We start from the raw sequence: 110,197 nt of genomic DNA on the forward strand, positions 1-110,197 counted from the left end.
AAAACACCAAAACTTTGGGTAGACAATCTCCATATTGCATTCTATTTTTGCACAAACACAGGCACAGTAAATGAGACAAGAATTGCTTCTTCTTTCTCTGAGGTTCCTCGCTGCGATTCCCAGAAAATATCTTTGGGAAACTGTGCCTTGCTTTTCTCTGTGAAGAGAAATGTGGCCACACATCCTGACTGGTCTCAGCAGCCACACAGAGCAGGTTTGTCAGCGCTGTGATGTCCATCTGTGTCTTGAGTGCTGTGAGCAGCCTGGGACACCACAATACAAGAAAGACATTAAGCTATTAGAAAGTGTCCAAAGCAAGGCAACCAAGATGGGGAAGGAGCGGCTGAGACCATTTGGTCTGTTCAGCCTGGAGCAGAGGAGACTGACGGGAGACCTCATTGCAGTCAGCAGCTTCTTCATGGAGGGAGAAAGGGGAGCAGGCACTGATCTCTGCTCTGTGGTGCCAGTGACAGGACCAGAGGGAACAGCCTGAGGCTGTGTCAGGGAGGTTTAGGTTGGATATTAGAAATAGGTTCTTCACCCAGAGGGTGGTTGGGCACTGGCACAGGCTCCCCAGGGAAGCAGTCACAGCACCAGCCTGACAGAGCTCAGGAAGTGCTTGGACAGCTCTCCCAGGTCCATGGTGTGGCTCTTGGGGATGGTCCTGTGCAGGGCCAGGAGCTGGACTCGATGAACCTAATGGATCCCTTCCAACTCAAAAAATTCTGTGATTCTCTGATTTTGTCCATGTTCATAGTTACGGAATTGTCTTAATTATAGCGATGCTAAGTGATGCTCAGAGGAGCAGGGACCTCTGCCCTCGCCAGCCTGGATCGAGCCGGGGACCGGGATATTCACGGTAGCCGAGGCCCCGGGAATGGACCGAGCGCGGGTCGCGGTGGCTGCTGATGGTGGGCCCCGTGCCCCTCGTGCCCTGCCCACCAACTACAGCTCCCGGCATGCAGCGCGGCCCGGCCTCCCTCCCTCCGCCTGTACTACACCTCCCGGCGTGCGGCTGCAAGGCACGCCGGGACGGCCCCTTCCACGTGGTGCGCTGCCCGCGGCCGGGGAGGTGCCCGCGGTTTGCGACGTCCGTTTGCGGCAGCGCGCGCGGGCGCGGCCCCGAGAGCCCGCCCGGGTACCGGCGGCGGTGCTGCTCCTAGCGCGGGGAAGGGAGGGACGGAGGGAGGGAGCGCCGGGGGCTGGGGCTCGGAGCGAAGGGAGCAGCCCCGCCGCTGGATGTTCCGCGGGGCGGCGCGGGGGCCTCCTCCTCCTTCTCTTCCTCCTGCTGCTGCTGCTGCTGCCGCCGCCGCCCGGTGTGTGCGGCGGGGCGGGGCGCGGCTGCCGGGGGCGGCGGCGGATCGCGGCGGGCGCCCAAGATGGACTATGACTTCAAGGTGAAGCTGACCGGGGAGCGCGAGCGGGTGGAGGACCTCTTCGAGTACGAGGGCTGCAAGGTGGGCAGGGGCACCTACGGGCACGTCTACAAAGCCAAGCGCAAGGACGGGTGAGTGAGCGAGCGAGCGAGCGGCTCCCCCCGGGACCCCCGGCCCGCCCGCGCCCTCCTTCCCCCGGGGACTCCTGCCCCGCAGGCTCGTGTGCCTCCCCCCGCTCCCCCCGTTAGCGCCGTCCTTTCTCCGGCCCTGCCGGATCCCCGGCCGGCCGGCGCCCGGCTCCCCCCGGGTCACTGCGAGCCCCTCAGCGCTGTGTCGGAGTCGCGTTTCGGTAGCGGGTGGGCTTGGAGAAACAAATTTTGCTCCCGAGGAAAACCGTTCCCTTAATAGAGTCTCGTTATGAGTAAATTAGTAGCCGCTTATACCGTTCAGCCTGATCATCGGCTCATAGAACTGGGTTTTTTTGTTGTTGTTTTTAACAATGCCTTTTTTTTTTTAATATGATTTATTACTTGTAGTCACCATTTTGGGTCGTCTTGCTGGCTGCTTCAGAAGCCAAAGTCTGCTCGTGCATTTGGGGCTTCGGAATGCTTTAAACCACCTTTTGTGTATGAGCAGTTCTTGTTCTAGACCTGAGTAAATTAATTTCTTGGCATAAACGTTTTGAAGAAAGACCGAATGAAACTGTCATTTAGGTTTCCCTCTTCCGTGACATGGCATCACTTGCTGAAGAGCGGAACAATAGGAAGTAGGGAGCAGGAGAAACGGGAGAGGCACGGGTTGTTCCTGTAGCAGGTTCTAAATTTTGAATTGCGTCTAATCTTTCTCTTAAAGTCTCACCGCAGTGGTGCTCTGTATGCTGTCATTCTAATAAGGTGCATTTCAAAAGTCTGGCTATTATTTTTACATTGAATAAATAAACTTTGAAAGCAGACAGTGGTCAGTCATGGCCAAAATATGATCTGGTTGTGTTTACATAAGCTTTTGATTCTAGAAGGAAATGCTCTAGCTGTTACCTGTAGAACAGCTCTAATGAAAATGGTTGCACCTTGTCTCATCTCTGTATTAAACATGCTGATATTAATTGCAGCACAGTTACTTCAGCCTGAATTTCGTTTGATGGTAGGAGTCAGGTAACTACTTTTTTTGCAGAACTTTTATATTTGAATCCTTCCAACTGTCCGTAGGAAAAAATCTTATCTTGCCCAAATTCTTTCTATTCTGGGAGGGCAAGAGGAAAAAAAAAACCAGTTGTGTGATAAGCTGTTGCCTCAAGTCTCCTTATATGCAGGCACAAATGCTGCTGATATACCCAGCCCTGGTTTCTCTGACCATACTGAGATCTGTAATATGAAAAATAAGTCGAGGTACTGAAAGATAGGGCTACATTTCTGATGTTTGTGTCAGGCAGCTTTGCAGCTGTTCAGCATGTTGGACTGCAGCAGCGTGTAGGGAATTCAGCATGTCGTACTGCTGAAGCAGTTTTGGTGAAATTACCGGTCTGCTTGATGTTGTTTGGGAGAGAATGTTTGAAAATGCTGCTGTTTTGAGAAATTACGGCAAAAAATGGAATTGTTTGCTTTAAAAATGGATAGTTGCTTGAACGTGGTTTTACAGTAATATGCATATATTTTTAAATTTTCACTTTTGATGAGGGGGGAAATCAAGGTATAGTATTTGCTTAAAGTTTGGGGGGAAAAAAAAGGAAAAGATAAGTGATGTATATTATCTCCTTTTTTTCTGTGCTTTGTTGTTCATTTAGTGCCTTGTTTCCCATCCCTTTCCGTAATACTTCCCATTTGCCTTTCTGATTTCTGAAAACTTTTTCTTTTAAATATCCTGTGTAACTGTCCTTGGACGGTCACTGAAATATGTAAACTAGAAGCATCCATAGATGGTTTTGCAGCTTGTAATGCATTTGTACATGTGTGATATTAAATTACAAGAGTGGAATTAGGCTTGAAGTTGAGGGTTTTGTTTTCATCCTTTTATCCAGAGGGAATTAGTTAAATCAGAGAAGCAAATAATAACATTTAGTAATAACATTTAATGTTCCTGAAGCTGTAGTAATGGATGGATGTTACATCCAGTGGTGGGGAGTTCCTGCAACAGAGTTCAGTATTTGTTTATTTGTACATAAATATATTCAAAACATACTCTTGCATTGTTTTAGTAATGGTAAGTAATGATGGATCAATAATTTTTCAGTTGTTTCCAGAGTCTATACAGCTCAAACTTTATTTTTTATCATTCCCTTGAATTTACAAGCGTTCTTTAAACTTTGCTACATGATTCTAATTCTCAAATTAAAGTAGCACAAATCTTCTAAGATATGCATGGTAATTTTTGTAGTGCTTTGAAGAGTGGTATGCAGGACTGCAAATACTTTGTTAACAGTACTGGGTCAGCTTTTTCTTAAATGACATCTTCTACTACGATGACTAAGAGATAGAAGGCTCACAAAAAATAACTAAATTTTTGTAATTAAGTTTGTTAAAATGTTTCTTCTAAGGCTCCTGGTGATAAAACCCAGTTCTAGAATACTAGCAGCAGTCTCTGCAGTACAGCTGCACCTCCCTTTTTTTTAGTTTTTATTTTACTGCTTTACAGGTTTTACAGCTGCCTCTGAGGTGCAGTAAGGCAGTTGAAAACTAGATAGCAGCTGTGTATCCTAGTCCTAGGAAATTAATTGCATCACTGGAACTACACAGGAGTATTTCCTGACAGTCTTTCAGGAATCTTGATGGAGTGAGAATCCTTCTAATGAAGGAGAGGTGTCCTGTGGTATGTGTGCTGGTGTCCAAATAGGAGTGTAACCAGGGTTTCTTTCATGCCTTGCTCCAAGAAAAAAGCCGGTGCAGCCCTGCAGTGCCCTTTGCCACAAGATGAGGCTTGGGGTCTTTATTGGTCCATCTCAGAGGATCACCAGGTACAGCTCCATGGACATTTCTCACATATTACTTGCCAAACTTGACCCAACTGAACCCAAATCAGCTGACAATGTCAGGCATCATAATTGGGCTCTATCTGATGCACCGCCTGCAGCAAAATGGTATTCTGGAGTTTTTATTTTAATCTCTTCTATTTTAAGTTTGTGGTCTGTCTAGGTGGTTTAATCTTCCTGGCTTTTTATTGGATGGTGGTGTCTTTTTCATCAGTGCAGTACCTGCAGTGGGCTCTAAAACCTGCTTAGAGCAAAATCTGTGAATTGATGGGGTTTATTTTTATAGCAGAAAGAAGCATTTGGCTCTAATGGGGTTTATTTTTGTAGCATGAAGGTGTACAAGAAGACATATGACTCTAATGGTGTGCACTGGGAAGGGAATGCAGGCATTGCAGGCATGGCATGTCGTCAGATAAAGGAACTGTTGCTCATCTCTAGTGTTTGTAGGATAGTTTACCTTTTTTTTTTTTTTTTTTTTTTGTCCAGCAAATGTCAGTTACTTCCTGCATAAAATTTGCCTTATGTGCCATTTGGGTGCTCCCTCAGGAACACTGCTCAACCCAGCTGTTAAATCTACCTATTTGACTTATGCAGGACTTGTAAAATAAGCCAGCAGTTTTTGTTGTGTGAACTGGCATGCAGATCTACTGTTTTTACTCTTTTTTCCCTGCAGCTCCTTGGGAGCTGAGTGCCAGTCATGGGCAGACTGAGGTGGCAGGACACTGGGGTGTCTGGTGCAAGCCTGGCTGCCCAGCTTGAGCAGCACAGGAGGTACAGCCTGTCCTGGGGCTGGCACCTTGTGCTGCGAGCGAGTTCCCAGGCTTACTGGGATCCGTCTTCCACTGCTTTCTTGGCTCTCCTCTCCCTTTTTATGGTACAGCTATAGTCAGAAATATGAGAGAGAAGTCTCTTCTCTGGAGGAGGGCTGACTATTTCAGTGGCAGTTTGGAGGGTTTCCAAATAATCATTTTTCCTGTTTATTGGATGTGGTTTGGATGAGAATAAGAAACTACTGAATGTCCCTGTTAGGCAGTATCTAACTTTTTAATTACAACAGCAAAAAAATTATGTAATTGAGGGTCTTGAACTGTAGAAATGTTCCCTGGTGCTTTATTGAAAGCTTTCCTAATCTCTTGGGAAGAGACTTGAGTGGTGAGACTGAAGGTGGGAAACCAACACTAAGCAAACTGGTGCTGTCCTAGTTGTTGTCAGGAACTGTGAGAAGTGGTGTTGGTCCCAAACACAAGTGGAATTGGACCTTTTTTTTTTTTTTTTTTTGTAATTTCAGCACTTAGAGTTCTGTGTTGCAAGTATTGCTGTACGTGGGGGAGTAGATTGCTTAATTTGAACCTACTGACACATTGTAATTGGCATTATGAGAATCCATCTTGTGTGCTTCAAGCAGTCAAATCTAATCTACTTTTTTTCTCCCCTTGAGGGTTTGTCTAAGTTGTAAAAGAAACAGAATGGTGGAAATCTAGTCAATGTCCAGTATGTTATTGGGTTGCATAATCTCTAATGTGACATTAGTTTCTACCTACCAATTAAAGGATATTGCAAGAATTTTGATTGTCTCTCAGAACCTCTTGTATAAAGAGAAACTGAAGGGATGAGGAATATTTATCTTGGAAGATAGAGAAGGCAGAACTGTTTAAGTTAGATAAAATAATGAATGGTTTGGGTAATGTGCAAGATTCTTGTGCTATTCTTGTTTCACAGCATTTGAAGATGGATGACCTGGAATGTTTTTGGAAAACATAAAATATTTTAATGCAATGTAGATAACTGCATAACCTGTTGTTGAAGGGAAATGATAAGAGCATAGTGTCTGTTCTGTAATGTCAAAACCAGTCACTTCTGACTGTTGTAACTGTAGAAGTTCAGATGCTCGCTTAGAGATCAGGCCAAGCTCTGTAATGGATGCAGAAGAACTGCTTTTGCTTGCTTCAGGAATTCTGAGTTTTGGTGATTTTTTTTTTTTTTTTTTTTTAACACTAAACTACTTTCTGGCCCTTCATAGGGTAGTTAGCAGATGAGTTCCAGTTTGTCTGTGTTTGTGAGTGTGTGTTGATTGAGTTGTATTGGATAAGTAATCACTTACTTTGTCAAGTTCTAAATCAACATGTCAGATTAAGTCTTTTTCTGACTTAGAGATGGGGCAGGTGAGAAGCATTTTTAAAACTTTTATTCTATTTTTAGTGTCATGTGAAGGATGAGACAATACAGATGCTACAATTTTCACTATTACAATTAGAAGCTGTTTTCTAATTATATATGTTATAAACATTTCTTGGCTTTGGGAATTTTCTACACATTAATTTACCACATTACCTAGAATTTGGGAGTGCCACAAGTAATGAGTTAAAATTTTACTTGGTGAGAAGTGAAACAGTGGGGCTGGACTTGAAGCATCTTGATTAGTTCTGTATGGAGCCTTTATAGGAATTATGTCATGAACTTCATGCTATTAGTTTTCACTATAAATTTCCAGACAACTCTTGTCTTCTCTCAGTGGTGATTTTGTCGTTGTTGTTTTTGGCTGAATGTTTGTGTGTTGATTTCAACTGTTTTGACCCGAAGCAGTTGGTGGAGATTGCACGCAGGTGGTGAGAACCGCAGAGCTGGCATGCAAGCCTTTGGCTTCTGACTCCTGTCAACAGTGGTGTGGAATTTCTAAATGCCACAAACTTTATTTATGTATGTAATATGTGGTATTATCTTCTTAAAATATATGCCCCGAGTCTCTTTTGGATCCTTCACCATAGTAGTTACAAAGTTCCTAATTAAACTGTATCTACATAATGAGGTAGGCATGCCATATTGCATAAAGTCTTGTGCTCTTACATTTTTCTGGTCAACCACTCTTTTAACTGTCTTCCATCTTCTTCCTTCCCTTCTCACCCGGTTACATGGCTGGAGGCTTCATAGATTTTTAAGATGTGTGGTTGAGAGAGTCCTGTGGCCTTTGGACCTTATTTGGTGTGATCTTTTGTTATCTTGTCACAGATGTGTTGATTTATTTTCATGCCCTGCAGCAAAGGTGAGTTGGTGTTTCATTCCTACCCGAAGCTTATGACAGGTACAGAGAAGAGGCTATGAAAGTAGTGTTGCAAAACAAGAAAGAAAAACAGCAGAGGTCTGTCTCCATGTAGTTTGATTCTGGATTTATAAATTACAGTAATATGTGTGAATAGTGGGGGCGTGGAGTGGCTATCGCGTGTACGCGATGTCCCATTAGAGAGTAGGGGTTCGTTTTTGAGGGTGCTGATTGTACAGGAGGCTGTGTTGTCACAGAACAGTGCTGCTGATAAAAGGCTTGCTTTTCTTTCTGGTAGCCTTCAACTGTAAAGCAGCCTTGAGTTTAGAGTAGAGAAGTCTGTGTTTTGTGAGTGGATGGTAATAAAGTTTCAGTGTCAGGCTTTATCCCCCCGGTGCTGAACTCTCATGCTTCTCTCCCCCCACTGTCCCACATCTTTTCTTTGTGAGCTTGGCAAGTAATGCTGCATGTTACTGCTACGTGCGGGCTGATAACCATTCAGGAGGGTTTTGTGTTCTGGCTGGCTAGCCTGCTGTTCTCTCTTGTCTCCTCCAAGGCTCAGCAAATGGTTTCTGAGACCTTGTCAAGCCCCATAATAGCACATTTGGGATTACAGCCCTAGCTTTATTCATAGTTACAATTTTTTGTTAGGCTACTTGTGAATGAATTGCTAACTTCTGTGTGTTGAGGCTTCCCATTTGAGAGATAGCTGCTTGAGTTTTGAAATCACTACATGATCTTTAAGGTTCCTTCCAACCCAGACCATTCTGTGATTTTATGAATAAATATATTGAATTTTATACAGAAGCATACAAAGTCCTTAGTAGATTATATAGGAAGGGTGCTGGATAGACCATTTAATATTCTGTTGTTTTTTGGTTTTTTTTTAGTGGAGGATTCTACTAATGTTGCCCTGTTGCACGGGTTTTTTTGCACATCCTATTGAAAGTCTGACTTAATCATAGGAGCATTTGGATGGCAGAGTGCTTGTAAGATTGTGTGACACTCAAGCAAAAAGATACTGCTGTTCAGAAAACAGTTTCTATTCAACAGCTTCTTAACAACCTTGAGTGTTAAATGGTAGTATGGCAAAGCATATTGTGCAATCAGTTTAGAATTTGCAGGAAAAGAACTGTATAAGCCATGATTAAAGCTGCAGATACTTTTTAAAGGACAAAATGTTCGAGAGAGCATAATGATTTTTCTCAACTACAGATGCTAGCCTAAACATCAAAAATTAAAATTATCCTTGAAAAAATGCACGTTTTATGAGCAGGCAAGAACACAACTAAAGGTCACTGAAACAATCTGCCTGTTTTTCTGGGAAAGCTCTGCTGTGTGCTTGTAACACCTTGCATACAAGATGTTGACATTTGAATAAAGGACACTTGAGAGTTGCTCTAAAAATGAAGACTCAATTCATTACTGTCTGTGTTAAAAAATAAGTGCAGCTGAGAACTTGAAATACAAAAGGATCTGAATTGCAGAAAACTCTTGATTCGACTTTGTAATTCTGGCCAAGATACGCTTTCTGTGAGAAGCATAGCCTTACCCTGTGAGTGGGGAGCCCTAACTTCAGATGTACTTCCAATTACGATTTGCATTCAGATAACTGGATAATCCCACGATGAAGCCTTGGAAAATCAGGTTTCATCAAGTGTGTTTTCTCACAGAACCTCTGAGCAAGGTATGAAGCTTAATCAGAGCAACTAGAGCAAGCTTTACCTGGGGGGAACTTGAAGACACCAAGGCAGCAAACTTGTCCCTGACTGTAATTTGAATCTTAACTAACTTTTTGTTCTTGAACAGCTTGGCTTTCAAAATCTCTCGTTTCTTTTTGGGTGAACATCAATCCTATTTAAGCAGAGTTGAACAAAACAACCCCTTGCAATTAAATGTGCTAAGAGTGCCATTCGCTGTTATGTTAGTTCCATTGTGTAAAAGCCCAACTGGAAGCTTATGTGACTCTGCCAGATGAGTGTCAGATACCAAAAGACGTTTAAAAAAGACCAGCTATTGCAACACGGAAAGGTCTGTGGGTGGAGTGTAAGGGTGGGGGAACAATATCATTAGGACTGCATTTACATCTGCCTGACTTGTTTGCCTGTGCTGTGTTGGATCAGTGAGGCTGCAAAGCAGAGAATGCAGAAATGAACGGCTTGTTAGCTTCATTGCATGTAGGTGGCTGCTTTTGGGCAGTGAGGAATGCCAAGACAAAACTTCACGGTAATGAGTAGTTGCTTAGTGAAACAGGTAGGGCACGTAAAGAGGAAGGATCAACTTGGGAGCTGGCCTACAGTAGGGTGAGAGATGGAAACCAATACTACCGAGGACCGTCTCTGATAAACATGGGTTGTTCTTTGCTCCTGGCATATGCCGAATCTGTACAGGGTTAAAAAAAAAACCTGCTTGAAGTACCACTTCAGTTAAAAAAGAAAATATGAGGGGTGGTGGGAGGAGATGGTCTCTCAAAGCTAAAAGAGAGCCAAGATGGTGAAGTGTTGCAAGCTGCCTGGGAACAGTTTTTGAAGCTTTGCTGGGCTCTCAGTGACTGAGAGTGAGTAGGTACTCTAAACCCATCAATTAAAAAAATGTGACATGCTCAAATAGAATAAAGAAGCCCTTGGGAGTGACGATATGTTCTTTGAAAAATTAAGTCTTCTCTGAAGGATGAATAAAGAAATAGGAGCAAAGTGAATGTAGACATTATGAAAGAACTTAAAGGATTAGCAGTGAAGACAGTGATTGAGGGATCTGTCTCAGGTGCAGACAGTTGTCAAGGAGCAAATTTCTAACCAGAAAGTATAACCCTGTGCTTTAAAATGTCCCAGTTATGAAAGGCTGGAAAGGGGCAGTGGTGAGATCAGATTTTAAAAGGACTTTCTGGAAAGTGGAAACTACTAATTGATAAGGTGAACCAAAAGCAGAGATAGTGGACCCATGGTAGGTGCTGAGATGGAGAGAACAGTCTTGCAAAACACATTCAGCACTTCATAAGTCAATTAGAATGCATCAATGGAGTTAAAATATAGGCTAAAGACAATGCAGTTTATGTAATCTTAACTATATTTTCAAAAGGCATCCTGTTAAGCTTCCTACCAGAGACTAAAGCTGAATTTAGAGATGGTCCTTCTCTGTATGGAGAAGTTAGAGATGTTAAATAATGGTGAGAGGTCATTAGTGGTGTCTCCCAGGAGTCAGTGCTCCTCAAAAGTTTTGTATGGAAATTGCTTGCCATAAATAATGGGGGAGAAGCTTTGCTGATGAGTGTTACTTGGGATACTGAAGGCAAGGGCTGATCATGAGGGCTTTACCCTGACCATCACCATCTCCCAATAACACATTGTACTTGATGTGGAGCTATTTGTTTGGGAAAATGGTCCTTTCTTTAGACACACACAAGTTAATTTTTGTTTAAGAAAACAGTTGTGGAGTTTATAATTACACTTTCATGAAAGTGCCAGTTCAATGCAAGCAATTGCTAAAAAGCAGAGAGAATCACAGAACTTAATAGCAATGGAGTGGAGCACAAAGCAAACTGCCAGTGTTGGTGTAAGTCTTATTTTCAGTATTGTAGGTGCTTCTAATTCCTTCATCACAGAACCAGCAACAAAACTCGGGAATGTGGAGTAGTGTCTGTGTGAAAACTTCATTCATTCTCATGGACAAGGATTTTTTTGTCTGTGAGAGTACGGGATGGGTAAAGTATCTGAAATCTTGAGTGCCATTGAGAAGAAACAGTTGTTCAGTGACTGGATACATTTCTGAAAGAGAATTCTCTTAAGGCCAATAAATAAGCTAATATAATCTGTAGACTTGTAGCTCCTGCGATAGTGAGTTTGTGACTGTTAGGCTTTTTTTAAAAGCAGCAAATATGTTGCTTCTTCTGTGTAAACAAAGTAATGTCATAGATTTGACTACTGATGAAAAATGGGTCAAAAATAGAAATTACGCAATGAAATGATGGCTTTCTGGAGTATAGACCTGTGTTTTAACCCAGTTTGTAGTTGATGCTTTGAAATGCTGTGCTGTCTTTATGCCGCTTCTAGTTTCTGCAATGATGAAAATACTGAGGTGAGTTAAGAGCAATCTGAAGAAGAGAAGGAAAGTGCAGATGAATTGCAGCAATCTTTTCCTTTAGAGATCATTTGTGTAGGCACTTGTTTTGTTTCCTATAAAAGGACTGGTAAGACTGCCATGACCTTTGGTAAAGCACCATGGAGCTTTGAGTCTGGAGCAGGGGTCTGCTGCCCATCAGCTAATCTCATAGGAGTGATCTTCATAATTGTGTGGATTTAAACCTAGGTTTTAGGCTGGCTGTCAAATTACAGTTTTGTGTATTAAGAGACGAAAAGAGAACCAAATCCCACGGATTCTCTCCCCTGCAGAAATTTTGTGCTGGAGCTAGTTGCAGGGCTATTGGCAAGATGGTCTTTTTTGTTGGGGTTTTTTTTGCCCTTTTTTTCTATTTTTTTGAGTTATGGACAGCTATAATTCCTGTGGTATTACCACTGGAAAGCAGGGTGTGAATCGAGTGGTATCTTGCTTTTTCTCCTCCATCTCTGTGTCTCTCCTTTACTCATTCGTTTGCTGTCTTTTGCTCTTACTTTGTTAATGCTGGTTTTGATCCTCCTTGTACCCTGCTGTAAATGGACAGAATTAGTTAACCTATGTTAGTGAACTTACTTAACATTAGTTAACTTCTTTTTTCAGAAGTAGATAACTCTTAGGAGAATGCAGGAAGTGAGTTCTGTCATGGAGTGTGGCACAGATCAGAGCTGGCATAAAGGAAGGGAATGTTTTGGCTGGGAGAGCAGCAAGGCAGAGATGTTGAAAGAAGACTTTCCTTTTGACCGCAGCAAATTCTTAGATCAGAAGAACCACATTTACAGTGGTTTACTTGGTTGCTTTGAACTTGCTGCCAAACTACATGTTGTGGCAAAAGTTGTTAATTAAAAAAAAAAAATCTAAGAACAAAAGGAATAAAGGGAATCAGTAATTGCTGTTTACCACATCAGCCATCTCAGAAGCCCTTGTATTTATTGGCTTGCTGTTGATGGTTTTTCCTCCAGCTTTGGAGAATACTTTTTCCTTACCCATTAAAAGCTCTGATTATTGAAGGATTTATTTTGAAGTAGAAAGTATTCTCAGCATGAGCCTTGCTATCTGATAAAAATAATGATGCTGTTCTGGCCCAGCGATCTCGCCATGTCCTCCTAAGTATTTTGGGAATGGAAAAATATTGATGCCTTAGCTAGACCTTTAATAAATTCAGTTCTGTTAATGCATTTTCCCCTGGACTAATTTATTTGTGTTAGCATTGAGGTGAGTAATATGGGCTTTTATTTTCATATGACATCTTGTAAAATCAGATCCGAGTCCATGAAACCAGCTTCAGTGAAAAACTGTGCACCTTATATGCTTCTATCCTTTGGTAAAGGTTTTTCTTTTTGCTTTTTTAAAAGTACACAGTCTAAAAATTGCTTTTTTTGCACTTTAAAAATATTAAAAATATTGAAGTGTTGACTCATTCTGAAGCATTACTTTGAGGATAAGCTATATGGGGGCGGGGGCAGCAGGGGGCTAATAGCAACAATGAAGAGCACAAACTGTCTTTTTTCCCTGCTTTTGCATATGCTGTCTTTTGCCTCTGCTTTTTCTGTGTATCATGTACATGTCTTCAAAAGGGGAAAAAACCCAACCCTTACCATGCAAATTTATTGAAATTTTGTCTTAGAGGGAAGTCTTAATTTTTTTTTCTTCTGCTGGATTGTTTAATGTTTACATTTTAAATAAGATCTTTCTGCTACACCTTAAGTTAAATTTTTAATTCAGCTAGAACTTATTGACAAACTTGCAAGATATTCGCTACCTAGCATTAAGGCATGTATTTTTGTTACATCTCCAGAAAAAAAGAAGAGAAAGGAGAGAACAGCAGGGTAATTAAAATGAAATACGAAATTTCTATCAATTTTTCTGAGTTTTGCAATGTGCAAGTTTTGCAGGGATGGTGTATTGTTTGGAGACTTCATTCAGCTCTAGCGAATTCTAGACAGTTGAATACCACTTTTTGATTTTTGTTGGTTTGGGTTTTGTTGTTTATTTTTAACATGTTTCCATGCATTTTTATTTTTTATTTTTTGTCTATCTCACATTTGAAGTTGAAGAGGTAAATAACATTTATTTCTGTATAAATGGGGAAGCTGTCTGAAATCTTCCCTTTGGGAGTGAGCACCCTTGAGTGTGTGATAATTTGAAGAGGTCCTAATGCTGGCATCTGTATTAGAATGGGTGGAAGATACTGCTTTTAGTGGCAAGGACAAATATGAAAGAAGTCACACTTTATGAACTGAATTTAATCTTATCTGCTGATTAACTAGTACCAGCTGCACTTGATTCCCTTCTCTTCCTGGAATGAGATGTTATTTATTTTCATATTCTCTTTGTAGAGGAGAGAAGAGTTGTAAACTGCTCTTTTTAGCTGAAATGCTTAAAACAATATTCAGATTCATGGATTTTCTGACTAGATTGTATTATTCATAATCCTTTCTCATATATTAATATATAAGAGGCTTTCATGACAAAATCTGGGATTTTATCTCAGTTTTGGCAGATTTCTTTCTTGAAAAGAACAAGCTAGAATTTATGATGGGATAAACTTTAAGCTGGTTGTAAATACATTTAAATACTCCAGGCTTGAATAAATCTGAACTTTTAAAAATAGTCATGCTTTGGTTGTGTGGAACACAGTTTATAATAGAGAAGATAATGTTAACCTATTTCGTGTAGGTTTAATGCATGTTATAGAACTACTGCATTTTTCAAAATGTTTTTAAGTTCAGTCAAATGAAGAAGCAATAATTTGAGCTAATATTTATCTTCTGATTTGATTTCGTCCAACTTACTTTAGCCAGTTTAACTGAAATGTGCTCATAAGACAAAACCCATGAGTGACTCTTGTAAAATTAAGATTTTTAGAATAATAAATTTTGGGAATTTATATTCATAATATGCATAGAGCATCAGTAAAAGTAAAATAACTTCTAAGTCCTTCTTAAACCTCTATAAGAGAAGAACATAATTTTAGTTTATATTGTTTCCGTATTTTGAAAAATGTGTCTTTAGCTATGGTGAATTTTTCCAGTGATCATAATTACTTCTGCAGGGGGTGCTGCACTTAGCTGGCAATTGTGAATGTACTGCATCCAGCTGATGTGGAAAAAGAAGTACTGGTTAGAAGCTAATCTAACGTCATCCTAAATGTGGACAGGAACTGCTGTACTTCTGCTATGTCTGCTTTTCATTTTTATCCAAGTCTGGTGTTCATCTGAGCGCTCAGCAGGCCACTTCAGTGTACTAATGGGGCAGAAAGTGTACCAAAGAAAAATCTGGAAATATCTTTCTGAATAAGGTCAGAAGAAGCTCATCTCCATCAGAAAATGAGTGCCTGGGCTCTGGTGCAAAGGACAGGAGTGTGTGTGTGTGTATGAAAAAGGGGTTGTTTCAGCAGCAACTCATTGACTCAAAGCAAGCCATTGTGCAAAACTTCTTAGTATTTTTCAGTTCTTTTTGTCAACATTTTTGTCAACATAATTGGAAAACATTTTGATATGTGAAAACCAGCAGGTTTTGTAAAAAGGAAATTACAAGAAGATGAAGTGGTTGTCATTGCATCATTGTTAGCTCAGATATTTTTGAGAGAATGATTTATAGGATTTTTTTCTTTATTTTAGGATTACCTGAAGATACAGGGTCAGTGATGAGATTTACTGTGTGTGCTAATTAGCTTGACAAAACTTTTGACCTGAATGTGTTTCTGGGAAGTCAGGTGCTTATAGTGTGACTTCTCAGCTGTTGTATCTAGTAGCCAATATCCATTTTTTCCTGTACAATTTATTTTCTGCTGATGCCCATAATTTTTGCTATTTGACTGTTACCCTCTGTCCTCACAGAACTGTTATATCTCATTCTGCAGAGTTATACCTGGTCAGCATTGTACATTGAAACGTGTGCAGTGATAACTGCTGGGTTCCATACATTTAAATGTCTTTACAATTTGCAACATTTCTCATTCTCCGCTGTTGTGACAATGTAAATTTAAATTTTACTGCATTCTTCAGTTTTAAAGGCAGTTTATGTGCTTGTTGAGAATTAACCTCGGCAGCTCAGCCCCATGCAGCTGCGTGCTGTCCAGGCTCTCTCATTTGGCCCTGAATGTATGATGAGATCATGTCGCAAGCTCTGCTAAGGTCAAGGTAACATCCAGTGCTTTTTCACTGTCCTCTCATTGTATGGCACACTCAGGTTGATGAGACACAACTTATCCTTGGAAAATCCTTGCAAGTTGTTCCCAGTCATCTGCTTTCCTTAAAGCTTCCAAGGAGGGTTTGCTGCGTAACCTTTTCGTAGACTGAGATTCGGCTGGTTGGCTTATAGTATCACTGAATCTTTTTGCCCTTCTCAGAGAGAGTCCCAGTATTTGCCCTTTTCCAATGATCAGGAACCTGCCAGTGTGCACTGTGACCTTTTGCCAGTGACAGAGTGGCTTTGCAATGACATTTGCCAGCACCGTTAGGCACCCTTAAATGCAGCCCACCTGGTCACATGGACTTGAGTGTCTCCAGTTTGTTAGCATTGTCCCTAACTTGGTTTCCCTCTACTTCCTTTCACCAGGACTGTGCCACTAGTGTTAAGAATGTGTAGTTGTGAAAGTGTGCTGTGATGTGAAAACCAATGCCAAGAAGGCACTGAGAACCTGAACCTCTTGTGTTCTTTGCCCCTTGGTTCTCCAACACGCTGGAATGGTAGTTAATAGGTACAAAATGCAAAACAATTAGAACTACTAGTATAAATAACTTATTCTGGCAAAATTATTTAATGCACATATGTGGTGTTGATAATATCTGTGGGAAATAGATAAATCTATTTTTGCAAGTCATCATTTGATTGGGTACCAAGTCTGTTCTCATCTTGCTGTGCTTTCTAAAAAATTATGTCTTCTTATGGTTTGTATTTAAATGTTTGCTGTGGTTGTATTATGGGCATTTAGTATAAAAGGATTAAATCTTACAAAAACTGCATTTGTGCATTTACGCACTTCCCAGGAACTGAATTACTGCTTCCTGTAGACTTCATCGGATCTCTTGTATGACTAGGGTGATTCTAATTTATTTAAAAATAAAACCAAAAATTTCCACTGGTGTGACGTGGGAGAAGAGACAGCGAATGATGCCACAAAATGAAAGTGCCAAGTCTCCTAAATGTTGTACTTTGCTGTTGTGTTTGATTTTCATAATTTAACATGTAGAAATTAAAAAAAAACCCTACACATGTTTTATTAGTAGGCTTATCTTTCATTATCAGGTTTTTTTTATTTTTAGGGAATAAGAGGCATAAACAGTTAATTTTCTGTAGAAGAGATACTGCATTTATAGTTCCCTTTGGTAGTTGAAAACTTAACTGGCTGTTTTCTTCACATGTTTAACTGCAGTCAGATTTTACATCTCCTTCTTTATAGACACAACTAATCCCACATGGTGACCAGTTAATTTTGAATTTGAGATTTTTAACTGTAACATGAATTTACCATGATCATCCCTGATTTAAAAGCTTTGGTATTTATTCTGCTATATTTATTACTAAGATGAATTTTGAACTGCTCTGATGATCTGAGTAAAGGGAATATTGTAGTGTTATGGCAATACATTTCTACAACATTTTTGGTATGTGAGATGAAATAACAATTAATTTTTTTTAGAATCTGCCTTTTATGTAATAGGTGTCCTTTGTTATATACAGATTTTTTTTAGGTGCAACATATTTTAGACTTTTAAATGGTACTTTAGGTTTTTTTTGGTTTTTTTTTTTTGTTTGTTTGTTTGTTTTTTTTTTTTTTGCTATTGTCATTAAAATCTGTTGGACTTAGTGTTGAGTGTAACCTTTTTTTCAAGTTTACACCTCTGATGTTAGTGTTGTCCCTCTGAGGACTTTCCACAAGGTTATGCAGTTTGCTCATTCCTACAATAAGTACTGCTGTTGTCAGCAGCAGTGTACAAAGTGAGTTTTCTTATTCTTGCTGCTCTCATGCTGCATGTTACTGCTGGGGAGCACCACAGAGTTGAAGATACCAACCTATTTAAGTGCAGGAAAGTACGAATAAGTTGGTAGGAAAATAAGTTTGCAGATTGACCAGCTTCTCTAAGCCTACTGGTAGGTGAAGGAGCTTCTGAGGTTACTTAATGTTTAAATTCTAGGCAACAGGGAATGAAAGCAGATTTTTCCCAACATGAACTCTCTGTTAGAAGGAAGAAATTCAGTTTAATTGAGTCTTACTGTGCCCTTAAAATACAGCCTGCTAAGTGGCCCATATTGTTACTCACTGTGGAAGATGTTTATAAACAGGACTTCTTTAATTTTTTTTTCTTTTTACTTACTGCTTTTTTTTTTTCTGTTTTGTCTTTGAATGTCTCTTTATCTTCAAACATCTCTTTATTTTCAGAGAAGGAAATTGCCCATGTCCAAAATCATGGAGAAGCCTTGGGCTGCATTATGATTCTAAACAGATTATTGGCAAAATATTTTTTTAAGTTTTGTTAAATAAGGTTGGTCATGGTGTTTGGCACTCCTGCAGACACTTACCACTCCCTTTAAAAAGTATTCCCCCAATTTCCTTGGCTCTGAAAGAATTACATTAGGTTTTTCAATGAAAATACCACTTGGCTTAAAGGTAAAAATAGGATGTTCCTACTCCTATAAATAGAAAAGCTGACATTGGGTTTAGTTGGGTAATCATGGTATTTTAGCAGCCTCAGAGTAGAACATGTTAGGAGTGGGTTAGGAATTGGTTTATTGCTTTGTATCTCAACTCTGCCAGCACAATTCAGAGAATTTAAGTCTTAGAAGTCTTTGGTTATTTTTTTTCCTCATTCTGGAGTAGAGTGTAGCATGGTGCTAAAAAATGTGCTTTATCCCTAAACTTAATTTATTTTCCTTCTTTTTGCCATGCCTATATTTCTTCTAGACTGCATGGGTAGGCTGAGGACCCAGCAGAGGCCACTTGGTCTGAGTTCCCACCTGCAGCAGCTGGGCAGAGCAAAGCAAGGGAACAGTTCATTCCCCACAGCCCTGGGTCACTGTAAGGGCAGAGCAAGATTGGGCTTTGAAGCTCTTGATTTCAGCCCTTAAAAACGGCCTTTAATGTGAGAAGATTAATTTTTTCAAGGACTTCATTCATTGCTTAGAGGAGACCAAATGGTGTGTTCTTCGAGGCACCCTGTTGAATTTCAGCATTAAAGCCCTGACTGTGAAAGAGTTAACATCCTCAGCTGAAAGAGCGTTCTTCCAGTTTTGTTCTAGGAAACAGCTGAGGGTTTTTTCCCCTAAAAATTTCCGAAGAAGGTCTGCCATCTGGTCTGGAGAATTTTAGTCCAGATTTAATTTGGCAGAAATTTGACCAATTAAAAGTAGTTGTACCATCTTAAGTGTATGGCAGGCTTCATTGTAATATGGCTAGATTTATGGTAGTACCTCATGGTAACACTGACTTGTCCTTCAAAGACCTTGAAATCTAAGCAGATGAGCAGCAGGGCAATGAGAAGAATCTTTAGTCTGGCCCACTTTGCTCGCTGTCCTGACAGTGGTGGTAATGCATGTAACAGCTGCTGCGTGGAAGTGCTTCTCTTGAAATAGAGATCTCTCCAGACACCTCAAAATGAAGAAGATAAATGTGTAGGACAGTGAGAATAACCTATAGTCCAATTCATTCTGCTTCATATTTCTGTTGACAGCTGGATAGCCATTGCTTGCTAAGGCAGGTAGGGGATAAAACAATTTTTAGCTGTGAAAATTTCCCCCTCTTTCTATCAGCAACATTCAAAATCTCTGTGCTGTAAAGCAGCTTGGGGTTATGTTCAGAAGCTGCTCGTGGAGTGGTCCATAACTTCCTTATCCACCATGAGTTTGTGTTAATTTAATCTTAAAATCAAATTACCAAAGATCATCAAAAGATCAAATTATGTTATTTGATCTTAAATCTGTTTGTGCTTTTGATCCCTGTAATAATCTTACATCATGAGTTGCACAGTTCAGTTTTGTGCTTATATCATAATGGCTTCATGCAACTTATTTTTGTCTAACTTGTATAGAGGTATGTACTCTGGGGGATTGTGTAACTCCACCTTGTTTTGGCCATGAGACTTTGTGCTCAGCATTGTCTCTTTCTTTTCCAGGCAGGAAATTTTAGGGGTTTATTACATGGAAGCTTCTTAATGCCTTCTATCATTGCCTTCCCTATTTTTTTTTTTTTTTTTTTTTTTTTTTTTTGTGTCAAATGCTGTGTGTTTTCTTGTCTTTTATCTCACTGCATCCATGGAATTTGCCCCTTACTGAAATCTTCTCTTGTCTGCTTGCTGTTAGTTCATTCTCCTCATTATCTGTGTTCAGATTTTGCCCATTAATTTCACACTTTTTTCTCCATTCCCTTGGTGGTGATGAATAGGGAGAAGTGTGTGGTTTAGGTAGAAATAAAACAATTCAAAGTTTTACAAATTGTGAGAACTGGAAGGAACAAGTAGATTGGTTCCCAGTCCTTAACTACAGCTTAGTTTTATGTGCCTTAAAGATGGTTGAATTTCATTTTTTTAGGATGGCTCTTCATGGCTGTGAAAGCTGGAGTCATTAAAAATGAATAAGGCTTCTTATGTAACTTAGAGGTTTGAGACTATAAAAGTGCTCCAAATATTGAAGCAATGCTGTTAAGTGTCTTACCCCCCAGGAGCACAGTGGACGCCTGCCCAGAAGTGGGAATGACAAGCACTCCATCTCTTAAAAGTTTTGAGTCTTTGAGGCTGAGAATGAGCAAGAATTCAGGGTCTTCTTTTGCTGCAGTTTATCTCTTCCTGATTTTGCTTTTGGTAGTTGGAGTTACTGATAGGCTTGCATTTTCAGTGAGTGACTCTAAGATATATACTGGTTGAAGTACAGAAAGGTCACAGTATTGCTTTTAGGGGTGTTATATACATTTGAACCTAAGCAAACTTTCACTGACTCATAAAATGGTTTAGATTGGCAGGGGCCTTCAGGATCATCCAGTTCTAGCTCACCTGTCAGGGACAGGGACACCTTCCACTGGAATCCACTTCTGGATTCTTCACATTGCTCTAACATCTGGTGGAGTTTTTAAATTAATCTTGGCAGTTTCAATTGCAGTTTGGTACCTAGGAGAAAGAAAAGGTGTTTTAATGTGACATTAGTTCTGGGCTGGTCAAGAATTCATTAAAATTTGGGCGAGACTTACTGTGTTCTAGAGTAATACATTTATGTGAGATAAAGCTCTAGCTAGGCTTATTTCTAGTGCTAATTGTTTGCTGTGCTTTCTTTTTGATAAGAGAAGGAAGAAATGGAAGAAGTGTTAATCATTGCATTTAGAAAAGCAAGTTTTTAAGTGATGTCAATCTAATGAGAGCAAACTTATTATTTAACTTTGTAGAGTGTTGTGGTTTGGTTACAGTTTAGCTGGATGTCCAGGCATTTAACTAATAAAGAATGAAAAGAAAATAACATGCATAACTTGCATTAATTAGAAACTGATCTCTGAATGGTACTGAACAGCTCACTTTGACTTTACGGTGCAATTAAAAAAAAACAAACCAAATTTCTTTTTCTCTTCACAGGAAAGATGATAAAGATTACGCTTTAAAACAGATAGAAGGTACTGGAATTTCCATGTCTGCATGCAGAGAAATAGCAGTAAGTAACACTTGTTTTTACTTGCAAAGTTACTAAAATTATTAATTTGCATGCCTACTGGATTTTTCTGCTCAGTCATGTTATTTTACTGTGGATACTGTATTTTTATCGTAGAGGTATAAAGTAAGTACAAATGTCATGGGAGATTTTATGTACCTGTTATGTATGCTGTCTGAAACTGACTGTTTTTAAGTTGCAACTGCCTGCCTCAGGGCAGATTATATTGAAATGCAGCAGTTTAAAAACAGGATTGGCGTTAGTGACTTAAATGTCACATTTGGTCTGACTTGTAGTATTCAGTTCTTTTTCTAAGGAAATTAGTTCTTATTGGTTTACAGAGATTAAAACATTTTAACTTCTGTTTAGGTGAATAAACTGAGGCTGTTGTTGCCTTGGAGGCTGTAATACAGCCATGAATGCTGTTCAAAACATTTTCTTTAGTTTTTCAGGCTTACATTTGTATATTTCATGTCTTTAGAAACTGGTGAATAATGTCTGGTTATAGTTCATGAGAAGCTTGGGAAGAAGTAGTGGAAAACCCGGTGTTATGAACCTTACCTGTTGTATATTCTTATGTTTTACAGCTGCTTGGGTTTGTTCTTTAAAGGTTTCAAATGAAGTTGCTTTCTAAAAGGGAATGTGCCCAACTTATTTAGGGTGTGTGTGGGAAGGGAATAGTTTCTTTTCAGTCCATATTCCTCAAGAGTGTAAAACTTCACCCTAAATTTCATTTTCTATGACTGAAGTGAGTACTAGGCTTTCCCACTTAGTCAAATTCCAGTTGGCTTAGTGATGTCAAAAACATTAGTCCTTGCACAGAGGTGAAAAAGAAGCACAAAGAGTATTCTTTACGAGATGCTCTTTTTGTCCAATGGTGAAAGCTGAGCCCTCTGCTATTGTAGGCATCCACTTTGAATTAAAGGAGCAGGAAACAGGGTCTTAAATTTTGTTACTTTCAGCCACTCGGGCACAAGTTTTCCAAATACTGTGACTCAGGCTGAATGCTTTTAGAAAATGTCAGCTACCATTTCAGAGAGATTTGGGATAAGTTGTTGTCTTTCTGCAGTGATTTACCTAAAAAGATTTGAAGAGTTTGTGCTGCTTGAACTTGGCAGGAGAAGCCTGGCTGGTGTTAGGGAGGTGTCTCTGCTCTGTCTATGACTGTAATTCAGTTTCTGTGCATTATTAGAATCATTAACTTGGCTGACAGGCAGCAAGGATTTGGCCTCATTCCTCTTGGGCAGCAAGGTCCCCCAGTATTGATGGAAAAGGAACAAGCAGCAGGAGTGCTTTCTCCGTGCTCTGAGCTTCTGCAGCATGTGCCTTTGGAAGAGAACAGCAGTACAACTCAGGGCCATGTGTGACAGGATTGGTGAAGGAAGGAGGGAACACAGTGCAAATACCAAAGATGCCAAGAAAGCAGGTATCGAATGCAAAGAGAGGCATGGAGCCAAAAGCAGGTGTAGGGATAGAAGGAGAAACCTGAAGCAATATGTCTTGAGCTTCTTTGCTTCTGGTTATGCTTCCAGGCTTCTGACTTCTAATAATGTGGTTGAATTTTCCTGCAGTTGAATTAATAATTCACTATGGACCTCTGGGATTGAATTGGTTTCTTATTATTCTTTTGATGTTGCTGTTTGAAGCGAACAGGAGAATTTTTTTCCCCCTGGAATGGTGTTGTTTATTTTAATTCTGTTAAATAGATTTTTTCCACCCTTCTATCAGTTAGTGTTATAAAGGAAGCAAAATAAACCTCCTATGGAAATGAATCAAATTGATGATGGTAATAATCATACTGTTTATATTGATAATGTGAATATATGTAACATGTGAAAATGCTGCTGAGTTAACCAGCAGTATTATACCCTGTCATCTGTACATATAAAGAATAAAATTATTTGTTGTTGTACTTAAAAAGTCAAGGCTGCATGCCAGACCTTGTTACAGTGTGTTCTGGACTATCCAAATTAACATCAATGTGTTAAGAACGTGGTGGTGTTAGGAGGAACTAGGATGATTTGGTTTACATATGATCCATATCCATTTCAGTTTCTCTGGAGAGCTGAGGCTTGTATCTTCTACTCTGTGACAGTCTAGGAAGAATATAGTTTGATATAAATCCCAGAGAAGCTCTTCTTTCTACAGATCTGCCATGGCTTTTGTCTTATGATGTCTAACTTCAGGCTTGGAGTATTGAGCAACTTTTATATTTAAAAATGCCCATAACTTACTCTTTTAAGACATCTGTTTGATGCAGACATCTGAGTCGGAGAACAGTGTAAGAAAAATAAAGTAACTACTGAAATTCATCAGTTACAGGGAAAGGTTTCAACTGGGTTAGAGACCTGATTTCAGATGTCTGAATCGGTTATGGGCTGAGCTAAATCTATAACTCAGTTTAAATAAGTGATTTGTTTGGGGTTTTTTCCTTCAATCATTTGAACTTTGATTTTCTTCAACCATCTGTTTACTTGGTGGAGCTAACAGTTACTGTGCTAATTGAATCAATATGTTTCACATCAAGCTAGTTGAAGAGCTGTATTTTTCCTTATCTTTGCCCTATTCATCCACCATGGTAATAGTGGATGAATGAATTTGTGAATCCTGCCTCTTTCAGAACCTTAACTGAATGTTTGGCTGCTCATATCTTGTTCTCTGCAGATCTGTGCACTGCCTGCTATACTGGGTATCTGTTTTGTCATCTGCAATTTCACTTCTGAGGATTTAAGCAGGCACTGAAAACTGCAGGTTCAGCATGCCACGAGTGTAATTTGTGGTAGATGGCAGAACAGAGAGATCGAATGGTGAGAAGATTTGTACAAAAATATGCAGAATGTACAAGCCCAAATGATTGATTCCTCGTCTTCTGATTTAATCACATGGAAGAAAGTCATTACTGTCTATCCACCTGGAATAGTGCAGCAAATGCTATTTCACAGCTCGCAAAGCAGGAGAATTCTTCAAGGCCGTAGAAAGCTGAAGTAATTAACCAGGCTTTAAATAGAGCTTCAGGATTTTGGCTTGGACAGTTTCCTATGTAGAAGTCCTAGCTTTTGAAGCAACCAAGTCACTTGCTGTTATGTGTTACGTTGATTAGCTTTTTCCATTCAGTTTTAGCAGGTTTGCAAGTACTTTGCTTGCATATGCTTCCTAGCGAGGACTTGGCTTAGGCTGAGGTTTTGTTTGGGATTTTTGTTTTGTTTAGTTGAGGGAGCTATGAAGGTTTTGTGGTTTTTTTTTGGTTTTTTTTTTTTTTTTTTTTTTTGGTTTTGTTTTGTTTTGTTGTTTTTGTTGGTTTTTTTTTTTTTACCAGTTTTCCATGTAATTTGTTTATTGGTGCCTGGTTAGGTCAACAGAAATACCTGATAGCATTAATTTTTGTCTTGGCTCTGAAGAGGAAGTCATTGGGTGTCATAGGAGATGGCAGTGATGGAAATGGTGAAAGTGACAGTGCAGATCTGAGGCGGACAGTGCTGTGCTCTGGCCGTCTCCTGTCTGAGTTGTGTCCTTTAAACACCATATCCAGTTTGTGTGAGTTAAAACAGCCTTGAGGCTGCCAGGGATAGAACAGAAAACTACAGAAAAATAAGCAGCTGGCTTCTCTGGTTGTTTTTGCTCTTTAGGTCTGCCTTGGAGGCATTCCTAGGACTTTGTTTCCTGTTGTAACAAGTGCAGGCTGTTATCACAAAAGATGATGTCCTCTGTGTTGGATCTAGTGATAGTGTGACTGTAGGATGTTCATCTTTACCAAAGGGCAAAAGAGCAGTTTTGTGGAGTGAGCAAGCAGAGTTGAAGCATCCTTTGGATGTGCTGTTACTTAACATAACTCCTGTGAAAGGGAGAGCCTCTGCAGCAGGTCTGCTCATCTCTGCATCTGCGCTGTCCCTGTGGCTTTCACCGGGGCTGGAGGGTGGCAGAGGCAGACACAGAGGCACAGCAGCAGGCTCAGCCCCCATGGCAAGGGAGAAGGGAGCTGCTCTTGGTGAGTGGTCTTACCTGAGTTGACCTTGATGGAGGAGGCTCCTCTAGGGAGTAACTGGTCCTTCTCACACTGGGCCTTCCGTGCCCTGAGTGATGACAGTGTCTCACCATTGATTATCAGGTCTCTCTTCCCTCTGCCAGTGGAAGGGATGGAAGAAGGCTGTAAAGGCTCTTTCATAGCCAGTCTGAGGATGACTGTGATCTCTGCAGCCTGCAGCAGCCAGAGAGACTCAATGAGGCAGAAGCTAAAACTGGGTGACACCAGGATTTACCCTCTTCAGCACCTTCCCCTGTTAAGGAGCAAATAATGAGCTTGCCTGAAGAGATCCTGAGCCAGCTGTGTGGCAATGAACAATAGTTGGGTGTAGGTTCCTCCGGTTATGGGGGTTGTCATGTCCCTTCCACGCTGACAGTGAAAGCAGTTTCCATGAGAAAGACCAAGCCCTCCTCATGGCCGAGGGCATGTTATGGTTTCCTGGCAATCTTTCCGTGTAGTGAAAGGTGACAAAGTACTGAGGAAGACAGATGTTTAATTTGAATCTTTTTGGCATGTTTAATGATTCTCAGATGCTTTTGTTTAATTCTAACATGGTATGTAAAATATCAGTTTTGACTGAGTACTTCCCCAGCTACATTACTGATCTGAGGACTTGAATTCTTGAGAGATTTAGTTCTGTCACAGAACTAAAAACAGAACTGTTTTTAGTTCTGTGACAGTGGGACAAAGATGCTGACTAAATGTTGTAATTAGAATCCTTAGGAGTCATGTTTTCTGTGAACAGCAGAATTTGCTGAAGCTTGACATCCAGTGTCTGTCTCATCTGGGTTCTTCACCCACCTCCTTACTTTGAGAGAACATTTAGTAACACTTCTTTTAATACTTCAGATGTGTTTGGAATTAGAAGGTGCTAATAAATATTGACTTGTGACATCACATAAGACTCACTTATTTTAGAACTGTGAAAGATAAAAAGAAATATGGGTTTTTTTTCACTTGACATTTTGTGTTGTCAGGCTTCTTTTTTTGCACATTTAGGAGTTTAAAAAATCAAAAGAATAAAATATACATCTTTTTTGAAATTGTTGCTTTGTCTGAAGAACTGGAGCTTCAAAAATGTGTTGTCAGCTTCATAATAAATTCTTAGGGTGAGCAGTATTATAACTTTGTTACAATGCCTTTGTAAGCTTTTATTTGAACACTTCTGAAAGGAAAACAGCATGTACTTTCAGCAGGTATTCTGTTCTTTTTTAGTACTGTGGAATGTCTGACTTGTGAAAATATAAAACTAAAATTGTATTTACAGTGAAGCAAACAGATCTTGAGTCTGATGCATAGCAGCTAAGCCAGCCTGGGATTTGAGTTGTTGTATAATAAAATTTGGGGGTTGGTTTATATAACAAGTTTAAAGCACTTGAGTCGAGCTTCACTGTTTCATAGGAAACTAAGAATAGTGATTGGAAAGTTTTTACAAGTGTTTGTGGCTTAGAATTGGGTGACATCTCTCAAGTCATATTCTACTCCCGCTCTTGCAGAAAAGCAAAGGGTACTTATAAAATTTAGCAAGCTACAAGTTAAACTTGTAAGGAAAAGAGATCTCTGAAGGCAGTTTCTGAGTCTCATTCTAGTAATGAGTCTATGAACATTATTCAGCCTTTAAGCCAAAATTAATCATGACTAATTTGTACCCATTTGTACTTATCATAATATTGTTAGTTAAAATAGCTCTTCTCTTCTGCTCTCATTTTAAAGAGAGAGATAGAGGCTGTTTCTTCTGTGCTTTGTTTTGGCAGGCTATTAGCATTTTGTCTTGGCTTGCTGCTTTTCTTTGAGCAGTAGGCTCTCCCTTCCTTTGGGTGTAGGCTTAGGCTTTTTTTGCCCTGTTGCAGTTGAATTTAATCTTCCCAGAATGGGTCAGAATTACACATAATATTTCAGGTAATGGCTTATTGCTGCCTATACTCATTTGTTGTAGGAGTAATTCCACTGGCACCTTACTTGTTACAGGATGAGTAAAATTTGTCATTTCTCTTTCCAGTCTGAAAGTTGCCTTTCTGCATCAACTGCAGTCTGCTTTGTGTTCCAAGGCTCTGCTTGCTCATTTTTGCATTTCAAGGCCATGGCATGGCTTAATGTATGATGTTTGTTTTTGGATCCCTTGGTGAAACTGATGAGAACCTTTTTGAAGCATGAGATGACAATTAGAGTTGGAATTTATGCTGTCAAACTAGCCACGTAATGCAACAGTGACTTTTGTTTAAATGAGTATTTGGTTGATACTGCCAATGGCTTTGTGTGTAGCCAGTTTTCTGACTGTCCTAGGGCTTGGTAGAGGTGCTGCATGGCACTCAAAGGAAGGTGGTCAGAGCAAGAAGCTGCTTTTTCTAAGATAGCTGATGTCCTGACATAGGGGAGACTCCTGGGCTGGGTTACCTGGCAAACTGCTCTAGCAGCTGTGCTCTGTTACTGGATTTTGGAATCATTTAGGTTTGGAAAGACCTGTATCAAGTCCAGCCATTAACCCAGTGCTGCCAAGTCCAGCGCTAAACCATGTCCCTCAGCACAACACATCTGCATGTCTTTCACATACCTCCAGGGATGGCAGTGCAGCCACTTTCCTGGGCATCCTGTTCCAGTCCTTGACAAGCATTTTGGTGAAGTAATTTTTCCTGATAACTGATCTTAACCTCCTCAGTGCAACCTGAATTATAGAAGTAAGCATGGTAGTATTGCAAGGCTGCATTTGCAGGTTGACATTCCCTATGGACCACAAAGGGTTAGCAAGTGTCAAGAGCAAGGGTAAAATGCCATTTGCAGCAGAGCTAGAAATCCTCACTTACGTGAAGAGTGCTTTGTCTTAGCTTGTGAGAATTGTTGCAGTCATGGAGAGCTTCACAGGAAATGTAGGAATATCACCAGAGGAAGCAGGTCATGTTCATAAAAATTGTGCTGACTTCAGCTCTTATTTTATGTGAAAGATAATTGTTGTTAGTGCAAGAAAAGATTGGTCTTAGTCATGCTGCAGTTTTCCTGGTTTCCTTACTGCTGCTGTTGATTATTTAATATCATCCTGTCATCCTGTTTTACTTCACTTTCTCCTTGTTCCTGAAGCAATTTAAGAATTTTATGCATCATTGGGACACTAATTTACTGTCCCTCGGCTGACCCATGGCTGTGTGGAATGAGTATTTCGTCATTTCAAGAGGGAGGTGGAGGGATCTTAGTTTGAGCCCAGGACCTGCACAAAGGATGGATCTTGAACAGTATGAAAACTTGGGTAGGACCAGCCAGGGACAAACATGGGCTTCTAAAACAGATGTATTGGCATCTTTGTCATTTGCTGATTTCTAGTTCTTTGAAGGTCTGTTGGATGTCCCTTCTTTATAAGGGGGTACCCAGTCTAACTAATATAAGAGAAACCTTTCTGACTGAGGAAATAGATTTGAATCATCATATGATATGCAAATAAAAAGGAAGGCAATTTACTGAGAGCCAAACACATAATTTTTGTCTGCTTTCTGTTTGTGTTCTACAGAACTGAGCTAGGATAGACAGAAGTAGTTAGATAACAAAAGTCATTAGGCCAAAAAATACCCTTTATCATTAGCAGGCATCATAGTGATAGCTACAGCATGTTTCTTGCAGTCTGCTTTGTCTGAACTGTCTTTGTTTGAACTCTGTCAGCTGCTGGACACAAGTCGAGTCATCTGGTAGGAAAGGCATGTGGTTTATGGGCTAGAGAGGCCTGGTTCGTGGAGACTGAGGTTGCTGAAAATGCTCTTTGCAGTCCATGTGGTGTATTATCATCTGCATGAGCTCTTTCAGACACTTCAGAGACGCTGTTTGCATTTGTCACTGTGAACATTTCAACCTTTCCAATACAGTGACTCAGGAATCATCTGTCCCACTGCAGCAATCATTTCCTTATGCTGATGGATTTGCTGATACATGTTAGCCTTTCTGTTCGCTGGGTTGTGGCTGTCTGGCTTTTGACTGAACTCATCAGGTTTTTTAAGCAAACTGAAAGAATGTGGATTTAACAGTTATTCAACACAAAAGGCAAAGGCAGAAACCAGCAAGAATGATAAACTGAGTGCACACATGCAGGAAGAGGTGCTGCCAGTGACAGTAGCAAAGGCCAGAACTCCTAACACAATGGTGGTGAGCTGCAGTAGGAACTTCTCAGGTATGCTCCTGAAGAGTGAGTGTCAGCTGGGACTGATGAGAAGGAAAGCAGGTTGCTATGGAATTTTTAGGAGGTTAGTGGGGGTTTTGGGTATTTAAGAGGATTGCTGGGAAGTTTAGAGGAAAAATAAAAGGCAGGAAGGTGGAGTGATGAGGAAAAAAGCAAGGAATGCTGTCAATCTCAAAAGTCTGCAAAGACTACCTTAGAACAAAGAAGGGAGAATTCTATCTATGTTGCCTCACTACACAGGGAATTCTTCTGCTGCATTACTTAAAAGTTTCTCATATTTGTGTCCAGCTTTGGTGATAGATTTTCTGTGTGTTCTCCAAGCTGAATCATATTTCATGTGAAGAGGGTGGATTTTTTTAGGTAGGTGATAGCTGCTACCTCAGGAATAAGGAGTAGGAGAGATTTAAAATGGGGTCAGACAAAAGGGAACATTACATTATTTTTAAGAGCTCTGACTAGTATCTGCATCTGTCATCAAGGAATATTTTGTTGTATCTGGTACAGATGTGTCCATTAGGTCACGGGAAACAAAGTATTTTTGTATGGACACAGTTGCTGAACTGTCATGTAATCTTCGCTATAGTTAATTTAACTTTTTAGCATAAATTTTATATGTGAATTTATGCTGATTAAAGAAAAAATACTTCAAGTACTGGCACAGTGTATTTTTAAACCCTGCAACATCATTCACCATTGAGAGGCTGGTCTTTGATGCTGTGCTGTGCCTGTCTTGCATGCAGTTAATCTTCTCCACACCAGCTTGTATGGTGGAGTGTGTTGAGTTTGTGGACTAAAGCAGTGCTGATAAGCCAGCAGTGCTTTGGCTATTGCTTATGGTGTTCAGGCTTTTTCTGTGTCCCATTCCTGCTCCCTCCTCCCTTTGCATGGAGACTGGCTGGGCACCAGTTCTCTTGGGGGAAGTTGTACATGATTACCTTCACATTGCTTCTGTTGTTTTTTGTTGTGGGTGTGGTGTTTAATTCCTCTTCTTTCACTTACTAAACTGTCTTACTCACAAATTTTCTTGAATTTTTGTTCTTCCATTCATGTCTGACTGAGAGAGGTGAGCAAGTGGCTCTGTGGGGTTTAGCCTCTGCCTGGGGTTAAATTACTACAGGCGATCCCCACCTGTAATTGATAAAAAAGTGCAAATAAGCATTTCTTGGTCTTTCCCATACTGATCTTACTCTTTCTTGGAATTACAGGCATTTAAAGAATTCCATACTTCTTGTAGATCCTGCCTTAAAGTGCCTCGATGTAGTGCTTTTACAAATCCTAGAGTTTTACCATGCTGAAACTCTACAGCCTTCTGCTTTGATTTCTATTTCTGCTTTATCTTCTCTGCACTATCTCCCTGTTTGATCTTGTACTTGAGGTAAAATTTTTGTGGGTTATAGGTCCTTTTTTCCAAGAAATGGCACACTGAAGACTGGTCAGTGAGTCATAATGCAAGTCTGTCTCAAATGAAATAGGAAAGAAGGAAACAAGCATACGTATATATACACTTCCACTTTACTATCTCAGTAGCAGCTAAAATTGTAGCACTTATGACAAAGGCATAAATAGAAAAGAATGAATTTTTTTTTTGTTTCCTCTGTTACGTAGTGGGAAAATTATATTTTATTAAAAATAGATTGTCTCAGAAGTAAATTCTGTATTCAAAGAGTAGTTTAATTTTCTCTTGGCACTTTTTTAAAAAATAAAAAGCCCTAACAATTTGTTTTAGTGAGAAATGTTATCATTTTTGGCACATTGAACTGACAGGAATTTGACTAGTCTTGGGTAGTCACAGTTAACCACATTTTGCTTAGATAAAGCTTTTTTTCTTTCTTAGCAATTGAATGAGTACAGTATGATTGTAACATGACCATTAGACCTCAAATAGACTGATGCTGTCTGCATTCAGTTGTTGTGCTGTATCTCATCTATATTTTGCTTTTGGTGGGGTTCAAACTGTAGTTTCTGAAGCAGCTGAGCTGGTTTAATGGCTCACTGCTGCTGAAAGAAGATCCAGGTGTGTCCCTTTGCTAGGGGCTGTCTCTGCTGTTGGTACTCTGATTTGTTTCAGCTCAAGAGCTCTGTACCAGGTTACCTTTCAGCCTTTGTGCATGCAGAGTAGTTTTCTCTTGAACTGGGTGCTGTTTTATGGGTGGCTTCTGTGACTGTACTCACTGGTGTAATCTTGTGGGTGTACTTACTGGTGTAGTCTGTGCTGTGCTCCAGAAGCTGGACCCTCTTCTGTGGAGAGTGGTGACCTTGTAGATCAGCAGAGTCCACCTTACAAACCACATCTTGGTTTAGCTGACCGCATTAGCAGGCTCTACATCAGCCATCCCATTCAGTCTCAACTGACTGCAATGAAAATGCAGCTTTTTCAGATAATTGGAAGTGAGGAGAAAATGGGGTACCTCAAATAGGACTGTTGAAGATTACAGCCTATGCAAAAGGGCAGATGCCACAGCTGGCTGTTTGCAGAGTCATCTTGGTCCTGGGTAATAATGAGGTTTGCATGGAGTTGAGCTTTTAGAAAATGAGTAGGAAATGAATGCCCTGAGGGGGTTATGACCTGCTTTCAGCTCTGGTTTGAAACTAATGACTGGTTCTTTCATTAAAAAAAGTGGTTTTCTGTGGCTTGCAGATTTCAGCTTCTCTTGTTTGTGTTCTAAGTATACCAGCTCTGGATGTATGTATATAACTGTTGTGGGCTTTTTCTTTTGCAGTTGCTGCGGGAGCTCAAGCATCCAAATGTCATTTCTCTGCAAAAGGTGTTCCTTTCTCATGCTGACAGGAAAGTGTGGCTTCTCTTTGACTACGCTGAGCATGACCTCTGGGTAAGGTGAATTGTTTGTAGGTACCAGGCTTTGAGTTTTAATTGCAGCAGAGGGACAGTGTCAGGGGAGATGCACAAGTTTTAAGCACAACATAGCTGCTTACTCCATGTTTGTTGGAAGCATTTTCAGTACTAAAGGAAAAGCAATGGAAAATGTTAAGTAAACACACCACACAGTTAAACCTGTGATCTCTTTAAGAAGATAAAAAAACTCCAAAAAATCTGCACAAGTCAGCTATCAGTAGCTAGAAGTCTACTTAAATAAATGTAGATATAAACCCCTATTACAGCAAAAGTAGGATGCAGGAAAATGTATTGATTATGCAGGTGAATTCCCTTTTAAATCTTTTTTTTTTCAATAGGACATTTCAGAGTTTTAGTTGCATTGGTTGTCATCCATGAATGCATGAAATGAGAGTAGTGCCACTGTATATTTAATTCATACATTTCAGTGGGAAAATTTTTTCTCAACTCGTCTGCAGAAATTCCGTGTATTTGGGAGGAAAGCTATTTATTCCTAATTGCAAGATACAGCTTTCAAATATAAACCTGTTGGAGGCAAAGTAAATTTATTTTAAGACACAAGCTGAATTCCTCTGTTAACTCAATGTTTGTAAGCTTAATATGCATTTGGAATGCTTAAAAAATAAAATAGCATGGTAAAATGAAAAATACCATGCAGCCATGACTTCCCTGAAAAAAGGTGAGTGTGCCTCAAATTAATGCTGACGTACATAAGGAGAATTGCTCTCAATGCTACAAATGCTAACCTGAAAAGATGCTAAGATTTATATCAAAGGGTGCAACAGAAACAATTTGTAACGAGGGAAAATTATGAATGTGTACATGTGAAAATTGCACACTGAATCATGAGTTGTTTTTTTGTCAGCATGTCACTTAGTAAAAATCAAAACAAAACTAATTTTTTTTAAAAATGGTTTTCCTTATAGTTTGGAATTATTTGATTTGTCTAAGAACTAGTGTGCCAGTTTTCTTTTTGCTAAGCTAAATGAAAGATGTTTTCTTACTGTTAAATGTCTTGGAAGTTCTGATACTTGTTATTGAGGTTTTGTTACCAAAATAAAATTAGAGACAAAAAAGGTAGCCAGCAGCTGAAATGTTGAGACATTCTTAAGGCTGATAAACAGAAACAACATCATCTTGAGGAAATGGAGTGCAGTTGTTTTGTTTTGTTTTTATTTTAATATGATGGAAAAATAAGAGCACTCTTTTTTCCACTACTCCCCCATATTTATGATATGCTGAGCTACTGAGGTCTAGGAATGTTTGAGAGTTTTTTGTTTCAAAATGTGCTACAAGGCTTCATATTTGTTAGGGCTATTATTACTATGACCTGTTCTTGTTTGTATTTATATATTTCTGCTTTGTTTCATACTTAACCTAAATCACCACAGAAGTATTTCTGTTAATGAAACAGTGGTTTGTATGTAACTAACTTAGGAGTGGCCCTCAATTTTTAGCTTTATGCTTACATGCATGTACCTGTATGAACCCCAGAATTCCCCAGCTGCACCAACTCCTGGTTACTCACTGTATCTGTATGTGAGAGACTTGGTTGCAATGACTGGGGCTGGCTCTGTGCCCCAGAGAGCTGGCCGTGGATCAAGTGCTCCAGCACTTGTGTATTTAGGACAGCAGGTTTTAAGTAAGGCTGGGAAAGGGCTAGATAATACAGAGTGTATTAGAGCAGGAGCAAAAGAAGTCTGGGACAACCGTCCGTTTTCCTTCCTGTCTCTGAGAGTCACTTCTCTCTGTCCATTGTATGAAAATAACATTTATTATGGAGCTGGTGGAAGTGAGAGGTGAGAAGAGGTAAAACTTGTCGCTCAGGCTGAGGGATGCTTCTGCATGTGGTGCCTGGCTGAGAGTGCAGGGACTGTCCCATTTTCATCAGTGTTTTTTTGCTCTGTGTATCTCCATTTTTACCTTTGACAGGGCAGAAATGTGCCTGTTCCTGCCAGGAAAGCCAAACCTGGCTGCCTGAAGCGGTGGAGGGCAGGCTGTATGGAGCTGGGCTGCAGCAGGAGAGCAAAGGCAGTTTCCCAAAGGATGTTAGGTAGCTGGGTTAGCTAATTGGCACCTGGAACATGAGGAGTCATGAACGTAGGAAGAGCAGACGATAGAAGTTTGGTGCCAGGTTTTGGTAGACAAGAGCTGGGCTGTTTTGATGATCACACAAGTGTGAGCCATTACAGAAAAAAGTGTGAATATATTAGGAAGTTTGTTCTAGAAATTGCCTCTGTGTTTGAAGGAGGCAAACATGGAAATGGTTACCATGACTATGGCACACCTTGTTGTTGAACTTAGTGACACCTGGGGCTCAAGTACTAAGACAACACATCCTTTTGGGCTCCTCCTCGGTGCCAGACATCAATCCTTGTGTCTAAATTTAGAATTACTAAAGGTCCTTTTTCTGTGTCTGACTTGGTGGCTGACTTTCAGATGGACACATTTGTAGACTTGCTCTGTCAACAGCTTCTGTTCTGAGAGTACTGTGCTACAAGGATATAATAAATAAAGAAGGAATAATCTGGGCTTCTGATTTAAATGTATAAAATTTCTAATACAGTTTGCAAAAATTTCTGCTTGGCATTAGCTGTTGAATGTTACAGTCATTATTACTGTACGAGGAAACTTAGAAGTAAAATAATGTAGGAGGTAATACACTTGTAATTCTGTGATTTGATGTACAGGATATCAGCCTATCTTAACAAAAAGACTCCTGAAACAAAAATACCTCTAAAACCTGAAAGATCAGTGATCTAAAAGGAAATGTGTTTTGATGGTCATATTGGTTTTGTAATCCTCATAGTTTGCAGGGCTTAGCTGCTTTCTGGGGCTAAACCACAGCAAAAACTAGCTTAATTTTTGAGAGATTGCTTTGGGATGGTGATCACTTTACTAAGTACAGTATTAATTTTTTAGTACTTCAGGCCCATGTTTCTAGTTTGGAAAACAAATCATGAAAGGTTGAAAAACCCCTAAGAAGTTTGTGTAAGGAGTTGATGGCAATCTTTTTGTGTAAACATTGCACTTCTTTCATTTTCATTTCTTTTTTCCCCTTTGCAGCATATAATCAAGTTTCACAGGGCTTCTAAAGCAAACAAGAAACCAGTTCAGTTACCTCGGGGAATGGTGAAGTCGCTGTTATATCAGATCCTAGATGGTATTCACTACCTGCATGCTAACTGGGTGTTACACAGGGATTTGGTAAGTGGATCCTCAATGGGTTTTAGCACTGGGATGATGATTGAGGGCAAGGGTTGTTTTTCTTAATGAAAAACCACTGGGAAACAAAAGCCTTGGTGCTAAGAGCACGTACTAATAAATATATATTTTTACACTGCAGTCAGACGGCCTTGATTAGTAGAGTGGATTTTAAAAGCTGGCTGTGATCTGATATGCTTATGTGAGCAAGTGTATCAGATGGCTGTTTATGTTTTTTGATTTTCTAAATAAACTATTTTAAATGGGTTATTTAAATAACAGGCACATTGAGGTACAGAAAATGCCTGTAGTATCACTGCAGGCAAGAGAAATAACTAAATACAGCTTTGGTGTAGGTGGGGGAGAATGACTGGCTGTAAGAATTGCTGAAAAAAGATTTTTTTCTGAAATCATCAGTTTAATGTAGGAAAGTGATTTTTTCAAAGCCATTATTGTTTCCTAATGTTTATAATCTACCAGCAATATAGCCACACCAACTTTAGATGATTTCTGCAAGTAGACTAATGTTTATTCAAACTACACTATAAGGAAAACATTTTTAACCTGAGTTAGTGTCTTTAACCAGCAAATTCTTTTCAACTGGTGAATCACAGCAATTATTATATATTTGCCTTCAAAACAGGCCCACAGTAACTGGTCTTTTTTGTCTGTTGTCTTGAAATTGGGTAATTTCTCTGATCCACTTGTCTGTAGCTCTTACTCTTTGATAGCATTCTTTTTTTTCAATTTACTTCTAAGTGAGCCACTTATATATGATACTCTTATGTTAGTTTGACCTTTCATTCCTATGAGTCAGTATTGCCAGTGATATTCTGTGTTTAGTGAAGTAAGTCTGGCTTCCTTACTACTCCTCCAGAGTCACTTTTTGTCTTTGAAATAGCTTTAATGGTGTTCCTGGAAATGTGGTCAAGGACTAGTTTTTTGACATCTATTTTCATGCCTGATAAATGCTTTTACAGAGTGCCAGTTTCTCTATTTGGATGGAAGGCAAAAGGTATCCCTCTGATAAATAGCATTTTCAGAACTGAAGTACAAGGAAACTTTGCTTTATTGCGGTGATTGTGTGGATGATTTTAATTTGCTCCTGGTTTTAGAAATGGAACAAAAGCCTCAGTACTGAGGGGAAAAAGTCAAAAAGATTCTGGTGGTTTTGTCATGACTCATGAAGTAGTGGAACAAAACATAATATAGAAATACATAGTGCATGGTACTACTTAGCAAACTTTATTTTTAAGAGGCATACACGTAACAGATGATTTGTCATCAAGAATATAAATTTTTCTAATGTTTTACTTTCTACAGTTTCGGAAAATTTATGAACGTGAAATAATGCTTAAAAGAAAACCAAGCATGTTGTTAACTGGATGGCTCAGGAGATTGGTAATTTACTACAGAGCCTTTCACATCTAGGGCTGTAGCTCAGATACAGTTTAAGTTGGCAACTGCAAAAAAACTACTGCCATCTTATTTTTTGTGAAATGAGTTGGTGGTCTCAGTCCAGCATGAAATTTCCTTCCAGCAGAAAATCCACCATCACAATTGGCTATCTTTTGGTAATCTGAGGAGGAGACCAAAAGCTTGAGGCAGAGACTGAGAGGTCTTCCCACTGGAACCCTGTCAAGCTGTGTTGGTGAGAATCCTGTAAGAGCTGTACAGGGGCTGCCTGTGCTGCCTTGTCCATGGAAACCTTTGGACTTGTTATTTCAAAACTCTCCAGTTTGAGCTGATTTCAGAAGGCATATGTTTCCTGCAGAACAAAAGACAATTGCACCTGCCAATGCTTACTTTCTTTTATCAGGGTCTGGAAACAACCCGAGTAAGAGAAGGGATTCTACTAGTGTTTTGTCTTGGAAAGACAGGGACCTGGTGGTTAAGATTGAGAATTGGGACTTCACTAACATTCTGATTCAAAGCAGCATAACTGACATGAATGCTTAGGTGTGGTTTTCTATTCCAGGATACCTGTAACATTATTCTTCAGGAATATCAGTGTTAGATCATCAATTTCAACTCCTATTGTGCCTTTAAACGATAGGTATTGCTGTAGTTTCTAGATATTTTATGTTTTCCCGGGTTTAGATACACCCCACAGAGCTGCTAAAGTAACATGCTTGCTTTCATGTCATATACTCTATTATTAGAGTGATAAGAGTGATGATGCTTGGGGCTGGTAGGAGTATAGTACTTGGCAAAAAAATCTATTATTCTCTCATTGGATAAGGAATTTTTTAATAGGTATGGATTATCTATATAATTACCTTCTGTCTAACTGCAGATTTCCTCGGTTTTCTCTTGGTTTTTTTTTGTGTGTGTGTTTTTTTAAGACATCTGAGTCGAGTTAGCTTTTAGGTAGCTAATTTTTTGGAGTTTTTTTTACATTTTGACTTCTCTAATCAGAAACAAAATATGGCATAAACCAAATCCTTTCTTGCTGCAACCTGGGCAGTAAAATGTAGCAGCTGTTGAAATCATACAAACTTAGACTGAAATTTTTCTTCACAATGTGGAAATCAAGAAATCTCAACTTATGTAAGGTTTGTATAAAGTGACTGAATTCTGCATGAAACAGTAAAATCTGTTGGAAGACAACAATTGTCTTTTGTGGGGTTTGTGGTCATGGTGTGCTTTTTACAAAGGAAATGTGTACAAATCTTTGCAGTAACTTAAAATACTTGACTGTTTTCTTCCACTGGGTACCTGAAAGCCAATTCACAATTTCCATCAGAGCAGGGAGATGTTGATTGTATTTGCCTTTGAATACTGCCTTGAATACTACTGTGCTTGAGTAGTTAACTTTTCTGTAAGTTTTTGAAATGTACCAGTAAAATTTTTCAAGAAATAAATGCCAGCCCTTTTAAAATTTCTTGTTTGACTTGCGTATTCTTCAGCCTCTTTAAATTTCATGGCTGAGAGCAATTGAAAGCAGATTGTTTATTCATGCTCTGACTGTAGCAGGAAGGAAATAAGAACACTTCATATAATTACCACAAAGTGCATCAATTATAGTTTTAATAATATTTTGCATTTAGTTATCAAGCATGCTTGTAACATACTGCATTTTGCTGACTACTTTTTTGAGTATTTTTTCCACTTTATAATATGCAGCTATCATGCTTCTTCCTTTACTCAAAGTTCTTATTCCACACTAAAAATAAGCATAAGCCGAAGATTTGCCATAGATGTGTTTTCATCAATATGCAACTTCAACAGCAAGGGAAAAGACAGCATGCACTTCACAGCATGCTTGGAAGGTTTTTTCAAGTAATGAGCTCAAAGTAGAGGTCCTTTTGCATGGTACAATAACTTCTAAGCTATGCCTGTTAGCATTTGAAAGTGCATCTCTAATTGGTTTGGTAGTAGTCCTATCTACACAGTCAGGATCCGGTTTTAGGTAAAGATGAGCACCCCTCCACAGCTTCTGTGTGATGAGAGTAAGTAAGATTAGTCTACAATTTACATTAATAATGGAATTGGCACCTAAGCTATTTGAAATACTTCCATGGTGCAGCAGTGCTTAAAAGCATACCACCACCACCCCCAAAAAACTCCAGCAAAAAAAAACCTAGAGGAAATCTCACATGCCTTGTAGTACTGAATCTGGGACAGTAGTATAAAATTGTTTTTGTTCCTAAATCTTCAGACTCCATTCTCTGGCCTATTTCTTTGTGCCTGGTGTGAGTGGGTGTTGAACAGATGAATTACCACTTGGCAAGTAAGGTATGGAAGTAGGGAACGGAGTGCTGGACTTCTGCTTCCCATTCTTCTCCTCCTATCTCTTGCCAAAGGAATTAACAGTCTCTTAGCCTTTGTCAATAACATCCCTGTCCTAGTTAGCCTGGGATTGTGTCACTGTGGTTATTTGCAGAGTGGCAGCAGTGCAGTGTGGGGAAGGTGTTCCTATTGAGCAGCTCAAGCTCAGCTCGAGGGCTGCTCTGGGACCAGCACTGGCTTTTAAAAAGCTTTGAGGCAGTCAGGCTTTATCACAGTTGGTGCGGCGCTTCCTGAGATCTGGACTCTTCCCAGGGATACCTGCTACCATGTTTGGGATTAGTGAGAACATTAAAGATGTTCTTTTAACAAGGAATGAGGAAAAGCCTCTGCCAGAGTCTTTGTTTAGACAGGATCTTAGTTACTTTACAGGCTCTGTAAAGTGAATCACTTAAATATGTCCTTTAGGCAAAGGTAAATATATGGAATTTTTACCTTGGCAATTAACAATTTTCCTCATTAGCACTTTAGAATCCAAGGATGTCTCCCTGTCAATTTTAAGGATTATTTTACAAATAAAGTAATGTTCTTCTGTCTTCCTGTAAAACTTTCAAAGCTGTGGTCATTTGAAAGATTGAACCTAAATCCTTGAAAAGAAGAAAGTAATAATAGTGCACATTACTAGAAATAAGTTTGCAGCTTTAAAAAGTAGGGTGATTTTTCTACTCCAAGTAGATCGACAAGTAATAGGTGTTATTTCCCAAAAGGTGTTATAATGACTTGCTGATGATTTGCTTTCAGAAGAGAAAAAAACTCCCAGCAATGCAAACCCAATCACTCTTCTGGTTGTCAGCTGTTATATTTCCCAAGATTTTTGTTTTCAAGGTGTTTTTCATTAGGTATGTACTTTCTTGAGATCACAAAAGAACAGTGTGTCTGGCAGAACTTTATTTTCTTGCATGTGCTTCTAATCACATGCTTTCCTGTAAGTTGTACTTTACTATAGTTCTAAATATTCCATAGTTGAAATAATATTATCTAGGGTTTCTTAATTTTTCTGTTCAAAGGGAGCATGACTACTCCCTTGCCTGCCTTTCTGAGCACCTTCTTAATGTATTAGATTACACTTTCAAACCAGTAAGTAATGAAAATGTAGAAGTTATCAAAAGAGACTGCAAAATTTCAGTATTTGGTGTTCGTGCCAGTGATTAAAAAAAAAAAAAAAAAGAGAAGTAATCCAAAAACTCTGAAAAAATAGCTGATTAGGTGAAACTTTTGACTGAGTAATGTCTGTCAGTTTTGTACAAATGCATGTTTAAAGGTAGAAATAGAGAATATTGTTGAATTGCTTCCAGTCTTCTAGTTGGAAAAGCAGTGAGAGATCTTTGAGTTCACTGTAGAGAAGCCCATAGAGATATATCAAATCTTGTGCTTCATATTCATATATGCAACTAATTGTGAGACCACTCTCTTTGAAAGGTCATAGCCATCAGGGGAAGCTCCTGAGGAGAAGAAAGCAAATGTCACTCTAGTCTTCAAGGAGGGTCTGGGAAATTACATTCCCAGTCACTCTCGCCTTGATCCCTGGAAAGGTGATGGATTACATCCTCCTGGAAGCCATTTTCAAACATTTGGAAGATACCAAGGTGATTGAGAGTAGTCAGCTTGGATTTTTATGCAGGGGAGATTGTGCCTGGCCTGAAAGCCTTCAATGACGAGCTCGAGCTGGATGGATGGGCTACCAGTGGGGAGTGTTGCTTACTGCAGTAAGGCTTTCAGCCCTGCATCCCATCCAGCCCTGTAGACAAGCTAGGGAAGTACACACCAGGAAGCGCACAGTGAAGGGCATGGAAATCGGGAGCAGTTGAAGGGCTCAAAGGATTGTGACCAGTGCCGCCAAGTTAAGCTGGACACCAGTCACTGGTGGAGTGTCCCACGGGCTGATTCTGAGTTCCCTGCTGTTATAAATGATCAAATTGATACCCAAATTTATAAAAATTTAACAATGATTTATTGGGTCAATTACAAAAAAAATAGAATTTCGAGCAACCACCACAGTCAGGACAGCATCAGTCCCGGGAACAGGCGCCAGGTGAAACCAGAGGTTTGCCCGACAGAGAGACAGCGTTCCCCCAAAGGTTCACCCCGAGTGTTTCCAGCATCCATTTTATATACAGTTTATTCTGCCTGAGGCACAGATGACCACATCTTTCTATTCACTTCTTCCACTGCAAATCCATTTCTATACATATGTTGAAATAGACAAAGACGGGTCCAGTTTTCAGACAAGTGTCTGAGCATCCAGGCAAAGTTTGTTTTCACATGTAATAAGTTGGTATCGGTTCGGAGTACCACAGATGCAATCAGGGCGGGTCTGAGTCTCCTGAAGTTCTTGGGACACTGCAATTAATCATGGGCCAGGAAGGCCCCGATGTTATCTCCCAGGTGTAGGTGCCAAGGAAGTCATCGCTGATTGTCCAGGATGGTCCCATTCACAGGCCTGATATTATCTTGACCGCCGCCCGGAATTAGTTACAATTTGAATAGAACTCTGCTCCTGGCTGGAGTGGTTAGAAGGCATAACTTCTACAATATTTTATACCCACACATATCTACTTATACAGCATGAATTAACTCTATTGCATATCACAAGTGCTGTTTAACATCATCATTAGTAACCTGAACAATGAGATGGAGCACACCTTCAACAAGCTGGCAGATGATTTCCAGCGGCACCTTCCAGCCTCGGCCATTCTGTGGATAAGTTGTATATTCACCATTTGATTTGTCCTGAAAAATTCAAGTACTGCTCTTTCAAAGTCTAAAATCCAGCTTATGACAAATCAAGAGAAGAGATGCCAGGTACCAAGGGTGGGCTGTGTGGGAGCAGGTGTAACATGAGTATGAAAGATCAAATAGCTCCCAAGGAATAAGGAACAGTGTGAAAAAAAACAGTGAAGTAGCCAATTTTTGAAGTGCAGCATGACATTTTTGCAACCTATCTTGCAAAATGACTGCAGTATGATGAGAGGTATGACATGGTGCCATTTTCTTTTCCTGAGTAATACAATGATGTATTCCCTAAAACCTTTCTGGAAGCAGTATGGTCAAAAAATGAAAGATACACTTCTACTGGATCATCACTTGTTTGGTATCAAACATTTGTGTAATGGCAATATCTCTAGAAAGCTATACCCAAGCCTTAAGCTATCAGGCCTTTATTTTTTCATTCTTCACTGAAGGTGCTCAGTACTAAGATCAAATGGAGAATATAAATGAAAAGAAGCTATTCAGTCTATTCTTCCAGTTGTGTTTGGACCATCACTGCAAGACTTCCTGGTGATTTTGTAAATCAACCTTTAAAGGTAGTGAAATGATTTTATTTTGTTTTAATTCACAGGCTGTGTCCCTTTAAGCAATTTTTGAATCTGCATGTAGTCTTTCACAGCTTTTTACAGATTGATCATCTTTAGCTTTAGGACTTAAAAGAAAGGGCAAGGCCATTTAACAAGTTTTAAGTAAGGATTGTGAAAGAATAGTAAAGACTCCAAGATGTATGTAATAAATGAGATGAACAGATAACACTTGAAAATTTTTATTCAAGCAACTGGTGTTTAGAAAAAATGCTAAATTAGTCCTAAAAGTTATTTGATAATCTTTTATCACACAATGCTGTTGGATTCCAGTTTATACAAAGATGAAGTTGAAGTGCTGAATAGGGGAACATTTGATGGATATTTTTCTGATTGCAAGTGAAAAGCTCATTTATTTTCTTGATTTAAGTGAAAGTAGGGGTGCAAGGAAAGGTCAGAAATATCTCTTCCAGGTACAGGTTTTTCAAATCTACCTTTCTTAGACTGCTGCTTTTTTTCAAAGCCCCATTTGCTTGATTGCCAAGTCCAGCCCTGTTTGTAATTTTTGTAGCCTTTTATTATCTTCTGCAGGTGTTCCAATAGGCCTGACTACATCATTGTGTCTGGGTTACTGACTTGCATTTTGTCTGGTGGAATCTAAATTTAGTTTTTCTTCTTGTTAGCTCAGTATTTGTTTACCATCAATAATTCTCAAAATAATTAATCCTATGTGGTAATAAAACCCAATTCTCACAACCTTCATGTTTAAAACTGGCAGTCATACTGACATAATTTTTTTTCTCTATTGATGGATATATCTTGTTTTGAAACTAGAGTAAATACAATTTTTGTCCAAAGTTTAAAGGGAAGGTCAAGGTGGAACAATATATGTATTATAAGAGGGGCTTTGCTAAAGTGCAGGTAAAGTCTCTGACTTTGGCATTCAGAAATCATTGTAGACTTTGACATGAAAGAAGTACAAGGTGCAGAAAATAAATGGAAAAAGTAAGACTAGTTATTGAACTGCCACCGGATATGTTAGGAACAGACAAGTACAACACCGATGAGGATTTGTAGTCATGAAATTGAATTACATGATTATTGATGTTTTAGTGAGATATTTTTGCCTTATCTGCTGCAGAACTGTCAGACACAAGAAACAATGGAAGCAGACAATTTTTTTCCCCTGACATTTGTACATCATTATACATGGAATAATTTTAACCAGCAGTCTTGGACCAGTTAACAGGCAGTGAAAACTGTTGCAAAAGAGAAATTCCAAATTTGAATCTTTTTCCTCATTCCTCTGGAGCCCTTCAGGACTAAATTGAATGTTTCAGAACTGATCTTTATAACTATTTGCATCTTTGCCTTACAGGATATGTAATCAATACAGGCCTTTTCTGTGCCTTTAGGAAGTTTGTCCTTGTCTGGTGGAATATGCATTTAATTACAGCACCAGAAACACATGTGTCTTCATATTGCATATTGATTTCTAAGCTGGAGACAAAGTGGTGCTTTAGAGTTGTAGATGTGCAAAATGATAGCATGGATTCTACAGTCTCTAGGAAAAAATAGTTTAGAAAATGCAAGTTGTGTTGCATGTTTTATAATAAAAAGAAAATTATGTTGGCCTGTTGATATTGTGTGATTGCTTAAGGAGGCTTACCTGGGCATGCTGGTTCTTAGTTTCCTCAAGTGATCTTTGTATCTGTTAGCAAATTTCAGGTGCCTTTGGTAGAAAGATTCAGTATCAAAACAGACCATTTCTTTCAAATGTCATGAAAAGCAAATGTCATACAGAGGAGGGCATGTCTTCTGGGAGAAATGTATTGATGGTTGAACCAGGGACAAATGCTGAAATACTTATTTTGATTTTTTCAAGCTTAGAAATATTTTGACTTTTTAAAATTCCATGTCATTTTAAGTAAATTGATAACTGAAGTAGAATAGTGTAATATAAGTAATATATTGAGGAATATAATTTGTAGATGATTACTTATATCTATCTGCATATATATGACACATGGAGGGAGGAAAATACGTCCGCTACTGGACAGACTATATTAGATTTCTTTATTTTCTGTAGCTATAAATTTGTTCTTTCGTTACTAGGCTGTTATTTTTCATGTGCTGGCTTTCCAAGATGGCCAGATACCTGATTGTGGTGCTGGGAAGAGTAATGTAAGTAATCCTTCACTGTTTGAAGGCAGACTCAGTCATCTCAGTAGTTACACTAAACTGGCTGCGGGAGCTCTCATATCTATGTATGTAAATACAAATAGAGGTAAGAGTTCTGCAGAGAAAAGGTGTGCTAGAAATTTCAGATCTAATTCCTGCCATAAAGGTGATGAGCTGTACTAGCTGGAAAAAATACCAGCATAACTTGTGGTTCTGACCTAAGAGAAGTAGGGAGCACCAGAAGCTTTTTGATCATAAATGTGCCTGTAAAGTAAGTTTAGTCAATAAAAACCCTTCAACAGGATTTAGTAAAAACCCTAGGGTATGATTTTAGAGACACCTGCTAAGTACCTTGTTAAGGTTCTGGAAAAGTTATTACACCATGAAATGTTGTGAAAGGTAGGAATATGGATTGTTCAGAATATGGGAAATAGCCATAAGAAGTGTTTTCACTGCAGTCTGCTGTACAAAGAAAATGCTATATTCTGTATGAATGATCTATATTCATGATATAGTGGACAGGATGATGAGAAAACAGTCCTTTGAGTAACTCTAATCCAAGGAGATTTAAAAAATCATTATGAATAGGACACATCCTATGTAAAAGCGTACTCTTTATGAGCTCCCAGGTTCATCTGTCTTACTGTGACTGTGAGTGACACAAAAGGGATACTTGGGATGTAGTTTGAAATACTGTATTTATTCTGTGCACAGAAGTGCTCTTAACACAAGCAAGGCCCATGCAACCACTGGAAAGTGCATAGTAGTAAATTACATAAGCTTTTCACCTTTGGTATTTTTTCTTAATCCAGATAAGGGAGAAGTTGTTTATAGTCCATACAAGTAGGGTGGTATGGAATTTATTTAATTTATTACTTAAATTAAAAACAACAACAAAGTAGGGATTTTAAAGAAAATGGCAAGGGTTAACACACCTCCATGTAAACCAATGAATAAATAAGACAATTCTCTGCCTTTGTGTGAAAGTTTTGGGATGTGTGAGATTACAGTACTACTGAATGCCTGTCACCCCACGGAAACTGCTCTAACAAAATTACTGAGCAAAAATAGTACTGAGTTTTTATTACACATTTCAAATCCTTACTTTGTGAGGCAGAACTTTGAATTTAAAAGGGAGATGGAATTATGTATAGAATAACATACTGCCTAAAAACTGGTTTCAGAGCATGTTCTCCTCTTGCATTTGATCCTGCTCTGATGTGTCCACAGCATCCAGAGTCATTCTAACCTATGGACAGAGTAATTGCTGCTGTAGCAAAACCCATAGGAAATACATTTCTTCATGTTCATTTTAATGTATTAAGCTTGTTAATGATGTTTGACATGGTATATTTTCCTGCTATAATAATATTTTTGCCTATGATAGCCACCTTTCCTTGCTTTGAGTCTTGGTACAGAAAGCCATGCCCTGCTGCTTGTGCTGACATTTCTAGGGACTGAAAGAGTTGGCCTGAAAAGAGTAATTAATTTTTTTATTCGGCTTGAATTCCAGTGAAAGTGAGAAAAGTCTGTGTATTAGGCAGTGTGCAAGCTTTTAATAAGTTACAGTGCCCCAAGTTGGCAGTAATTGAGTGACAGCAGTGAAAGAAAATTTTTGGAGTGTGTTCAGAGCCTAAAAACATAGTAGTGAGACTAACAGCTTTCATCAGGCTGAAACAGAGATAAAATATGGTTGATGGTAACTAGCAGAAGGCCTCCTTGGCATAGATACAGCATCCCTCTATTTTCTATCCTATCCAAATACTTCCTGTACTTTTAAAATTTTTGGACATGTGTGCTTTGATAATTTAGGGGTTTGTTTTTGTTTGGCTGTAACTGGTAATTTTAATGGCTCTTAGTTTTAAAGAGAATTTTATTTAGATGCTCAATTTATTTGTTTTAAAGAGCTCTGGGATGTTCTTTATAAGAAGATAATGCACAGGAAGTATTACATTAAAACAGGCCTTCTTAATTTTGCAGTGCTTTTTACAATTTGTTATGTAATCAGAAAACATGTATTAAATCTGAACATTAAAATATTCTATGGAACCGTTGTTTTCACCAGTGTTTGTAGTGGTCTTTTGATTATAATATGTTTTAAAGCCCCAGTCAGTTGCAAAAGAAAATGAACATCTTTGAATTCAAGGAAAGCAATTAACTTCAGAAAAATGCTGATACTATCATTTGAATAAGGTTATATTGTCACTGCTGTTGTGCTAGAGTACTGTTTAGTGTTGAAGTAGTCAGTTTTGTTAAAGTGGAAAGAAAAGTTAATTATTTTGGAATGAAAATGAAATTATCTTCTCTAACTTTAAACTGATCCAAAAGGACAGCTGCAGTCCTTAAGAATGCAATAAGAGATCATACCACCTTGATAATAAGGAAGTATTGTGATGTAGGTTATGTCTGCTTAAAGATAACAAGGTTGTTAGAGATGTGCTGGAAGAAGCATAAACATTGACTCTTTTGAGAGTCACAGACCTTGAGATGGGGTGTGAATTTTGCAAGCCAAGCTGAAGGCTAGTGGGTTTTGCTGTGCAGCTTTTCTTGTCAGAGGACCTGACTGGGAAGTGATTAACCAGATCAGTATATTACAATTTCTACCACCGTGCCACAAAAGTGTTCTTCTGTGCAGGCTGCAACTTGCTAAGCCCTTACAGTTGTCTTTCAAAACCTTTTTGAATTTTTTCTTCTCAGCAAGACATTTTTAATTTACTTGTGTTTCATGCTTCACAGACATTTTCTCAAATACAGCTGAAGAAGTTCAGTTATGGTTTTGTATGATTGTGGGGTTGTGTTTTTAAATATATATTGTTTAATATAGATTATAATTCCTATATTGTTTTGTATGATACTTTGAAGTCTAAAATATAAAGAAGTCTTTCACTATAAATCATAATAGAATCATTGTTGAAGTCATAGTTGCAAAAGCAAAATAATTTAGGGATAAAAGCCCTTTGTCTAGTATGGTTCTTTTAAAGTTAACCTGCTCTTTTTTTTAAAATTGAAAACCAGTATTATGTTCTTATAAATTATCATGGCTCATCACAGGTGGAAATGGATGGCATGGCCGGTTCTGTAAACTGGTCCCACAGCCAGTAAGGATGCACAAATACCAGGAGTTAACAAATATCCCTGGTGTGACTCACTCCATCATTGTGAATCTTCTAGAGTGTAATGTTTTAGCAGCCCAACTCGAAAGTATTGGATTATCCAAATGAAAATTGGTTAGGATTATACTAAAACTTTATTAAAAGGTGCGTTAAAAAGGATGTGTAAAGAGTAGGAGTCTGTTTATTAGCATACATAGAAATGTTGCAAGCAGTTAATAATGTGGATGGGGAGGAGGTAGCATTGAGAATATCGTAGTAGGTAATTCAAAGGAGTTTGGATAACTCACTGATACCAATGTTTAAAATCTGTCTTTGAAAACTGGTGATTTCAGAAACAGACTAGTAGCAAAGCCTATGTGGAATAGCAGTTCCTGCAGACTGGTTTGATGCTTAAAATACTATGTATCAAAAATCGCAATGGCTGAGCTGTCTAAAAATGCCCAGTTCTTTCCTCACTGCTTTGGTGAGTAAAGCTTAGTGAAGGGAGGGCCTAACACCAAAATACTTTTCCAGGAGCATGAGACAATGTCCTAAGATTTCCAGATACCTCATATACAAATTTGGAATAAATAATCATCTCCTGCTTCCATAATAACTTCCTCTGAGCAGCAGGAATGATGTTTTTTTCTTTTTGTCACATCTCATCGTGACATAGGCTGGTATAATTTTAATTTTGTTTGCATTTTTGCCTTCAAGATAGCGATTCAGATAAGTTCTGAAGTCTAATTTCCCTTCTGTGAAAGAACACAAACATTTTCAGTATATGTTAAGAAGCAGTATGTGACTGCAGTGTTTGTTCATAGTAGTAGTTCTGCCAAAAAGATATGAAGAAAATGCACAGCTGGTAACCTTAACATGCATCAATAGCCTTATGCAGTGAGGCAGGATACCGTACTGGCATCATACAGAGTGGAAGATGCTGTGCAAGGCATGTAAAATAATCTCTCCACTGCATTTAGCATTAGTGAAGCCTCAGCAGGAGCAGTGTGTAATTTGCAGCACTGGAGTTCAAAGAAATGGGTGGCCCGAGGCAGAGCAGCTAGAGGAAATCAGCAAGAATGAGCATAGATCCAGAAACAAAAATAGCCTACCAAGAAACAGAGCAGGAGAGGGCTTCAGGGGTTTTTTTTAATCTAGGTAATAGGACTGAAGAGAGATGTTTGTCCCAGGAAGTGTTGGAAGTTCTTGCAGTGAAGGAGTGGCTGTCTTCCTTCTGCTAACGAAGAAGAGGCAAGGGGACTAACCTTGTTTGTGGTGTTAGAAGGAAAGGAGGAACACTGCAATGGAGAAGAGTGAAAGAGACAAGATTGCATGGGAATTGTGCAGCCTTCATCACCAGAGACTTCAGGGTGACCGTGAGCAGTATTGTGTGAGATCAGGCAGATAGGTAAAGGTGACTGTCTCAAGTTCTTCACAGATCTGTGAACCTCTTTGGGTTTTTACCTCTCTTGGTTAAAATTAGCCTACTGTTCAGAATTTCTTTTTGCACTTTGCAAATAATTGTTAAATTAGAAGTACCTAAAGATATATCAGTGTGTTTTCAGCAGTAATAGTGATTAAATACACAAGAAGATTTGTTTAGGAATCATAAAGAGGAGTCCTACAAAGGCAAATACAGGACAAGATAAGATTTAGTGCTGTGCCATTTCATGAGAATGAGCTCTCCCTCTGCTGCTGAGGTGGATTTGGGAGGAGAAGGGTGATTTTTCTTGAATTTAGTTCTGTGGGATTGCCAGACACTTTTGTTGGTCTCTAAAATATTCAGCTGTACATCACTGCATGCCTCTTCACATTTGGTTTCGTTTCATAACAGGTTTCTCATTAGCATTTGTCTGGCATGCACAGATTATTTCACTGGATGACAAAAGTAATTATTCCTTTATTAGTACAAAAATTAGGGACTTTAGTTGGTAATTTGTAGTTATAAAAAAAATATAGCTGCTTTAAAGTAGAGTATTTTCAGAATACAGTATAAGAATTGCTAAAAGATTTTGCTTCACTTGCTCAGCCCAAGTGATTTGAATAGGCAGTTTCAACTTCAATTTTCTCTGGATAATTAGAATTAAACTGAAAATTAACAAATTCAACTAATGCTTATCCAAATTTCTCCCTTCTGCTTCTAATGACTGCTTATTTTTCTTTGCAAATAAATTTCTAATGTGTAATGAGTTGCCCAAGTAGACAACTCTGAGGACTTGTTGAGGTTTTTTATCTTCAGATAGTGGACTCGATTAAAAGATGTGTAACAATAATTCCTGACACATGTATTCACTTTTGTTAGTGGACTTCAGTGTTTTTCAGGGATTATTCAAAATGCTTAGTATTTAGGTATATCAATACTACTCCTATACTGATTTCTAGTAGATATCCCCCTATTAAATTTAAGTTGAATGGTCTTGTTTGGGAAATTTTTTGAACAAAAAATTGTTCCAGTCTCTGCATACAATGATTTTAGAAATGGAAGACTCCATAATAACCAATGTAATTTACTTTTTTTTTTTTTTTAACTCTGATATATTTTTACAGTGATGTGACTACATAAATATTTTTGTCTGTAGGAAAAATCTTGTGTTCCAAACAGAGCTGTTTTCAGTGAAGGACTTGTGGCTTTAGAAAAAGGTTTACTGAATATTTCAGACCAACTGAGGGTTCTTTTTTATCTTGCTGCTTTAGAATACTCCTACACAGATTTCTGAATTGTCTCTGTTGTTAAGTATGTCCTGTAACTTCTGAAATTTGAGTGTGCATCAAGCTGTTGATACTTACTTTGCTGAGTAGTACTGTCTTACTGTGCTTTCTCATCTCTACCTGCCTTGAACTTAGGGTAGGAGATCTTTGGTGCAGGAATTGTTACCCAGTGCTGGGCTTATTAGTCATATGGTATAATACATTTTACAGTCTTTGTGTGAATAGGACTTCTTGTCCTTACCAAAATCCAAACGTAAAATATTTTAAGGTGGAAATATCATGAAGATATTAAAAGCATTTTTGTAGAGTATTATCAACCTGTGAACTTGAAGGGGGAAAAATGGTACTTGATGTATTATGTCCATGTATTATATATCTGAAAAATTCTAGTGCCTGTGTAATATATTGTTAACTCTAATGAAAACATGATAATTAGACATGTAGCTTAACACCCCATATATATTGAAGCAGGTTTTGTAAAAGATGTGGATTTGTTCTTTGAGTCACAGTGTAGCAATAGAAAGATTTCTTTGGTGAAATGATGTATTTTCATACCTAGCGGATTGAATTGCCATAAAGTTCAGCACTAACTATGAATTTAAAGATGTATGCTGTTTGTTTATTTCTAGGACTTTTTTAAGGCAATCTAAATTAAATGCTTTGAGAGCTGTGTGCCCACATTCTGCATTTTTTAATGTTGAAACAATACTTATCTGGAGTATATGCCTTTATTAAAAAAAAAAAGCAAAAGGGGGTGGTGGCGGTGTGGGGAACAGTTTCTTCTGGAAATCACAGAGCTAATACAGCACGAGCTGGATCTGTTGTTCTTGCTGTTGGAAAGACAATGAAGTATATTTCACCGTTTTTGACCACATTTTTGATAAGATTTTCTATCCTTAACCTGTTCTCAGAAATGCAATGCCTCAGGTTCTTTTTACATATTTTGTCCAAGGATTGTAGAGTTTCAGAAATCCATTTTGCAGACTTTCATAAACAACAATAATTTCATTTCTCAAGGAAAATTATTGCTCAAGTGCTAATATTTTCTACCTTGTTTTTACATAATAGCAGTTACTTCTAGGTTGATATCATATTGTGGTGTTCTGCTTCTTTGCATGTGTGTTTACATTAGAGCCTGATAGATTCAGGAAGACTTGGGAATATCCTAGAATGTGTTTAGAAAACCACACAAAGATAGTAGAATTTATTACGTTAAATTTAGGTGGTCTGAGCTGTTCTGCTCAGGTATTCTTACCTTCAGATCTGTTTAAACTGGAAAAGCAAAGCAAGAGCTGTTACTCAACCTTACTACAATCTTAGAGGTCACAACTGAATAGGAATCCCTATTTTGTCCAGGATTTACAGAACTAATGGGTATCTAAATCACTCCATTTGAGAACAAGTCTGGCATACATTGTCAGCTTTACTTGTGAGTTTCTTTTTTCCCTCCAAATAAGCACTGTAGGTTTCATTATGCAAACTGTGTTGCATTGTTGAGGAATCCTGTGACTACAGATGCTGAGAATGGATTATAAGAAACAGGACAGCAGAAAATAGAGGATTATGAAGTGAGTTATCATCTTTCTAGCCAGCCAAACTCTAGCTCAGTTCTTTAACTTGCCTCCGTAGTAAAAGAAAAAAAGGAAAGACAGAAGAATAACGTAAAGGCAGTGCTTTCCAGTTTTGCAGCTGTGTGAATTGGTAAACACTTGTAAATAGGAAGAATTTAGATGAGTGTTCTCTCCAAAATCAAGTGATATGGTATTCTCTCCAATATCGAGTGATATGTTTCATCTGTATCTCACTTGTGTATTTTTATGTGCAATGTGTGTGCAAATGTGCCTAATAACCCTGGGAAAAGCTTGCTGTAGAGCTGGCTTCCCATCCCTGTGGTTGGGGTGGTGGGCAGCAGTGGGACTGCCTCCCACTGAAAGGATCTAGGGCAATTTGGGTAGAAATCTCAGCAGTTGGGTGGCTGCCAGCTGGTGCATGTTGAGGACAGACACCAGGGTGTGAGTAGGGAATGTGCTGCTGGAGCACAGCAATGCCCAGAAGAAACAAGAGGAGGATGCAGTCAGGGAGAGCCTGTGTCTGGGTCCTTGCACAGCGTTACTGTGACAGCCAAACTTGTCATTTTTATCAAAACAAAGTTGGTTTAAAACTGGCAAAACAAAACTGAATTAACTTTTCAGAGACTAATGTTTAGGTTTATCGTGGTATATGTATTGTATATTTATTTTTTTTTCCACAGAAACCTGCTAATATTTTAGTTATGGGTGAAGGTCCTGAGCGAGGAAGAGTAAAAATTGGTATGTTTATATCTTTGATAAGTCCCAGTGTAGCATTTAAGTTAGAATGTTCTGAAGGTGCAGCTGTACCACCTAAAGTAGTCACTGTATAATACCAGTATGTGCCTGGGCACACTGCCTAAATGCTGTTTTCTGAGTGACTGGCTTCATCATATTAGCCCCATGTAACACTTCTGACAATGAAATGCTGTTGCCTCATCAATAGAAAGTGGAAATTGTCATTATGTTTTGCTTAAGTGGGTTTTTTTGTGGGGTGGGCCATTTTGATGTGGGGTTAAAGATGACAGCTAGCTAGGAGGAAAGGAGGAGAAAAATGGGATTTTAAAATTTCCTCCATTTACCTCTAATGCCATGACATCTTGCTGCAGTTTATATAAATCTAAATAGGGAACTACTCATTGCTACAAACCTTAAATCTTATAATGGAATCAAAGATGACAGTCAGCCTGCAAGGTATTTTTGAAGGAGTAGGCAGGTCCCTTGGAGATGAACACAAGGGATCTTGAAAGTGCAGAAACCACAGAAATCCATGCAAAATGTTTAGTGAGAGTGAATAGCTAATGCTAAATGCCCAGCCTGGGGTGTACCAGGTTAGAAAGGACCCAACACTCCACACTATTGTAACATTTTCTGGTGGGAGTTACTGTTTACAGTGAGAGGATGGTTTGTAGAAGTTCAATTGTTTTAAACTAAATACATAAATAAAAATTAACAGTAGTCTAAAAATAATAAACTGTACCAGGCTGTGCATTATCATGGCAGTGCTACTAATGCACAGCCTGCTTACATTTGTTATGGTAATGCAGCCCCATTTGGAAGGGTTTTTTAAGGCTAGTTCATCTTTTTGACTTCCCCCTGGTTTTCTTTTGTGAGATTACTCTTCTGCATTGTTGCTCTGTTCTCTTACTGTTTTGTTGATCTGAACTATATTGTTAGTCACTAGTAGAAAGATTCAGGGTAGGATTTTCTGGGAGCATTCAGTGCTGCTCTAGGCCTTCCTTTGTCCTGTGGAATCCAAGGAGTGATGGGCCAGGGTTGAATGTTTCTGCAGATCCTACTCTGAAAGTTTCTAATGCCTTTCTGAGCTTTTAAGGTTGGCAGTAGGGATTGAGGTCTGCTTAGAAAACAGGTACAGCACGGACAACAGAAGGGAAAATTTCTTCATATTACCTTACTCTTCAGGAGGGTTTCTTCCAAAACAGAGCACATAGGTCATCCTCTGGACTCACTTTTGACAGTGGTGGTGATATTTGCTGTACACAACTACTTGCTAGTAATTGCACATAGACCACCCATTTATTTCTTAATTCATCGTTTTGAATTAATTTGAGAATAACTTAGTAAACAACTAAATTAAGTCAGACTCCTTTAATGGACAGCTGAAAGATTCTGTATTGGGCCACCAGTCCTCTGAGCCATCCATTCCTAGCAGGGAAAGAGGGAGGGGAACTTTGGATTTTGAAGTGTGTTATCAAAATGTAGATTTTTTTTTTCTTATTTTCTTAAGATTGCCACAGCCATAAAAGAATGCAGAAGTTATACACATACCAAGGGCTTCCACTTTTCCAGTGTAACTAATTTTTCTAAAAAATACATAACTGGTATTTTAACTTAAAATAATTTTTATAGTCTTTTTGTGTCACTTTGGGTCATAAATTCACTTTCTGCAAACAATTTTCCTCATTATTCATAGTTATTAGTGACTTGACCAATTTTGAGTAATTGATATTTTAATGTAGAAAACTGTAAAATGTTTCTCTTTTTAAATGCCTTAAAGCAATCATAAATAGGAATGCATATGAAAAAATAATTAAGGATTGTGTAATCAAGTTAGAGACCTATATTTACACTGCAGTGTTTCCTCATTGGGCCATAGCATGTAGGTCCTTTTCCTTCAGGGTAGCTACTCATCTCATTTCATTCAGGTTTTTCTCAGCATATGAATATCCCTACATGAGAGAGTCACTCTATCTTGGGATTCGGGGGTTGGTGGGTCAGGAAAGCAATTTCATGGGAGAAGCTGTACATTTTAGTCTCTGCCCATTTTTTCCTGTATGACTTATATTTAGTTGTTCAGACAACTTCCTAGGCAGTTGTACGCTACAAATTTTAGAAAGCAGTTTTCAATGATATAATGCCCACAACCAAAATTTTAAAATCATAGCCTGAATGGTATTCAGCACTGATATATTGATATTGGAAATGCATCTTGATAGAAAATCAGCAAGGAGGCAGATGCTGTTAGGCTTAGGTGCTGTTTTTGTGTGAAGGAAGTCTTGCCACAGCTAACTCCATGAAGAGGGAGATTTTGTCATGCACACGTATGTATTATAAATCATTCTAACCTTTGCAGAATCTGCATTTTGCTTGCTTTAAAAATTGCTGCTTTGTGAAAAAACATCCTGTAATAATGGGAATATTTTGCCAGAGAACATCAGGTAAAATGAGTCAGGATTTACCAGTGTCCTGAGGAGTTGATGCACTTCTTCAGAACAATGGTTAATTCATTGTTGTAAATGACTCATGTTAGTAATGATTTATAATGATATACTCCATAGGTGATGCCATCCAGTAACTTCTACAGAAAGAAAATCTGCTCAGAGAGTTCATATCTGCTACAGTCTGCCTTTGCATTTTATTTAGGAATGATGATAGTGCTAACAAGTAAACTCAATCAGTTTGTTCATAAAAAAAAAAAAGATTATTAGTTTCCCTCAAATTTTAAAGCGTCTCTCTTTGAATTTTGCAGCTGACATGGGCTTTGCCCGATTATTTAATTCACCTCTGAAGCCTTTAGCAGACTTGGATCCAGTAGTTGTAACCTTCTGGTATCGAGCTCCAGAGTTGCTTCTTGGAGCAAGGCATTATACCAAAGCTATTGGTAAGTAAATTGGACAAAAATGTACTGTTTTGTTCTTTATGTAAACTGTACCCAAATATTAAAGCTTTGATAAATTGTTCAAAGGACTGTAGCTAAGTTAAAGGTATGTTCCTTGTTTCTTGAAGAAACATTAATGTTTGACAAATTGATTAGTTTCCTGGGGTCTCAGGCTATATATAGAAATGAAATATATTGCTGGGTTTTATCTCCAAATGCCCTGCAATGCAATCTAAGTTTGTGGCTTTCACACAGGACTTTCATAAATGCTGTTAGAGGCTATAAAAATATGGAAGCATCTTTGAACTGCTAGTAGAATTCATATTAGGATGACTTTGAGGCACAGTGCATTAAATTTATTGCAGAGGTTATTACCTAGTATAATAAAGATATGCAATAAAGAATGTACAGAATGGAAAATATAGTGGCTGCACTGAAGCTAAAATGTAAAATTAAGCTGCATTTTAGCCTCTCTGTGTCTTTGAAAAAGACAGCTGACAGATGGCCAGAGCTTTTGTGGGCTGTATAAGGGGAGCAGCCCAGCAGCAAACTGGAGGGAGATTAGATTCACTTCTACTGCATTGATCAGCTTTGCTATGGAAGGGAGAGAGACTGTAGGGAAAAGCACTGGGAAGATTTCTCTTGCTGCCTGGTTTAAAAGATGTGTTAAAGGCTGGCAACCAATTCTGGGAGCAAGTAACTTCCCTGGCAGCTACTCCACTTTGCACAGACATGGAGGTTGTATGTCAGCATGCTGTGTTGTTTCTGTAACCTGACAGTCTTCCTCAGAACTCAATCTTTTTTTCTTGTTTTGTTTTGTTTTTTTAAAGATCCTGTCTGTGTTTCTGTCAGCAATTCTCATGTTTGTGCCTTAAATGTATTCTTGTTTACTTTTCTGTTAATACTGTGTTTCTTTTATAGATCAGATAAATTTGTTTATGTTCCTTCAGACTGCTTAATTTGTTGTATTTTCATGTTCTCTCACTTTACTGCTGTTTCTTCTGATGGCAGCGTGTGAAACTGCATGGGCAGTCATAGCCTTTAGTGCATAGTTTTTTCAATGTAGATAAAAAATTATTGTGTAAAAACACTGAGTAATGGAGTTATGTTCTTTGCATTATTTGCTTTTGTCCTTGTTTATGACCTTGTTCATTCAAGGCTCAGTGTAGCACCACTTTGAGTTTAAAATTGTGTTTGTATATACTAGGAAAGAATTGAGAAAACAACTGGGAAGATTCAGGAGATCTGAATATTAGATAGGAAGGCAACAGTGAAAAGAGAAAGGTTGTGGGGTTTTGGGGTTTTTTTTTTTAATGAATGTTGTGGAAAAGTTGTGAGGTGTGTGGGCTTGTAGCAATTTGTGTGTTACTCTCTTTCAAGGTGTTATTTGGTTTTTACCAACACCATTACTTTTCAGCTTGTATTTTTGGGGTCATTTACTACTTAAACTTGGCTGATGAGCAATTGCACATTTCTTGATCAGGACAATGTGGCACTGAAAGGACAAGATGCCGGTTGGCTTTACTTTCTTGGTGTTTTGTGTGTTGACCATTATCCCAATAGTTTCCTTCACTTTTATTCTTAACCAGAATAATTTTTTACAATGTTAAATGGTAACTACACTTCAAAAACCCCACAAAAACTCGTATGCTCTTCTCTCAGCTCCTCTGTAGTTTCTGAATTGGGTACCTCCATTCAAAGCTAAAAGAAAAAGTTGAGGAAGTATTGCACTTCTACAAAGTAGAAACTTGACCTTATCTCTGATAAGCTAAACACTAACATTCTACCTCATCCAGATGGTTTTGGAAAGATTCATTTGTTGTTCTTTTTATTTCTGTTCTCCTTTTTTAAAGATATTTGGGCCATAGGGTGTATATTTGCAGAGCTGCTAACATCAGAGCCAATATTCCATTGTCGACAAGAAGATATCAAAACTAGTAATCCTTATCACCATGACCAGCTGGACAGAATATTCAATGTAATGGGATTTCCTGCAGGTACATACTGTTTTTTTTATCACTGCTGTTCAAAGAAAGATATCCATATTGCTTTCTTTGCATATGAAGGTGGCAGCTGATCAAAGCAGCAAAGCTGTTCAAACACAATCTTTATTTCATGAGTTATAGATCTAGAATCCAATGGTCAAATTAGGTATGTTCCCTTTTATTGATGATAGGGTTATCTTTGTGTATACATATACCAATGCTGTATTATTTTAAAAGAGTGTATTTAATGCTGGGTGATTAAAAATGAGAAGGAATATTTCTACATTGCTTCAGTACTGATTATTGATTTGCAAGGTGACTGATGATTTATGAATCCAGGCAAAAAAGATATATATATTTAGTGAATATTATGCGTTTGTTTAGCTCATGCCAAATTAAATGTAGCATTTGGAAGTAAATGGAGGGTATTGATTCCCCCCCCCCACACACACACCTGGTGGAAAGCTGGTGGTATAGAAAAAATTTCTTTCTTCCAAGAAATGGTTGTATGAACCAAAACAAATTATAGTGGGAATATCACTTGTTGCATTTTCCCCTCAGTGTTGGTCACACTTTGTTTTTATGCAGGCTGCCTTGTTTCTTCAGTTAATACTTTGTCTTCTAGTGTTCGCATGATTGCAGGAGTCAGAGTAACAGGGGCCTTATTTTTGTTTTAAACTTTTTGTTTATCTTTCTCCTCGCTGCTTGTGTTCTTCCCTGCTCCACTATTAATTGTTTGGTTTTTTTTTTCCTGAACTTGCCTCTTCCTTTCACATTACTTTTGTGGTCTATATGTTTGTGTTGGTTCTAGAATTTTGTTATTAAACATGCTGTTATTTTTGCTTTTGCCTTTTTTTGTGTGTGTATGTGCTTCATTGCTTCTGTATTGCTCTGTGAGATTCATGGAAATGTTGCCTTTGCATATTGTCTCCTTAGTTTTGCTTCTTTGAGCAATACTGTCCCCTTCTGCTTTTGAACTAGAAATTTACCCTGTTATACTTTTCTTAGTTCATTTGGGTTTTACATTGGTTCTGTATAGCTTATATAAGTAGATCATACTCTCATTTTGGTTTTCTGATTGGATTAATGAATCCTTTCTAATGGTCTGTGTTTGACCTTTGGAGTTCTTTGGTTTTTTTCAAGAAATGCTTTTCCTTCAATTGCAGCATTTTTTTGCGTTTTAATTGACACTTAAACTAAGTGTTCTGCAGTAGTGATCAGACTTGGTAAATATTTGAATTGAACCAAATTAGTTGGCCACAGAGCTTTTTCAAGAGTTGGAGCTTAACACATTTGAAGTTAGGTGCTGGTATGAATTTTTTGTTTTATTTTAAAATCCATTTTAGGCTTGGTCTATTTGAGGTGAATTATTCTTCATTTTGAGTGTGCAAACTTTACTTTTTCTTAACTTTTTGTTTAATAGCAGTATATTTTACTTTGCTGAAGTACCTCTGGGCAGTTTCTTGTGACTAAAAGTGCTGTCAGAACAGACAATCCGTTAGAAGGAGACAGGGTTTGCTGGAGGTCTGTGTACTCCTGTCCTGAGATCACAGCTGTGTCTAAATAAATTAAGTAACAGTCCTGAAGGGTTCAAGCTCAAGCCTCATGTGTTTTTCTTCAGCATTGTTTTTTGCCCACTGTAGCTGGCATATTTTTTCAAAATTCTTGAGTTAATCAGCACACAGCTGGAACCTCTTAGGTTTTGGTATGATTTATTGTGAAGAGATGATGAAGGAGTAGGAGCTAGGGAGTACAAAGGCATAAGACTACAAGGTTAGAGAAGTAGAATTTAAAAAGCAAATATCAAGGCTGTGGAGATACTTGGAAATGCTTTGTTTTACTCAGAGAGAAAGGGGAAAAAATAATTAATACTGCTTTGCAGATAAAGACTGGGAAGACATAAAAAAGATGCCAGAACATTCAACCTTAATGAAAGATTTCCGGAGAAACACGTAAGTCTGGGTTGAGCTTTCTTAATAAAGCTTATTTTATATCTCTTTCCTACACTAAATTTCTTAAGTTTGAGTTGTTTTCTATGTAGATGCCAAACAAGGACTATGAAATTGTTATGACTTGGATTATGAAAAATAAAGTTGTTTCATAATGGTGAACTTGGCCTGTTGAAGTGGTGTGTATCAGAGGAGTAGCCAGAGGCTGTAAAGGGTAAGGGTGGCAGCTTTGAAACAGGTCATGCCAGTAAGACCCCAAGCAGCTCTGCAGTTTGCAAAGCACAGTGTGTCAAAGCACAGCTGTTCCCAAATCTGTGGTACTGGCAGTGATTTTCTGTAATAGCTGCTTAAAAGGGGTCTGGTAACCTTACACCATTTCCAGCAAACAGTGGGTATAATTGTCAGGTTTGGTGTCTAGGGTAGCTTACAGTGACTGAAGAGGAAAATACCCTTCAGCTTTGCTGTCACACTGCCACAGGCTAATACCTGCACTTAAAATGCCACCCCATTGCCTGATTTCTGTGCTGAGGCATTTGGGGCTGTATAGTTACAGGCATTTCTTGTATGGGCCATGTTATTGCAACCATTTAGAAACCTTTTTTTTCAGCTTCTCTTCAAAAAGTAAATACGTGAATGTTCTTGTAGCAACCTGTAGGTTGCAGGAGAGCATTCAGATGAGCTTATTTTATATCTTCACTGCCATGAGAAATACACAGAATCAAACAGTATAGTAGTAAAATTGCTACCAGGCAGTTTAAATCCAGTTGATAGTTTGCTGTCTGCACACTCTGGGTTCCAAGTGTGCTTTTGGTGTGTGTATTATATGCTTTTATAAGGATGTGAGGGAAACATGCCTTTCTGCAGTTCTCTTAAGCAATCTCTGGTGTTGATAGTTGTGGTTTTTCCCTGCTTATTGGGTTTGCAGGGAGACTAAACTGTCCTTATTAATATGTTTTGTGACTACCAGGAAAACTTTGCAGTATCAGTGTTTTGCATATTAGAAATATCACTTCTGTTTACTTTTCTAGGTATACCAACTGCAGCCTTATCAAATATATGGAAAAACACAAAGTTAAACCAGATAGTAAGGCATTCCACTTGGTAAGTTCCTGCAGACATAAAAAAATCCCTTATATATGTTACAGTTGTTTCAAGTAAGAGTTGAGCTAGTGTCAAGTCCAATGTAACTAACTTTATAAATAAATTTAGGAATAACTGATACTCTGCACTCTGACAATTGCAAAATCACTATCTTCTCACATTGATGAAGTATCTTCTCGCATTGGTAAAATGATTCTGAGTTTCATTCACTGGATTAGGTTCACTAACAAGTAATTCTGAAGTTTTTGTTCTTGAAGTTGTGTTATAGTTGTGTTAGCCTGTAGTTACATTTGCAGTGTTGCTGCAATCCTTATTCATTTTGCTGCTTTGCATACTTTCAATAGTTTACTTTTACTTTTAAAAATTCCTATATGCCTGATTTTTTTTGATCATCCATGTGGTTACTTTGGTCCATATAAGCTGTAATGATTGTCCCATCAATAGATGATATATGAAGTTTACTGCATATTTATTGTGTCATTTAGTCAGGTGATCTTTACATCGAGCAGTTTTTAAAATAGAAAATATTTGTAATAATATATAGAATGTTCACTTCTGTGTGGCATCTGTACAAGGGGGCAGAACTAAAGTTTTGATCCCCTGGGTGGATAATGGTTGCACAGTCATTTTGATTTCTTTTTGTATGGCTGATTATGACCAAGACTTGTCATCCTGTAATGGACAGCTCTAGAATCCAATCATCACAAACTATGCTAGTATTTTGCAGTGCTTTTCATTTGTGTTTTTCAGTGTGTTGGCAGTTCTTTGTCATGTTTTGCCTTTTCTGGCTCTTGGCAATGCTTTTTGAGAGAGTAAGAATTGGCTTGTTCAGCATGCTATTCTATAAAAACTTCATGTAGACTCAGAGAGCTGTGAGTTCTTGTGGATGATGTGAAAAACAAAACTGAATTGATGGTGGTAATTCGTATTTATCAAGTTTCAACCATGCTGTCAAAACTGAAGGCTGAGGAGGGAAATGTACTTTCTCAACCTCAGCTTTTGAAGTATAGAGATTTGCATTGCAGTTATGAATTCTCACATGTAGTTATGAATTTCTCCTAGTGAAAGAAGACCAGTTCAGACTTAGATCATGATACTGGATCTTTTTAAAAAGGTGAAATGTATGAATCCTATAAAAAACATGAGTAGGAAATGTCAATTAATTTTATTTACATATGTATTTTCTTGTTTAAAAATACACACTGCAGGTTAAAAGTGAAGCATTTGTCATAAAGTCTTGGACGATATGTCATGGTGTAGTTTTGCTTTAGACACTTCATTGTATTGTTGAAACATGAAAACTCACTATTTTTCTGTGTGGTATCTGAAGGTTATCTCATGTTGCTTGCCCAGCACAGCTGTATTCCACACAGCTGCTAGGGTGGATGGAGAGAAGTATCTGCATGTACAGCAGACTTCTTGAATAAAAACCATGTAGTTTAAGAATGCATCGCTGCAACTCAGCACTAGAGCTAAATAAAATAGTTATGGTCTGGTGTTCCTAGTTCACAAGGCCTCGTCTGGGATGTTGTGTCCAGAGGAGGACCATAAAGGTGATCAGAGGTCTGGAGCACCTCTCCTCTGAAGACAGGCTCAGAGAGCAGGGCTTGTTCAGCCTGGAGAAGAGGAGGCTCCCACAAGACCTTATAACACCTTTCAGTACTTGGAAGGGAGTCTCCAAGAAAGCTGGAGAGGAACATTCTTTTGATAGAACAAGAGATAATGGCTTTTTAACGAAGGAAGGTAGATTTAGATTGGACATTAGGAAGAAATTCTTTATTCAGAGAGTGATGAGGCACTGGAACGTGTTGCACAAACACGTTCAGGATGCCCCACCATTGGAAGTGTTCAAGGTCAGGCTGGACAAGGTGCTGAGTAACCTGGTCTAGTTAAAGATGTCCCTGCCCATGGCAGGGGGCTGGACTAATTGACCTTGAAAGGGCCCTTGCAACCCAAATTATTTTGTGATTAGAGGTGCTAGTACATTGTGGAAACTTTTTGAATGGTTTTGATAGAACACTGGTGACTGGAACTGAATGTCCTGGTCTTTGCAAGTGAAAATAGGTGTCCTTTGATAGGAAATGAAGTTACTATTTTAACAGGGCAGAAGAATGTGGGTATGCCATTTATGGTTAGGCTTTTGAGTTCACACACATTTGTATCATCTTAACTTTCAGGAATACAGTGAAGTTTCTATAAATGGTTTTGGTAATGTAAAGGTGTTTTTTTTCTTTCTTTTATCTAGTTTTTTTTTGCTTTTCAGCTTCAGAAATTGCTCACTATGGATCCAATAAAGAGAATTACCTCAGAACAGGCTATGCAGGATCCTTACTTCTTGGAAGATCCTCTTCCCACATCCGAGTAAGTGATCAGTTTATTAACCTATCAGTGCATTCAGAGATGCTTTAGAGCTGTGCCGTCTCTCTGCCCGAAGTATGTTTGTGAATATTGAGCTAAATACTGGCTAACAACCGAAGAGAGCTATAACCACTAAAATGCCATTCGTGGTTTTTAAAATTAAGTAGCATTTTTATTAATCTCTTGCTTTATGGAACTTTGATCCTATTAGTTGCAGCACTAATCTTGTTACTCACTGACAGGTTGATTATGCATGCTTCAGATCTTGGTAGACAACTGCTAAGTGCCCGCAGGTCCGCTTCTCTGCCTCAGAATGCCAGATGACAGTCCCTAATTAGTTTACATTTTTGTCTTAGCCTTTGTTGTAAATTCACTGGGTGGGGAAAGTCAAGTCTGTGTCTCTGTGCTGTCATCCTTAACAACTTAAATCCATTTTCTGTAGACACTCCTCTGTTTTGTTTGCACAGGCGGATTTTCAAAAGGGAGAGAATTTATGGACAGTGAATGATTTCATTAAAAATTAAGCCCTTCTTCCAAAAAGCTAGCCAGAGAAGAGCATGACTGTACACCCTTTTAGGAAAGCTATTAGTACATCCTGTCTGTGATTCTCTGCTCTTATGTAGGGAAGAATTTATAAAATATGTATACTTATAAGGAATTAATTAAAAATGAAATTATTTCAAGAAAGCCTGCTGGATTATTTATAGCATTTCCTGAACTGTCTCTGTGATTTAAAGTCATGCAAACAATTGCCTGTTGCAGAAACTGCTTTTAGGATAATGTTTGGCATTTTTCTCAAATTTAGGTTGACATTTTAATGTGAATGCACAGTGAGTGTTGCTAACAGGTGTACAGAGACTTTATTATAAATACATTCTACTGATGAAGGGCAGGTAAATATTAGCTTGCACTAGAAGTAGCAAATCCATGTGGACTGTGAGGTATGAGTTGACAGGTGAAATTTCTAGTTACTTCTAAACTTTTTTCCAGGTGTTTTTTTTTAATAGTCAGTGAAGTTTCCAGGAATATTTATAGTTAGTCCTGAAACTGTGAATTACAGAATAGCTATCAGTGAGATAGGTCTTTGTGCCCTTGTGGATACCTAAAAAGTGATGGACCAACAAAAAAATTACTGGGAGCTTAAGTTAGTGTGTAAGAGTCAAATGAACATTAAAATAGGGTATGTAAAAATGATTATGTTTTTGCAAAGTTTAGAATATGGTGATAGCCAGTCAGGGAAAACTTCTCCCTTAGTTACAGGTATGAAATGATGGCTTAGGCAGCTTGAAACTATCATGGGTAAAGTGTGAATCTTACAGGTCTTACCCTTCTGTTCTAATACAGTGATAAATAGACTTTTCTGGGGTACAGTGTTTTTGCAGGTTGTCAAATCCCTTACCCAAAACGAGAATTTTTAACAGAAGAAGAACCAGATGATAAAGGAGACAAAGTAAGTACTAGAAGAATAGTATCATCATGTTTCACTGGCTTTTACACTATTTCCTGATTTTATGTTATTTCATGTACTGTTTTTGAGTTGAATTTTTTCTTTGTGTTCAAACAATTGAGAAGAACCAGCAGCAGCAGCAGGGCAATAACCATACTAATGGAACTGGTCATCCAGGGAACCAAGACAACAGTCACACACAGGGACCCCCACTGAAAAAAGTGAGAGTTGTTCCTCCTACCACTACCTCAGGTGGACTTATTATGACCTCAGACTATCAGGTATTTTGTTTTATTCACATATTGTGTATTTTTTTTCATGTTTAGAGCAGTGTTTCTTCAAACTGAAAAGGTAATTTTGTAAATGTCACTGTATTAATTGTTAATTAATTTTTGCCTTTTTTTCATTCATTTAGTTGATGATTTGTTAATATCCTGATGTTCTTTAGGTTAGCAGTAAGAGAATTAGGATCAGACATTATTAGAGTTACTACCAATTCCCTTCATATTAGGGAATGCTAATGGTTATGGACCAGGAGCCTGTTATGCTGTGTTCTGTATCACCTAAAAATGCCATTTCTTGCTTGAACAAACCTGCAATGGTAGGAGGCAGGATGTTGCAGTAAAAAAGCTGTGAAATAAGAATCTGAACAAGTTTTAGTCGGTTAATGGATGTGGAAACAGTGTTTTGGATGACAAAGACTTGGCATGATGCTGTCATAATCTCATTTGAAGATCAAGGGAGATTCCAGGTTGAGTAAGCCAAATATTGCAGATCTGAAGACAGGTGAGGTGGTGGCAGTCAATGAGTGAGGAAGATGAGGAGGCACATTGGGAAAAAGCACTTGCGGAAAACATGAAAAATGTGTTCTGGCCTTCCTGCATTTGAGCTTGTGGTCAGACATTAAGAAATCAGACCATAAGAAGTATAAGAATATCTTTGTCATCCCAGCAATTGACACCTGAGTTCTTGGGTTTGGATAAGCCTACTACTGGAGATGGGGGAGAAGAGAGTCAAGGACAGAACCTTTGGTTAATACAAGCTTAGAAGTTATAAAAGAGGAGCAGGGAAGACTTCAAATGATTCACAGGAGCAGTTAGAGAACAGCAGATTTTTGCCAGCCTAGGGAATAGGGGATTGCAAGAGGAGGCATGCTGCTGGAAGTGTTAGCCTGCAGGAACTGACCATTACATACTGGTTTGCATGGAATGCACAGTACAGGGGGCCAGACAGTCTTGGATGAAATCAAAGGGTGGGGAAGTTGGAAACTACTGGCAGTGTTTTGAGTTAATTTAAAGGTTGCTGTGTAAATGTGAGACCCTGATAATGGAAACCCACTTAGCTGGGCTTACAGTCTGTAGCAAAACATGGGGAGAGTTAAAAACAGAGTCAGTAAAGCTGCTGCTGTCAAGTTGCCTTTCAGTTTGATACGGCTTCTCCATGAAGCACCAGTGGGCTTTGAAATCTTGTGTTTCAGAGTTTGTTCCTCAGAGAACCAGATAGCCTCAGAAGCTGCCTGGGGAGCATTACCTTCATCCTTACCTAAATCTGTGTACTCTCAGCATCGGCCAAAACTTGAAAGTACTACAAAAATCTAAAATAAGATCATTTTCAGGAGCTTTATTGTGAGACTCTTCGTGTAGTCACCAAGTGGCTTTGTTCAGTTTATCCCAGGACATCAATAACACATCAGTTTGCAAGTCATTCTCCTTGAACAATATACATTTTTAGAGCTGTTTGAGACAGTGGTGAGCCTTAACTATCGTTCTGCAGGGTGGGGTGCCTCTAAGTATAAATGCCATCTTTTAGTAGGAGTATCCCTCACAGGCACGCTTACAGGAGTTTCATCCCTTTCAACCTGGCAAGCTGCAGTCAATTGCTTTTTTGGCCTTTTAAATGGCTCTTTCTTCCACTTCTTAAAAACACACACAGAGCAGAAGACAAATGCAGCTGTAACTTTCTTAATGTTGCCCTCGGGTGGAGTCACACGTCTAAGGAGGTTGATTCAGAGGTTGTGTGTACTGTGTCAGGGAGCCCCATTTACATGCCCTATTTACATGCCCTTCACCTCATTTTGCTGCTGCATTGGGGCGTTTTGAATTAACTTCAGCTCCCAGTTTTGTGAGCCTGAGCTGAGGTTTGCTGGCTGACAAGTAAGAGGAATCAAATTGCTTGGCCAGAATTGGCATTGGTTTGTTTTCAGTTCATGCCCATCAGAATTTTTGCATTTGCAGATATCCATCCTGGGATTACAGCTGGGGACAGCCCTTGTTAACAAATACAATTTCAGAATACTTCTCCTTTAAGATAATGATAACTGCTGCTTTTCTGTCTCAGGAGCTCTTACTGCTAACCTGACTACTCCTGACCAGTCTTTTTGCTGTCTCTCTAGGAGGGAAAATGCCTGGTTTTCAAAAAAATATATCCTTTCACCCCTAGCCTTGCAAAGAGACAGTCCGTAGATTTGTTCTGATTAAGGTGTCTGGAAAACATGATAATCAAAGAGAGGAGACCTGAACTTGCCAGCACTAGAACAAAAGCAGTTAAGAGTTTCCCACTGATGGTTTCAGATCTCCCTGAAAAAAATTCCTCACATTTTTTGCTTCTGATCCAGCAGCTTGAGGAGAGGGAAAAAAACCATTACAATACAGCCCTCTGTTTTAATCAAACACCTGTTCCTTTGTTCTTCATTTGATTTGCTCAAATTCCCCATATAAAGCTTGTGAAGAAGGATTGCCATCTCCTGGGCAAGGCACACTAAGACAGTTTCTGCATTCACTCAGAAGTCAAATCACTCTCTGCAGGGCACATTGACCTCATATCCTTTTCTGCCATGCATAAAAATAGTAGACACATGGCACACAGACTTGCCTCCTTGTTTAAATCTGCAATGTGACACTGCCAAAGGCAATGTGATTAAGCAGGCTGGAGCAATTCCACTACCCTGAGCTTTTGCTTGGGATAACCCTCTGGTGCTTAATGGTATTTAGAAAGGACTGGATATTTACTTTTTTGCTTAAACAAAAGCCATTTGTTGCTCTGGGTGTCATGAAGGAATCTGATTTTTCATTGCCTCTGTCTTAAAATAAGATCTGTTTTAGAAGTCAGGATGCAGGGAGTGTTTTACAACTGAAATGAGTAGTCAGTTTTAGATGGTTAAACTTGTGACAGTTTCCTACACACAGGAGCCACACATGGGCAGAACCAGCATTTGCTATTTGAACTATATCCTGTATTTGTAACATGGAGAAGGGTGACCCCAAGCTGTGACCCTTCTGTTGATGAGTGCCTCGGTGTTCCTCTCAAGGCTGAAAGCAAATATCAGCAAAGTTCAGTCACTGTGCTAATGGTGTGGATCAGCAGTGCTGGTTTGCTCCCACTGACATTAAGTGCTGGTCCAGCCATTTCTCCCCCTTTTCTCTAGAGGTGTTAGCTCAGTCCTGTGAGTGTGTGTTAATAGGATATGCCTTTTTTATTTCTGCCATCATCTCAGCTTCCTGGGTATAGCTTCTGTTCTAAATGCTGTACAAGAAAAAATTGGGGTTTTTGTTTTATGTTGTGACTTAATATTTTACTTTCTCAGGGTGTTGGTTCACCAGAGCTTTTTCCTATTCAGGTGTCAGTAGCAATGCCCTAGTCCTGGAATAGTTACTTTTTAGAAGTTTCCAGACCTCTTCTAGGAGCAGCTTTTCCTAAAAAACATAGTATGTCCTGTGATATCAAGAATTCATAAGCTACTCAGTTTCTAAATGCTCCAAAGTTTGTGAGGGCATGTAAACCTTAATGTGGATGTAAACCAGCACAGTAATGTACTGAAATTGTGTTAATTTAATGAAATGTTCAGTGCTGCTAAGTAGTCAGATACTTACTGAAATTCTCACAGGCTGTCCTTCTTTCCTTTATAACACATTATCAGTAAATGATAACTTTTAGGTTAAAATTGAAGTAGGCAGTTCCTGGTTTGTAGAGAGCTTCTTGCAATGATGAATGTTCCACTCAAATAATTGTGGGAATGCTGGTTGAAAGGGACCTCTGGAAACCATTTAGCCAAGTCTCCCACTTGGAGCAGGGCTGTTGCTAGTTCTCGCTCAGGTTAGCATGGCTTTGTTGAGTCTTAAAAGCCTTCATAGAGAGAGAGCCCTCACAGACTCTATGGGCAGGTTCTTCCAGTGCTGTACTGGCTCCTTGGTGGTCCCTCCTCCAGTGTCCCACCTGAACCTTCCAAGCCACAAACTAAGGACATTTTTGCCTGAAATATCTGGTTCCACTGAGGAGCATGTCACCGTTGTCCTTAAACTCTCTTTTGAGCATTTTAAGGCTGCTGATGGATGACACCTTAGCCCAGCCACAGTACTGTCAGCCTGTGGTTACACAGAAGGGTAGCAAGTATATCCTCTATGTGTGAAAATCTCCAGAATAAGGCAGAGTGGTTCATCAGCAGTAAGATGCCTCACCTGGACCTCCACCCCAGCCTGCTTTCCTGCTAGGAGAAGGGAGCAAGTGGAGAAAACCACTGCCATGAGTGGTGGTAGCCCAGTGTCACGTGCAGGTGCACAGTAGCCACCTGGAGGGTTGGCTGGAGGTTTGACTGTGATGGGTGAAGATTGCCATTAGGGTAGATAGCAGAAGGCTGGCAGGTCTCACTTTCTTATCTGGTATTCCTGATGTCTGTTACCTGCTGTAATCACAAAGCCTGGAAGTGCAGCTGCTTTGAGACTGTGTGTGCTGGGTGCCTCTTGAGGAAAGGAGTCAGTAGGTGAAACCGTCTCTCCGTGTCCGTGTTACGAAGGGCTGTGTGTCTGTGCTTCCCCCCTGCAGCGTTCCAACCCCCATGCTGCCTACCCCAACCCCGGACCAAGCACGTCGCAGCCCCAGAGCAGCATGGGCTACTCAGCTACCTCCCAGCAGCCGCCGCAGTACTCGCACCAGACGCACCGGTACTGAGCCGCACCCGGAGCCCGCCTTGGGCCGCAGAATGTACTGTACAACCACACCTCCCACCGTCCCGCCACGGCGCCGGGGCTCCCACCTTGTACCTGGTCTTGGGGTTAGACTTGAAAAGGAAGTGCTAGCACGGTTTGTGTTGTGGATATGCTACTTCTGTAGTTTACTTGACATGGTTCAGACTGAGCGATGCATTTTTTTCAGTGACAGTCTGTAGCAGGTGAGGCTGTGAAATGTGCTAGGGGCAAGCATTTTTGTTGTCGTATGTGGTGAATTCTCTTGATGTAACAACTTCATCTGACCGGTAGTACGCGACATCTTTGAACTGGTACTTGAAGCATACAGTATATGTTACCATGGCAAAAAAGCAAACTAACCGTAACTCTCAGACAGTTTTGATAGACATTTATTTTTAGTGACTTTGTGGGTTGGTTCATTTTTCAGCTAGATCAATGTTTTATGACCGACATGATTGCTACGATGAGATTTTTTTAAGAACATGGAAGCGTTTGCATTTTTTCCCAGCAATTACAAGCGTCCCAAAGATTTATTTCCAACATAAGTTTTTGTTTTTGTTTTGAAATCTATGACTTGACTGGTATTAAAGCTGCTATTTGATAGTTAAATAAGTATGTTGTCATTGATATAAACATGTTTGGTTCAGCAAACAAACTAAAATGATTGTCATAGACGGTGTTTTATTTTTTTCCTGTTGGTGTTAATGATTTGTGAGCATGCTTTGGGATTAAAAAAGCATGAATGATATTTCCTAAGAAGGTGCGGCATCCATTCAGATATTTTGTCATGATTTTTGAGAACCAGCTTGGTGTAGTGGGTTTTAAATTTTGTTCAGTTTGTTTTTTTTTTTTTAAATGTTCACACGTTGTTTAGGGGTGCCATTCCTACTGCAGAGGAACAAGATGTTAGGAGAGCCTTAGAATTTATGAGGAAAAACTTACATACAATGTACTGTATCAAACTATTTTACATGAATGACACAAGTATTCTGAGTAAAAAAAAAATCAAACATTGTTAAAACAAGGTGTTATGTAATAAATTTATTTTTCATAAATCTGCATTATGACCTTTGCCTGTATTCCTTTTCATCATTGAAAACCCCCTGCTCCCCCATTCATACATCTATATCAGGTTGTGTTCTGAGAAACAGCATTCAGCAGGAATTTTTCTTCCATTATTTGGTGAGAAGGATAATTTTTCTTTTAAACAGCAGGAAAAAAAGGGCATTACCCCTGTTCTGTTCATGTAGCTGATGAGCTGGAGATACTCTAAAAGTGGGTTTATTCCTAGTGACATTTCCTAGATCAGACAGTTCCTTATCATCTACAAAATCCAGAAGCATTCCTGTCTGGATGTTCTTCTGAGGTTTCTGTAGCTCATTCTTATTTTGGTAGGCAATACCACACCATGATTTTGACATAAATATATGCAATACACGCCGGATATTTTTCTGCAGGTGCTTCATGTAGTGTGAATATCAACTGGTGTGATTCATCTCCATGCACTGAGATGCCAGTGGGGGGCAAAACAAAACCCAAATCGTTAGTCTGCCTGAAAGGCAAACCATGTTTGAAGTGAAGATTAAACTGCCTGACTGGATGGACTACAGGCTCAAGTATTCAGAAGGCTTAAAACTAAAGAAGAAAATCTGAGTGCAGAATTTATGCTGCTTTTGTGATACTGTATGATGCCCTCTTAATTTTGACATAAAAGATGTCAAAATCTGTCTTTGTTTCTGAAACACATTAATGTATATGTGGGAGTGCATTAAACTTTTTGGTTTGCTTTTCAAGTGAAAGCATTTTCAGTTTTTATTCTTAATTTTTATATATAGGCTTTAAGTTTGCCTGTTCAGTATTGTCCAGGCTGTTCCCAAGTACTCAGATGGTGCCAAGAGTAACTTTTTTTTTACTAAAATGCTGTTGGCCCAGATTTTTGTTTCCTATTGATGTATATTCATATTAATGCATAATAGATAATATTATTAATGTAATAGCAGACTTTATTTGATACCACTATATTGTGATGTCTGCAGTTGAAAAGTAGCAGGCCTGCTTCAGTTTCATTTTTGCAAAAGGAAATGCATCCAGTTGACAAAAGGTGCTCTTGCCATTAGTTTATGCTTGAATTTAATTTTCTTATTAAGAATGTATTTGAGATAAAGATGCAGCTTATCAAAAAATTATAATAAAACTAAATTGTATTCTGCATTTGGTTTTGAATAGCCTACTACTCTCAATTTCATTCACTTGTTTTCTCATTTTTAGTAGATATATTGCAGATTACATGAACAAACAGGGAAGTAAAATCCTAATATTTGACTAGTACTGATGTCTCTGTCATCTCGTCATTTGTTAGGAGGTCCTTGAGATTTTTTTCTCTAGGACTTTGGAAAGAAAAGGTTTTTCAATGCTTGGTAAAACCTCTGGTACCTCAAAGACAGAGTATGATTCTGTATTGCAGATAAGGTCAATCACATCATATTCATGATAATTTTAAGGGATCTTCTGCATCAAATAAGCTTTTTAATACTGGCTTTAGGAATACTGAGGGCAAGGCTCTAAATTGCTTTCCTGAACTGTATAAAAACATTAATCCTGTTGTTATGCACTTGCTGGGGCTTTTACATGAGGGTTACAGAGAGGGGAGGAGAAGAAAGCACTTTTGAGAAGGGTTTAATAGAAGAGTTACAAATTCCTGTGAGGAGATAGCAGCCAGCCTGCCAGCCATGCCTCTTTCCTCACATGGCTCAGCTTTTGTTACTGGATTCAAGAACTTCAAAGCTTTTCCTTACTCACCAACAATTATCTGGACCCATCTGAGTGCATTTAAAATAGCTGGAGTCTGGGAGCCTGTCTTTGTTGCTGTGATTAAAGGACAAATTGTTTTGCTAGAGTAGGCTTATGTTGAAAATGGGCTACAAGCTTAGCTTGATTGTGAGGATAAATGTGCCATTGCACCTTAACCTTGGCACTCTCAGCAAGCCTGGCCTGTGGCAGCTCTGCATTTATCATACCAAATAAAGACCCAGCTGCTTTTAGAAGAAATAAATAACTTTTGCACTGATCCCTTTTGAAGAGGGTTTCAGCATTAGTGGTGGGAGGAGCAGTCCCACCTTCCTAAAAGGAAGAACTAGAAGATTGGTTTTGTCCTGTTCTTTCCTGTTCATATATATATGTAAATAGCAAAATAGTGCACTCACTGAGTTGCCCATGGCAGTGCCCAAGCAATGCCCAGTTGAGGGGTGGGCCAGTGTTCAGGTTTCCTTTTAGCTTTTTTTTTTAGGGGAGGTTTAGGCTGGATATTAGGAAAAGATTCTTCATCCAGAGGGTTGCTGGACAGTGGAACAGGTTTTCCAGAGAAATGGCCATGGCACTAAGCCTGCCAGAGCTCAAGGACTTGGATAATGCTCTCAGTTATGTGCTGTGATTTTTTGGGTTGTTCTGTACAGGGCCAGGAGTTGGGCTTTGATGATCCTTGTGAGTCCCTTCCAACTCAGGATATTCTACGATTCCTTTATTCTGAAGCCACTGCTGGGCACACCCTCTTCTGGCTTCACTGAAAGGCCACCAGTGATCTCTGCCTTTCATGCCTGGTGCCTGTTGATCATTTTATGGGTATGATTAGGCACTTTGGCTGCCACCAATGGAGCCTGCAGGATCTCATAGGACTTACTGTGTGTCAGCAAGAAAAGACACATAGTTTTCTTGGAGCCAGGGGTGAACTTGCAGCCCTGCTATTTGGAGTAAATATTGTTGCCGTGGCTAAGATGAGCCTCATTTCTGTAGAAAGAATGAGTAATGTGGTGCTCCCTTCATCATATTTTAGTTCCTCCCCTGAGTACAGCCTTTTTTTGTTGAGTAGGGAAGCCATCCCAGCATCTTCCTTCAGGCTGAGAGGTGACAGTGCTTCAGGCTGCCAGTTCTGAGAGAGTTTAATATCCAGCTTCCCCGGAGACCAAGGTAGATGAGCCTAAATCAGTGTAATTTGCTTGTCACAGCTATGGATAAAGAACACTCTGTGAAATAATTTGTCAGACATCTGAATGATGGGATGTACAAACTGTACTCCAACAGTAGGATAGGGAGAGGAAAAAGGTGCTTACCCTTTGAAAGCAAAACAGAAACACAGCTGCTGCTGTTTCCACCAGGTCTCTTGTGATAAGTTCCTCTCCTCAAGGATTTCAGGCAGCCTTTATCTTGGTGGTTGGCTTCAGTGATGGCAGGAGCAAGTCTCTGGAGGACTGTCTGTACTTGCAGGGATCCTGTGCTGGAGAACTGGGCACTGGCACTGATGTTAATGAAGCCATTGCCCTGGGGTGATACACGCCAGCTCCAGCCCAGGATGGGAATCTGGATGAGCTTCATCACTGCTCTGAAAGCTCCCATGTCACAAGATGTTGAAAAGCACTTTTCAGCCTGCCAGGGTTAGGGTGTCTTTCCTTGGCTCTCAAGGAGTTTAATTATCCCTGAATTTAACTATCCCTTCTCATTTCTGGACCTACCTAAGTGGACTGGGTAGTGCCCTGGGCCAGGGCAGGTGGTGGAAGGGTGGGTGCAGGGGTGGTTGTTACTTCAGCTGCTCAGCACACCTTGGCACATAGCCCTGAGCCCACAGAGCCACCAAGGACAGCCTTTACGACATGTGCTTTTGGGAAGTGTTTCCATTTGCTCAGCTGGGGATGTGGGAAGGCTGCCATATCCTTGGAGCAAGGCTTTGTTTAATGTTTGTGGGGCTGTGAACTTGCACAGTGTGTCACCCAGAGCGAGCGAAGCGCAGCCGCCTCTGCCGCCCCGTTAGGTACAGATGGAATGCAGCATCTGAGGGAGGTGAAGTAGGGATTTGTGTACAGACAGTGCTTACAGGAGGGCTGAGACAGAGGTGAAAAGCCCTTGAGCAGATGCTTATAGAAGGCCCGTGATTAAACTGAGAAGGCCCAGAGGTATTGTCTTGCCGTGAGATGTAAAGAGCACCTGTCTTTCATGGGAGCTCATTCCTTCTCTGACCCACTGTGCCAAAATCTGACCATGTCCTGTATTGGTTTATGCAGGGTTGCCTTTAGTATTTGGCTGGCCAGGCTTGCTAAGAGCTGCTCTTATTGATCACCTTTTAAAATAAAAATTCTGTTTCTGTTTCTAGTGTTTCTCAGGTATACTCAGGGACCTGTGAAGTTCCTACATTAGCCAGGCTCCACCTTAGTGAGTTTGTGCTCTTACCTGGGCAGGGGAGACAGTAGGATAGTGTTTGGCATTCTTCACAACTGCTTCAGCCATGTGCTCCTGTAGATCAGAATGTGGAGATAACTCAGCAAACTGTGGAGGATTCTTTGGGGATAAATCCTGCATTTGGCTGCCAGCAATGATCCTTACAGGAGGGAGGGGTTGTTTTGAGGTATGCTCAGCTCAATGCACACAGCTCATACACAGCTTGGGCACTCCTGATACCCTCTGCACCTGCTTTGCTCTGGTGCTCTGCCCCACCTTGCTCTCAGACCAAGAAAAGGTGAAAGGAATGTGATGTCCCAGCCCAGGAAATCCCTGTATAAACTCCTAAAATATATTCCACTGCCACCAGCCACGCAGGTATGCAATACAGCTGTGTAATTTACTTGCACACCAGACAGAACCAGCTGGTTTGAAAATCCCCTCAGTGTCTTTGGAGGCCTTGCTGGGAGAACCCTGCGGGGACTTGTGACACAGGGCAGCCTGTGGCTCCTGAGTGATGGGCAGACAATGCTCAGGACTGATGAGCAGCTGCTTGATCAAATCTCATCCAGCCCCCACTCCATGGGTGAAGAGGTGAGGCTGTCATTTGCCATCACACGCTTCTCCAGCTCCCCAGGAGGAGGAGGAGAAGGGAGGCTCAGGCAGTGCTGTGCAGGGAGGAGGGAAGGTGGTGGCTGTGGGCAATGACATGCTGGTCAGTCAGGCTGGCTGGTCTGGTGCCCTGGGCTCAGCAGGACATCAATGGCCTGAGATGCTGTGGGGACCCACAGAAGGGACATTTCTTCCTCTGCTGGAAAACCTCCTTTTGTCCGACTGAAAAGTTGCAGAGCGTGTGGGCGCTCGAAGGCAGATCTAATGGGCTGTGGGAGGAGCCCAGCTCACGTCCTGCAGCTGCCATACTCAACACCTGGTTCCTCATGGTGCTTCCAGTGTCTGCCGGGATCTGCAGTCCTGTGTCCAGCCCCCTGGGGACTTATTGCTGTGCCCAGGCCCATGAAACATCAATGAGTGCAGCATCCCAAGTGTGTGGACAGTGAGACAGTCATGGGGTAAGTTGGTGACACAGGTGCCAAACCACTGCTCTAATAAACCACACACTGGGTTGTGTTTACAGGAGGTTTTCGTTTCCACCAGGAAAGAATGCAGGGAAAATGGATCAACATAAAACATTATCATGAAAGCTTGTCTGTCACACTTTTCCATCTGATGGGGTTTTCTTTAAAGTAGTGAATAAAAAGTATGAAATCCAGTTCACTGGGAACAAGAAGGAATGGAATCTCAGAGTTTCATGTTTTAATGGAGTAACCTATGCTGCACCATGCCGTGTCTATAAACCAGCAACATGCACACGCCTCAAAGGAATGAGGAAAAGCCAAGCTGGAATCTGGATTTGGAGGACAAAGTGGGTGTTACAAACCTGCAGTTTGAACAAAAGGCCACGAAAGGGGACCTGCTCCTGGTTTGGTTCCAGCACACTGTACACCCGTGCCCAGGGACAGCGACCGATCCCACTGTGCATGGCAGCCCAAGTGTGCTGCAGCCACAGGTGCCGCTCCTGGGGTTCAGTCCTGCAGAGTGCAGGGCCACAGGCAGCAGAAGGGGGTGCAGCTTTTGTTTCCTCTGCCTTTCTTTACAGAACATTGCAAAATGGGGCAGAGAAGCCCCAGTGTCCTCCCCAGAGGACACTGTAATATAGAGATGTCGTCACTGTTATTGAATCTGCAGGTTATTCCTTAATAAAAGGTATTTCCAGAGAAAAGAGTTAAACATCCACACTGAAAACCATTTTCACTGGCTGGAACCTCATTAATGGATTGTAAAAATTACTTTCCTTGACAGCAGCACCTTAAACAGTAGTATATAAACAGGGTAGTTTATGTTCCATGAGGTTACAAATATATCTTTGCTGATCGTTATGTAATTCTTAATAATGCCAGGAAATAAGATCTTGATTGTGCTAATTATTTATAAAATGTTAGTATCCAAGAACAATAGTAATTAATTAATATTAATTTGTTCTGGATTAATATTCAGAACAAAATCCTGTGCATAAGGAGCAATGATGCAGAACATGGCCTGTCCTGAGAGGTTATTGATCTTCACAGTGATGTATCAGGGCAGATTATTTTATATATGTATATTTTTTTCCATTGGTATTTCAGTTAGTCTTCTGATCTGAAAATCTTACAGCATCAATGGCTTGGAGCAGATGCAGTTGGGGATCAGGATCTCTCAAATAAAGCACCACACACCCCCTCAGGCTTCCAAGTCACACAGGGAGGGGAAGAAAATCCCCTCAAAACCTGAGACACATCAAACCACAGAGCAGGGAAGGTTATACATGGATTTACCATGGACTCTGAAAATACCAAAGCTGAGGCCACGGTAAAAGAAGTTAAAAGTTGTGCCAGAATGAAACGTACCTGGAGAGAAAAGCAAACCAATATTTTGAGGTATTTTGGAGGGGCATGAATGCAAGGGTGCTGCAGGGCAAGCAGGCAGTGACGTGGTTTGGGGCTGGGCAGTACCAGGACCTGGGGCAGTACCAGGACCTGCTGTTCCCCCCCATGCCGGGGGCTGAGCCCACAGCTGAGTCCCCTTTGCATTCCCAGATGGCATCAACATTTCCTAGTGCTGCTCCTGCCCAAATCAAGCTCCCCTCACTCCCAAAATGTCCCTCTCGAGCTGGTGCCTGGCAGGGGCCCGCTGGGGAGTGAGCCCAGGGAGGGCACTGTCCCTGCTGTGCCCGGGGCAGAGGTGGGTGTCAGGGCCGGGTGGTTGCCAGCGCTCATCTCCACTTAGTGCCGCACTGCATGGAAGAGAATCTGATACAAATCAGAGCAAATGCAGCTCTCAGGCTCTTACTGATCAAGCCTCACACAGAGGGTGCTATTTCTAATAAATATTTTAGGCAGTAAAACATCCTTCAGAGAGGGCTGCTACATTCCTGTTGTGTGTCTTCTTGCTGGGAGAAGCCTGCCTTAGCTGCTTCAAATATTCAAATGCTTGATATATAGTTACTGTTTTATGGAAAAATGCCTCTGGGTGAGATGTGTTTAATAGAGAGAGGCTAATATGTGAGTGATTTATCTCATTTTGCCAAGTTCATGCTTATAATTCAATAACCCCATGAGCTACACTTAACTGTATTCAATAAAGATGATCTAGAGGAGATGTTCGTGCAGGTGAAGGATTCAAGAACTGGAGGAAAGGTTGTTATAAATAACTGGGTTTGAAGTAAACAGGGAGCTCAGGCAGAACTCTTCCCCAGGATAAATGTCTTGAGCATCATTAAACCAGTACAAATGGCTCCGTGAGCTGCAAAGATTTCTTCCTCTGAAAGGAAAAAGCTGTGAGAGAGACTTTCATTAGGGAGAAAATGGCACCCTGTGCTCCGGCCGTGACCCAAATCCTGCAGCAAGCCTTCGCGAGCTGTCATCGTGGGGAGCATCCCCAGCAGAGCGTGCCGGCTCCTCTGGCAATGAGGCAGTGTTACCAAGGGCACAGCAAGGTGCTTTTACAAGCAGACAGAGGAAAGAGGTGTGACAGCCCAGGGCTTTATTCTCCATTTGCTTTAGAAAACCTTCAGACACGTACCTGGGTGTGCAAAGTGCTTTATAGACAGCGCTGCCTGCAAACTCTGACAGCATGACAAGGAAATGCAGACTCTAAAAGCTGTTCAGGGCTGTAATTGCCCAGTTTGATTGTAAAACTAAAGTAAACAGCACTGGCAGCTGAGTCACCCTAATGCAGACCTGAAGCACTTCTAAGTTAGGTCTAAACATATCTTGTATGCTTCTAAGTTACTGGCTCAATGGAGAAGAAAAGGGCACTGAGAAGGAAAGGCATCACAGCACTGGCAGTGACTGCACAAGGCTTTGGGGTGAGGTGTGAGTGCTGTCCCTTGCCCAGCCCTGTGGCCAGCATCACATCCAGCACTGGTGGCTAGCTGAGTGCAGCTGCAGGTGCCAGCCTGGGCCAGGAATGGGCTCTCAGCCTCTGCCCCACAGCCAAGTGCGACAGCCCACCCCAGACAGCCAGTTCCTGGTTAAAGGTGTAGAGCAGTTGCAAGAGCAGGGAAAAGGGAGTGGTTTTCAGCCAAAAAGCTGATGGAAGAGGCCTGGGGAAAGCAAATAGGCCATAGCCATTCATTGCCTTTTCCAAGCCGACACCTTGGAGGCATGGAGCAGCTTGGAGGCAGGAGGCAGCAGCTTCAAACAGAGAGGTGCTTTCACACTGCATGTCATTACACAGTGGGGCTCTGCCATGGGAGCCTGCCAGTGCCAGCCACAGCTTCAAAACATGGCAGGAAAAAGTCATGAAAGGAAAATAATTTAAACTCTATTGCCTACAGAGATAATAACTCTGGCCCAGGAGGTTGCATGGATCCCCATGGGTGGGGAGGAGAGGCTGGGAAGGTGCTGGAGTGGGTTAACCCCGTCCTCACCCTCCTCTCATGGCATCTGTGGCTGGTAGGGACAAGCTGTGGGGTCAGATGGACATTTGGTGTGACCAAGGGTGGCTGCTCTGCTATGACAAGCAGTCTCACACAGTAGGGGCAGCTGTCCCTGAGCCACCACATGAAGGTCACTCTGTGGCTGCAGCCTGGCAAATTTGCTCTGCTCAGCCCCCTCAGTCCTCAGTGTGGCCACTCGCCCAGCACAGCTGGAGCCTTTTGATATGGGATGCCTTTGCCTGATCATTGCCTGACAGTCAAGGCCCGAAATCTTCAAAAATTTGGAAATCATCAGCCTTAGAGCAAAGTGAGGGAGAGGCGACACTGAGCTGGCAGGGTTAGAGGAGGAGATGAGAGAGCAAAGGTGCCAGAACCCCTGGGGCACTGGCTGCTGTTACCACAGCTCCTGGTGCAGGTACCACCAATAGTGTGGGCATTGCTGAAGGGAGTGGGAAGGGCCTAGGGAGCTGTGGAATTGCTGGCAGAGACAGAAAGGAGAGCAGATGGAGGAAAGGACAAACATGAGCAGTGGGAGCGCCCCAATCTGTGCAGCCCACCATCATATACATGCTACTAGCTCCTGGTTTTGACTTCTCTTCCCAATAATTATTGCATTGGAATAAACAAACCAGCTCTTACCCCCTGCAGAGTCTCTGGTGTTTCTGTTGCCCACAGTCCTCTTCAAAGACCCAGCAGGCAGAGCAGAAAAGGAGCTACAGATCTTGTTTGTATCCTGACGCATCATTGCCACAGATGGGGCTGGCAGTAGCAGTCTGGGCTGAGGCACAGCCAGCTGCTCAGCCTGTCTGGGATGGAGCTTGGGATGACAGGAGCACTGGAAGGGATTTTCCAAAGCATGTGTCACAAAGCTGACAGTTTTTTGTTTTCCTGCTAGTTTCAGAAGAGACTTTGCTTGGCATGAGCTCATCTGTTTGTCTGGTTTGGCAGGGGCAGCCAAAGCACTCAGCCTGCGTGGGCTGCACGCAGCCTCACAGCACCTCTCCTGGTCCTTGCCAGGGCCAAAGGAGATGCCTGGCTCTGGCATCCCACACCCCTTTCCAGCCTCTCCAATGGGCCAAGTGCCTCAGCAGGAAGCCTAAATATACTCAGGTCTGTGGGGTGCAAGTTTGGAGGGACATGTTAAAGCACTACAGCTACATCTGAGGAAACAAGTCTGTCTGAGCCTTGAGTCCAGGACCACCTCCAAGGGTTTCTTTAGGTCAGTCACTCTTGTGCCTTTCCAAATGTTCAGGAAAGGTCCTTTTTTCCAGCTGATTCAAACAAAGACTAATGCTGATGTTTTCCTAAAAGCTTTCTAAATAGGTTTTTGAGCAAAGCTATACAGGCCAGGAGTGGGAGTTACAGAGATGTGCAAAAGGCTCGGGAAAGAAGAAAAACTCTTCTGGGTTGCATTTGTTCCTCAGTCTTTCCATAAAGTAGCTAATTGGGCTTTTATTTTTTCTTTTTGGTTGTTGATATGTTTGTAGCTGCCATTTATGTAAAACACCCTGCTAAAATTTATCCCAGTTTTCTTTTCACTCAAAATCCACAGAAATTTGATGTATTATATCAGGCACTGATCTACCACCTCAGTGATCTCCCCCCTTCACACACTTTGCAGTTCTCTGTTTGGCATCTCTGTTTGCTGTGTTGCTTGCACACACTGGAACTATTTTGCATCCCATCTGCCTATAGCAGTGGTACCCTGGTCACCTGCACCAGCATCCATGCAGGGAAAAGTCTGGGGTAATCTGAAAGAGACAGCAAAAATAGCAAATCCCTCTCTCTCTCTCTGGATCTGAATAAACCAGCCCTTATAAATATGCAGAGTAATAAAACCCTTAATGCAGTGTGATTAAAAAGTTACGGTTCCCTCAGCAACCCTCGCGCGTGTCGAGGCTCCGAGATGGCTTTGCTGGGAAATTAATGCCTCCGTCTGCCTCCCTGCGCCGCACCAGGGCCAGGGTTGCCATGGGAATGGGAGGTCAGGCTCTGCCTGGTGGGAATGCTGAGAAACTCTCAGCTCCCCTGCCCTGCCCTGCTCTCCCGTGCTTGGTGACTGGCAGTGCCTCATGCAGCATCCTGCTCCCAGCACCTGAGAGCAGCTTCCTGGCCCCCAGTCCAGGCACAGAGTTCCCCCCAGCTGGCATCTCTGTTTCAAACCCCTTTTTCTTATCTCTCCCTCAGCTTGGTGCTTCCCAAAATGGGCTCTTTTTGTTATGGTTTCTTTCAGTCCTCAGTCCCCAGTGAGGCTTGTCACACTGCCAGCAGTCTTCTCCTTAATCAGCTCTGGGTCAGTCCTCTCAGCTCTCCCTCTCCTTCTTGCTTTTCCCTGTACGCCCTTACTGGGAGCACAGGCACCTGCTGACCCCTTTTAGATGAGGGCTCAGCAAATCATTTGTGTAAAATATATTGGATGAGTGTCCTGAATACTCTGGGTGGGTGATCCCATGCCCCTAGTTTGCTCAGGGAAATGGGTGAATCTAGTCCACAACCAGCATTGGTCTCCAAGCCTGTCAAACACTGGTACAATGAAATATGAGGTTTGGTTTTTGGAGGGGAGCTCTGGAAGTAACACAGGTAAGGAACCCTGTGGGCAGGAGCAAACCCAAAGCGACAATAAGGTGTGAATTCTGTGAGAGGCATCAGCCCTCAGGAGCTCTCAACCACGATTTATGACAAACATCAGGATTTTAATGAAGACAGAGTGTCTTTCTCCCAGATTCCCTCCTGCTCAGGCAGGAATTGCCGGGCTGGATGCGGGAGCTCCCAGCTGCAGTTTTATGGCCAGTTACACAGGAGGGTGGGTAGCTGATGGCAATGGCCCCTCAGCCTTCCCAGTTATGACTCTCTGAATTTCCAGCTGCTCGTTCCCTTGTAGTAGGTGTCATTTACACAGAATGGAATGTCACCCAGTCGGTGGCTGGGAGCAATGCCACGTGGCTGCCAGTGCTGGGAGAGGCAGCTTGCCACTGGCAGCCCCCAGCCTGCTGCATGCAGCTTCCATCACTGCAGCTCCTAAAAACTCCCTTGGGAGGAGTTGGTCACACAAAGAAACCTGAATGATCCAAACACTCCCTCCAGGTGCGACAGAGAGCTCCCACACACCTGTGCTCTGGGAGCATGAACGAGATACTGGCTGTGAACAAAATACTTGGTGGTTTTCATAAATCTCTTTGCAGGTGTTTCTCTTCCCTCTCCATCACCACCTCCCCTAGCAGCAGAAATCCTTCTTGCTCTTCTTTCCCCCCCACACACTTTCCCTGCTAAATTACGACTTCAGTAGGACGTGTCTACCTCTGCTTGCTCGACCATGACTATCCATTAAATTCCATATCATCTGTTTTATTTTCATCAATTTTATCAGTAGGTAGCATTACTCAGAGACTGTTACTCCAGAATAGCAAATAAACACTCAGATTTTCTTTTCTTTTTTCCCTGTAATTTCAGTGTAATTAGAGATGTACCCTATCAAGCCAAAATAGACAAGAGGTTAATGAGAAGTTGTGTTTTAACTCCACACGAAGGGCAGGCAGGGTTGCAAGGGATCCTTCTCCTGCAGAATACATGCTGCAGTGAATGCTGACCTTTTACTGAGCAAGACTGGGAGCCTGGAGGAATTACTGAAAATGAGGATCCAGGATTTGCAGATTCCCATCTCCTCCTTTCTGGCTTGGTTTTGTGGGGATCAACAGGTCTCTGGGTCCAGGGATTTCACTTAGAGAGCAACATGACTGGTGCAGCAGCACTGCCCAGGTGTGGTGTCTCCTGGCAGAGCTAGAGGGAAGGTGCCTGGACAGTTTGGAAGTGAGTTATTTCCTCCACCCCACTCCCTGTGTTAATGGGATGTTGGAAGCTAGGCTGCTGTTGCTAGTCTGTAAATTCATGCCATTACAGGAGAACTGCAGCTTTCACTTTTTTGCAAAAAGTGGGAAAACTTGTAAATAGAAGACCTCATGCGTTTTGGAATTCGCCTTGAGATTCATTATCTTTAGTGCTGATTTGTTGAGCAAGGAGCCTTCACACTGTTAAGAATGTACCCAACAAAAGGAACAGCACTTAAGCACTTGGCCACTCTTCAGGATTGTGAAGGGATGAGCAAAGCCAAAATATAAACCCAGGTTCAACTTTTTTCAGCTTTTCTCATTAACTCCTGCTGCAGTGCATCAAGATGATTTAATCCAGGGGCAAAATAGGCAGACAAGGACCAGGCCCAGGAGCAGCCTGTGAAATCCAGCCCCAGCCAGCAACCCCTGAATAGCTCTCAGATCCATCTCAAAGGATGAGCACTTGACTGTAAGGTGTATTTAATAAGTGTCAGATTAGCTGAGCTCTGGGAGGTGCTGTTGGGATGTGGGAAGCAGAGAGGAGCTCTGTGGAGGGTCAGTGCCTGTGCCACAGGCTGTGCCCACATTGTGAGCTCCTGGCACCTGTGTGTGGCACCTGCCCCTGCACTGCTGCTGAGCGCTGCGCTTGAACTACATTTGTGAGTGCTGCTTGTGTCAACCGGACACAGTCTAGCTTTAAAGTAATCAGTCAGACCTGGAGAGGTCTATGAAAATCATGGAGTGTGAAGAGCAAATGGGACAGCTTAGTTTTTGAATTAATGTAACCATATTCACTGTAAATTCTTATTAACCTCAGTTGGCTTTTCTCTCTAAATATTCCTCATGAAGTGATCTCTCCTCAGTTGCCCTGAGCTCTGCAAACAATGCACTCAGTCACCCGAACACTTTGCATTCCTCTTTGAAGGCTGGTGCATGGACATAGCAGCAACTGTTCCATGAAGGTTTCCCATTTATCAGGTTGGTGATGGAAACCAGGATCAGCCTCTGTGCCTGACTGGTCTGGGGCTGCTGTGCCAGAGGCTCTGGGCTCGCACCTCCAGGGCACCTAGGCAGCCGAGTGTTTTGGGGAAGGGGCTGGGCAGGAGCCGGGCACAGGCCGGCTTCCCTCCAGGGGCTGCGGCAGGAGGCCCTGGAGCCGCTTTCCCGGCCGGCAGGGAGCTGCGGTGCTTCCCGGACAGATAGCGACAGAGGCCTCTCCACGGGGCAACACCGCACTGCCCGGCCGGCCAGCCCTGCCCCAGCCTTCCTGGCACTCCCTGCAGCTGCAAGGATGGTTTTGGCAGGCTTTGTTGACTTCTTCCCCGCGCAGGCATCAGGCGGAGATGCCAAGGTCTGCCTCGGCGATCATAGCGGGGCTGTAGGCTGGGGCCGTGAGCCGGGGCTGAGAGCAGGGACTGTGAGCCGGGGCCGTGAGCCGGGACTGTGAGCCGGGACTGTGAGCCGGGGCCGAGAGCTGAGGCTGAGAGCCGGGGCCAAAAGCCGGGACTGTGAGCCAGGACTGTGAGCCGGGACTGTGAGCCGGGGCCGAGAGCTGAGGCTGAGAGCCGGGGCCGAGAGCCGGGACTGTGAGCCGGGGCCGAGAGCTGAGGCTGAGAGCCGGGGCCGTGAGCCGGGGCTGAGGGCACAGCGCCTTCCCCGGCTGCTGCCCACAGCCACAGCCCCCGCTCCAGAGAGCGCCTCGCAGGCCCTGCCAGGCAGAGCAGCTCTGCCAACAAGAAATACACGGAATTTGCGAGAGTTTGAGTGGGCTGGTGAGGGCGATGCCCCCAGCCTCAGCAGCGAGTGCTGCCAGGTGAGTGCTCACCTGTGCGATGACAGACAGAGTTGTGCCACTCCCTCACCTTGCGGAGGGACCTTGTGCCCCAGAACAGCCTTCGGGAAAAGGAAGAATTTTTTTTAGATTTGGTGTGGAAAAGGACTGTCTGGAAGCTCTGCATTACTGATTCCAGTACTCAGCAGCCGCGGGTGATCACTGCCTCCCATTTCCCTCGGAGACTGATCATCGTCATCATCGCCTTTCTGCCCTCGTTCTCCTCCCCAGCAGCCATCCCCTCTTCCATCTCCCAGCCCATGCCCGTGTGAGATCCCTCTTGCTGTGGTTTTGCTGCCGAGCCTCCCGCCTGCCCGCTCCAGCGAGCCCCGGGGAGCTGGGAGAGGCGCACCCGAGTGCAGTACGGGATCGCACCGTAAGAGGGAGATGATTCCTTGTGGATTTCCTGGGGGACATGGAGCCCTGTCCTGACTGGTGGGTGCCAGTGGAAAAGGTGGGCTATGGTGGGCATAGAGCTCTGGCAGAGAGAAGAAGAAGGGAATATCTCAAGATCCCTCACCTTGGGAGCGTGGTGTCCTTTTCATGGGTTTATCCCAGGAGGTTGTCAATAGGTCTTGTGAAGGCTGCTATACCTGAAGGATAACTTCAGTTATAATTTCAGTTATTCTAGTGCGTTGCAACACAAAAATGGCTGCAATGTCTTCCAGCCAAAGTGTTTTAAATATTATTCACTGTAAAGTCAGTTTCTAACAGCGCCACAGAAGAAAAATATCAATTTTGTCTCAAAACCAGCCTTCCTCCTCCAAGGGAAGGAACTTTTTTTCCCAAGGTCTGAAGTGCAAACTTAGACCTTTTGAACCATGCTTTTTGTACTTCAACAAAAGAAAACAGATCAACCAAAACATATGTACCAGTGCTAGTATCTTGCATTATGACCCTGGCTGCCTGGAAAACAGCACCACAGTCCTCCGTGTTCATTTCTGGAAGAGATCTGAATTCAGGGACAAGGTGCGAGACATTTTGAAAAGTCTTCATTAAAGTGCTGAGATATTTCCCACCCCCCTCCTCCTCTTCCCATCACACCTTTTTTTCCCCCCCTCCTCCTCTCTGAGCCTTGTCACAGGAGGTTAAGGAGCAGAATTATATTAACTGCCTCTTTCTTCCAGCCCACAGCAACCTCCCGAGTGGCAGACTGTTTTTGCCAAGACTGTTTGAAGCTGGAAAGGGCCTGAACTTTGCCAAGCTCAGAAGTTCCTGTGATGGCCCAAGAACAGACTGAAGTGTCCAACACACAGCAGCCTGCTCTTCTCCTCCTGTGCCCTGGTGCTTCCAGCAAATGTTTTCAAGCCACAAAAAATCTTGCCTGAGGCTGGCTCTTGGCTCCATGGAATGTGCATGGCCTCCCAAGGCATTGGGGAGAAGGCAAAGATGAGGAGAGCAGCCTGCTATGAGAGGCTATGGTGGAATCCTCTCAGCATCCTTGCTGAGCCAAAGGTTTTGGGCTGCCAGGCTTTTGAGGAAAGCAGATGGGAAGCAGGGACTCAAGAGGTGCCAGAGAAAGTCCATGGGCAGGCAGCAAGCAAGAAAGTCTCTTGCCAGGGTAAAGCTGTGGGATGGTGTTCAGCAGGAGGGATGGGAGCAGGGAAATCCTTGCGGGTGGGCTATGGTGGGCACAGAGCTCTGACAGAGAGAAGAAGAAGGGAATATCTCAAGATCCCAAAAAACAAACAAACAAAAAAAACCCCCAAACCTTGAAACAAGCAATCAAAAAACCCCAACCAACAACAAAACCCAAGAAACCAAAACCAAGCTACCCTAAACATCATCGTGTGAAATTCTGTACAAATATCAAAAGAAGAGTTGCTCCCTATGCTAAGGTGCTGCAGTCAGTGTACATGAAAGCAAGAACCACAGGGATGTGTCCAAGGGGCTCACTGAAGAGCCAGGAGAATGTGGGACATGACTAAGGCTATTTGGGCAGTGCCAGATTTTGTTTCCAGAAACACATGGTTCCTGCTTTGCCTTTTTGAGAAAGTTGAATCATTTTGATGGAGGACAAGAGGGTGATTGAGCCCTTGGTGCAGGCAGGCAGAGCACTCACATAGATCTCCTCTATCTCTGAGAAAGAAGAAGGAGGACCTCCACGATACCCACACAGATTGAAAAAAAATCCAAAACCAACACCTAAAAAATTCAACATCATTGCTTTTGGACAGTGAACTTCTTATTAGATGCACATTAATTTTCAGTGATGTTTTGAGCCCAAAGAAATTAATTTTCCTTTTATGAAAATATTTTCCTTGTAACTCCAGAGGACTATACATTGAAGTATCTCTTTTCTAAGAAAAAAATAGGATTGGGTGACAAATGTCTACAATGTCAGAAATAAAAGAGAAAGAGAAATCAATACTTTCTCACCAAACTATAGTTTTCAAATTGAATTCCCCTTCCCAGCTGTGCCCTTGACCCAGTTAAGGAATGATGGGAGGTGCTCAATAGTCTATCAGCTGGACTGGGGCTCTGGTGACCCTGGGATTCATCACATCTCCATGAGAAAACAGTCAGCTCTGCACTTACTTGAGATCAAATAAGTTCATGAGGGCTTAAATCCATCCTCACCTCATCTGCCACTGCCACCCTTCCAGGCTCTCCTTTAATGTCCTGGTCAGACTTCATCGACCAGGCTTTGGGGCTGCTGCTCGGGAAGAACAAAGTGTATCACCTTCAGGGAGGGAAAAGGCTCCTTTGCCAAGCTTCAGAATTTGACAATTCAGAGTTTGACTGCCTGAAGCTCCCCTAAATTATAGAGAAGGATCCTGGGAAGAGTGTTAAAAGTCCGTGGGAAACTCCATGGAGCTGATCAGGAGATTCACTTTCTCTAAAGCTCGCTTGTGGTCCAAACCAGAACAATAATGTAGTCACATCCTTTGCAGCTGCCAACCATCCAACACATCTAAGCTAATGTTCACTTTAAGAGAAGTAAAATTGTCCCCAAAAGCCAGAGACTGCCTTGACTACAAGGGCAGAGCAGGCACCTTGCTCACAGGCAGATCCTTGTGGAACACTCAGATATTCCTCCACCATCCTGCACACCCCAGCACACTCAGTGTCCCTGCACACAGCTGGGCCCAGCTGTGCTTTCAACTCTGCCTTTTGTGCTCCCACAGCTTTCTCCCAGAGTACACCACAGCTGTGTGTATGCAGGGATGCAAGATCTGAGTCAAGCATGCTCTTCAGTCCTCCAAATGCACCTCTCTGTGCCTGTGCAAGGCCACTGGACTCCTTCCAAATGAGCTGAGCTCTCTGGGATGGAGAAAAGTCCCCATGGGCCTGTTTTGCCATACAGCTATTTCACTCTGTTTATGTGCTGGCTGTCCATCTGCAAATGCAATGCAGAACTGGCCCCTCAAAGAGAGTTTGAGTCAGTGGTTGAAACATTCTTACTTAAATGAGCTTGTAGACAAAGACAAACAAAAGAGACTCTCTGGAGTCCATTAATTAACAGCATTATGTCATCTACAAGACTGCAGTAGGTAAGTACTGTCCAAGTGTTCTCAGCATTTCAGCCTCAGAGCACTGTAATTCTGCTTTGGTTAGGAAAAAGCCGACTTTCCAGGGTTGTTCTCTGTTAATAAGGCTTCTGCTACTGCACAAATTTGGGTGATCTAATTATGCACGCCTTTTGTTTGAAAGTTTATGTAACTAGCAAGTCAGAACTTCTTTTCAGAGTCTTTGAATGGTATCTCTTCAAGAGGTCAAGGGAGGAAATGTGAGATAATTGAGCAAAAAACAAATCAGAATCAGCTGCTTTCAAGTGTATCCAGGGGTTACAGTGGCTTCAGCCTGATTTGGGAACCAAGGAATTTCTCAGTAGACAGAAATTGATGTAGTAAAAGAGACAAAGATACAGGAGGGACCTTATGAATAAAAACAATAGATGCTGCAGAGTGGCTGCTGATAATATGATAATATCTTTGCAGAATTAGGACTTTATTATTCCTGGTGCTCAAAGTTCATATGCTGTTTTTTGTTTGGCTTTTTGTGATTTTTGTTTGGTTTGGTTTTTTTGGGGTTTTTCATGTTCATTTGTTTTGTTTTGCTTTGGTTGGTTTTTTTTTTTTTTTTTTTGTTTTTTTTTTTTGGTTTGGTTTGGTTTTTTTTTGGTTTGTTTTTTTTTTTTTTTCAGAAAAGGTTTTCTGTGTATTTTTTTCTCTTAACGTTACAGCTTTGCTGCTGAAGTGAGCTTTCTGGTATCCCTCTAGCTCCATCAAGAAATATAACATAACATACAGCCCATGTAGCCTCTCCCTTTAGCTAACATGGGGGGAAACATGTGAGTGCTTTTCAGTTGTGGATGTAGTGCTCAAACTAGGAGCTGGGAGGGAATTTCACAGCCATTAGCCAGCCCACTGAAACCAAAGCAGTAAAACTTACCCAAGCACTCACAGCCTGTAATTCTCCAAGTGGCATGTTATCCAAGGGAATTTATACACATTTACCAGAGAGGTGTCAGTCAGGAAATTTATCATATCTCTTAAACCCAGCCTTTTTAAAACACAATTATTTCGCTCTGTCTGCTCTGCAGAGAACTGGAGTGCAGTAGGATGGTGCTGCAGGAGCTCACCATTGCTGCAACAATGCTCTGCTCCCTTCTGCCTCCTCTCTGTCCTCCCTGAGCATGAATTGTCCCCATCCTTCTTTCTGCAGGCTCCATCCCTCCCCTGAGCCCCCTGCCAGAGCCCATTAACTCCAGTGGGTCAGCAGGAAAACATTCCCTGCTTGCTTTGTCTGTGAAGACCGACTTAAGGGCCTGGAAAATGGCAAGCCAAGGCCTGAATGTCTGACCCATTTCACATTGTCATTTTCAGCCAAAGTGACCTAGAGATTTCACCCTGGGGTGATAGCCAAAGCTGATCCATGTTTATTCAACTGGCTTAATTCTCCTCCCTCGTGAAACTTTCTAGCCACAGCCCAGTGATATTATTTGGGTTACTTCATGCTCTCAGAGGAAAACAAGACTTTCAGAAACTCTGTTGTGCTGATTGTGACATTTGCTGGAGGGAGAGGGATGGAAATAAGGAAATATATAAACGGGCATCTGGGCTGCAAGTAGACAGCAAAATACATGCGTTTCACCATTTTTTCCCTTGTGATCAGTTACAGGACATAAGATGTTCTAGCAATGTATTACATTATCTGGTCTGGACACCAGGGAAAAGACACTCTGTAGGTATTTCAGGTAGTCCTTAGTCTGACTCCTAAATATCCTCCTCAGCATTTTCTTTTTAACATCTGACTCCAGTCCTAAGGTCTATAAACCAGCTCCACCCTGCGGAAGTGGTTTCTGCTTCTGGATTGCAGAGGTTGACAGCATGATGGTGGGATGGTGCCTCCAGCCCTTTCTTCTGAGAGCAGAGATATGTTTTAGGGAAGAGAATCTAAGCAAACAGACACATCAGTGTTGCAGGGCTGAGATTAAAACTGTATTTATGCTTTGCTGGCAAATCATCTAACAGAAACCTGAACTTATCTCTTGCTGGGTAAATGGGGCTTTGTCTTGCCAGCAGTGTCAGTGTTTACTCTTGGGGTGGGCTCAGAGGGGCCTGATGAGGGTGAGGTGCCAAACACTTTAAAAGGAGAGATGTGAGGGTGCCTTCACTCTGAAACACAATCACCTCCCTAAGGACTCATGGAATATCTGGAAAAGGCTATTCCTAGGGCTGGTATCTCTTAATGCTGAGTAATGGTGGTAAACTGTCCTCAGCAAGCAGAAGCAACATCTCTCCCAGCCTCTCTTCTCCTCTAGTCAGGACTAGTCAGTGAAATGTCTCCCACTGTTCACAGCCAGCCTGAAGTGTCACAGCCTGAAGTCGTGTTTGTTTGCAGGGGACATGGAAGTCACAGCTTGCTGGTCAAGCTGCATGTGGCCAGCCATTCAAAGATGACAGTAAAGACATTATTCTGCAAATGGTGTTTAATGTCTTGTTCATATAGGTTTCATGATGTCTTCTGGGGTTCTCTGCTGCTGTGGAGCACTTTGCTAACTGGGGAAATCTAGGAAATACCTAGAATATAAGGGCTGCCAAAACAGACTTTGCTGCCCAAAGATGCCTCATACCTGCACAGCTGCATGTGCCACAAATCTCTGAAAACCACAGGTACCATTTCCTATAGAAATCAAAATAAAAGTTCTATGTTAGGATGTGTTGGGAAAGCATATTGTACTTAAGAAATTACTTAAGTAGGCAAATATTAGTACTAAAAGAGGAGAAAATTACACAAAGGACCCTCCTTACTTCTGTTATACTGCAATGAATCAGAGCCTGAGTAAAACTTCTGTTAGATTTACTCTTGACCAATCACGCAAAAATTACTGGCAGAGGCTACAGATTTCCAGAAAGCAAAGGAAGCATTTTCTGTAGATTTTTTCAGCCCTCTCACAAAGTCTTGTAGTTCTTTTTTTTCTGCAACTGAATTTCTCATCTTGTCAGAACACGACAGCAATGCATTTTGAAGGAAAAATAATCCAAAGAATTTTTCTGAAAATATGACTTTTTCTCAACCAATCTTACTCGTATTTAAAATGATATATGATGATCTATCCTCCAAAGCATTTGGAGACCTTTATGATATTGATTAACTATGAGCTACCTTCTAATTGTATCACCTCTATATTTAACCTCATTAGGAACACATTAGCTTTACAGAACCTTACAAAATTTGGTCTTGAAAAATAAATCTTAAGTCATGAACACCATATCAACTTGACTGCCTAGTCTGAGATCATTCCACTCAGTGAAATTATCAGATCACAAAAGTTTATTGACCAGTTCAATTAAATACAGCTAATGATTGCTAGGGAAAAGGTGGATCATTCACATTCATATTCCTGTTTCTGTTTTCTTTCTATATATATTACCAGAGTTTGAGAAACTTTTCTTGTCTGAATACAGGCCATGTTTTGGGTCAGTTCTCCATGATGTAGATGAAGATCTTGCTTGCATGATTCCTTCTTTCTCATCGTACTAAGGTGAGAAAAAAGACATGACATATAAGGCAGTAGGGTTTCAGCTATGATATAAAGTGGGTTTATAAACAAGGTAAACCAGAGGCTCCTCAAAAGGCACTGGATATAATTTCTTTAGAGGAAAGAAATATCCTGATTGGGGGAAAGAAAAAATCATACTGGAACAGAGAAGAGGAAAAGCTTAGCTGTTTAACTGTAACACTTGAGAGGATGCATTGGGTACTGATACAATGCAGAATAATCTGTGTGCCAAGTACCAAAGATCCTGGGCAATTGCATGTGGTCTCTGAATAATGGCTCTGCAGCAGAGCTCAGCACTCCTCCATGCTTGGGAGGCCCTTGGTGACAGCAACTAATGTGTCTGGAGAGATTCATTGATGGGCAAACTCAACGAGACCAATATCACACATCAAAATAAATTTGGGTTTCACCAATCTGAATCCTGTGTGGATTTGACCAGTATCATAATTAGGAGCAAACCAAAGCTTTAACCTGAAGAAACAGCAGATCTATCTGTTTTGAATCCTGCCTGTGTGATTCTGTGCAGCAATTCTCTGTGCACACCCACACCCCTCCTTAGAGGTAAGAGATGATGCATTTCTTGCCTAGGAAAATTGTAAAATGCAAATTCTTTACCAGAGAAATTATCTATTGTGAGGCAAAGGTGCACCTCCCCAGTCCATCCGAGGCTGACACAGATTATACACTCCTATCTGAGCCTCAGACTGCTTTGGGTAAAGCCCATCCATTTAATTCAAATAATCTTCTGTTTTATCAGGAAAAAAGATCAGATATCTGGAATGGAAAAGTGCATTTTGAAGCAATTAATTGCAGGTGTCTGTTTTGCTTGCTAAAGTTATTTGTATCTTAAAAGATGGCATACAATGGTTTGAGTCATTGCTGAACAGTTGAGTTATAAAATTACTAATCCAAGGGCTAATTGCACTGACGGTTTATCATGTCAGGTTGTATTATACATGTGGGGTTTATTTGTTGCCTGACACAAACAAGGATGATTTTTCCTGGCACCACCCACTCATACCTTGTACTTACTGCCACTAGGGACTTGAAAAAAAGCTGCAGTAATAAAATTTTAAATATTCGTACTGTAATCTCTTGCTTGAGGGGCTAATGCTGCTAAACACAGAAGGCTTTGTAAAGTGTTTTGTGTAATGAAGGATGAGCTACAAGAACAGAATTGAAGGAACAATACCATTATCACAAATTGCAAACTTCTTCAGAGTGATGCTTGGCAGTAAATTACAGGCTGTCTGCAACTTCCTTTCTGCAGCTGTGTGACATTTACTATCAGAACATGCAACCTTAAATTAAAGGGCAGGAAGAAAGTTGGGAAACACAAGGAAAATGCAGGCACATTGTGAAGGCATATACACTGTGCATAAGGGATTGATCTCCTGACCCAAGCACTATTCCTTCCCCACTCAAATTCCTCTTTAATTCACTTTTTCTGCAAAGGATTTAGGTGATAATCTGCCAGTGAAAACTTTTTTTGGTACACATTCATAATTAGAATTTGGTTTTCTCACAAAGGCAACCTAAAAATCTATATAGCAGCCAGGTTGGACAGACTTTTCTCCAGGGAATGTCACATCTCTCAGGAAACTATTCTTCAATTTCTTTCACCAATATCCTCTACAGTTTGTCTTTTGCCTGTGGTTTTGTTCCTTGTTGGACTCTCAGAGGCACTGAATTCCCACTGGAGCTGCTGATATTGAGTGAGATTTGCAGGTAGCAGCTTTGGAAATGCAGTGAATTATCTCAGTGCTTATAGAAGGAAATGCTGGCATTTTGTCTCCTAAATTACTCAATTCTATCAGAGATCTGGAAATTTTCTATCAAATGTTGGAAGGGCTGAAATAACCAGGGAAAAAAAAATATTCCAAGTAATCACTAGTAGAGGGAGGAGTGTCCCAAGGAGTGTGGGGTATTTTCAGCAAGGTTGTACTTGTATCTAGATACTCAAATTCTTTTGAAACTCCAGGTCACTGGCCTCATTTCTTGGTGATGCTGCACCTGCTTCAAATTGCTCTCCTCAGGCAAAATGACCATAAACCCAGAACAGCTAAGAGCTGACTCTGCCTCTGTGGGCAAGGAACAGGGATAATGGATCCTACATGTCCCATATCAGCTGGGGATTTCTTTTGCTCTGTGGTGCTTGGCTAAAAACCATCTCAGCACAATGTTACAGCCCCTTTGCTACAGTGCAAAACCAAGGGGGCTGGGGGTGATCTCACACTCCTCAGGACCTTGTTCTGTCATACTCAGAAAAGCACATTAAAACACATAGCATAGAGCTGTTAGGAGCTGATGGGAATTATCTGCATGGCCGGGAGCGGCATGGGGAAAAGTGAGGTTTCTTAATGGAAATAGAAATCCTCTCTAGCAGGGAGGTTATGTAGGGCTTCAGTGAAAGTGCTATTCCAGCCCAGTGACTGTTATGGCTGCTCTGCAACTGCTGAGCATCTCTTCCCCACTCCTACTCACATTGCTCTGGGAAAATGGTGAGAATGTTAGTGCCTTCAGGTGCCTGTGTGCAGATGTTAACAGAGAGAGAAATCAGAAATTCCCTCAGTCCCCAAAGTATCAGGGACTTATTGAACATGTTAAACTCGAAATCTTGTTATGGACAAAAAGGAAGCACTCTGGGTAGGGGTAAGAATCTGCTTAGCATAATTGAAATCTAAATGATGTGATCAAAAGAATTCTTATTAATCCAGATCTAATTAATATAGAAAAGAAAGGAAATAAAAGCAGAAAATATTTCTATAGAAAAAGTTTCAATAAGAACAAAACAGCTAAAATTGTTGTATCCTCTCCTAGTGTCTGGTCCTTCTTCCAGTGTTTTGCAATCCCTTCCACTGCCCTTCTGGGTGCTCAGATTGATGGTTTCATACAGAGGGGACAGGGAGAAACATCCCCCTGTGCACTTTGTCAGGCTGGTGTCTCCCTCCTCCCCTTAGGAGACAATTGGGATAATTTCTGTAAATTTGCTAATTTGGGTCACACCTTGATTTGCCACTCTGCATTGCAACTTTATCTTACTTATGTTAGATACTTTTTCTTTGCTGTTTTCTACCCCTGACATGTGCTTTGTGCAGCTCCCAGGTCTTCATTTCTGTAACTGCCCATTGGTGAGTTGTTTACAGCCCTGGGCTCTGCCATGTCAGACTCTGCCCTTTTTCCTATCATCCTGCCTTCCTCTACACCACTTCACTGTGCTTAGACATGGGGGCTTACATGCTGCTGTCAGTGTAAACAATGGTTATAGCCTGCAAAAACAAGCAAAAGGAAAACTAGTCAAGCATAGCTGCCTGGTCATTAGGGGAAAAGAAAAAATAGCAGATACAACTAACTATGCTTAAAAGAAAGCCCTAGTCAGATTAAGGAAAGTTCAGACAAAAAAAGGCAAATGAATCTCAACCCTGAGACCTTGGAAACTCAGCACTGCACTTAAGGGCCCATTATGAGCACTGATACCCCAAAGAGCTCTGATGACTGCAGTCATTTCCACATGAACAGTACCCACAGCCTTCCCAAACCCAGGCTTTCTGAAGGGCCAAGCAAAGTAAAAAGAACTCAGATCACCTGTGGGAGTTGAAAGAATCGCCCCCCCATCCCCAACTGCTTGGGGATATATGGGGTGGGAACTGGAAGGAGTGGGCTATAACTCCAGAGTAGACTGTGTATATATATATATATATATATATATATATATATATATAATAATAACAGCCTGCTAAGAATAACATATTAATAAGGAGAACCATGACACTGGTAAGGAAGAACCTAGACACTGAAGAACCCAAGAAATCTTTCCAAGATAAAAATGCAATATACAAAAAAAATATCCAAAGAGTGAGAAATAAGAAATTGGCCAATTATGCTGAAGGTGTAGAAAAGACAAGAAAAAAAGGCAGATTTCTTGCTAAGAGAAAAAGTAGTTAAAGAACACCAGTGAGAAAAGGTTATTATCCATTGTTTTGCATTTCTGAAGCAGCTAGCTCAAAATTTTCTCAGTGCTTGGATGTAGGTGTGAGGACAGCACCACTGGAGATCTCAATGTGGAAATACAAGTGCCCAGGAGGTCTAGACAAGAGCAGAACAGCCTAGGATAGTCTCAGAGAGCTCAGGTCAGACTAGCTCTTCTGCAACATGTGCAGAAATGGCAGCAGAGGAGGTTAGAAAAATTCTGATCCAAATGCTGCCTGTAAAAATTCATTGGCCCTCCAGCACTGGCTGAAGACAGACATTATGTAGGTGAAAAAAGGCTTCTGGGAACCTCCAGAAGAGCTCAGAGTACGATCTTTTATTCAAGTTACTTGCATAAACCTGTCTCAGTAAAATCCAGCACTTGGAGGGCTGGCTGAAGCACACACATTTCCTCTTCTCAGCTGGTTGTGTAATTCTTGGTGACAGAATAGGTTAAGCTTTGCAAATGTTGTGTTGGCCAAGCAGAAATTGCCAAATGCTGTGTGATCACTCCGGGTTTTAGGAGTTGGCAGTCAGCTGTGCTGTGCCTCAGAACTGGGCTTTGTCCTTCATACTTCATGCAGGGAATGTTGGAAATATTTTTGGGCACAGCTGGGTAAGTGCACCTCGTGCTTCTGCCCACAGCAACCTGAGGCACAGCCAGGTCACATTTATGGAGCGGAAAAGGAAGCTCTGTTCATCCCTTCCTGAAGGATACTGGCAGTGAGAGAGGACTTGGGCAGCAGGGTAGGAGACACTCGGCTAAAGACAAAAGTATGCATTGAAAGAGAAGGTAATTATGAAGCTAAACCAGTAGGAGTGATCTGGGCCTGTGTTGTGCTGTCTTGGAAAACTTTCAAAGCCTTTTAAAGCAATTGGCATAAAGCTTTCTGCTGGCTATAAAAATGCCTTTTGAGAATCATCTCCCATTTGTACTTCTGCAATTCATGCTTTTAATGTCGAAAGTGCAACTTTGCTTGACAGCCTGAGATAATGGAGTTCAGCCCAGGCAACATCAGTAGCATCTCAGCATTATTCCTGCCCTGCAAGTCTCAACCCTGCCTCAGAGAGAAGTGTCTTGGGGTGAAAAGCAGGTCTGTTGGTCAGGCTGCTCCCATCCTTTGTGTGGCTGCCGAGCAGGTATGAACTGAATCTGGGTTGTCATAGCAGCTCTGATTGTGATATCTGTTGAGATGGAGCTGCCCACAGCCAATAGGTGAATTTCACACTGACACAGTAGGGCTAGATAACTCTCCTTCTTGGCTGGGTTGGAGCCAGCAGGCACAGCCATGAGGCAGGAAGCCATGTCACTGGGAAAGCATTGGGTGTATGGTGCACTTTACACAAGTTTCTGCTCCACTGAAGCGGAAGGGAGTTCGGCGTGTAAATGAGAGCTCCTCTGAATAAAGATGGATTTTAGTGCCTAGTTCAATACTCCTGAAACTGGAAATGTAGCTATGCAAGACTACAGACTTCAACCTCTATTTCTTTCTTGATGATCTGCATCACTTAGAATTCAGAAAGTTGTCTTTATGAGTCATCACTAGAACTCTCTCTATCCTGGAGCTGAGGAAAGGAGTCAGCACCCTCCATGCTGGCACCACAGCATGAGCACAAGGCTTCCCTGTGCTACAGCAGCCCCAGGGTGTTAATTTGACTCCCAAGACAGCTGAAAATACATCAGAGTAGGCCTGAGGCTCTGCTCAACTTCAACCATCTTTTCAGGAGGTGAGGCTTCTGTACTCAGCAGAGAAAGAGCAGAACAGTAAAGTGAGCCCCTGCTCTGGCTCAGTCAGAGGAGATCCCGGTGTTTCTCCATTCGCAATAGCAGGACTCTAATCAGACATGCCAACTGATTGAGTTCCCTAAAACTGTGGTGTCAGCATCCCTCCTGTGCACCCAGATGTGCTCTTGTGCCAAGCCCAGCTTGAATAATCTGGACCTCTATATTCCATTAACAATCCTTTAAATTCGCCAATCTTCTCTTTTGAATGTAATGCATTTTTAATATTGCAAACATGAGTGTGTAATTCAGTGCATATGTTTTGGGAGTGGGGAGTCTATGAGAATGCCAAGCAAATCAATAAAGGTTTAGCACATCATTATTCATTGTTGCGATGCCATGAGGCATTTTGTACGCCCTTTAGTAGGGAGGGGGAAAAAAGAGGAAAGCTGTTACACGAGTAGTAAAATTTGATTTGAGAGGAAGAGTTTGCATCTGAATTGCATGAAGTCTATTAAAATTTTGGTCTTCTTCAGACTAATAGGATTATGCCATTCCCAAACTGATTGTTTCTAAGCAACGATGCAGATCCTAGTAGGTGTTGGCTTATCTCTTTAGTTTGCTGCTAAACCAGAGAAGCTTCCAAAGATAGCTGCAAAACTGATGATATCAGGTGTAATACATAATTTTGAAGACATTGTTTCAAAAAGATGGTCCATTTATCTTCTATTTGGAAGCTGTAAGAGTGCATTGTTACTTGTGTAAGGCAGCTGGAAAGTGATTTTTATTTAATTTTCTTTAACAAAGGAAATGACCTGCACTGTCACCAGCATGGAGTGCTCCAGTATGCCATTTCCACTTGTATGCAAACACCTTACTGCATTCAGGGGGAGCTGCTCTCTCTGAGGAACAAATCCTAAATTGTAGCTATGAATACCACTGCAAGGCTTCAGAAACTGCTGTTCCACAAGGCTTTCCAAATACTCTCCAGCATGGCTGCCTAAAGGGTCAAATCTTCACTACTTTACTAATTAAAAGCTTCCTTCATGTATTATAAAGGAATGCATAGCTATATAGACTGTATACTAAATAATAAATAGCCAGTTGGAAACGAAGTTGCCATTTTATATTCAGAACTGTCCAAGTTGTGTGGAGATTTTGAAAGGTGCATTAGGAGGAGATTAGAGTATTTTCTCTCTTTTCTGGATGTTTTTGGATTTGATGACATAATGGGATAAATATCATTTAGGAATCTATGCTTACTCTTCTGGCATTTAAAAAGGCTGCTTGAAGAACTCCGTTGCTTAACATCATTCATACATTTTCTTTATAGTAAAAATTTGTGCATTTATACATAATTTAATATGAAGAAATGGCTTTTTAGAGTTCTCTGACAGCTGCATAAAGAACACACTGCAGCTTTGCAGACATCTGAATTTCCATAGGAAGCAATTGATCTTCTCATAAGAGAAATACATACGCTATTTAGTGGTATAAAGCAACAAAGAACAAAGTTTAGGATGGTAAGTGAAAAATACTACTATTGATAGAAATTTTAAAAGGAATTTATTGTGGCAGAATGTAATTACCCAACTGGATGGAGTGCTGTGATTTATGTTTATGCCCGTGTAAAGTGCTTTGAGATGATTAATAACTGGCTCAATCCTTTATATTCATAACAACACTTTTGGCACAATAGCACTGTAGTGATCTGTCACTCCAGCTATAGTGTTAGTGGATATATAAGACCCCTGCATTAGGCAAGCATGGAGTCTTGGGGCTGGTGAGCAGGCAGATGCAGTCCCTTTGCTATTTGCATTGCAGCCTTGCCAGGGATCTAATAAGGGCTCAGAGCCCTGCTGGGCCAGATGCTGAGCAGTACTTGAAATGAAAGATGGCTTTCCCTTTCAGAGTTCACAATTTAATTATGTGATGGGAATCAATAGAGAGAGCAGAAAAGGAGGGCTGTATCATCGGAGTTGTTGAACTTCATATAGTAAACACCAGCCAGAGTCCATCATCTGTTTTCATCTCTTACAAGACACACTATTTGATGAGAAATGAAATTCTCTTGTGTACAAATTGAAGGCAGATAATTTATTCTCATTTGTACTTCAGCAGTAGCCAAAGATAACTGAGATTGTACTGTTCAGAGTTTGACTGCCCCATGATTTGCAGTCAAATAAAGTAAAATATAAGAGAGAGACCCTGAAAACATCCTATATGATATGATGGTATCCCCCTTAATTTGGCTTCCTGGTTCTTTGAAGGAAGTAGAGCCCTGAGGAAAAGGCAGTGAGGCTAGAACATTTTCTCTTCCTTGGCTGGTTTAATGGTGGTTTAATGACTAAAAAGATAAACAGAGTGAGCAAGATGATGCACAGAAGTGAGAATATAGTGGAGGAGAGGCAGAAATGAGAATATAGTGGAAGAGAGGGAGAAGCGAGAATGTAGTGGAGGAGAGGGAGGCAGGGATTGTTGTAAAGAGAGTGAGGCTTTGATTGTTGTAAAGAGAGTAAGGCTGAGATGAAGATTTTGCAGGGGATTGTGAGGAACCTATGAGCAGAGATTGAGTGTCCCAAGGGAAATTAGCAGTGTAATGATACCTAGTGTCTGATAGCCTTTGAAGACTGTTTCATGCAGTTGTTTAAGCCAGCCTGGCTGCCTTGGCTCTGAAGCTGGCACTTCCCATACTGAACAACAGGACTTGACATTTGCAAGCAAAATTACCTGGTTCCTGAAAGAAGTGATAATGTGCTCAGGGTTTCCACCATGCCAGTGAAAGAAAATAATATTTGTCAGATAAAGAAACAATACAGAGGGAGAAGCAGATTTTTTATTTTTTTTTCTTTAAAATGTATATTTTTTTTAATAAAATCACCAAGGTCAAATTTGTGCTCTCTGGCACTGTAAAGAGAAAACAGTTATACTGGAAGAGTATACCTGGATTTACACTAGTGGCAATGAGGAACATTTGGTTGATGTTCTCTCCCTGAGGAAGGCCACGGTTATGAGTAGCTGTGTGGTTAGAACGGTCTAGAACTGATTTTATTTTGCACATGATTTTGGCGGATGCTTCCTCTCTTGGCTGAAGTGCACACTGCTCTATTTCTCTTCCTTATTTTTGTGCTTTGCTTGCATCAAGGTCTCCTCCCCCCCCCCCCCCTCCTCCTTTTCAAAATTAGCAAAAAAAAAAAAAAAAAAAAAAAAAGAGAAAAAAATAACAGTAACAGAAAGAAAACTGACAACCAATTTCACATTGCCCTTTTCAAAGGACATGACAAGTTACAGAAAATACAGCGGAGCGCTGGCAATAAAGGCATGCAGAGCAAAGAAAGCGAGCCAGCCAGCTCCCTTCCCGCGGGGATGGGGCGGCGGTCTCGGGGGTCCATGGGGTGGGCAGCCCCTCTCCCGGCCTGCCCGTCCCCTCCCTGCCATCCCTCCGTGTCCCCGTCCCGCCCGGCGCTCCCTGTCCATGGTGCTGAGCGGCGGCTCCAGCCTCGCTCCTCGCCCCCGCCGGCAGCACGGGAAGCATTTTCCCTTCAGGTTCTGTAAGCTTCTACCTTGAGCTGCTGCTGCCTCCGCAGTGCAACAGATGTTTTCCAGCGTGGATTTTCCTCTTTTAGCCACCCTAAGAAGGCAGGGAGATTAATTAAAGCCAGAGTCTGCATAGGTGAATTGGCTCCCCACACGCTCGGGGGGCTCTCTCACTTTCCCTGGCTGTATCTTCATCAGTTGCTTGCATAGGAGAGAGGATTAGATGAACACTGAAAACGCCTTCTGCCTTGATTTTTTTGTGTGTTTACTTTTAATTTTTAGGATATCTGCAGAAATAATGAGAAACAGCAGGGAACGAGAAACTGATTGAGATTGATCGTTTTGTGTATTTGGCTTGTGATGACCTTTGGGGAAAGTGGGTATTTAATTTTTACTGATGCTGTAAAGGCACAGACAAAGTCCTGACCTTTCTGATCCGGGGTGACCACTATGAGCATCCCACTGAGAATTAATTACAATTGCCTGGAGCGGCTCCAAGCAGCATTTATTAGAGCACTATAAATGTGGTAAAAGCGATCAGTATGCCTGGGAGAAGCCATTCCACGTGCCTGCTGTGATACCAAAGAGAAGATCAGACTTGTCGGTTTGTTGTATTGTTTTGCTGTTCATTAACAAGACTGAAATAGGAGAGACAGCATTAGAACTCGAGGGCAAGCATTTCCCATCATTCTGCTCTCCACACAGATACTTTTGTATTAGATTAAGGCACAATAGATAGAACTAGGCAGAACAAAAATCAAACGCCTCCCCAAGAGACAGGACATGGTGCAATTCTCTGATTGTACAAAGCACAGTGCAACAGCTTCTTCTAGCAACCTCCTAGAAATGTAAAGTGGAAGCGAACAGAATGCTCCACACAAGAACTCTGTACAAGGAAGTATTTAACACTCAAGGTATGCTATGATGCCATTATACTTTAGCATCTAGCACAAAGCTGGGACTATTAATCCCCTGGGATCTTAAGTCCTTTTCCCCAGAGACTGCCTAAAAATGGAAGATCAGTTACATGTTCGAAGTTTAGGCAGAACTATTTTTTATGATGATTTTGTCTGATACTCTGAAAAAAGAACTGGAATTGAATAAGAAAGTTTGAATACAAATTGTAAAACCATCATTTTTGAGAAATATTTAATTGGGAATGAAGATGAAAAAGCTAGAAATGTGGATTAACCTAAAATTGAAACGACAGCCAAGTTACAGCAGATGGCTTTTTCTTGTTCTTTGAGTGCCTTATAATGAGGAAAATATGCTATATAATGACAGTTGTTTCTAAACGGACTTTTTTTTTTTCAGCTGGGGGAGCCTGTGTGAGATGTGGTTTCCCATGCTGCACTGGTTGAAAAAGGAGAATAAAAAAGACATGGCTGCAGACAGTCTGTATTGAACTGTTTTTGTTGCAGAGTTCTGGAGCTCAGTTTGATGTATGATAGGAAAGACAGCCATCTCCCACTCCAGCTAAAACTGAACGAGAAAATAGCCTCTATTTCTCGTTCTCTATGCCTCGCCTCCCTGAGCATCTACATTGCATAAAGGCTCTGCTATTCTCTTTCTGCAACAGAGCCTCCCAATAGCCTTCTCTGTGGGTTGACCAAGGTTTCTTTATTCTGACAGGTTTTTGTTCTCTCTTGCTGTGGTTGCTGTTATTTCCTTCCAGTGTCAGTTAAGAATTCCTCCTGTAATGCTGTTATCCAAACAACATATTTCCCTACAGCTGAAAAACTGCTGTTAAAAATTACTTAAAATCTCCTCCTCATTCCATTTTTTTTATTCCTTCCTATCCAAAATGGGGTTGAGAGGGGGAGGCAGTGAAAGAAAACAGAAGAGGCAGCCTATTCTACATGACATACGCTTGATTTCCCAGCAAGGCTTAATTACCATTGGGAGTAAGGACTCCTGTTCCTTTTGACACAGCGAGCATGCAGAGAGCAGCCAGAGCCTCTTGCCTACTCCAGTCTGCATGCGCTCGGATGAGATTTGATCGTGCACTGGGGCACGTGTGAACACAATATGAATTGTATATGAGAAAGGAGAGCCTAGGCATGTCCCCTGAAGGCCCCAAGCGCCCATGCAGCTTTCAGGCAGATGTAAGAGCCACAGAAAGTGATGCTTTTCGTGCTCTTTTCATATCAGGTTTCATCTTGCAAAGAAATGAGCATACTGATGCAGAAAGTGTAGGTGGAACTTCGAAAGTCCCATGTAGCTCAGGCAGTAGGGCCTATGATAACACAAGGGCAAGGGAGCCTTGCAGGACTGAGCTCATGACTGATATCTGAAGGGACTCGTGCTTCATGCTTCATGAGTACTCAAGTCTAATTGGAGACAACAGGAGGCTTAGGACATAATGTGCAAGATGGAAACCCATCACGGTGATTGCTCTTCAACTTTGCATAAAGACATGCATTGTGCTTTGAGGAGGAGCATGATTTCCCTTGCTTTTGACTCTAAAATGTAGCCAAATTCTATTAGCTCTAGCCAAAAAGAATAAAAGCTAGAGAATTCACATGCTGAAGCTATGTTGTTAAGGACAATAAAGAATAAGCTTCAAAAAAAGGAAACTAATAAATACAAAATTCTAAAACTTCATTTAAAAGAAAACTGTCATTTTCAAGATCAATCATAGTGATGTGGATCCTCAGTTATGTGAGCAAACACTCACATACAAATTACTTACTGGTGCTCAAAATCTAAGGACTATCTTTGAGTGAAAATCCAACTTTTCCCTGCCTGGTATCCAAAATGCCCAGCTTTCACTGTCTCTTCTGAAATATGGTTTTGCCTCTCTCACAAAAATACTAAATGTTCCATAACAGAAATAAGCAATCAAATTAAATATACTCATGAATTTAAAGGAAATTCTTAACTTCAGCTCCCTTTAAAACATTGGTATAGAAGAGAGATTTTTAAAATTGCTAGATGTTCTTTTAAGAAGCTATAGAAAATTATTTGGAAAGCAGTGATCAGGTAATAGTTAGCAAAGGTTCACTACTGCAGTGGAAAACTGCTGCCTGATATTCTCCAGGGATATGTTCTGAGTTTGGTAATGTTTTGTATTTACTTCAGGGACCTGGATGATGAAGTAGGAAGTATGTTTAGCACATTTGCAGATGTCACAAAGCTGATGGAGTAGCAATCAAAGTGATCCTGACAAATGGGACAGCTGGCCAAAAAAACTAGGATGAACTTACTTCAAAGAGGAGAACGCAAGGTCTGCACTTAATCTGGAAAAATCAAGTGCATTAACACAGAATGAGAAACAGCTGACTAGGCAGCAACTTTGCTGAAAAAGATGTTGAGGTTGCAGTGACTCACAAGTGGGATATGTATCAGCAGTGTCATACTATTACAGTAAAAGGAAACATGAGGCTTTGCTGTTGAGAGCTGCATGGTTAGTTCTGGGCAGTGAACTTCACCATATGTGGAGGCAATTCAAAAGACAGAAGGGAAAGTGACCAGAGAATTAGAAAATATGTCCAATGAGGCAAGAAAGAAAGAGCTAGGGCTTTAGTTTATGGAATTAATAACTGGAGAGACTGAGAAGCTTTCAAATAATCACAGACTGTCATCTGTTCTCTGTATCCATTGTGGATATCAAGAGAAAAGAATGTGCTAAAATTACATCATGGAAGAGTTACATTAGATATTAGCAAAAAGTTTTTGACAAAAGAAACTAGGCAAGAATGCATGGGGACACGGAGAAATTCTCTGCTTTAGATTAAATACCTTAAAATAATAAAGCAGACATCAGTCCATAACCATATCTCTCTCATTTATGCAGGCTTGGCACAGGAAGGTGGTTTAAGATAACTCTTTCTGCCATTTTGGCCCCATTTTCCATGTCTCTATCACTACTCTCATGATTTAATTCTAGGGTAACTTTTCTATTTGCAGTTAATTTACATACATTTTTGAAAGGTGGTCTCAGTAAAACTCCATCTCACCTCTATGATTCATATGTTTAATTTTCTTCTGGTGGTCTCCAATTTTTACCTCTACCTTCCCACCTTAATCCTTTACATCTCAGCTTCTTCCCATCTGGGACACCAGATGCCAAGTCCACTGGGCAAACCTAACTGGTGATCCAACTCTGTCTAGAAGCTGGGGACAGGGAGTTGGAGAGTCATGTCTCAATTGGAAAATAAACTCCTTGGTCAAGCTGCTGGAAGGAGAGAGTCTCACTGGCCTTGTGTCACTCCCCTGTCACATAAGAGGATATAACAGCTCACTTGTCACAGCACTCCTAAGAGGAAGCTGTGTACAATGGGCCAAGGAAAGTTCAGAAACATTTTGTATTCCCTGTTGTGCATCCTTGTACACATGGTCATTTGATCCCTGCCACCTACATGGCTGTGCATAAATAAAAAGAAGCCGATACTTGTGAAGCAGACACTGAGATCAGTAATCAGGGTGCTTCCATGACAGCTTTATTCCCATGAGGTATGTATGGTTGAAAGGGATGGATTTTATATTTTTTCTATTTTTATCCATTTTTTTACTGTACTCCTCATGTTTGTTCGCTATGCAATATTCCTCCTAACAATTCCAGGATATGAAAGGAGCATATTTTTTGGCATAGTTATTGGCACCTACTATGATTTTTAAAATTGAATTAAAAAAAAAAGGAAAAATAATTGAACATAACCCATCCTTTCATCACAGCCATCTCCTTCATTATTCCTCCCTCACCTTACCTCACATACTAGACTGCAGCTGATGTCTGTCTAAAGAAGTGGGATGCTGCTGGGACATTCCAAGGTTTTGAACAAGCTTGGGTTTGACTCTGCAGTTTTGGGCATCCATGTGTCATTCAAAGCACTTTCATATCTAAGGCAAATCACTCTGTCCCCTTGACTTTCCCAGAGTCAGAGATGGAAATGGAGTACAGCATTGAAGCACTCACTCTTTTCAATGGATGAGAAGAGAGATTTCTAAGGGGCCCTAAGGGACCTAGATGATAACCTCTTGCTGAAAGTCAGTGGGAAATGGATGGTTGCAAACTCTGTTGGTAAACTTTACCCTTGAGAGAGACAAGAGGCACGGACAAATCAGATGGAGTGAGGCTACCAGTAACTATTGGACATCAGGCTGGGAGCAACCCAACACAGTTATCATGAATCTTTCAATATCCATGTCTGTTTATGGGCTTAGTAGAGTGAGAAAGCAGCTAGGGACTTCCCAGAATACTGCATAAATCCTTTAACACTGAACAATATGCCTTACCCTTTTATTTTTCTCCAAGAAAGCCCCTTTTTACCTTTTTAAGAGATTTCTTCTGACATTACACCCTTGTTATGATTGGTGGCAATAACACAAGGAAACACAGAAGTTTAGGAAAGGACTGCTGGGTTTGCAAAAAGCTATAGTGAATAGGAGAAAAAAAAATGAGCTCATCTTTAACTGATGGGAAGGTGTTTGTTACAGTACTTCTTGAAACATTTCACACTGTCCTGTTTGCAGAAACCAAACTTTCCTTGTGCCCTCCCCTTCCCTTCCCTTCCCTTCCCTTCCCTTCCCTTCCCTTCCCTTCCCTTCCCTTCCCTTCCCTTCCCTTCCCTTCCCTTCCCTTCCCTTCCCTTCCCTTCCCTTCCCTTCCCTTCCCTTCCCTTCCCTTCCCTTCCCTTCCCTTCCCTTCCCTTCCCTTCCCTTCCCTTCCCTTCCCTTCCCTTCCCTTCCCTTCCCTTCCCCTTCCCCTTCCCCTTCCCCCCGGTTCCCAGTTTTTAGTTTCATCCCATTAGTCCTAGCTGTGCCACACTAAATCAACAGTGCACTACTAAATACAGCTTTCTGCAGATAATTTTTTAATCTCTCAGGGAACTTGGCATCATGTCTTTCCTGTGTTTATTTTTATAAAGGGAGCTTGTTCAACTGGCAATGCTGTAAAACCATTGAGAGAGTCTGTGCACTCCTGCTATAGATCACCAGTCCTTGCTTCATAGGATATCCTGCTACACTGCCCTCCAAAAATGTCAGGGCCAGCAAAGAAAAACGAGTGCTTTGCATAGCAAATAGTTTTTATGGCTTACAGTTAATGGGCCTTACTATTAATTGGCAGAATTACAACTCCTGTTTAGTTGATGAAAGTAGCTGTCTTGAAAAGTTATTAGGCTTCCTTTTGTTCTTGCTTCCCTGCATTTTTTTTTTTCTCAAGATTGATTACACAGTGACTCTTTGAACTTATGTTGAATGTTTCCTTTGAGGATCTACTTGCATCTTGGTTTCATATTCTTTGTTAGTCTTTCAGTATTCCAGCAATCCAGGGATAGTAAAAGGAAAACAATAAAGAAAAAGCAAAACAAATAATAGTGTCAAGAAAGTATTCCTGAAAAATGTGAGTCACTTGGTAGTATCAGTAACACTGAAAATAAGAATAGTATGAGAAATACATATGCAGCCTTATCAAGGCTAAAGAGTTTTGTGATAAAGGAAAATAAACTCCCTTGACAGAGATGTAGTAATTCAGAGAGCATCTTAGGTTGTGCAGTGTCTGTATCTGCTGGCTATCCTAAATCAATTACTTCAGTCAAGACATGGTTCCCCTTTCTCTGGGGTGCGGCTGTGGATGGAGGGAAAGCAATTTATTTCAAAAGCTGATTCAGCAAGAAACTGCAGGGGCCTATCAATGTACCATTAATAATCAGAGATGCTATAATGATTATCAGAGGTGTTGTAAATCATTTGCACAACACTATTTATTTTAACATTATTCAGCAATTTTGTGTTTCCTGAAAGAGAAAAAAGGTTTTCATATCATGAAATATGCTCTCCAGCAGGAAGCAACAAGCTGTATAACAGGCTGTCAAAATATTGTTTCTTCTTATGCTGTATCTTTTTTTTGTGTGTGGGAAATTAACTATTCAAGAAGATGAGGTCCTTATAAATTTGATCTACACCAGTGATATTATATGCAGACATTAAGAAAATGTCATGCTCACTTCCACTAACTCATCTTGGTTTCAGTCCCCAATAACCCTCCCTTTTCATTACCCTCTGAAGTCTGGTTCTTCCTTCAAGTGAAATTAACAGAAGATCAATCCTGGATATCTCTTGGTGTGCCAGTCCAAACCTCTATTTACTGCATTCAAAGGGCTTATCTGAAGCACAATTTAACTTAAAAATAATATTGGTTCATACAAATGCTGATTCAATTATTCCTTGCATTTCATTTAACCACCTTTCTTTTTCTCTTAATGAAAACTCAATACCAATTCAACACGACTTGTTTGGCAGATTTGCCTTATTTGCAAATTGAAAAGCAAGGTCAAAGCAGCAGTAATAAAGCTGTGCCTGAGCTCCTTTCTTACAAGGAAAGATGTTACTAGAAATGGCATTAAGAATGTCATGAGTACAGAGGAGAAAAATGAAAGCTAAGAAATAATCCAGGAGACTGGGAAGCAGCCAGAATGAAATAAATGTTAATTAATACCTTGCATCACACAGGCTACTTACTTGTATTGATGGAGCAGAAAAAAACTACTGGTAGACATAGATCATGACATTTTGAAATTAATATTTTTAAAACCTCAAGATCGCATTTTCAGCATGAAAAAAGGACCACTGAATGAATATAAGTGCAGCTGTATTTTAACAATAGCAAGTAATTTTCCTTCTGTTTTGTTTTACAGTCTTTGAAGAGTTTCCATTTGCTGCATATGTATTTCAGGAAAAATACTCTTCTTTTGGATAGAGAACATTTTTTTCTGAAAACCTTGACACTATTTTGCTCTTAGGAGTTTTGTCCCACAAAGCCCTAATATCAAAGCTGGTGCTTTTTGCTGTGTAATCTGGAGTGAATACAGCAGTGGTTCTCGGCTGTTGCTTCTTACCACAACCTACACAAGTACCTCAAATACAAATAATCTTTTCTGAGAATTATAGGAATCTCACATACTGAGTTTTTGTGGTTTTTTTTTTTTTTTTTTTGGTGAAAAGGAGGTACTTTTGAGCCAGCAACTTTGCTGTAAGGCAAGATGTGGTTAACTGGAGTGGTTCATCTGGGTTGAGCTCAGTAAACTTTTGGTCGCCAATTGACTGGAGATGGTGTTTAAAAAAACTCTACGTTCAGCTGTGATTATTTTTATTGACTAAATAGTATTTATTCAATACGACTCCAGAGAGAGTGGCTGCCCCTTCAGCTTTCCACAGCCTGAAACACCACTGCCTCACGGCTCCTTGGGGTCCAAGTGTCTGCCGCGGAGCAGTCCGAGCCCCCATGGATGGGGCAGGCAGCTGAGCTGGTTAGATCGCCCATCAGTGCCTGCTCCCCTTCTGTAGAGCATTATTCCATGATCATGGCAGTCTTCCTGACCTCTTTGTTCCATGTAAAGAGACTCTATCGATCTGGGCAGCCTGCTGAACGGGGCAGAGCAGCTGGTCATCACCTTCATGAGCTCGCTGGTTTTGGGTGTCCTGTGTTAGTTGTCATGAGTTATTGAAGTGAAACCGCCCGGGCCATCAAAATAAATTTAGCAGTTGTTCTACACACCCTGCCCCTCCAAATCGGATTCACGTGATACACTCCCACCTACTTTTTTTCTAAAGGCTTTGCGGCGCGCAACAAAAGCCCCCGCCGCAGGGCCAGCCACAAAGGCCGGCAGCTCAGACACAGCTGGAAGGGGCACAGCGCTGGGGCTCGGCCGGCAGCTGCAGCCCCGCAATGCACCTGCCCAGCGGGGAGAGAGCCCGTCTGGATAAACAGGGATCTCTTGGGGGCCCACATGCCCAGGAGCTGGATTCAGCAGGAATTGGGTCGCCAGGGCAAGAAAAGGGCAGCGGGGGTGGGTGTGCTTGTGGCAGTCGGGAATGAGGGCAGAAGCGCCGCAGAGGCCTCTTGCGGGCAGAAGAGGGGCCGGGGCGGTGGGTGGGTGACAGCACCGACCCCGCGGGCTACGTGAGGGAGGCTCCAGATGGCCACGGGGACTGCGAGGCACTGGGTACCGCTGTCCCGCAGCCGGGGCCGGCCGGGGAAGGGGTGGCTCGGGCACTGAGGGAGAGGCGGCTGCTCCCGAGGGACGCGTCAGGGAGCCCGAGGGCAGCCGCCACACCCTGGGCGCTTGGGCGGTCTCATGGGGTCAGGCGGGACGGCGGGACCCAGGTCAGGGCGGGCAGGGGTCGAAGCGCCGGGTATGGGCCCGCCAGCTGGGAGAGAGATGAAAGGATGAAGGGAGGGAGGGAAGGATGAGGGAGGGAGGAGGGACGG

The 110,197-nt window shown here is 41.0% G+C and overlaps 1 protein-coding gene across 3 annotated transcripts; it reads left to right on the plus strand.

Annotated features, from left to right (window-relative positions):
• Positions 1–1,324: 1,324 nt before the first annotated feature.
• Positions 1,325–70,464, plus strand: CDK8 (cyclin dependent kinase 8). Of its 3 annotated transcripts, none has more exons than XM_058825057.1 (13): positions 1,325–1,507; positions 21,046–21,121; positions 32,016–32,126; positions 35,216–35,356; positions 52,669–52,726; positions 55,476–55,607; positions 57,458–57,601; positions 59,472–59,541; positions 60,567–60,639; positions 62,903–63,000; positions 64,369–64,447; positions 64,567–64,725; positions 69,263–70,464. In XM_058825057.1, the coding sequence occupies exons 1-13, from the start codon at positions 1,380–1,382 to the stop codon at positions 69,386–69,388; spliced, it is 1,395 nt and encodes a 464-aa protein (XP_058681040.1). In that variant the 5' UTR covers positions 1,325–1,379; the 3' UTR covers positions 69,389–70,464. The 3 variants fall into 3 exon arrangements, with proteins under 3 accessions (XP_058681040.1, XP_058681041.1, XP_058681042.1); XM_058825058.1 differs by having other exon boundaries at positions 64,570–64,725; XM_058825059.1 differs by lacking the exons at positions 1,325–1,507; positions 21,046–21,121; positions 52,669–52,726 and having other exon boundaries at positions 32,067–32,126.
• The last annotated feature ends 39,733 nt before the right edge of the window (positions 70,465–110,197 follow it).

The sequence above is a fragment of the Ammospiza caudacuta genome, chromosome 2 (genome assembly GCF_027887145.1).
Source record: "Ammospiza caudacuta isolate bAmmCau1 chromosome 2, bAmmCau1.pri, whole genome shotgun sequence".
Lineage (NCBI taxonomy): Eukaryota > Metazoa > Chordata > Aves > Passeriformes > Passerellidae > Ammospiza > Ammospiza caudacuta.

Bases quoted from the DNA above. Each gene is read 5' to 3' on its own strand.
- CDK8 (XM_058825057.1), top strand. From the start codon at position 1,380: ATGGACTATGACTTCAAGGTGAAGCTGACCGGGGAGCGCGAGCGGGTG. The intron at 21,122-32,015 runs GTAAGTAACACT...TTTCTTTTGCAG, and splicing joins CTGCATGCAGAGAAATAGCA to TTGCTGCGGGAGCTCAAGCA. The intron at 60,640-62,902 runs GTAAGTTCCTGC...TTTGCTTTTCAG, and splicing joins ATAGTAAGGCATTCCACTTG to CTTCAGAAATTGCTCACTAT.